Source organism: Colias croceus, chromosome 30 (assembly GCF_905220415.1).
Source record: "Colias croceus chromosome 30, ilColCroc2.1".
Taxonomy (NCBI): Eukaryota; Metazoa; Arthropoda; class Insecta; order Lepidoptera; family Pieridae; genus Colias; species Colias croceus.
The window spans coordinates 250,301-387,896 of NC_059566.1; the positions used below are offsets into that span (position 1 = coordinate 250,301).

Here is a 137,596-nt window from a genome sequence, read left to right on the forward strand (position 1 = left end):
TAAATTAATAAACTTATTAAATTCTACCATACAATTTAAATAATAGGTACTAATAATATATAGAATGCTCTTTTTATTACTTACTACCCTCAAGGTATATAACATGAAAATACGATACAACATACAGGCAACCTAATGAAAACAGTAAATAGCGTAAGTTACGACTAACTATAAATAAAACGAAATATTTTATTAAAAAAACGTGTCTCATTAAAATTTACGAACAATCGTGATCCATTTCATATCATTTACAAACCAAGTACCGACGTAAAATGCGAGTACAGATAAATTATTAAAAAATGGTTTCTAGAAATCGTTTGACGTTTCTGCTACAGATTATATTAGTACCAGCGATAGTGTATATTTGTAAAAATGCATATGACGAATATTCTCGACCTATGGTGTTGACGAAAAACGGCTGGGTCAGGGGACTGACGTCAGAGGATGGGGATCATGATATGTTTTTGGGGATACCATATGCGAAAGTGAGAGAGGATAATCCGTTTGGAGTGAGTTATTAACAAGCTTTTAATATTAGTTTGCGAGAGAATTAAAAATGAGTAGTTATTGTGTAGCTGTACATTCCTATTGGAATGTACTCTATGGTGTACAATATAATGTTGATATTGAATGCAGGGGGTTACGGACCATGCCATACTTTATGTTCCTTGAGTCAGTATCTCGATTGGATAGTCTCGGTACTACCATATACGGATAACTACCTAATTTTAATAATTTATGGAGAGTTATTTGAATTTCGACTAGTATGTGCAGTACAAGTTTGAAACTTGTATGTAACTGTAATTTCATGAGTTGAAGCTGGTTTCTTCGACTATATTTATTATTTTGTAATGCTCACAATCATGTTCTGTTACTTCTCTGTCTTTAAGATACGTGACGTCATAAATTCTTTGTTTTTTTTAAATAGTTAGGTACTAGCTTTCTGATTGCAATAAGTTGCTTGTATTTACCGTCAAAACTTACAAATTTTGTGTATTTACCATATTCACAATATAATATTGTACAAATTAACAAATTGAAACAATTTATTCTTAGTAATTTGAGCTGAGCGTTGAAATAACGGTTAGTCATTAAATGAGTTATATTTTGAATACAATGTTTAGTTTTGATGAACCCTTTCCGTTCCTCCACTTTTTTTATATGTATCGTGCCTAAAAGCTATAAGATGTTCAATCACATTCGCAAGTCGTAAAATCTTGTAAATCGTTGTTCCATCATAATGTTTTGCATACACTCTAAGTGATATTTTTATTTTACTGTTTATTTTCCCGCAGGCTGCGGATCCTTACCCAAAATACGACGATGTCTTCGAAGCTGTTGACGACACCAAAAACTGTCCTCAACGAGATGAGATATCAGAAATAGTTGGAGGTTCTCTAGATTGCCTCAGAGTTAACATATACGTACCTAAACCGCGTCAAGAGAAAATGCCCGTTATGGCTTACATATTAGGGGGAAAATTTCTATTTGGCTTTTCGGGAACTTTCCGCGATGGACGTATGTATGGTCCAGAGTATTTAGTAAGATATGGTGTGATATACGTCGTTTTTAATCATAGAGCTGGCGCGTACGGGTACATGTGTCTCGGCACTCCCGAGGTACCCGGTAATGCTGGCTTGAAGGATCAAGTTTTAGCTCTACGTTGGATAAAAGAGAATATCGAAGCGTTTGGAGGTGATCCTGACAAAATAACCGCTTTCGGTCACAGCAGTGGCGCAATAAGCTTGGATTTCCATGTAAATTACTTACAAGAGGACTTATTCCATCAAGTTATTATACAAAGTGGCAGTATTTTGGTGCCAACTAGCTTAGAACCAGTCGATAGGAGTGTACCCATAAGGATAGCTGATAAATTGGGCTTTAAAACAGATGACTTTCAAGAAGCAATTGAATTTCTCACCAAGCAAAGTACATCAGCGATTGTGGCAGCTGATTTCAAATTGGGGATACAACACAGACCGTGTGTTGAGGAAGAATTTGGCCCTGATAATTATATAACTAAATATCCGAAGGATATAATACCGAATGTAAAAAATAGAAAAATATTAATGGGCCACACTAGAGACGAAGCTGGTATGATGCTATCACCTCTACCAGCCAAATATTTTGAGAGTCTTGCAGTATTTAAAGACAGTATAGCACCTATTTTTGATTTTGATACGAGTGAAGAATTAGAAGAAGTTTGTGAATATGTTAAACAATATTACATTGGTGATGACGTTATGAGCGGGAAGTTTAAGGAACACGCAATAAATGCCAGCTCGGATATTGTGTTTAGCTATCCTATGCATCGGCAGATGGCAAGGTACATGGAGTATGGAGCGGAGAAGGTATTTCAATTGCTTTTTTAGCTGGTATTCAAAAATCACTGTGGTAGGTTAATAATAATGAATAACAAAACATAGGAAGAAAAGTTGAATTCTATTCTTAAACCTAAAACAAATTAGGACTTCGTGGTAGTTTAGGAATAATTTAACTTTAAAAAAAGCATGAAACTTCTTTGGCAAGATTCATAGAATTGGTCGAATCGTCGTCTTACTCCATGACGTGATGCTATTACCATAACTGGACCTTGAAATTTTGACTCTCAACGCGCCCAAAGAAGTTTCACTTCAAAAATCACAATAAATAATAAAATAATAATAAAATAATAACAATACTTAAGGAGGTTGGATTTACCGGTAAAGCCCATGACAGTGGGGATACAGCGGGCAGTCCTGCTGGACAACGCTCGGATAGTCCGCAGGTTTCTCACTCAATCGCCCTAGGCTCCGGCCGTCTGGCCACTCAGCCGGAGTTGTTTAAAACACCGCCGCGAGGCGAGATACTTGCCCCCCCAAATAATAAACAATAGCTTTACTAGATTTAACATTTATCCATTAAAATTAAAACTAATTGCGACTTTGTCTCATTCTTGTTAATATAAGTAGACATAGATTGAATCAAAGGCTTTCGCCAGATCTTCTTCTACGTATTCTCCTACGTTGGGGCTCGGAATCTCTATAAATCCTTCATGAAAGCGAGTGTAGGAGGAGCCATGCATGCAGACGAGATCGGATATCTGTACGAGCCATACTTCTTCAAGAAGCACAAAGCTCCGGAAGATATGCTGATGGTTGATAGAATGACTATGCTCTGGACGAATTTTGCCAAATACGGGTATGTATTTAAACTAGGATTGCATGGTTGTATTTTGATTTTAATTCTTAGGACCAATATTAAAGGCAAAAAGGTGTAGGTAGGATAATAGCGCTCCGCGTGTGCCATGTTTAACTATGACTACATATTTAAAAACATTTAACTTCAGTTGTCTCTTAGTCACTCATGATAATTTAATCATGCTATCTCACTTTGACGTCTAATCGTGATCCTGAATTGAAAGCAATCGAGCAATGAAACACATTCGACAAAAATACGTTGTGATACGGGCACAATACATGACGTATCAATTTACAAACATTCGTCCAAAGAACGAATGTCTGTGCTAATTATTCTGGTAAATATACAGTTGAAAATTGCTAATATAGGGAAATTCAAATATACAGTTGGAAATGTCGTCCTGTTTTCGTGCGAATATGAGTAACCGGCGTTAGCTGCATTCATGAAAGTAGATGAAACTATCAAAACAATATAAATATAACTGATGAATACAGTCGTGTTTAATTACGTATTGATTAAAAAAGCGACTATTACCTATATCCTAAAATATATAACGATCTATAAATTGTCATTCTTTTTTCAGAGACCCAACGTTCACAACATCTGAAATATTACCAACAAAATGGCTGCCCATATCCAACGACAACAGGGCATACTTCCTCATAGACAAACACATGCGCATGGACACAGAGATGCTAGAACGAATGGAGTTTTGGCGGGAACTGTATGACACATATTGGGAAAATATTAAAGAGTATCTTCTAACATGATGAACTCTCAAGCAGTATTTTATTTTTAATTTAGATTAGAAGAAATATTATGTAATCTATTCATATAATAAATCTGTAGAAGGGTCAATTCTGTACATTGAAAATATTGAAAAAATAAATACCAGGGGGTGTTATTGGATCGACACCAAGCCCAAATATATGATTAAATAAATTTTTGTCTGTCTGTCTGTATTTCTGTCTGTCTGTCTGTATGTGAAGGCATCACGTAAAAACTAACGGTTCGATTTCGATGAAAGTTGGTATAATTATACCTTATTATCCTGGGCATAAAATAGGATACTTTTTATCCCGGAAAAATACGAAGAAAAAAAATCTTAATTTTTCTTAATTTTTCCGCGCGGACGGAGTCGCGGGCGGAAGCTAGTTCAAAATAAGAAACTGATAATACAGATAGATACCTAGCTTCAGCTTTAGCTTTATACCAACTTTTTATAGCAACCTAAGACTAAAAGATTTAAATAACTTTGTGTTGGAAATTGTTGAAAATGTTTTGTAGATATTTCTTTTGATAATTTAAGTAATGATTTAAAGTTATTTGCGTTTATCGATTCACAGCATGTAAAGCTAAGACACAGAATACATAATAGTAGCTAAACGCTACAGAACGGACACTCTCCGCCTCCCGCCAAAATTAAACACTTACCTCACCCCGCACGAGACATGTTATGGTACCGTAGACAGATTAGTTTCTCTGTCTACGTATGGTACCCATTTCCCCGCAAGGACGATACCAACGACGTCTTTAGACGAAACGCAACGAAGATTGACAACATTAATCAAATTGACTTAAAGCAATTTTATTATTTTGGATTTGTGATTATCGTTTTTCGTAGAAAATGGTTAGATATTGTGCTGTTTACGGATGTATTTCATCAGAAAAACGCGAATTTTTTTTTACGCTAGTCACAAATGTGCCAACCATAAAGAGTTTACACACACATTTGCAGTCTCTACAGTGTGACTGTCAAAACTATAATTTTGTATGGAGTGTCCGGGGTGTGGCTAAGATGAAAAGCTTTAAAAAAATGAAATGTGAATTGTTATATTTTTAATAAATATACATTCAATTGTTTTTATGTTCATACAATTTGATTATTTACGAGCTGTGTTTACGAGGGTGCAAAAGAATGACAGTTGTGATTTCAACATACTTAAATGGCTTTGATAAAAATTTGGCAGGTTTAATTATGAAGAATAGGAAGAACATAAGAAAGAAAAACTTAACTATTAGTAACTTAAATAGTGTGATTTTTTATAATATATGTATTTCACTATTTTTACAGCCAAGGATATTTTAGGGTGAAATAAAATCCCAAAATATATCATATTTTTTATTAAATTACTTACAATAAAATACAGATAACTAATTGTATAACGTGTCTGTAAAGCTGTCTATTTGAAACGCTGACATTTGACGATAAAAATATATTATCTGTGACATTTTTTGTACTATCTCTATTTAAAATTTTGGCGCGTTATGTCAAATAGACAGCAACATTTCGTTCAATTTAGATTAATTCGTCCAAAAATACTGTAGCTACTTAAAAAATAGGATTAAATAATAAATAATGGTTAATTAACGCTAATAATTTCTAAACGTTTGCAATAATGAAATCTTGATAAAGATCTCATCTTGAATACGTTTAAAATCGATAATGATGGCGCTGATTACAACATTAAATAAGTTCTTATTCTAAATTTAAATAAGTGAAGATATAAACAGTGATATAGATGGCGCCAGTGAGCTATTTGAAAAATATCATATTTATTATTAGACGGATAGAGGTAGATTAAAGCGTGAAATTTGTCTTTGGGTAGTTTTCGAGCAATTATTTTTCAATAAAACTATAAAAACATAAGTTGTTTGCACCCAAAGCTCACTGGTTATTAAAGGACTAGAAAGTATTTGATTTCTTTTTCTCATGACTTGGTTTTGTCGCCGAATTCTTTACTTTCATACTTGTCAGATTCCTCACTTATGCTTGTCGCTACAGATATTTCTGTGACTGTCTCCTGCGATTTTTCGTCGCCAAAATAAATGGCTACATCATTATCAACGTCATCTAATTTTTGTACTTTCTCCACACCAGGTGGAGGGACTATAATTTCATGTCGGATAGAGTTGTCACCTCGTAAATCACATTCTTTCGTATGCTTATGTTTTTGGTCTGAAACTTGTTCGTCTTTATTCGAGCTTTGTACTTCTAGATCATTGCTTTTCGTTCTGTCGATTGGTTCGTATCCTGCTGGGAGGTCTAGCCCGTCTAGACTTGAAAAGTTAGGTTGGTAGTTCGTGTTCTGGGTTATGATTTGATAGTTCTGTGAGTTTTCTTTTTGTCCAAGATGTGGCTGTTCGATCGCTTGTAAAATGCTCTGTAAAAGACCTTCTGATAGAAGCTGTTCGTGCGGTATTGTTGGTGATGATTTGCCCTTTCCATCGTCAGACGATTGGATCTGTACTGAATAAGTAGCTTGATTGTTTTGTCCATTTTCAATCTGGTTTCCTTGATTTATGTTCTGGCTTGTAGAAACAATTTTCTGCTGTAACAACTTCGTTTCTTCACTCAAATTCCTTATCTGTTCTGATGTTTGGTATATCTGGTCAGCTAGCTGTATAGAATTCTGTTTGTAAGCGTTTTTCGATTCGTCTTTAAGCGATTTTCCTTTTTGTACACTGGATCTGACTGTTTTCTCGCTTTCTATTTGATTGCTCGGTAAGATCGTTTGTACTAAAGTGTGAGAGGCTGATGATAAGTCTTTTGAGTTGTATGATACCGATTCGCTGCCTGGGACGGGTGTATTGAAACTATTTTGGGACGATATTAATTGTTGGTTGTTATGGAAAGCAGTACCTAAAGAACTTAAGCTGGCGACGTAACTAGCTGCTAAATCAGATGGTATTTTCTCGCCTGACCTCGCTGCTTTTAGAATAGCTTCATGATACGGACAATGCTTGAGAATCGCTGCAGCTTCTAAATTGCTTAGATTAGCTAAAATAGTTCCATCGAGACTAGCTGTTACTGCGGTATTACTGGATCCAGAGGCTGTATGATCCGCGACAGTTAAGAGAGGTACTGAGTACGAATCTATCGGTGACCCGTATAAGTTGCTAGGTTGTTGTTGTTGGAAGTTTATCGGATTCCCAGAATGTGGCAAGCTGTATAAATTCGACGGCTCGATGGATAACGCCAGGTTAGCAACACCGTGGTTTCCTGTCTGTTGGTTTATGTCTTTTACTTCTCGTACAGGTGGAGGTAAGTACGCAGGGCCAGTTTTCACGTGATCTACACCGTGATGGTCTTTGTGTTGAGATATCTGTCCGATTTGCTGGATAAGGCCTTCCGGTACGGATTCGCGGAATTTGATGGGATGCCTAGGACCGTTGTTAACTGAATGCAATGAGTGTCCGCCGCCGGATACAGATCCGTATGGAATTGGTAGATTGGCTGGGAGTTGGCGTGGTGGTCCGTATTGGTTGCTAGGGACGCCGTAAACACTAGACGGTGGAAGGAGACCTTTAGCACCTTGCTGTCTTATCGATACAGGGAAACTTATAGGTTCTGGAGGTGGTCCGTATGCGTTGATTGGTTTCTCGTTCTGAATAGCTGATTGTATGAATGATAGATCAGCGTGTGGATTACTATTTTCTGTATAATGCGCTTCGAACACTGTTTTCGATTGGTCAATGTGGTTCGAGTCTCCACCAACGATAGCGTTTAAGTCGATGTTCGCTAAAGCATCTTGATGTACAGTGGAGTAGCCTGATGATATTTGCGCTCCGAATTGCGATTGTTGGTTGAAGTTATCGTGGGAATGAGCGTCAATATTTAATAACTCTGGGCTTGGAGGCGGAGGCGGTGGTGGTCCGTACTGATCTAAACTCTCTATATGACCACCTTGCACGTTATGAATGGTATGAATGTCTACATTTTCTATCAACGGTTTAGATACACCGGGAATTGGTTTCCAGCCATCGTAAAGAACGTGGGGAGGTGTTGGTGGGGCTGGAATGCCAGGGTGCGGGGGTCTCGGGTTAGGATCTGGTTGAGGAGGTCCATAGTGACCGATACTACCGAAATCTTGCACTACAATTTGATCGTTTGGTCCAATAGGTCCTAGAGGTAAGCCAGGTGGTCCATACGAATCAGAAGGAATAGGGAAATTAGGTTTTAAGTTAACTGGCAGGTTAGGGAACGGTGTGCCGTAGATAGGTGCGGGTAAATTAGAATTGAAATCTAAGTTTGAACCAAAGTTTGTGCCGATTGATGTTTCTACAGTACTGAAAGTAGATCCTACGTTAGCGCCAATTCCTATTGTGCCGTAATTCGAAGGTAAATCGGGTACTTGTATATTCTGGAAGTTCAATGGTGCTCCGTAGTTTAATTTAGGCGGTCCATACACTTGTTTAGGCGGGCCGTAGACGGGTTTCGGAACTCCGTACACAGGTTTGGGATGATTAAACTTAGGTGGTTTGAAAGGTGCTCCGTAGTTCGGTTTTGGAAGCACTTGCTTTGGGGGTCCGTAATTTTTCTTAGGCGGTCCGTAGACGGGTTTTGGTGGGCCGTACGTATTCTTTGGTGGGTGGAATTTTGGTGGGCCGTATATGGGTTTTGGTTTGCCAAGTGGGGGAGGAGGTCCTTCATAGTTCTGGCTCGGGAATACCACAGGAGCTGGGGGTCCATACGCGCCTGGTGGCGTGTCGATGAATAAGGTTTCTGGCACTCCATAAACTGGGGCTGGTAGAGAGGAATCTGGAACTGTAAAATGAAGGTAAATAACTAAATGCTAATTTTCAAAATAATAATGAGTAGAATGGATTGAAAGAAGTGAAATGAAAACTTTATTGCGCTACAAAATGCGTATAACAAAACTTAAAAAATAATAACTCAACTGGCGAAATGACGTTAGTAAATATATATATTCAGCACAGTTTATTTTAGTAATTAAAATTGATATTTTTATTTAAAAGTTTAAAACTAATGCATGCTACATAGTACCTATTATTGTTATGTAAATTAAACTAAGTGCGAAGAAAAGTTTATTCCATATGCATAGAGTCACATTTTAAATACTAGATAAAGATAAAAAAAGTAAAAATATACCGACCAGTATTTATAATGTCCCGTGGAGGGCCATACGCGTCGGGGGGAAGCGGCTCGCCATATGAATTTGAGAGGCCTGAATCTCTTTTCTGTGCTTGTTGACCTGTAATATGTTAATCTTTATTTATTTTACACTGTATAACTAAAGAGATACCGAGAAAATGAATAATAATTATAAGCGCACATTATTTAAGAAATAACACACTAAAAGTAGTAAACAGTAATTGATAAGTGTAAGTATTATCGACAAAACAGGTGATATTTTTATTCCCAAGCGCGTCTAAAAACACGCACGCCATTAAAAAGCTTATTTTTTCAATTTACCTGGTTGAGAAGCCTCCGCTACTAGATCCTGTGCATCATCCTTGGAGACCAGACCAGGTGGAGTATCCTCTGCCAGCGCCACGGCTAGCCATAGCACGACCAACTGGAATATTATCTAATATTAACTACATAATAAATGCAGTTACCTATACAATTTCATATTAGGTACATAATATAATGTGTATCAACATGGTAAGTAGCAAACTATAAATTTTTTTTTAGCAAAAAACAAAGAATTGCCACGAAAAACGTTCGCTTATTTTAAAAAAATAGTTCAACAACTAAATGTATTTTGCTCATTACATATTAAAATTTGTATACTCATTTTATAAGAGTACTCTACGTAGCGTAGAAGAATTGCGTTCTACGGCTATTCAAAAAAGAAACTACAAAATCGATTTTCAAAAACAAGCTACGAGTACTTATATATATTTAAAAAGTGTAATTATTCCTGAACGACAGTTTTTTTTTTTAAGAAAAAGTTACATTTTTTTAAATCTTGGACACGTTTCCGCGCAAGGTTTCATTTAGAATCACAATGTAAACAATATTCTTGTAAAAGAAAGGTGAAAAAAGTTAATTGTTAGAACTAGTGACGTTCTAGTTTATCGATGTCACTCTCATCCGTCAGTGCTTCCGAGTGTGTAGTGATGTGTGGTTTATCGATAAAAATATACCTCGATTTTAAATCAGTCTAAATTATGAATTTAATCTTAACGTAACAAGTGATAACTGCGTTAAAAACAACCGACTTCAAACTTGCACTTGCAAAATTTACAAATACCTACAGACAAAAATGCTCATAAAATAAAAACTACTGGGCCTATCCGAATAAAATTTTTATGGGACCAATTCGACACCATCCCGCATCGAACAAAAAAAGAATCACGTAAATCGGTTCAGAAACCTCGGAGTAATCGGTGTACATACATAAAAAAAAAATATACCGGCCAAATTGATAACCTCCTCCTTTTTTTTGAAGTCGGTTAACAAGTTTGTGTTTAATAAATTACATGTTTGATGAGTTAGGAAAATAAGATGCACAAATTATTCAAAAATAGGAAACAATTTTTACTTATTTGACTGACATTTTATCCTACTTAAATAATTATAAATTTGACTTTTTGACGATGGATATTTATATCTCTTTCAGACACATAAAGCTGATCGGATTCGTATGAAATTTGCTAATGATTATAGATTATAGATTGTATTATTAATTATACTATTAACTATACTGTCATTATAGTCTGTTTTAGCACATAGGCAAAAATTTTATCTATACTAATTTGTTTGTTTGTTTGAACGCGCTAATCTCGGGAACTACTGGTCCGGTTTGAAAAATTATTTCTGTGTTAGATAGCCCATTTATCTAGGCAGGCTAACGGCTGTATATTATCACGCTAAGACTAACAGGAGCGGAGCCACGCGGGTGAAACCGCGCGGTACAGCTAGTTAGTAGATATGGACACAAGTAAATTATTACTACGTACATAGGTTTTGAAGCGAGTGAAGCCGTACTATAAACATCGATAAAAAGTACAAGTATCGACAAATCCCAGCACTACATTCCCAGCTTATTAGCTCGCATTGTTTCATTATTCACGGGCCAGCAGTTTTCAATAATTACCATATGTTCTCACAGTTTTTATTCTTATGGGAAGTGAGGAAGTGTGTTGGATTGTTTTTGTGTGCATTCTAAGGTTGAGGTCAAGATGAACTAGTGGAGCATCCGGCGTTGCTTGTATAGAAAGGAAATAATGTATAGCTAGAGCTTTTATGGGTGTCGTTTTAAACTGTAATAATAATAATTAAATGTGTCATCTATAACTACTATTATAAAGAGGAAAGGTTTGTATGTATGGTTTTCACGTATAAACTACTGGACCGATTTTGATGAAATATGGCACAGAAAATCTTTAGACCCTGAGAAAGAACATAGGCTACTTTTTATTGCGAAATAGGTATGTACCACAAGCGAAGCCGGGGCGGACCGCTAGTCTATACTAATATTATAAAGCTGAATAGTTTGTTTGTTTGAACGCGATAATCTCGAGCAATGCGGGTAGAGACGCGGAGCACAGCTAGCCGTTATTAAAATTTTTATTTATTTATTTATTTATTTATCATTTATACATCAAATTACCATTACAGGCTTAATCTAATGCGGTATTATATTAACACGTTCACTGCGGCATGTCCAGTATCGGGCCATCAGCGACTACACCACAGTGCGGCGCCCAAAATCGCAGGTTTCACCGTGGTGCGGCGAGGTTTTTTATATGTTAATCAATGACTAGAAAAGAGACAAATATATTTTTGTGATCACAGTTTGAAGTAGGACTCAATTTCGTTTAAAAATCGTATGGCAAAATATTGGACACACGCATAGAAAAGAAACCGTTTCTTTTGTGTGCGGCATGTTTAATATTTTGCCATGGACAAGCACCTCATGCCGCACTGTACTGCGAGCGCGCCCCGTGTGAGTCTCGCATAGTGATGTACCAGGACGCACGCGTCGTTATCAAATTTTTAAATGACAATGATACCTTGGAGGCTTTAGTTTTTTTACTTTCTTTTATTTCGTAGCATAAATGCAAAAATGTGATGACAGTTGTGAAAATAATATAAAACATTAAAACAAAAGTTACTTAACAAATTAAAACAAAAGTTACTGAACAATTTCCTGATAGTACTCTATCAAGTACCTTGTTTTATAGGTGTTTTTTTTGTATCGACGATCTCGTTATCTGTTAACAAACAGGCTGAAATATACAAAATTGATTTATATCGATATCGATGTTTTATTTTACAGTGTTTCCCATCGCTATTACTGTAAACATGCCGTATCAACGCAGTGCGGGATGGCAAATAATTTTTCACAAAATCAGGGGTTTACATTTTCTCTCATATCTTTTAAACTATTGGGTCAAACTAAAAGCTATTTATGCGGTATATACAAGACTATATATACTATTATCCGAAAAAAATTTTTTTGAAATATCTTGAAATTTCATGAAATTATTAACCTTCAAAGTCAGTAGGTGCGATGTGATAAAAATGGCTCATGACGCACAGTGGTGAACTTGCCGATGTGAAGTATGGAAGACATGCCGCAACAACGGTAAGTTTGGCATTTTAGGTGCCGCAGTGAACGTGTTAATAATAAATTATTAAAAAATTAATTAATAATTTATTAATTTTACTCATTTAATGTAGGTATAAGTATAAATGCGAAAATTTGTAAGGATAGATGTATGTGTATGTGTGATTGTTACTCTTTCACGCAAATACTACTGAACCGATTACAATGAAATTTAGCACTCATATAGAGGGTAACTTGGATTAGCACATAGGATAGTTTTTATCCCGGAAATCCCACGGGAACGGGAACTATGCGGGTTTTCCTTTGCAAACGCGGGCGAAGCCGCGGGCGGAAAGCTAGTAAAAAATAAAGAATTATATACCTAGCTTTCACATGTTACATAAAAATTAAATTGATAATCGCGGTCGTAAAATTTAATTTGTGTTCACGAACGCATGATCTTCAGCTGATAATGCATGATCTTAAAAGTGAAATGTGTTGATCTTAATATTATGTACTAGATTTCCGCGGCTTCGCCCGCGTTTGCAAAGGAAAACCCGCATAGTTCCCGTTCCCGTGGGATTTCCGGGATAAAAACTATTCTATGTGCTAGGATTAGCACATATAAAATTTAGCACACATATATATGAAATTTAGCACACATATAGAGGGTAACTTGGATAAGTTACCCTCTATATGTGTGCTAAATTTCATTGTAATCGGTTCAGTAGTTTTTACGTGAAAGAGTAACAAACATCCATACATCCACACAAACTTTCGCATTTATAATATTAGTAGGATTCATAAAGATTTGAAAGAGGTAGTGTGTCTCCAATTCTCTGTTTTTATTGTTGGTCTTTGGGACAAAACTGGGGTAAAATAATTTTTGTTCTATTACTGGAAAAATATAGCCGATGATCCCAAATAACTTGATTTTCTATTGGGAAAATAATTTTCTAACTCAGTTAAGTTATTAAACTTAGTTTTAATATGCATAATATGTTTTATCTACACTAATATTATAAAGAGGAAAACTTTGTTTGTTTGTTTGATTGTAATGAATAGGCTTATAAACTACTGGACCGATTTTAAAAATTCTTTCACCATTCAGAAGATACATTATCCACGAGTAATAAAGGATAGGTTTTATCCCGGAAATTCCACGGGAACGGGAACTATGTGAGTTTTTCTTTGAAACCGCGGGCGGAGCCGCAGGCGGAAATCTATAGTCAGTAGTAAAAAGGTAAAAATTGTAGTAATGTAGTTCACAACTGATATCTACTTACAACTTATTGTTAAAACTTTACTACGTTGTTGTTGGCGATCTTTTCATATAAACTTAAAACTAGGAAAATAAATAAAACACTTACCGCCCGCCATTTTAAAAACTGAAACAAAAAATTACAATTAATATTAAATAATATGCTAGTGTAATATATGCCAGTATGGTCAGAGGAGTATGGTTAATATTTTATATGTAACTAGCAGTTCCCAGCGGTTTCACCCGCATTGTTCCGCTCCTGTTAGTCTTAGCGTGATGATATGTAGCCTTCCTCGATAAATGGGCTATCTAACACCGAAAGAATTTTTCAAATCGGACCAGTGTGCCTAGTGCGAGTTTTCATCGAGTACAAAACGTTACTATCGCGTCTGCGTCACAGCGAAATTTGTATGGGGAATCAAAGCTTCCCCATACGTCCGCTAGGGGTGCTGTTCGATTTCCCATACTAATTCGGCTGTGACGCAAACGCGATAGTAACGTTTCGTACTCGATGAAAACTCGCACTAGGCACACAGTAGTTTCTGAGATCAGCGCGTTCAAACAAACAAACTCTTCAGCTTTATAATATTAGTGTAGATTATAGAGATAATAAAGATTTAAAATTAATGCAGTTAAGTTAGCTGCTTATAGTGAAAATTTACGCCACAGTCAGCCGATTCACTAATAGTCTATACTCTATGCTTTTTCTAGTTATATAGGTAACAACAAAATTCAGGCGTAGCATTCCAATAGTAACAATAATACATGTGTAATTTTTAGAACAGAAATAAACGATATATGTACTTTTTATTTATACACAATTGCTCTTTTGAAAAGTTCATAGTTATATGTAGGTGAGTATTACAGGCTTGATTACAGGTAAGTTTCAGGTAAACATTAGTAATTTTGCCTGCCAGTTCGTACCGATATTGTTTTTTTCCACACGCCATAATAATACCTCTATAACCTATGAGCTTTGACGTAAGCGTGACCGGTCATGTAACATTCTTGCAGAGAAAGTGACAGTCAACAGGTGACGGGAAATGAAAGACTAGCTTGTGCACGCGGGTTTGTGTGTGTTTTTAATTGTATTTAGATAAGTATGGGAGACTGACCTTTTGTAATGACTGTATACAATTTCATGACACCATATTACATTGTTTTTTTATACATCAAAACTTAGCGTTGTCAAATATCAATTCACACCAATTTTACATTTCAGCAAATTTTACACAAATATATACCTACTTATATATTATCCAAAGCTTACCTACTCTTGAGTAAATTGATAAATCCGATTTGTGCGTTTTTAATAGGTACAGAGAATTCACAGTTTTTTCAGTTCGAGTTACGTAGCTTAGTCAACTTGTACTCATGAATATATTGTATGGTCACCGATCCTTGATGAGTGCACAAAGTTTGAATTAAATATATTATGTCCGTTTAAAATGGTTCAAATCGAGACTTAAAGGTTACAAAGATACAGGTGCAGGTTATGTAAGCGTGTTAAAAACGGACAGACAGTAGTCAACTATATAATAACACTATCTGCGCTCCGCGGTTTCACCCGCATGGCTCTGTTCCTGTTGGTCTTAGCGTGATGATATACTTATAGCCTATAGCCTTCGATAAATCAGCTATCTAACACCGAAACAAGTTTTCAAATCGGACCAGTAGTTTCTGAGATTAGCGCGTTCAAACAAACAAACTATTCAGCTTTATAATATTAGTATAGATGAAGATATTGGCCAAAACCCAGAGCTTCTAAGTTCGATCAATAGAAAACTAAGAAACCGGTTGGCTTTCTCTCTAAGAGGGTCATGTAGTTGAAGTGACATATGGATTTCCGGAAGCGCTTTCCGCCATTTTGTGTAGATTGCTCATATCCTATTATATCCTGACTTTTACGTCATTTTGTAGTTGGGAGAGTCTTTTGCTCTTGTTTTGTATGACTAGCCGTGGCCCGCAGCTTCGCATGTGTGGAAAAGATACATTTTCATGGTACAAATTTTCACCCCCTATTTTTATAGCCTTGGGGATAATATTGATCAAAATATTCTATAATAAAAAACTTAAATTGTGTTATTTCTCGTATAAAAAGTAAAAACTACTTTGCATAATTGGCTGAATTATCTATACATATTATATAATAAATCTGTAGAAGGGTCAATTCTGTACATTGAAAATATTGAAAAAATAAATAGCAGGGGGTTACTGGATCGATACCAAACCCAAATATGTGTTTAAAAAATTTTTTGTCTGTCTGTCTGTCTGTATGTTCAGGCATCACGTGAAAACTAACGGTTCGATTTCGATGAAACTTGGTATAATTATACCTTATTATCCTGGGCGTAAAATAGAATACTTTTTATCCTGAAAAAATATATAGAAAAAAATTAATCTTAATTTTTCAGTTTTATCCATAGACTTTGTTCTGTAGAACCGCGAACACACGTTGCGTATTATTATAGGCCTAGCCGTATTTGGGTCCAATAGATATTTATAAGATATCATTGTCAGAGTTACTGAAAATTGAGAAATAAACCATTGACGCGTCTGCATCCGCGCGGACGGAGTCGCGGGCGGAAGCTAGTAAGTAATAAGTAATATATCTAGATAAATGGTAAAATAGCATAAAGGCAAAAAATAATATGAAAAATCATATTATTTATACTAATATTACTTAATATTTTATTTTATAAAGAGGAAAGGTTTGTAATTATGTATGTATGTAATGGTTTTCACGCATAAACTACTGGACCGATTTCAATGAAATTTAGCACATATATAGAGGGTAACTTGGATTAACACATAGGCTAGGTTTTATCCCGGAAATCCCACGGGAACGGGAGATACCCAGGTTTTTCTTTAAAAATGCGGGCCGTGGGCGGAAAGCTACTAATAAATATTATGTACACGCAAATCTGCAATAAGTATTAAAACGGTATTTTTTACGCTTGTTACTTTAAAATAAGGATAAGTAGTGAACTTTGAAACAGATAATACAAATATGTTGCCTATAATATATATAATTTCTAGACACTTTTCGACAAACCATAATCTCTTTAATAATAGTTGTTCTCTTCTTTTCGAAGATAACAATCATTTTGTATGACGTTTTAAGCTACTATTATATAATATCACCTTTGACTCAGTAGTTACATACAAGTGTGTGTAATGACTTCGATTTCCGACTCTTTCTCGCTACCGGATGTATTTAAGATGTCTGTCTGTGTGTCATCTATAGGTATACTTTATCTATATAGTAGCTGAATGACCGATTTAACACGCTTATGTTATAGTTTTATCTTCACCTATATGTACTAGATCTCCGCCCGCGGCTTCCGCATTTTCAAAGAAAAACCCGCATAGTTCCCGTTCCTGTGGAATTTCCGGGATAAAACCCAGTCTATGTGTTAATCCAAGTTTCCCTCTATATGTGTGCCAAATTTCAATGTAATCGGTTTAGTAGTATTTGTGTGAAAGAGTAACAAACATACATACATACACGTATACATACGTCCATCATCACAAACTTTCGCATTTATAGATGTATGCTTGTTACTCTTTCACGCAAATACTACTGAACAAATTACAATGAAATTTGGTATGTAGTAGACCCAGAATAAGACAAAAGCTACTTTTTAGTGTTTTTACCCCGGAAATCCCACAGGAACGGGAACTATGCGGGTTTTTCTTTGAAAACGCAGGTGAAGCCGCGGGCGGAAGTCTAGTTCATCTATATAAGAGAAAGGCGTGTTATTTACTTCACATATAACTAAATAAATTGGCAGAACGAATTTTTCAACACTTGAATTTCGTAAATAGATAACTTTACAATTTGAAAAACTTACAAAAACAAGTGAGAAGCAAGTTGATAATAAGTAGGATTGTATGATATATAGATAAGTTATATATTTGTCTTAGTTGTCACTTAAGTAATTAAGTACGTTAAGTTTAACTTTCTTTAAGGCCGTGTACGCGGTCCGTGCGCTGTTTGGCTCAAATATGTGATTTTTCAAACCAGATTGTCCATCAACCACTTATCTTACAAACATATGAATTACTAATAATTTTAGGAAATTTTATTGTCTATATAGTTAGTTAAGAGTTTTTTTCAATTAATACAGTATTTGTGAATACCATCAAGATAACTGAGCCGATGATTACTTGATTTCGCTTTTAGTGTCAATTTCGAAGCTAAAAATATCTGAAATCGCTGACAGATCTAACACACATTTTTTTTTAACTAACTGCAAAAATCCTTATTAAAATAGTTAGTTAAAAGATTTTTTTATTTTGGACTCCTAACTTACGAAATTAAAATCCGAACAATGTGAATTTTTTTAGAAATTATAGTCGACAAAATGATTATTTTCACCAAGATATTTGACTTAGTTTAATATAATTTTTACATATTGCAATAAAAGAACGTCTTACTTATAAGATAAAATTTAAAAAATCAACTAAGGTACCTCTATTATTTTTCTACAATTTTTTTTAAAGTACTATAAAACACTGCGCGCGACCCGATTAAAATCAGTCGGCAGCGAGCCTTTCCAGAGAGAGGACATGTTGCTCGGCGCTCTCCTGTGGACTTATGCTGTTCATAGTAAAAGGATAGCGCAAGCCGCGATCTATCGTAATAGATCGCGGAGATTTTGACTTGCGTTAAATTGAATAAGCCCTCTTAAACCGGTATATTTGCTCTACGGTCGACGACAGTTAATACTTTTTACAATTTACGTTTTCGTTAAATAGTTTAAAAATAAAGCTGTTTTTTTTTAAGTAGGGCTTATAATCTTATATCAGTATTAGGTATGTTTTTCCATTTTTCTACACACAACAATAACATTATGTACAAATTCATAATGTCATTGTTGTGTGTTAAAATAAATGCTTTCTTTCTTTTCTTTCTAATTTAAGTTCTAACAGACGAGCAGGTGGGTTGCCTGATTTTAAGAGTACTGCACAAAGTAATATTTAGCACAAAGTAATATTTAGCTGTGCCCCGCGGTTTTACCCGCATTGCTCTTCTAAGCTAATGGTCTTAGTGTATAAAAACGTATATAGCCTTCCTCGATCAATTGACTATCTATTATCTAACAGAGCAATTATTTTTCAAATCGAACCCATGGTTCATAAGATTACCGCGTTTAAACGAACAAACGCAGCTTTATAATCTATCCCAATATTATTTTGTTTGTTTGTTTGAACGCGCTAATCCCAACTGCTAGTCCGATTTGAAAAAATTTTTCGGTGTTAGATAGCTCATATATCGGGGAATAGGGAATATACTTTACTTATTCTTTATTTAACGTAGTATATTGCTAGTCATTAGTTCATTATTGAATTAATAAAATAACCTAATGATCTTCTTATTCACAGGTTTTATACCTATACTTTTTATGACAAATTCATGAGCCCAGGTATAATTCAAAAACTTATTTTTTTTCCTTTCAGTAGCACATACTGTTTTTATAATTAACTATTTATCTATTACTTTTCTCTCCATAAGAACCATCCTCGTACTTCATTTTTACACGCTTTATATTAGCTTCACCTGTATGTTTGTATGTTTGTAACCGACTTCTTTGGGCGCGATTTTGACCCACTTTAAACGGCCAGATTTCGTTCAAACTTTGTAGATTTATTGAGGACCGATGACAATACACTAATTTGATAAAATTTTCTATTTTTTAGTTCGGTTTTCTATAAAAAGCTTGTTTTTTAGTTTTTTTAAACTATTATTATTATATTATAGCAGATTACTTTTAAAATACTTACATTTCTTAATTTTAAATTACCGATAATATAACACGTCTTGTTACTTGATAGCAAATCGCGAATGCTGCATCTCACAGTGAAAGTTAAGAAGATCTCTATCTTACGTAATGTGTCAAATGTGTCGAATCGGTCAAGTGAAGAATGTGTCATGTGTGTGCTATCGTTTTTCGATAAATAGCGTGATAAAAACGGTTCAAACCATTGTGATGTGTTTTATAATCGTTTGAAATAAATATATTACTACATTAAAACATAATTAATGTGTATTAAGGATGTTTTCCATCAATAATGTGCGATGTGTAGCGAGGAATGTGTTTGTAAACAACCAATCATATCGCTTCATTTAGTTTGACGTTTGAAGCGATACTATCTATTGGTTATTTACAAACACATTCCTCCATCATTCCTCGCTACTCCTCGCACATTACTGCTGGAAAGGACCCTAAAATTGTGGTGGTTCTGATGTCTCTCTATTTTTATTAAATATAAATATTCATTTCAAATGATTAATAAATACATCACAATGGATTGTGCCGTTTTTACGTATGAATGTGTTAGTATACATTAAAATGTATTTAATTTTTATTGACGGTAGGTTTGTCCAATATATAAATATGATAATGATAATCATTTTATTTTTAATAGTATCGTATTTTTATTATTTTATTATTGTATCTATGAAATATTTCCTATTCCACTATATTGAATGTATAACGTCTTATTTATCCGTGTTTTATAGTAAGTTATTATATGTATGTTTATTCTATTTATTTATTCTATTTTATTTTTTATTTATTTTTTTTTTATTTTTTTTTTTACTTCATATCTTAAAGTAACATAATATAATGATGCATAATAAAAATAAATTACGTGTTGGTTTTTTAAATCCCGGATCACTTAGTACAAAACACGATGAGTTCCTTGTAGCAATGGATCGACATAACGTAGATATTATGGCCATAAACGAAACCTGGCTACGAGAGGGTGAAGATGGGCGTGCGCCTACCGTACCTGGGTACAGACTGCGTCACATACCGCGACCGACCAGTATTCGTACGCGAGGCGGCGGCGTTGGATTTTATATTAAGAATGGTATGTCCGCGCGTATTATACCTCATCCCGTCGCTGAGAGTATAGAACAGATGTGGCTGAAATTATGCCTAAATGGTCAGGTAACTATTGTTGGTACAGCATATCGTCCTCCCTGGTTAGACATTAATAAGTTTCTAGATGCCATAATAGATTCCATAAGTTCTTTTTCGTGGTATGATAGTATTGTGATATTGGGGGATTTTAACGTAAACCTACTGAATAACTCTCATGTAAATAGCAAAAAAGTAACGAGTTTCCTACACACATTTAATTTAACTCAACACATTTCTCAACCCACGCATTTTACAGATTCTAGTGAAACTTTGATTGATATAATTTGTACTAATGCGTCTGTTCAAAATGTTGTTATTGATTATATCAAGGAACTTAGTCAACATGCCTTTCTGACCTGTGAGCTTAACGTATCGAAAGAAAAAGCTTTGGTTAAATATATCTCATATAGACCGATAAAAGATATTGACAAAGATGAGTTCAACAAATCTCTGGGAATAATAAATTGGTCTTCATTGCTTGCAATCTATAATGTAGATGAGTTAGTTATTACCTTAACCTCGTATATTACATCACTGTTTGATTTCCATGCTCCCTGTAAGCGAATACGTGTGAGGGATAAACAGCCGCCATGGATAACTTACAATATCAAGAAAATGTTTAAACTGCGTGATGAAGCGCGAAATAAAGCACGATTAACCAAAATTGATTCTCATAAAGAATACTATATTGAATTAAAAAAATATGTTAGTTTGGCATTAGAACGCGAAAAACAATCATACTTTGATTTATATATAAATAAAAACCTAAATAAGCCTCAAGATATGTGGAAGCATTTGAAGGAACACATTACAATTAACCGTAAGAAACAGCCTATGTTGCCCGGACATCTTAGCGATCCTGATTCCTTAAATAATCATTTCCTTGATGTTCCAGCGAATAGTTTACCATTGTCTGCATTGACCTTTTATGAGTTTCATCGACACGGAGATGCCACATTTTCTTTTACATCTGTAAATGAGTCCAATGTACTACATGCTATCCAGGAACTTAAGTCGCAAGCAGTTGGAATTGATGATATTTCGTTGGAAATGTTCAAGCTTACAATCCCATCGACGCTATCAACTCTAACGTATATCATTAATCAATCATTTGCAACTGATACATTTCCCAGTTTGTGGCGAAACGCGCTTGTACGTCCCATACCCAAAGTTAATAATCCACAAAATTTCAAAGATCTTAGACCGATTAGCATACTACCGTGTCTTTCAAAGGTAATAGAGAAGCTGGCGCACAAGCAGTTGATGAATTTTATTGAAAATCAAAACATCCTACCGGATCGTCAGTCTGGTTTCAGAAAACGCAAAAGTACAACAACAGCTGTGGCCGATGTGCTGTGCTGACATTCTTTGTGCGCAAGATGAAGGAAAGGGGACAATCCTTGTGCTTTTGGATTTTTCGAGAGCTTTTGATACTTTAAATACATCACTACTATTATCTAAACTCGCATACTATGGTCTTAGTCATTCTACTATAAAATGGTTCAACAGTTATTTGAGTAATCGAACACAAAGGGTGTCAGTAGCAATGGAAGACGGTAGTAATAAGATGTCAGAGCGTAAACCTGTTACACAAGGAGTTCCTCAAGGCTCTATTTTAGGCCCTCTTTTATTTATTTTATATACTGCTGATATTGTAAAACAAATAAAATCGTGCCGATATCATATATATGCTGACGATGTTCAGTTATTTATATCATTTCACCCGAATGAAGCACATTCTGCGATAAATAAGTTAAACTCCGATTTAGCTTCCATACTCGAATGGTCAAACCGTAACTCACTAGTTCTTAATCCAACTAAGTCCAAGTATATGGTTCTAGGCACACCGAAAGCAGTAAACTCAATTCAATGTCATCTTATTCCTGTTTGTATAGGTAGTAAAGTTCTGGACCGTGTTAGTGAAGCACGAAATTTGGGAATTATCTTTGATGAACACCTCAGATTTGAAAAATATATCGGTGCTACTGCAGCTAACTGCTTCTATCGCTTAAAAATCCTGTACCGTATAAGAAAGTACCTAAATCCGGAACTACGTGTTAGGCTGTGTGACAGTCTCGTATTATCAAAATTTAATTACATGGACGTGGTATATGGGAGGCGGATACTTGCTCGTACGAAGCAGCTAATACAACGGGTACAAAATGCATGTGCCCGTTTCTGTTGGAACATTCCTCCACGGGAGCATATAACACCATATATAAATAAAGCCTGTTGTTTAAATATGGAGAACCGTAGACGGCTCCACTTTGCCTCGTTCCTTTTTCAAATTATTAAGTCCGAAACTCCTCAGTACCTCTTTGAAAAGCTTGTCTGGATGGGTGACCAAAATCCAGTATATAATACTAGACAAGCTGCAACTAAACTCACCATTCCCAAGCACCACTCTGCTAGTTTTCGAGGAAGTTTCAAATACAGTGCCACTAAGTGTTGGAACAACTTACCACCACCACTTCCCAGCCTTAGAACAGTTGAGAATTTTAAGAAAATATACAAAATTGTATTACTAATGCAACAAATCCAACCTTAGTGGCAATATGAACACTTAAATATAGTAGGTATGTATGTATATCAAATATATTTATTTATTATTATTTATTTATTATTATTATTTTAATTTCTTTTTTTTTTTATATAACTATTTTATTAAAATATTTTTGTCTGCCCATCTCTTCTATATGTTATTCTATATGTATCGTGATTATATTTTGTATTTAATCTATTTTTATTTCGCATTTTAATATTCTTCCATAATTATTGTTTCTCTAATCGTAACAATGTCTAGGGGCCACTGAAAACCAGCTCTGTGTGTGCATAATTGCAGCATAGATTATGCTGAGTTGGCTTCCCTTTTTCAAGGACACTGTTTTATAATTGATTTTCTTTATTTTTATTTTTTTTTTCTCATGTTCTTTTTTTTACTTTTTTTCTTGTGTGTAAATTTTATTGATTTTATGTGATTTTCTTTTTTTTGTACCTATTGATGTTATTTATTGATGTCCTTGAATTAAATGTTTTTTCTTTCTTTCTTTCTTTCTTTCAAATAAATAAAGCTTGTGTTTCATTTGAAAAAATGTAGAGTTTAATACGCGTCGGTGAATTTTTATATTAGGTGGATAACATTTTTTTAATTTTTTATTGCCTCGCTTTTGTAATAATCGCGAAGGCGCTAATCTCAGAAACTACTGGTCTGATTTGAAAAATTCTTTCGGTGTTAGATAGCCTATGTATCGAGGAAGGCTATAGATCAACAGGAGCGGAGAAATGCGGGTAAAACCGCGGAGCACAGCTAGTAATTAATAAGTCTATAACACTAGTTGTTACAAGGGGGTCATGACTTCGCTTTCTAAAGATAGAATTGTGAGAAACTAGTTATTCTTTCAGGTCAGGGGTTGGCTTGTTTATGTACAGTATACTAGTGTTTACCCGTGAAATTGTTCGTATTAAAATTATAATATATTAAGATTTACGTGAATAGTTTTTGTAAGGAAAAGAAAAGAGTATTCATTATCACCACGCACGTGAGTTTAAAATAAATTTATACGTTTACTTATACGTTTTATTTCATTTATTGTTATTGATAAGAACTCTATATGTTTTATGATTAGTATTTATATAAATGTAGGACCTCGGAAAAATACAAGGGCAGACTGAAAATCAGCGCTGTTCGGGTTTTAGCACACAGCATGGCTGCGTCTGTTCCGATTGCCTGATATCTGTGTACTTTTTAAGTTAATGTAGTCAAAGGCGGACCGCTAGACGTTAGCTAGGCATAACAATTAACAACTTCTGAGTCTCTACCACTGTATCAAGGACAATCAGTTTTTGTAGTCAATAAAAAATACGTTATATTTTATACAATTTGAAGAAATAACTTTCCTTTGCATGTTCTGAGGCAATAACAATAAATTTAATCACGCAAACTCAATTCAATACTTTATAAAACAATGTGAACGGATTGAATCGGTAAATTCAAGATTATAATGTTACTAGTTGTGCCCCGTGGTTTTACCCGCATTGTTCCGCTCCTTTTGGTCTTAGCGTGATGATATGATGACTATAGCCTTCCTCGATAAATGGGCTATCTAACAAATTTTTCAAATCGGACCAGTAGTAACCGAGATAAGCGCGTTCAAACTAAAAAACAAACTCTTCAGTGTAAAATGTAATAGGTAGTTTGTAGTGTAATTTCAACCTTTCGTTTTTATATAATAATAAAAGTCTTGTGTAATAATTAATCGGACGGGTAAAACCAAGTATTGAAAAATAAGCCCTAGACTACCTACTACCTAGGTATTATTTTTAATTTCATAAACTTTTTCTTACACAATAAATTCTCATTCACTCTTCAAAAACACTCTTTAAACCGGTTTAAATTCCATTAAAAAGCCGGCACCATCTCATATTTCGAAACCGACCTTTCATATATAATTTACAAGAAATTGAAAGTGTGTTGCGTAAGATTTGATCTCCGAGCGTTGGCCTTAACCGTGGCGAGTGTGACGGTCGGTTAAACCACGAAAAATAAAATGTAGTTTAAACTTTAGTTATAAATACGCAAAGGTTAACTTTTTTCTTTGTATTGCACTTGCTGCTATCCTTATTGATTTCTAGATTTCGCTATAGCTTTTAGAAAAGTAGAATAGGTTTTATCCCGGAAATCTCTCGGGAAAAAGAAATATGTGGGTTTTCCCGGGCGGAAAGATAGTTGACTATAATTGCAAGTGATTTTATGGTATGAATTTTGTGTCTGAAAATTGTAACAAGTGCCGTTTTTTATCACTATGATATATCTCATTCCAATGAGAATTTTATTGACAACACGGGCGGAAAGCTAGTAGATAATAATAATAAAGAAAAATAATGTAGAGTGCTCTGGAGTAAGTATTTATTGCAGATGACGAGGAAAATCTACAAATGTAATGTAGTCATAGCTCTATATTTTGTGTTAGCCAATTTTTTGAGGATAGCTAGAGTTTACCATACTCAAATCGATGCATCTGTTTGAGAATGAATCATTGTAATATTGCCTTTCGATATCCTAAATCTTAATAATTATAAAGGCGAAAGTTTGTAAGTATGGATGTATGGATGTTTGTTACTCTTTCACGTAAAAACTACTTAACCGATTATAATGAAATTTAGCACACATATAGAGGGTAACTTGGATTGACACATTATCCCGTTTTTATCCCGGAAATCTCACGGGAACTTGAACTATGCGGGTTTTCCTTTGCAAACGCGGGCGAAGCCGCGAGCGGATAGTGTATAATACTCGCGTAAAATCAAACAAGAAAACATTAAATATCCATTGCTTAAACGAAGTTTATGTTAACCACAGTTTAAAAAAATAGTAATAACTATGATTATGTAGTAATCGGATATTAGTGAAAGCATCTTGTGGTTTTAATCTATAAAGATACAGATAAAAAATTAAGCATCTATTTATATGTCGAAATAACAGACTTTTAGGGTCCGTTCACACAGACCGGCTCTGAGAGGAGAGCAGATTCTTATCACGATGAAAACAGAGTTTTTAGTATTTGTAACTTAAGGTTTATTTTTGCGTGTGCACTGCTTTTGACATTAAGAATGCTTGAACGCGCTTGGTGTGAAATAATAAGAGGAGCTGACCGGCTCCGATCGCGTACTTTTTCTCGTTCGCGCAGCCGTTCAGCTCCGATTACATTCGCATCCGCTTTCAGATAGCTTCCAGCTGGTCTATGTGAAATAGTTGACGGCTCCGCTCCGACCAACTCCAAGCGTATACGATCCGGTCTGTGTGAAAAGAAAAATGCGCGCCGATGCTCTCCGAGCCTGTCTGTGTGAACGGACCCTTATTATCCATACTAATATTATAAATGCGAAAGTAACTCTGTCTGTCTGTCTGTCTGTTACTCAATCACGCCTAAACTACTGAACCAATTTGCATGAAATTTGGTATAGAGATATTTTGATACCCGAGAAAGGACATAGGCTACTTTTTACCCCGGGACATAGGAAAGGTTTTATCCCGGAAATCCCACGGGAACGGGAACTATGCGGGTTTTTCTTTGACTGCGCGGGCGAAGCTGCGGGTGGACAGCTAGTAAGTTATATGTATATGAAAGTTTATGTATTTTTATAAGGTACTAGTGATCCGCCCCGGCTTCGCCCGTGGTACATAGTTACATTTTCTCTCCATAAGAACCATCGTCGTACTTCAAGGAATATTATAAAAAAAGAAATCGGTTCAGCCGTTTTCGAGTTATGCGCTTACCAACACTTTAATTATTTAATTAAATAAATGTTTGTCAGTGTGTTTAGTTTGTTTTATCCGATACTGCTGGAACGATTTCAATGAGATATCACTAGCATATAGCGTATTCCTCATAGAATTTTGTATTTCAATACTGGCTGTGTCGTGTGGCGTCACCTGAAGTCCATAGCTTATATGTTATTCTAGTACAAAAGCTACACTACTATCAAATATCATCAAAATCTGTTCAGTATTTGTTTGTGGATGTATGTTACTCTTTCACGCAAATAATACTGAACCGATAACAATGAAATTTACTATGTAGGTAGCTGAAGACCCAGAATAAGGCATTGGCTACTTTTTATCCCGGAAATAACACAGGAACGGGAACTATGCGGGATTTTTCTTTGAAAACGCGGGCGAAGCCGCGGGCGGAAATCTAGTATAGTAAAAAACACACTGGTACTCGAATAAATTCGATGAACACTAAATAATGACGATAAAGAAAACACGAAATCAATACACTTATAACTATTAATTAGGTGATTAAGTCTGTGAGTTAAGTGAAATTAACTTAAGTAGAAATCGTCAAGTGACCGATGTATGTCCGGTTAACTTAGCACTTAGTTTGAATAACTTAAGTGGGTTAATTTGTTTTCTATTGTACTTAAGTATTAATGAAAAAAACTACATGTTCGTAATTTTTTCCGTATATTATTTTTTAGGCATCCTGTCCAAGATTTTCAAATTCTCCAAAAATGTAGTTTTAAGAATTATCTGTTTATCTGTATGTATGTCCGGGCTAAAACTTCAATATTGGTACAGAGATAGCAGCTGGAGACCTGAGGAAGGACATAGGATAGGTTTTATCCCGGAAATCCCACGGGAACAGGAATAATGCGGGGTTTTCTTTGACTACGCGGACGGAGTCGCTGGCGGAAAGCCAGTTTGAAATATAACAAAACCAAAGCCCAAAGGCATAGTAAATGCACGTATTCTTCAGAAACAGGTGTGAAATTGTCAAATGTGTGTTTATGTTAATGAGATATAGTGAAAGTAAACTCGAATATATATTGAGAAATTATTTATTTTACTATAATATGTTTGGGCTTTTTCCGTTTTTTAGTTATTACCGGTTTTTTATAGAGTTTATTTGATGACGTCATTATTGCTTGTATCACTAATCTATAATCGATCTTGTATATATCTATCTATATTCTAATATTATAAATGCAAAAGTTTGTGAGTATGGCTGATATTGTATATGTAGGTGTGTGCGTATGTTTGTTACTCTTCCACACAAATACTACTGAACCGATTACAATGAAATTTAGCACACATATAGAGGGTAATATTATAAAGCTGAAGAGTTTGTTTGTTTGAACGCGCTTATCTCAGTAACCACGGGTCCGATTTGAAAAATTATTTCACTGTTAGATAGCCCATTTATCGAGGAAGGCTATAGGCTATATATTATCACGCTAAGACTAACAGGAGCAGAGCAATGCGGGTAAAACCGCGACACACGACAAGTATATAGAATGCTTCAAGTGCGCGAGGTCACTGACCGTTTAGAGTTTTCCTTACGACGAATGAAAGTAACAACAAAAGATGAGCTTTTTATTAAACTAGCTTTATCACGCAAGTTTGTTCACATTGTACTTCAATAAAACCTACTAATCCTATTTAATATTATAAATGCGAAAGTTTGTGAGGAGGAGATGTATGTGTATGTATGTATGTTTGTTACTCTTTCACACAAATACTACTGAACCGATTACAATGAAATTTAGCACACATATAGAGGGTAACTTGGATTAACACATAGGATAGGTTTTGTCCCGGAAATCCCACGGGAACGGGAACTATGCGGATTATTCTTAGAAAACGCGGGCGAAGCCGCGGGCGGAAAGCTATAATATTATAAAAGCGAAGTTTTTTAGTGTGGATGGTTGGATGTTTGTTACTTTTTCACATTTAAATACTACTGAAACGATTACAATGAAATTTGGTATGTATGTAGCTGAAGACCCAGATTATGACATAGACTACTTTTTATCCCGGAAATCCGTACGTTTATTAAGTGTCTTATTAATCATACATTTATTAGTTTTTGTATGAAAGTAAATAAAACATACCAAAACTTTCAAATGCAAGGATAATATTAAAATAATTTTAAAGTATACAAAGTTCATTAATTACTGTAATAATGTTTTTATAACACTTTAAAAACGCATGAATTAACATGAATTTAAATTATTATTTCATAAACATTGTATAAATTAATTTATAAAACAAATGAACTTGACGTAATGCAACATCAGATGAAAAATTACTACATAGTATAAAACAAAGTCGCTTTCTCTGTCCCTGTGTCCCTTTGTATGCATCTTTAAAACTATTCAACGGATTTCGATGCGTTTTAAATAGATAGTGATTCAAGAAGAAGGTTTGAGTAATAGGTATATACATATACCACAGGACAGTTCTTTGGCATATTATGATATATTATGTAGTTAGATATAAGTTACATATTATGTAAAATTGTATTGTAATATTGACAATTTTAAAAGAGCAAATACTTATGGAGTTACTTGCCGGTTCTTCTCCATAGATACTGCTTTGCGAATCGGTGGTATATGTTAAACATATTGTAATGACAATTCGAAAGAGCTTCTAAAAGAAGTCTAATTGAATAAATAAATGTTTGAGTTTGAGTATATACCTAATTTATTAGGTTTTAGACAATGTAGGCGAAGCCGCGGGCGGTAAGCTAAATTTATAAATCAAATGAACTTGACGTAATGTAATATTCATGTTTTAATTATAATAATTATGAACAAAATTATACAATTAAGGTAATATTAATTCTTTTTATTTTCGAAAGTATAGTTGTTGCACAATATTATTATGAATAGATTAAAATAAATGCAAAAGAGAAAGATAATTTTAAATAACTGTTCATATTAATATTATTTATTAAAACATTATTACAATTTTGAAACTGTAGAGTTTGTTCGTTTGACCGCGCAAATATAATGAACTACTACACTGATTTAAAAAAATATTGATAATTACGTAATCCCTGAGTGATATAGGCTTTGTATGTACCACGAGCGAAGCCGGGGCGGATCGCTAGTACATAATATTATAATTAAAAAAAGAGCGTGTGTGCCGAGCACACGTGGAAGAAGTGAAATTTCTTTGGCAAGATTCAAAGATTCCAAAATCGTCGTTTACTACATGACGTGACGGTATTGCCATGACGCGACCTTGAAATTTTACTCTCAACGCGCCTAAAGTTCAATGATTTGTAAGAATGTATCTAGGATGTATGTTTGTCACTCTTTCACGCAAGAACAACTAAACGGAAGTTGATGCAACTTGCCTTTGTTGTAGGTTACAAAATAAAAAATAAGCTTTAGGAATACTAGCTATTGTCCGTGGTTTTGTTCGCAGGTGAAACCACAGGGCTAATAGCACAAGTGCTCACGCATAAACTACTGAACCGATTACAATGAAATTTAGCACACATATAGAGGATTACTTGAATTAGCACATAGGATAATTTTATCCCGGAAATTACACGGGAACGGGAACTATGCGGATTTTTCTTCTAAAGGCGGGCGAAGCCACGGGTGGAAGGCTAGTTCAATCATTATTAAACATATACAATTTTCACATAGTAAGTAAACGTAATAATAATTTTCACCATCAGCCCATATACTTTCCCACTGCTGGGACACGGGCCTCCTATACCCTCACAGACCATCCACCACGCTGGCCAAGTGCGGGCAGATGTCACATGTCAAAATTTTCGCTTGTTACTTCATAGGCATGTCGGTTTTCTATGTTTTCTTTCACGAATTTGAGCAGAGACAAATGTCGATAAATTGAAAATTTCAATAAAAATTCACGCTCATATTTTAAAACTCGTAAAAGTTGTGTCCTTACTCCTTACTAAGTTTTCCTTCATCGATTACTGCAGAAAAATGTAGAGATACATTGAAAACTTCAATAAAAATTTACGCACGCACTTTTGTCTTAAAAGCTCAGCTCTGATTAATTATTAACCAGTAATTTACAAAGTAAATAATAAATACATTTAATAAAAACCCTACAATAATCAACTTTAACAATTTTCAACACCTCAAACTTCTCTACAACCTACGACAACGCTTTTCCAAAGCACACAATTCCAAAATAATAAAAAGAAACATACCATTTTATTCACTAAATCCAAATGGCACTACACAATACACAACACTTAATAATACTTAAATAAACGTGTGTTCAGATCAGAAGCTCGCCACACACTGAGATGAAAGAAGAAAGCCCACCAAAAACTAGTAAGACCTCTTTCGTATACCATAGTAGTATACTCTGTGATAAGTGGCGCGAAATGCGTGGGAGAATGTCCGGAAATATAGGAAATACAGATTAATTACCTATGTATTTTATTAAAAGCTCAACGATATAGAAATATTATTATACTTATATATTAGCTCATGTTCGTACTATGTAACCGACTCGTTTAGACTAGATGATGACCCACTTTAAACGGACAGATTTAATTCATACTTTGATTTAGATTTTTTCATTTTTAACAATAGGTATATTTTATAGTCTTCATTCGCGTGGTATCTGGATAAAAAGTAGTATATAATAAATATGTATGTACTAAATCAGACTATAATGTATCTCTAAACAAAATTATAAACACATCCGATAAGCTGTTTTTGTATGATAGAGTTTTTGTGAGAATGTAGAGTCATATATTAAACCTTAACAATTATCAAAAACAAATAAACAAAAATTTTTATTACGCCGCAAGAATGTATTATTGTTTTGAGCAAATCATAATTGTTTAAAGTGAAACTTCTTTAGATGAGTTGAGAGAAAAATTTGAAGGTCGCGTCATAGCAATACCGTCACGTCATGGAATAAGGCGACGATTTTGGTATCTTTGTTTCACTTCTGACACGCGTGCTCAGCACACACGATCTTTTTTTTCATAAAAACATGCAGGTATATACTATATTATTTTTATTTAAATAAACCAACATACAGATAAAAACTGTAAACCAAACAGCGAATATAATTACCTAATACAAAGAATTTCACGCACCAACCATATTTGTTTCAAACTACTTTTTCAGAACATCCGAAGAGACAGCACTTGTAAACGAGCGTAAATATGCGTAAAATTATGTAACACAAGATGGCGACTTTCTTTCTTTATGTAATATTATATCCTGGTGGCATACTTGACCTAGGTAATAAATTTAGTCTAAATATCTAGAAGTAGTTTTGATTTCATCTATACTAATATTATAAAGCTGAAGAGTTTGTTTGTTTGAACGCGCTAATCTCAGGAAGTATTGGTGTGATTTGAAAAATTCTTTCGGTGTTAGACAGCCCAATTATCGAGGAAGGCTTATAGGCCATATATCATCACGCTAAGACCAACAGGAGCGGGGCACTGCGGGTAAAACTGCGAGGCATCGCTAGTTTTTCTATATTGTTATTTAAACATATTGTATATTATATATAACTATAATGCAATAACTTTTGTTTCTTTATAATTTATTTCATGAAAAGCCTCGATAAATGGGCTATCTAACACCGAAAGAATGTTTCAAATCGGACCAGTAGTTCCTGAGATTAGCGCCATCAAACAAAAAAAAACTCTTCAGCTTTAAAATATTAGTATAGATAATCATTCATCCAAATTATAAACTATCTCTTAACACAAATCCATCGAAATCCGTTCAGCAATTTCATAACAGACAATTTGCAATTTTAATATGATTGCAAATAATTCGGTTAAACACCAGAGGGCAGAGCTTAAAGCTAACTTGAAAGTTGTATTCACTTTCGCCAGTATGACGTAATCTATACTAATATTATAAACTGAGTTTGTTTGTTTGCATGCGCTAATGTCAAGAACCACATGTCCGATTTGAATAATTCTTTCGGTGTTTGATAGCTCGTTTATCGAGGAAGGCTATAGGCTATATATCATCACGCTAACACCAACAGAAGCGGAGCCAAGCGGGTAAAACTGCGGAGCACAGCTAGTATTCGAGCTTAGATCATGATATGTAAATGAATATGTTTGATATTATTTCTGTTCATATAAATATGTATTAAGAAAATAAAAATTATTAGTTATTTGTTTCGCTAAAACGTAAAAAAGTCTGTACCGATTTTGTTATTTTTGAACTAAAAATACTTATTTGCGTACGTAAAAGAATGGTTAGGGTATATTATAAAGCTGAAGGTATATTATAAAGCTGAAGAGATTGTTTGTATGTATGAACGCGCTAATCTCAGAAACTACTGGTCCTATTTGAAAAATTCTTTTCGTGTTAGATAGCCCATTTATCGAGGAAGGCTAGTATGTTAAAATTATACGTAGGTCATCGGGTCCCGGTCGTCATCATGAAGTTTCACACTCCTTTTCTCAAAAATGAAGAAGCCGGGATGTAGCAGGACAACGAGGAGCTAGAATTGATGGAACTACTATAAGCTATTAATTTTTGTTATATGTAATAAAGAATGGTGTTTTGACTACTCTTTCATTTAATTTCATCTAGATTTGATCCCCTGTTTTTGCGTAAAAAAGAAACAAACATACATAGTACTTTATATTCATAAATGAACTATTATTACTAGAATTTATAAGATATCGTCATCTATCTTTCATAATAACGTAATGATGACACTGTTCAAAACAATGTGTTTCCGTGGTTTCCACCAACAAACAGAATAAAGAATTAGCATGTCAATGAAGTTATGGGACTTTAAGGATGGGTCCGAGATCCGTTCTGCGGTCATTATCTTGGAATGTTGTTATGCAATCGGGGTCCCCATACGTTGAGTGAAGATGGGACTGTCCCAGAAATATAAGTTAATAAAATTATCGTCACACACACGTGATAATAATACGCTTAAAAGTTAAATACATAAAAACATGTTTAAATCTGTTCGAATATTTATCGAATATCACTACATAGTATAAAACAATGTAGCTTTCTCTGACCCTATGTCCCTATGTATGCTTAAATCTACGCAACCAATTTTGATCCGGTTTTTTTTAATAGATTTTTTTTTTTTTATTAGTAATAGGGAAGCGCTTGACCACAATCTCGCCTGATGTTAAGCTGAGATGCGGTCTAAGATGGAACGCGCTTCCCTAGTAGGTTCACTCTACGCTTGAAGACCCCCATATTGTACTCGTCGGGGAACACAGATAGAGTGATTCAAGAGGAAGGTTTTAGTATATAATTTATTAGGTTTTAGACAAAGCTGACAAAGCAGAAAGAAAGTTAAAAAGAATAGACTTATTCCTAAAATTTTATCAGAATTCGTTCTATATTACTAATATTATTACTTGGAACAGTAACAAACATCTATACATATAATAAATCTGTAGAAGGGTCAATTCTGTAAATTAAAAATATTGAAAAAATAAATAGCAGGGGGTGTTACTGGATCGATACCAAACCCAAACATGTGACTAAAAATTTTTTTGTCTGTCTGTCTGTCTGTCCGTCTGTCTGTCTGTCTGTCTGTATGTAAAGGCATCACGTGAAAACTAACGGTTCGATTTCGATGAAACTTGGTATAATTATACCTTATTATCCTGGGCATAAAATAGGATACTTTTTATCCCGGAAAAATACGTAGAAAAAAAATAAATCTTAATTTTTCTTAATTTTTTCGCGCGGACGGAGTCGCGGGCGGACGCTAGTACATTAATAAAACATCAGTTCGCATCAAATCATTCTACAATCTACCTGTATACCAAATTCCATCCAACACCGACATTTATCTATGCAATCATCCACAGACTATAGACACTGCTTTCCAAACCTACATACTTAACTATATTACCTTACGTGTTAATATTAAACAACGATTTATTAAATTCAACAATTATAATTAATTAAATGTTCCAATTTGAAAGTGTCCCAGCATCCCGCTTACTCTCACTCATGGTGACCATCTAGAGAAAGCGCCCCCTGGCCTTACTGGCTGTGAAAGTCATATAATGACCTTGTTGACATTTCCCTGACATTTCTATATTATTTACAAGATTTTGGAATGCTATATGTAACAATAAATAGTAGGGACAGGCTTGGGAAAAGTCTTATCTAAATACAAAACTATAATAATATTATACAGCTGAAAAAATCGTTTGTTTGCTTGAACACGCTAATCTCAGGAACCACGGGTCCCATTGAAAAAATATTTCAATTTGAGGTAGTATATGTATATCTATAGACCATCAGGAGCAGAGCAATGCGCGTAAAACCAGGGCACAGTACTTATGTTATAATAGGCAATTTTTTACTCAATAACGAAACAGAAACCATTTACATGCTTATAATTAAAACCTTTAAAAAAACAGCAATTGATGTAGAGTCCGGACGAAAGACTTATTTAAATAAAAAAACAAACATAAAAAATAAACAATTAATATGTAACTAGAAGCAGTTTTAATGTTGTCATCAATTCTGAAATACCTATTCTACACTGTGTAACTACATAATATGAAATTAAAATATATTAATTGTAAGAATCACAAAAAGCTCCAATCTAATATCTAACATATATATTATAAAGGCGAAAGTTTGTATGGATGTATGGATGTTTGTTACTCTTTCACGTAAAAACTACTGAACCGATTACAATGAAATTTAGCACACATGTAGAGGGTAACTTGGATTAACACATAGAATAGTTTTTATCCTGGAAATCCCACGGGAACGGGAACTATGCAGGTTTTCCTTTGCAAACGCGGGCGAAGCCGTGGGCGGAAATCTAGTATATTATAAAGGAGAAAGTTTGTATGGATGTATGGATGTTTGTTACTCTTTCACGTAAAAACTACTGAACCGATTACAATGAAATTTAGCACACATATAGAGGGTAACTTAAGGATTAACACATAGGATAGTTTTTATCCCGGAAATCCCACGGGAACGGGAACTATGCGGGTTTTCCTTTGCAAACGCGGGCGAAGCCGCGGGCGGAAATCTAGTTACCTATATTTTAATTTAAAATTCAAACTCAATGTATTAAAAAAATACATTAACAATTACAATAAATGTAAATCTTTGAATAAGATATCAATTTACAAATATCAAAAGTCTAAAAACTACTTACAAAATTTTAAAGGAGTTTTAACTTATTGAATACATACATGGTAATACTGCTAAAAATGTGATTTCTCTTTCGTTTTGTAACAAGCCCTTTATGTAATGATAAATAAATATTTACTGTGTATTACGTAATACTTATTTACTTTCAGTACACAGTTATGTTAACATTTATTGAATGCTAGCTCTCCACCCGCGGCTTTGCCCCCTTTTAAAAATTGGGTACATAGGGACAGGGAAAGGGACTTTGTTTTATACTATGTAGTGATGCTAACTATATCTATTATTTACTTTTTTTTAAACCTTATAAGAGGCGGCTCAGATATAAGATAATAGGTAATAACATTGAAAGAAAACAATAAATAAAACAAATGCGTGCATGAAAAATCTTTATTTTTAACTGTTCTACACAGTTCTACATTACTTTAAGGGCTGATTTTTCAATCCTTGGTTAAACTTATTCGTCGAATAACGTATTAAACCATTTCAAAAATGTATTGTCCGTATTGACGTATTTTTAATATGATCGTGTAATACTTTATTAGACGGATACATTTTAACCAAGGATAGAAAAATCGGCCCTAAATACAATACTAGATTACAAATTGCCAGTCCACTTTGATTCGATGTTCTCCTTCACCGACTTGATCAATGGTCATGTGCAGTTAAATTTAAATTTTTCATTTATCCACATTTCCATTCCTCCAAAATTTTCAGGCTTATTTTTACAATAAAAGCTATTTTATTCAAGTCGAAATCAGTAAGAGGGCTTAGGCTCTACATTGCCGCTTTATTGATTGCAGTAATGAATCGAATCGAATTGAATTAAAAAAAAACAGTTTATAAAAGTATACTCAGATTAAAGATGAACTCATAAAATTACTTTTAATTTGTAACTGATCTGACTAACTGGTCACAATCGTGCAAAGGAGTCGGTTACAAATACAGGTGAAGCTAATAAAGGCGTGTTAAAAATTATATTCAGTGAAAGTTTTGAGCAAATAATATTGTGTTCCGCGTTTATTGAAACCTGTTCTGATGTCACCCGCCCATAACACATGTGCCATGGTGCCAAATATTACGTCTTTGTTATAGGTAAAACCAAAATGAAAGTATTTTTCCTGAAATATAGAATTATCTAATGTATTTGTATGTTTGATCCACCAAATTTCAGGTTTTATGAAAAAAATTGGCTACGTGATGAAAAAGAAATTTTTAATTTTGATTAGAGGATAAAAAGCAATAGCCTAGCAATCTCTTTTAAAAGACCATCCATAAACACTTTTGAAGCTTACATTTCTTTGGTCATTTCTTGTATGATGAATTGATTGATGATTGATGAATATTAACATATATTTTTTTTTGATGGGCTAGAATAAATATCTTTTCTTAGAAAACTGCTCAAATAACTTATAACTTCAATTTGGTGTTGTCAGCCCCTTAACTTTTGAGATTTCAATTTTCACTGCCTGTAGTAAACACTGTAGTTGTGTACAACGGATTTTAATGCAGTTTTTTTGATAGATAGATCTTTTAGTACTTATAGATTAGGTTTTAGATAAACAGGACGTCACTGTGGGCGGGAAGCTAGTTAGTTATACCTTATTTACCGAAATAATACATACAGGCTACTTCACATATTGCTCACGCAATTGACAGTTTATGTAACATAGTAATGGACTTGCCTTTATTAACCGACTTCAAAAAAAAGGAGGAGGTTATCAATTCGGCCGGTATATTTTTTTTTTTTTTTTTTTTTTATGTATGTACACCGATTACTCCGAGGTTTCTGAACCGATTTACGTGATTCTTTTTTTGTTCGATGCGGGATGGTGTCGAATTGGTCCCATAAAAATTTTATTCGGCTAGGCCTAGTAGTTTTTATTTTATGAGCATTTTTGTCTGTACTCGATGACTTAATTTCAATGTAGCAAGTAACTTTGATTCACTTCCCGGTAACCGATTGAGCTGAAATTTTGTATACGAATGTAAATTGGATAGCGATGAAACATTATCATGACATGGAGCTGATCTGATGATGGAATCGGAAGGTGGCCATAGGAACTCAGTAATATATTGACTCAACTTTATCGAGTTTGGGCTCGTTTGATTCGTGTTGAAAAATACACTAAAAAGTATTAAATAAAAATAACTGCGTTAAAAACAACCGACTTCAAAAACGGAAAAGTAAGAAATAAAAAAGATTTGATATTATTAATTACTACATATTATTTTTATGTGCTATTTATTAAATAGGTTTGAAGTCGGTGCCAAACACTAAGCACTTAGTATTAAGCCCATGCACCGACATCAAACCTTTTTAGTAAATAGCACATAAAAATAATATGTAGTAATTAATAATATCAAATCTTTTTTATTTCTTACTTTTCCGTTTTTGAAGTCGGTTGTTTTTAACGCAGTTATTTTTATTTGAAAAGATTATGCTTTACAAACATGGTACATATTTAGAAATTGTTTAATTAAGAATTAAGAGTTATTTCCTTTATTATGTAACTAGCTTACCGCCCGCGGCGTCGCCAGTTTTGTCTCAAACCTAAAAAACCTTCCTCTTGAATCACTCTACTCTATCTATTAAAAATAAAAAACCGCATCAAAATCCGTTGCGTAGTTTTAAAGATTTAAGCATACAAAGGGACATAGGGACAGAGAAAGCGACTTTGTTTTATACTATGTAGTGATGATATAATAGTGATTTTATATCCATGACTCATTATTTGACCCGACTGCATCTGTGCTATTTGGAAGAATGACCCATTTCCACTGCTGCTGACCACTGCTTTCCGAATCGGTGGTAAATGATAAAAATATGTATTGACGTTTCAAAAGTGCTTCTCGAAGAAGTCTAATTGAATAAATAAATGTTTGAGTTTGAGTTTGAGTTTGACCCATTTTAAAACGCTTAGTTTCACCTGTTTTTATGTAATCGACTCGGACTCGATTGTGACCCACTTGAAACGGACTGATTTAATTCAAAATGTGTACACTTTTCAAGGATCGGTGATGATACAATAATATTATTTATGTCACTGAGTTTATGTATTTAAGCCACTATATATTATTTTAATCTATACTTATATTATAAAGCTGAAGAGTTTGTTTGTTTGAACGCGCTAACCTCGGGAACTACTGGTCCGATTTGAAAAATTCGTTCGGTGTTAGTTAGCACATTTATCGAGGAAGGCTATAGGCTATATATCATCACGCTAAGACCAAACAAACAAACTCTTCAGCTCTATTATATTATGAAAGTGGCGTTCAAAAATCAGACCCATTCGCCTTTCTAAAGTAAAAGCGAATCAATCGATAAATATGAATTAATTTCTCATCAAATTTTAATAAAATTGTATTTTATTTATACATAATAATTACCATTTATCTTGATTAAATTAAAACTGATGTTATTGCTCTTATGTAAGAGAGATAAGTGTTTCTTGAGGAAATAATAAAAATTAATTAATTTATATTCTAATACTTTAATACTAATGATTTTAATAGAGGAAAGATTCGACTTTTTAAGTAGGTTGGTAATGTGTTACGTGTAAAATAAAAAATGTCACCAATTTTGAAGATAATTTATGATAGACTATAGCTTTTTGCCCGCGACTTTAATCGCTTTATAATAATTTATCTTTTAAAAAAATTGCATCATAATCCGCAGACTTTGTTTTCTATCTATACTATAAAGCAGATAACTGAAGAGTTTGTTTGTTTGGTTGCACGCGTGTCTTAGGAATTACGAGACCGATTTGGATACCTCTCATAATTATGTAGTCTACAAGTGCTCAGAAATCACATAGGTACGTACATGATTTTTGTACCTACCACGAACGGAAGCCTTTGAATCAACCATTGACATAATAATTTTTCAAAAATTCTTTATTTGGAACATAAAAACTAATTTAACATAATATAATAATTAATAATAAAATATTTAGTCTGAAACTCAGTTTCTAAAGAAAAGAGGTTTGAGAAAACTCTGTTCTTTTAATTATAACCATACAACTCTACATATTGCGTATACAGACAGACAAACAAAACAAATAACCTAGCAAGCAGGTCGTAGGTCTAAAATGTCAGCCTGGTGGAGCGGAAAGGCATGCCTCAGTTCACACCCATTGATAAGGTTGTGCTTATGCATAAGCGAAGCGATAGCGTTGAAATTTATACTAGATCACTACATAGTATAAAACAAAGTCGCTTTCTCTGTCCCTATGTCCCTTTGTATGCTTAAATCTTTAAAACTACGCAACGGATTTTGACGCGGTTTTTTTAAATAGATAGATTGATTCAAGAGGAAGGTTTTAGTATATAATTTATTACGTTTTAGACAAAGCGGGCGAAGCCGCGGGTGGAAAGCTAGTAATATTATAAAGCTGAACAGTATGTTTTTGAAGTGAAACTTCTTTGTGCGTTGAGAGTAAAATTTCAAGGTCGCGTCATGGCAATACAATAACGTCATATTATAGTAAGGAAATTTTATTATCTTTGCATTTTGCCAAAGAAGTTTCACTTCTGACACGTGTGTGCACACGCTCTATTTTGTTTGTTTGAACACTTTTATCTCACAAACTACGGGTTCGATTTGAATTTTTTTTCAGTGTTAGATATCTCATATCAGCTATATGTACCTATATTGTATATTATCATCAATTTAAGACCTATAGGAGCGGAGCAATACAGGTAAAACCATACAGCTAATTATTTTAATATTTTCACGAAAAATAGAGTAAAAGTCGTTGAAAATTTGTATGAATTCTACGCTGGCTAAATTGCTTACAAAAAGAATAGAAAATATTAGGTATATAAATTAAAAGTCAATTTTCTATTACACTATTCCGAATCCATGTACCAGGTATGCAATTTGCAATTTGTTATTTGTATCAAGAAATCATGTAGATATTTTTGATGATAAATACATGTAATACAATTACACACATACAAGAAAAATATTACATTCTAATTTCTAATGAAAGAAATGCTAACAAAAATTTAATGGTGCATTTACATCAAACGAGCGAATGATCATTCTAACCCCACTATGTCAAATTATTTTAGTGTAAACAGGCGTAGAGCATTCTTTCGTTGTTCTTAGTGCATTCGAAAAGATTCTATGCAATGTTCTAATACTGAACAACACTGAATACGAGTTTTCGTTTACACTAAAAGATCACGAAATAATGCTCTTGCTCTAGCTGTATGTTCGTTTGATGTAAATGCAGCGTAAGACACACATACAAGATATTTAAAAATTACCTACATTCTAATGAAATAAAACCAACAGAAGATCATTTTTCTTACAAATACTATTTTTATAACTTTCCGCTCTCGCTCCGCTCATCACCAAAGCCACACCAATTCAGTCAAGCGTGATATGGGTTACCGATCCACGCAGTATCTCCCGCGCCGCCCTCAGAACGGCTGTTACGTAACTGATAGAGTTACATCGGAAACTGTTCAGCCATATTGTAGCAATGGAATATATTATGGATTAGGGATTGGAGTTTATCAGTTTTTGTTTAGCCGTTTTGAAGTGAGCTAGTAGAGCTTTTTTGACGGTTAACACAATACTAAAGTTAAGCTTTTTGTTTCTTATAAAAACACTACATACCTGACATTTTTGCATATAACTATTCTATATTAAAATTATAGCCTGAAGGTTCGTCCTTCGTTCCTAATAACTTTATTAAATCACATACTAAATAATTTTAAGTAGGAGTCTATACTACACACAGATTCAATAAACAAACATCATCATGACTATTTAATTCCTAAATAACTTACAAACTACAAAAATGCACAAAAACGAAGAAGACAGTCGTCCAGGATCCCGTCGAAATTCAGCCAGCCTGTCCCGACGTAACAGTGTGACAGACAAAAAGACTAACCCACCAACATCCAGCCATAGCACGCCAAAGAAAACACAGAAAACTTTCGACTTTGTCGTTACTGGCAAGCAGATATTGAAAAAGTAAGTAATATACCGTATTACTCATCACTATTTTATTTTTCTACTACTTTCTACTACTACTCTATTTTAATACTATACAGCTTTTTTACCATCTAAATCATTATCAATTATCATAATCACATGGTTATGCAACCAATGTGTTATCCAATTATAATTTACTAGCTTTCCGCCCGCGTTTTTAAAGAAAAACCCGCATAGTTCCCGTTCCTGTGTGATTTCCGGGATGAAACATATCCTATGTGTTAATCCAAGTTACCCTCTATATGTGTGCAAAATTTCATTGTAATCGGTTCAGTAGCATTTGCGTGAAAGAGTAACAACACACACACACACACACACATCCTCACAAACTTTCGCATTTATAATATTAGTAGGACTAGCTTTTCGCCCGCGGCTTCACCCGCTTTGTCTAAAACCCAATTTTACAATAGTAAACGTAAGTAGTACGATTCTAGCAAACTACCTGACACACTACCTAACAATTCTATTTACGGCCTACGATTCTAACTAATATTACATTAAGTGACTAACATATAGGTACGACATTGTATATGTATCATACTATCGATTGTATACGTAGTATATTATTATTAGTCTGTGCTATCGATTATCATCTCATTGTACTACCGTGCTATTAATTTGAAAAGTGCATTAAAGTTTAAATACAAAATATCATTCACATTATTTATAGGATACCAATAGAAAATGTAATCAGAATAGATACTAGTAAAGTTTTCGTACACATTTTGTATATATTCTATTAAGATATTCTTATATCATATTAGAGATTATTGCAATCATTTTTGTCCAGTATTTTAAATTAAGGTAAAATTTAAAATAGCGCCATCTATCGGTTATAGTGTAACTATTACAAGTAAACTTAAATGAATAAGAAAACAACACTAGATGGCGCGCTGTTCAAATAATTAAATTAATTTGGTCTTTAGGTATTTTTATTTAATCTTAATATAATATATTTTAATCTTAATATATATAAATCTCGTGTCACAATGACAACTTAACCGATTATAATAAAATTCGCACACCATGTGCAGTTCGATCCAACTTGAGAGATAGGATAGTTTAAACATGTAGGTACCACGGGCGAAGCCGGGGCGAACCACTAGTACGAATATAAATATATGCAATGTTTAATTAATTGTTACAATATATACGTAAACGTTACAGAAGTGACCGAGCAAGCTCACTACCAGGGACGTACCACCGACGTCAATCAGTCGATTCTTTAATAAAATCGAAAAGATTATTAGATTCGCCAAAACGACTGGCTTCTCAAGCTTCGAGGAGCAGAGATGCGTCTATTGATGATGAATTGTCTTTGGAACTATCGCAAGTAAGATTTGTCAAATAGCATTAAAAATAAAAATATAGACGTTATATTTTATTACTAGATGTTTATATTCTCCTATGTTTTAACCGTAGTTTTAACATAGCTGTGTTTAATTAAATAGACTGAGCGCATTGCCTTATTATTTATTTCAACATATTTGTTTAAATAATGTTCATATTTGTTTAAATAATAATAATGCCTGAATTTGCAAAAATCTTGTTGAATATGTAAATTAATTTAAGCGCCATCTTTGGGAAATATGCAGTACTAAATACTAATTCAAATTTTAGTTCTTAGCGCATCGTATTATATAGTAGTTCAATACAATCACTACTAGATGGCGCTGTTATAAATTTTTCAATTAAGTTTAAAAAGTTATACAATTTAAAAATTGTTTCGATAAATTAATCATAAAATAGTAGATTTACAATTCATAGTACCTTTTATTTAAAAGCTTTACTATCGTAGCGATTTACCACAGTACTAACAAGGAATAAGGAATAAATATAACAACAATATAATTCATAACACATTTATTAAAAATAATAATTAACAAGCGAATAAGTAACCAATATTTACGATATAAAATTTTGTTCTTAATTATTTTAGGTATCAGACTTCGAAGATACGAACTCAAAATACGGAATCAATAAACAATTCACAACTTCAACTCCGAAGAAGGTCCATCGTCGACTTATTCATCATGTGTTGGCTGAAAAAACTAAATCCGTTGATTCCCGCTGCAGTAAAGACAGTTCCTCCTTGAGTAGAGATAGTTTTAAATCATCAAGTCCTAGTCCATATAGGTATGTATTTAAATAATAAAAAAGAGCTTGTGTACATGTGTCAGAAGTGAAACTTCTTTGGCAAGATTCAAAGAAACCAAAATCGTCGCCTTACTTCATGATGTGACGGTTCCACTGACGCGATCTTCAAATTTAACTCTCAACACGCCTTAAGAAGTTTCACTTTAAAAACTGTAAATATAACATTAGAATAGGAATTATAATATATTATAAAATATATTCTACTAAAATAGGCACGCAATGAGCACAGAGTTAGAATGCTCTTCGGGCTCGCCGACCTCAGCCCCCTCGTCTGGTGACAGCGCGCAGGGCTTCGCCCCCGACACTCTGATGTCTTCGAGAAGCCAGGACTTACAGGACAGGTATGCCCAAAATTTTATATGACTAAGTAGGCTGTTTTGAATCGTAAAAATACATATTAATTTAATATTTACCCGCTTTTGGTCTATTGGCATAAAAATTAAAATCTATACTAATATTATAAAGCTGAAGAGTTTGTTTGTTTGTTTGTTTGAACGCGCTTATCTCGGGAACTACTGGTCCGATTTGAAAAATTATTTCGCTGTTAGATAGCCCATTTATCGAGGAAGGGTGAAACTGCGTGGAGCAGCTATAGTCATATCATAAATGCGAAAATTTGTATGTTAATTATAGATAACTGCCACTTATATAAATGTTAGTATAATATTATGTTACCTTGTAAGTTGTACCATGGACGAATTTAATTATTGGGTCCATGGTTGTACCTAAGTTTAAAAGTAATTTTACTGATGTAAATAAATAAATTAAATGTTACATGCTAAGAAAAATATAAGTATTTATTAGAATTATAATACATATATAATAATTATGTATGTTTATCAGCCGTCTGGTTTCCATAACACAAGCGAAAGCTTAGTATGGGATCAGATCTTGCCGTGTGTTTGTCCTGAAATATTTATTTAATTATTAAAGAAAAATATATTGCAATCTATAACAGTTGCTGTGTGAGCACATGGCAAGATTCAGAGAGACAGAAGCCAGAAGGCGAGTGGGGCCAGTTCTGGGCGAATTACAACAATTCGCTAGCACGTGTTCCTGTTAGCAGATACTATGACCAGTGTCCTACTCCGTACCGTACTGAGGATATCGATGTAGGGGATTTTGGTAGGTTTTTTCGTTCAAAATATAAATGCTTACAAAGCTGTTTATGTAGTGTCCCACAGTTTAGTATTAAACTCAACAAAACTGACTGTTATGCATTTACTGTTTACGTAAAAAAATGTCATGAAAATCCTGATGAATTTTTTTTCTATCAGATGATTTCTTAAAACTATTTTTGTACACCCTTTACTGGCAAGTGGCAGCCCACCTCCCGCACGCGCGCTAATTTAAATAATCCATACTAATATTATATCTGTATTATATCTCTCTGTCTGTCTGTCTGTTACTCAATCTACTGAACATATAGGTAATTGCATGAAATTTGGTATGGAGATATTTTGATACCCGAGAAAGGACATAAGCTACCTTTTATTGCGAAATATGTACCACGGGCGAAGCCGGGGCGGACCACTAGTGATTGATAATTTTGTTTTTCCAGAATTACTAAGCGAAAGCGTGCAACGATCTCCTGAAAACATCAATAACATAAACAACGTTATAAGAAACGAGGGACTCCATCTAACACCGCGTGAAACTCAAAATATCATAAAATGCGCACACATTCTGGGCAATGTCCTTACAAAAGCTATTGAAAGACAGTCTAAAGAAATGGTCGTTGAGAAAAAAGTAGAGGAAGTCAATATAGAAACAGATCCAGAAAAGGAAATTAAAAAAAAATCAATGTCTCTGAACCTGAAAGAGACAGTGCTACCTCTAGAGGTGAAAGAAGAAAAGAGATGGGAATCTGTGCCAACTCAAACTGACATTTCGTTGCCGAACACGAAAAGCGCGCCAAAAATATTCGAGAAGATTTTACGTCAGCTGTCAAAGTCATCGCTAGATGATGAAAAGAAAATATTGGAAAATCCAGATGAAAATCAGGAGAAGGATCTCGCTCAGAATGAAAATTAAATTATTATTATTCAATTGATTATAAAAAAGTGTAAACCTTGGATTGGGTTTAAAATTAATGTAATAAATAAAAAATCATTCACATCTCTGTCCATCTCTCTCTCGATTAAGCACAAGTCCTGTGGTTTTTTGTGTAAAAAAATTTTTTCCCAATCTTAAAATACACAAGTGGCTCTTATTTTCTTTTACATACTTAGAAAGTTTATTAATTATTGATAAGGATAAAAAAATGTCGTCCCAAAATATCTACACGTCCTCTAGTCGTAAACTAAGCATATTTATGGAAGTTAGACACCTATCTTAAAATATGTATTATTAATTTTAATTATTAAGTACATACGTACTTGTTATATGCATGAATGTTTAACTAAGTACATCCTGATTGCCAAATGTTACCTGTTAAATATTTCAAAACTTTTATTTATTTTTGTAATATTGTCAGTAGACTAGAAAAGAATTTAGCAAATAATCTACTTAGTTTATGCCATCAGATTAAAATTTGTTGTGAAATTGACATTTTACTCATTAGGGATAAAAATAATATAATTTAATTATAAGGAAAACCTATCTAACAGTCTGTAGCTAGTCAAATTTATACAGGGTTACTTTTAAAACACCAGCAACCTCGCAGGACAAGATAGCTAACATCATAAGTAACAACAATTGTTCTACGACTTTTGGCTTTTGGTATCATTTAAAAACATTTTAAAAATAATTAACGCAATAAATTATTTTTAAAATGTTTTTAAATGATTTTTGAAGCTTTTATAATTTATTGTACTCTTCTAACATTTGTAAGTCTATGTTCTATTCACTATCTATCGATAGGACACCCCCTTCCCCCTCTCGTTCGCTTCTTGTTTACGTATATTTGGGATGCGCGTAGAGTTATAATTTTCAAACGGAAAATTAAATGGATATTTATTTTTGTATGAAAATAAAATCTAAAAAATTATCAAAAGTCGTAGAACAAATGTTGTTACTTATGATGTTAGCTATCTTATCCTGCGAGGTTGCTGGTGTTTTACAAGTAACCCTGTATATTGTGTTATTTAATAAAATTACTTTATGAGAATAGTGAAAGAATTACTTTTAATTTATTAATGAGTTTAAAAAAATATCATTGCATGAGATCACAATATCATCTATGTAGTATTCTGTAGTATAATTATTGTATATCACTTGTTGGGTTGAAAATAAAAGATTCAAAAATAATTTTTACATAATTTATTTCAAATTAATCTATACACAATTAAAATCTATCAAATATAATAACTACAGATAATATATTACTTAATTTTCAATTCCGAAACATTGCTTTGGAGAAAAATGGCCTTCATTCCGAATCAAATAAAAATGACATTCAACAGATTACAGAACAATCCATGGCTATTTTCGCGGTTAAATTTCAATATGACAGCTGTCATTTTTGACATTAAAAAAAACTGGCTGTCAATTTTGATTTCCGCCGCCAAAATAGTTCTATAATTAGAAAAAAAAAAAACTTTTACCATAATATAAATTCTATTACCTACAGTACATAACTGATAACGCAGTGTTGCTTATATGTCAGTTTTGACGTTATTTCATAATTGTATCTATTTAAAACTTAAACTATTTTATCATTGGACACACGTCTTGTGTCGAGTTATATGTACAATTAACACTAGTAAGCGTAATTATCGAGGGTTACACCTAATTTTATTGGACGTATGATTAAAAAACGAAAAATAAAATTTTAATTCTTATTTGCAGTGTTTCGAAAAAATAAGTTTTTAAATCCATAGTAAGAAATTAAATGTTTTTCGAATAAATTTAGATTTAATCATACATCCAAATATTAATATAACATCTAATAAAATATATTTTTTATGGTACAAGCGTAAAAATATTGCTTTGTCACCGTGTGGCAACACACAATTTTTATTTTAAGTTTAAATGTCTTTTTAGAGCATTACAACTGAATATCTGCATTTTGGGATTTCGTATAGATGAATAAAATAGGGGATTGGAATAATGTTTTTATGTTATTTCTTTTACAGTGGTTTTTAAACGTTTAAATTTAAATAAGTCTTATGGCACATAAGTTTTGGACGTGCATTTATAACTTTTTCGATGTCAAAGTGTAAAATAATTAAAATGTAGTTTTATATACTCCTAATTATTTAAATACTCGTTTCTTTCATGATAGCTTCTTCAAAATGAATGTGTAACATTATTATTTAAAATTGAAGGAATTTAGGAATACTTTAGTTAGATTTAAATAATTTTAGAACAGCTTTAGGAATAGGAATACATGTAGGAACTAGGAGTCATGATGTTAGTTTATCCTAGATGTAACAATATATTTTTGGCGTTTTTCATGGCAGCCAATTGGTTATATTCTTTTAAATAAACGCGTCTTAAATTCCTAATTAGTAATGTTGAAATAAAAATATGTTAACTTTAGAACTTATAATAAATTTTTGTCATGATAGTGTTTTTTTTTCTATTTTTCTTGATTTTAATATCTGTGAGGCTTTGGCAAGTGAAAATTATGGAGTTTTTTAAAAGTTTTTATGAATATTTGAATTCGTTTTCATGATTATGTACCAAATATACCTATTAACAATTTTCTTTTTTAAATATATTGCAAATTTCTTAACCTAAAGGTGGGTATTTTTCTATAATAATATGGCATTTTATTTACAATATGCGTTTTCGTCTTTTAAAAAGACCGTGCCAGTCTTTTTAGTAGACTATGCAATTATTCAGACACGTACAGTACTCCAAAAGTGATAATGCGCATAGAAATCTTCGTCACAGTTCGGCAACTGTCATATTCCCGGAGCGTCCGAAGACGATATGTATATAGAGTGGTTAAATGCATTTTCTTCATGCATAATTTAGTAAAATTTGTTTCGTCAAATGAAATACATTTTGGAAATACGACAAATAGCGAAGTTTTGCATGCGCATTATTAATTTTGGAGTACTGTATGTCTGTATATATAACTAAGTTTTTATATACACTTTTTATATATTTTTAATTATTGACCTAACAATGGACTCGTAAAATATTTTTTTAATGTGACATTTTTTTTGTTTGTTTATCATTATCAAATAGGTACATGTAAAAAAATAGTTTTTTTTAATGGTGCAATATTTTAATTATTTTTATTGAGAATTAAAAATATTTTAATTTGGTCCACTTGTTAAGTCAATAATTAATATAGTCTCATATTATATCTTTACACGATTTCTTTAAAATCTATCTTCACATACTCAGTTTTATCAAAATTTGCTGAACAGAAAAAGATACGATTTTTATATATGTAGAAACCGTCGCTAAATGTCATAGTCTTTTACCGAGTAGAAACGGTTTACGCGTAGCACCTGTTCGACGGTCTACTCATTGAGAAGACCGTCTCATGTGGTCTCAGAAGACAGAGTCTTTTCGAATTTAGCACCTTAACCAAATTGGAATTCATGGAGTTAAAATTTTGACTTAAAAAAAAGTTTGCTTATAAATTGTCGGAAATAAATCGTGTTTTATTCAAATTATTAGATTTTTCTTAAAAGTTGTTAAAAATATAGATTTAATACTAAATAAAACACGTTTTAAAACCTGTTTTTGTACAGTCATACTCGCGTAATATTTTTCTTTACTCTTTTACTCTTTTCTTTTGGTCTTTTCAAGTAACGTTATACAACAGTCTATAAATCGGTCTTTTAGAATTGTTTATCAAAAGACCGTTATCACAAGATCTTTCAGTACTAGTATTTAATGGTGGTCTATTCAATGCAAATAGTTAATAGACCATTAGTCTATTCTTCTCTAGCACAAAATATATTTTACAATACAATGGTCTATCAACAAAAAGACCACCATTTTACATAATCAACTTAACAATCATTCTTACGGTCTACTCAAAAGACCAATACAATTCTCACATACCACTTTCCATTCAAAACTCTTCCACAGTGGTCTTCTCAACATACCATTATACTATACAGTCTACTCAAAAGACAACATCCCACAACGGTCTACTGAAAAGACCACCACACACCCTAAACCACTCAAATTTCTCTCCACCTCGGTCTTTTCGGTCTACTGGAAAGACCGGAAGGCCTTTCGCTTCGGCGCTCTATGTAACCTCAATTCTTGACGATGCTTCGGATCCAACATGGCGGTATATCCGGTTGGCGTGCACAGTTCCGGGTGGCGGGAAAAGAACGCTCTATATCCGGAATGTAATAAATATACTTCCGGGTAATGTAAGTATGGGTATTTGTCCTTGTTACGTGCGCGATCCGTTGAACGGAGGAAACGGGATCTGTGAATGAATAAATGAATTGTTTGAATAATGTGAATAAATGAATAATTTAGAATGTGGGTAGAAAAAATAAATGTGGGTAGTTTTGTAGATGTTTGGAATGTTAACAAAAACTGTAATAAACGAATGCAAAGCCATTTTGAAAAGAAGACAAAAAATGTTGTGTGGTTTTATGAAACCACGGTAAAAGTGAAACTTTTTTTCGAACCATAGACATTTAACTAAAAATTATCGTATTTGTACGATAATTATCGTACGTATCGTGCGTCACGCGACATGCGCTACACAGACCAAAAAGTTTGAGACGATGTAATAAAAGTTTCACTTTAAAAATGTTAAAAAGGTATGAAAAAAAAAACTTCAAAATATTTTAGTAAAGAACAGGAACGTGCCGAGCACACGTGACAGAAGTGAAACTTCTTTGGCAAGATTCAATGCCAAAATCGTCGCTTACTCCATGACGTGACGGTATTTGCCATGAAGCATTGAAATTTTACCCTCAACGCGCCTAAAGTAGTTTCCTAATATTAGCACATTCAAACAAACAAAAATTTTAAAGTGAAACTTCTTTAGACGCATTGAGAGTAAAACTTCAAGGTCGCGTCATGCCAATACCGTCACGTCTTGGACTAAGGCGACGATTAATATTTTGAATCTAACCAAAGAAGTTTCACTTTTGATGGGTGTGCTGGGCACACGCTCTTTTTTTAATTAATAAATAGTACTTACAATTTAGGCCCCCGCTCGAGTGAGAATTCACAGTGGAACACCAGGATACTCCGTTTGCTGCCATCCCTCATCGGAACAGCCTCCATCAGCTCCAGGATCTGATCATTCGTGTACAGGTTCTTGGCACCGAGGATGTGGCCACCTTCATATTCATAGGGGTAGCGGCAGTCTATTACCTGGAAGAAGAAATATTATTTTAAATTTTTAAAGAATAGAATGTTATTTTAAATTTTTAAACAGAATAATTCAATCACGAGGCAGGAATCGAACCTGTTATAATAAAATCGTAGGACAAAACTGTATGTTGAATTTAAGGAATACTTGAGGCGTGATCTACATATTGATATTGAAGCCAAAAATGTAGTTTTTGAAATTTTTGTCTGTATGTATGTCCGGGCTAATCTCAAAAAGTACTGCATGGATTTACTTCTTTGGTACAAAGATAGCTTGAAACCTGAGGAAGGACATAGGATAGGTTTTATCCGGGAATGCCCACAGGAACCGGAACTATGCGGGTTTTCCTTTGACTACGCGGGCAAAAAGATAGTTGTACATCCTACTAATATTATAAAATATAAATGCGATAGTTTGTGAGGATGGATGTTTGTTTGTTATTCTTTCACTCAAATACTATGGAACCGATTACAATGAAATTTAGCACACATAAAGAGGGTAACTTGGATTAACACATAGGATAGGTTTTATCCCAGAAATTCCACGGGAACGGGAACTATGCGGGTTTTTCTTCAAAAACGTGGGCGAAGCCGCGGGCGGAAAGCTATTAGGTATATAAATGCGAAAGTTTGTAAGGATGGATGTATGTGTATGTATGTTTGTTACTCTTTCACGCAAATACTACTGAACTTTGACTACATGGATAAAAAGATTGTATTATAATTATATAATTTAAAAAATAAAAAACGCACCTGATAATCATGCACAGTCTCATGATACTCTCCTCTGATCAGAGCAGCGAGGGTATCACAGGATATCGACTTCAGGTCTACATGGTCTCCGGTGGTGAGTGGTAATGCGAAGGGTAGGGAGAAGTCACCGATGAGATCTGGTTCGCAGGCAGCTGAAAGAAATTAACGATTATAAGAAAATGGTTGTGAAATAACGCGTGTATTGCACACAAAAATACAGGATTACAAAATAAGAGCGATACAAGTTAAAATATGTTGGTCTTATCGCTGTAAGCGATTTCTGCCAGACAACAAAACCATAAGTATTACATAATATTTTATGGTGATGGTACATTTAGGTACATTTTGCTTTAAAACAGATATTTTATGATAAAAAGATTGTAAAAAATGTAAAAAAATACACAAAAAATATGATTTTGTTTTCTTTTATTAATGCTGTACTTAAGTTTTTTTTTTTTTAGAAATTGTTTAATATAAGCGAAATTTACATAATTCTTATTTGTTGAATAATAAATACAATAGATAGTATTGCATCACTACATAGTATAAAACAAAGTCGCTTTCTCTGTCCCTATGTCCCTTTGTATGCTTAAATCTTTAAAACTACACAACGGATTTTGATGCGGTTTTTTTAATAGATAGAGTGATTCAAGAGGAAGGTTTTAGTATATAATTTATTAGGTTTTAGACAAAGCGGGCGAAGCCGCGGGCGGTAAGCTAGTTTATTATAATATTAAACATATAAACTTGTAAAATATACTTACACCTTGCCAAAGCAGACATAATCGACGCATTATTTTCCGAAAAAGCACGTTGCAAGACGGGCCTCTTAACATGTTCAGATTTCAATCTCTTACTACTAGAACTTTCTTCTTCACTCACTCTCTTATTATTCTCTCTCGGATCGAAACTCAAACTCCTGTGCACTTTCAATTTCTCCGTAAAACTATCTTTAATTTGACCGGAGAGTAATTCACTAAAGTTCGAAATTTTGGGCGAGCTTGATATTTCTTCTATGTCCAAAAATGGCTCTTCAAATTCCGAAATGAATCCACTTTCCACCGATTCTGAGGTTAAGCGCTTCGATATTGAACTAATTGATGTAATACTGTTCGATTTCTCCAATTTTGGACTCTCCGAGAACTTTAAGCTCTTTTTCACAGACAGCGTCTTCTTCGGAGAAGTAAATTCGAAGTCTTCATCGAAATTTAACACTCTAGTAGATTTAGTTCGTTCATTTTTAAAGTCCAGAGCTCTAGAAGTGGTTGGTTTGTTAAAAGATGTGGATGTTTCACTGTCAGACAATGGAGCACCAAAAATGAAGCTGCCAGCGTTGATTTTCCTTGTATTCGACCTTCCACTAGATATTATATTGGGACTATCTGTAGATATGATTTCGTATTTGCACTCGTCAAAGTTTTGGGCATCGAATTCTTCTTCCAAATCGTGGAGGGTTTCGAAGTCTGTGTCTACGGGGAGAGTCTTTTCGGGTACATATATGTCGGATTTGTCTGCTTTAGTTTGGAGGTTCGTGAAGTCCAACTGGAATGGTGAATTGTTCATAAGTATATTATATAAGTTACAAAACGGATATTCAATTGGACAATGCATGATTTTAAAGTAACAGGATGTATGTAACAGTTTGAATTGGTTGAAAAAAACAGTGAAACATTAAACTCATATTTTGCTCAGTTTTCTGAAGTCTACAGAAAAAAGAACACAAATATTGTGATTATAAATTAATAATTTTTGACAGTTTGGTGAATTTTCATTATTATAAGCGGTAGTGGTAGTAGTTAGTTTAATGGTTGAGAGAATAACTTTATTTCAATCATAGTAATTAGTAAATTATATATTGAATTTTCTTTTACTCAAAAAAAAAAAAATTTGATGTGTTTGATGAGTATTATCAGGCTTGATTAATAATACTTAATAAATTACCTTGGTTTCGGACCAATTGCTCTTTGTTTCGAACTGTCCAAACATACAATCCTGCGTCTCTTCCTCAATATTGAATCTTTCATTCTCTTTATTTGCACGAAACTTATTTCGATCCTCGAATATTCTGGAAATTCTATTCCGTTTCCGTTCCCTTGCATCTATTAGCGGAGACCTCAAGCGTTCCATGGTAGGCGAATTTTTGTATAACGGTGACTCTTTTAAATATAGTGGTGTTAGTTTTGGTGAATATACTGTGTGTGAATATGGTGATTTTTCTAATCTATTGGGAGTACCGTTAAATGGTGAATTCTGTATGTCACCTAGCACACGGCGAGATGGTGAACTGATATCGCTAAATTTTCGTTGTGTGATCGGCGAATTCGATTGTAGTTGAGAATTCCTTTGTATATTGGGTGAGTTATGTATATCGCTAAACACTTTTCGTTGTGTGATAGGCGAGTTCTGTATATTGTTGAAGACGTTTTGTTGTGTAGGTGACTGTATCTCTCCGAGGACTCTCCGCTGTGGTGTTATCGGGGAGCTTTGTTTATTGAAGTCTATGGAATGTGGTCGAACTTTTATCTTGTAGTTGTGAGATAGGGCCTCCTCTTGTTTGCGTTTTGTTGCATTGTTACCGGAATTTATTCTGAAGTTTTCTGTGATGAGCCTGTAACAAGAAAGATTAATTTAATATTGATTTAAAGTGGGTAGTATGGAAGAGGTTTATGATAAATATGGTTGAATTATTAACTATGTTATTTCATTGTTTTAAATATTGATTGTGATCATTTTTAATTTGGTATTGTACATTAAATTGTTAGAAATAAATAAAATATGTAGTTATATGTATAGTATAAGTAATGAACAAGATCTAGATTCAGATGTAGCTGTCGATCATTATCATTACATAGTATAAAACAAAGCCGCCTTTTCTGGCCCTATGTCCCTTTGTATGCTTAAATCTTTAAAACTACGCAACGGATTTTGATGCAGTTTTTTTAATAGATAGAGCGATTCAAGAGCAAGGTTTTAGTATATAATTTATTATGTTTTAGACAAAGCGGGCGAAGCCGTGGGCGTTAAGCTAGTGTTAAATAAATGATATCTATTAACATTGTACTGTAATCAGCTGTGTATATATGTAGGCAAGTATTATTTTTTATTGACTTTATTGAAACCATTGTAATTAAAAACATTTCATCTCAAAAAAATTATTATCCAATAAAATAGGAGTAGGTAAGAATCCACATTGTAAATTTTGAAACCTTAAGTTCAAAAGACGTATTGAATTACGTACACAATATAAATCTATAAATCGTGCCTTCAATACGTCCAAGTATTTTCTCACCCAATTTTTTGTAACATACCTAACTTTGTCTTAAAGGGTAAGCCAATCACACCCCTAACTAATAACCGATCCCACGGGCTGTCTCTTGACAATATCAGACCCCAAATAAGTTAACAATAAACTTTTTAGACATCGAACATCACGGCTAATATCGTCAATACATAAACTGGTTCCACACCCTTAGCCGTCACACACTTTTCTTCACGGAAAGGTTATGTGAACTCACAGCGCAAACTTTAAAACGAAATTATAACACTTTTAACACAAAACTGCATTAGAAATAACATTATGAAAAAAGGTAGATGAAAATCTTGAATGAATCAGGTGGTAGATTCGCGCGCTTTGATACCGGCATCTGACTTTGACATTTTATGCGTTCGGATACGCGCTAGTGAATTTTATGCAGATTCACAAAATTTGTTAAACTTTATCGCGGATGATAAACGGTTTGTATAGATCTGTTTAATATTCAAATATTCAATGTTTGAATGGGAAGATGCATCCCTCGAAGAAATCAGTTGGCCAATCAATATTCAACATATTTAAAAGACGGGGTCCCGCCACCGAAGATCATGAATAAACCATTATAACCGATTTGTAACGGATGTAAAATGTATCACCGTTAAATTTTTATTGTCATTTTACTAGCCTATTCCTCCTTCCAACATTTATACTTTTTCCACTTAAAAAGGTAAAATAAGCGCCAGTTTGACATGTAAAGTTCAATTCAACATTTAGTTAACAAAAAAGTGGGTTTGTTTTTTAATAATGTTTAACGTACTTTACTTGCATTTTAGAACTTGTCTGGTCCCTTTGAAGTGTACCCTTGCTCACAATGACTGCACTTTCTTATCACAGTCAAGGGTCCGGGCTGTAACGGTTAAGCGGCAATACGTCTCTTATAAACAAGTTCACAAAAGGGACAAATTAAAAGGAAGGATAATGTTGTTCTTTACAAAAAAACCCGCCAAAGCAGTACGGAATTGCATTAAATGGAATTTTTTTTTTTTTGCTTTTACATTTTATGATATGATAAGAGTTTTGCAGTTCAGTTTACAATACACAGGACTTGTAAAAGTCATAAAAGTTATCAGTACTATGTTTATTATGGCCGTAATTCAGCTAAAAGCTTGCTAATCCATATATTTGTTATCATTGAATAGAAAAAAAAGACCATTTCACTTGATAAACGGACAAGTTATCATAATTTGGGCAAGTTTAAGATAATATAAAGCAAAAAAGGGTCCCTTTATATTATCTATTGTGTGAATTCGAGTAATGCGCTTTTTATGCAGTGTTTCCGAACGGTTTTTGGCGCCAATCATTTGAATTACAAATTTCAACAAATAATCTTATTAACGTTATACAATATACAATACATTATACATACATAAATTTTGGTTTGATTTCATTTTAATTTTTAAACGATTTAAGAAATTTCATACGATACGAAGTAGTAAGGTATTAAAAAAAATGTTTATTTTAAAAATGACATCAATTTGACAGATGTAATTAGTATTTTTTAAACGTCATTTGCGCTACCAGATTTAGAAATCCTTATGAATATAAATAGATAGCCGTTATTCCTTCCTGACGGAAATCGAACCGAATTCTTCGCATGTGTCAACCGATGCGATATGACTTGGGTTGGATATGACAAAAACCACAAGCTTACCACAAGGTTATGCCAAGGATAGGTGTTTCCTGTCTTTGCCTGCTGATATTTATAGCCGTGGTAAAATTGATGAGATTTGGTGTGGTAATTGTAAAAACAAAAGTTATGTAAAATAATGAATAAATTTTTTTTTAATTTGAAAAATTAGTCTTTTGTGTTACGTAATTTGAGGAAAGTTAATTTACCACGCTTTTTAATGACTATAAAACTATAAAATAGTATAAACTATAAAACAAAGTCGCTTTCTTGAACATTTTGATGCGGTTTTTTTAATAGATAGAGTGATTCAAGAGGAAGGTTTTAGTATATAATTTATTAGGTTTTAGACAAAGCGGGCGAAGCCGCGGGCGGTAAGCTAGTATCACTATAAAGTTAAGACCTTGTAAAGTTGTAAGTTTTTGCGCGTAGATATTTATTTTTAAATTAGCTAATCTGTACTCATATACAGTTTAATGAAGACTAAAATTAGGCAGACATGGATTCCATACGCATTTTTATCGCAAAACTTAAATTCCGACCGTTTACAGTTGCTCCGAGGTTTACAGTGTCTCCCTAGCCATTAAAAAAAAAGAAGTTCGTATAATCTATGCTAGTGACGTCATCCCTAATTTTGTTCCGTGATAGAAAAAACGGTTAGTACAATATACGTAATGAAATGGGGAAAGCCGTTGCACCCTTGCAACCGTTGAATCGATATTTATATTATGGGGTGGATTTACCGTTATCTGTGCAATATGATTTGGCGGGTTATCGATTATTTTTTTGTTTTGATATTCTGTGGCAGACTTGATAATGAAATTTTCGGTAGTTTGGTCGTGTTTTGAATTTCAAAATCTTGTTGGATTGTAGCCGTTTTAATTACCTACCTTAGTTATCTGTGATTTTTATGTATAGTTTTATTTGATGGATGTTTCTTTCGTAGTTAATAAGCTATTTTAAAGATAAAAGTACATATCATACAGTGATTATCGTAAAATCCGATTTAACCATAGCTAAATCTAAATAACAAGGAACTGTTATTAAGATTTCTGTGGATTTGCCCATATGAAGTAATTAATGAACCTGTATATTAGTTGTTTTGCCTTGATAGACAAAAATATCATAAATATCTAATATAAGGGCTATCGACCTTAAAAAATATATTTTTATGACTTATAATCAAAATTTGAATAATAATTAATTGGAAGATTAGAACTTTAAATTTATGGTATTACGTCAATAAGTTAACTCGTTTATAAATTATTTAAATATCTTCTATGTGAAAGTCCGTTAAATATAAGTATTTATTACGAATGTAATCTGTCGACATTTTTCTTATCTAATACAGGATCATTTTACATACTAAGAAGCTGATAGTGTTGTTTTATCTATACTTATACATATTATAAAACTGAAGAGTTTGTTTGAAAGCGCTAATCTCAGAAACTAATGGTCCGATTTGAAAAATTCTTTCGGTGTTAGCACAGGGTGTTAGATATTATTTATCGAGGAAAGCTATACCTAGGCTATATATGTATAATCACGCTAAGACCGACAGGAGCAGAGCAATGCGTGTAAAACCGCGTGGCATAGCTAGTTATACATATACATATAATTCTTTTGAATACAATTAAGTTTACAGAAAATAATAAATATAACATACAAAAAATATAATATAGGTAGTAGGTACATTCATAAAAATTGTGAGCGTAGTTTTGTATATATGTATATTATGTATTTACATTTAAAAAAGTGATTGAGGGTAAACGTAAATATAACATGCATATAGTAATATTATATAGAGGCAAATAAATTTAATTGATTTTATAAAAATCCTAAATACTTATAATATTATGTAACATGAACATTGTACATAGATAATTATTATAGGGTTAAATAACAATTGCAAGATTTAACAAATTAGGTACAACTAAATTTATAAAAAAAAATAGTTTAGGTAGTAATTAAAAACAAAAAATATAGCTAAATATATGTATAATATATATCCCGTAAGACATCTCATCCCATCCATCCAAACACTTTATTGAGAAAAAAGCATCAATTGAATAGTGTACTCTATTTATTTCACTATTGTTGGCACGTGGCGTCCCCCGCCACCTGATGGTGAAAAAAATCCGATCAAATACAGCACGTGCTATGTGGGTGTACACACACACCCACACACACGAAATGCAGTTGTGTGTGTGTGTGTGTGTGTATTGTGCGAATTATCATTGGGGTTAGATATTTGGATTTAAGGAAACTACATGTGCCGCGCGGTTTTTCTCGACGACGACGAAATAAAAAAATAAACTAGGTACGTAGTTTATTTAGTAATCTGGGTAAGAAACTAAGTACCTACTATACTTATGTTCTTCAGTTGTGTAATAAATCAATCTAATTTTAAAGTACTTTTATTGACAAGGTAGAAGAAAATTTGTCTTCGGTGAATTCTATGGTTAATTATTTTGATAAGTGATAACTGATAAGAAAGAATGATTGAATTGAATCAGAATTATATTTGACTTTGTTAAAAATAAAAAATAAATAAATCATAAAAATTCACTAACCGCTAACAAAAGAAAAACAAACCTTGCATGCACTCCTTGGAAACAACAATCGAACAAACTAAACATTTTGACACAACACTAAAAAACTAAAATAAATATTTTAAAACGGAACACCGGAACACGTCCGCATCCCGCGAACTCCGATACAAGACTGACCTCTCGGTACATGTCTAAGAAAATTTCCTTTTGACGGTAACAATAGAAAGGTAGGTCAAAGGTTTAAAATGGCGCGTGCCACGGCAGCTGATTGCAACTGGCATCTGCTACAGCTGAGATGGAGACGAGGGTGGTAAGATTGTAACGGTCTTGCGAATGTACAATAGCCTTAGATTGCGCGAGGTCAATAAGCTTTATTATCTCTGATTTTATTTATCTGTGCATGGACCGGTGGGTGAAAAAAAAATTGACAGTTCGCAAAAAAAAAAATTGATTCAATTGTTTCTGCAATAAGTTTTATTTATCTGTGCGTAGACCGGTGGGGAAAAAAATATGACAGTTCGAATTAATTTTTTTTTTTATACAGTTCGAAAATCGTATATATTTTTGCATTTATCAGTTCAAACGTAGGTTTGCATGTCTTTTTTCTTATAATATAGCTACTGTACATAAATGCGATGGTAATTATATTAATTATTATTATGGCAATACATAGAGACGATTCAGTTTTATTTCTTTAGTAAAATCAGTAACATTACTTTTTGAGGACCCAATATGAAAATATGATGTACATACAAAAAACTTACATCCTTAGCTTACATCAATATGTCGTTTTAAACATTCAATTTATTCTAATCAGACCGACATTATACATATATACAAATAATGTTAAGTTCCGTCTGTCCCCTTGCATATCAGTTATTGCTTATACCGGATGGATGTACATACATCTTGTATATATATTGATATATCTGTCCCTTCGTTGTATTATATGAGTACCTATTAAATATGGACCTTTTATATTAAACATCGAAGTATTCGGATTCGGTATTAAAAATATCCAATCGTTTGAGTTAAAAAATTTTCATCAAGATTATCATAAAAATAATCAAAAACTAATAAATATGAGAGTTATCTATAATTAGGAATTAAGACTTTAATTACAACAAATTAAAACAGCATAAAACATTATTATCATTCTATTAATCAAACAAAAAAAGCAAACACGAAAACACATTCGTATCTAATAACACTAAATAAATCGATCGATCTAAAAACAAAAAAAACTACGCAGCGCGTATCCGAACGTCTATAAAATTTAACCCCAAACTAAAATATATAGGTACTCAATTTCCACCCACGCCTTCGCCCGCGTTGTCTAAAACTTAACAAATTATGTACTAAACCCTTCGAAAACCACTCTATCTAATAAAAAAAGATCAAAATCCGTTACGTAGTTGCAATCTTACACAGGGACAGACAGCAACTTTGGTTTAACTTCACTACATAGTGGTAACGCCAATATAATTAAAATAGTAAATGTAGATATTAAATGTTTATTATTCTGTGGTGTATTCCTTCATCCTTCCCTACATACGAGCACAACCAATCATCGCGCGCTATTTAGCGCTCGTCACGTGACCTACCTATGTCACGAACGACAGACAGTAGTTCTCTCCGATCTTTCGCGAGGATCGGGACTCACCGCCGGAGAGCTTCCACGAGGCTCTCTAGATCATCAGGCATTGTGCTTCTGTAACACCACCGGGGTGCCGTGCCCCGGCCCTTGGTCGCGCTCACCGCCGCGTGTGTGTTTGTGTGGAGTGTGAGACTGGACCCGTTCTTGCCCGCCGCGAGCTGGAGGACCCTGACCGCGTGGCGGCAGCGTGTGTTCTGGACGCTACTCCCTCCGACGAGGTATGTGCCGTGTGTTCCCGTCTTTCCCCTCTTTGCTAACACCACGTTGATCTAAATACAGTCCACTTTTATATCGAGAATATATTTACTTATATTTTTTATATTGGCGCGACCATTGATTGGTACCTTCGACCCGGATAGTAACCACAGATTGGTCCATTACGAACCGGATAAGAACCATTGAGTGGTACCTTCGATCCGGATAGTAACCATTGAGTGGTCCATTGCGAACCGGATAAAACCTGATGATTCCACCGCCCTTATTAGGATACTCATTGTGTAGGCCCTAATAAGCGTATTAGTAGTATCTTCAATGCGAAATACTATTTAAAATACCGCGTAGAACGACAGTGCGTCTTCTACTATTCATATAAAATATATTTTAAACCCGCCCTTATTAGGATACTCATCGTAGGCCCTAATAAGTGATTTAATAGTACATTCATTGTGAAATAACTATAACCGCATAGATCGACATTGCGTCATCTATTATTTTCCGCTTAAAATATATTTTATTCCGCCCGTGACATTAAGTTACGCGTATATTATTATTAAAATAGTTAATTAAAACTATATTCATATCGTTTATCCGCAGTTATAACGCTTAAATCATTATAAATCGAACATATTACATCATATTTATCTACGGTCTACCCGCACTCGAAATTTATCGAGTACCTACATTCCGCGATCCGCTGTTATAATCCGACCATATTGTAATTGCATAGTGCATACTCGGTTCTTAACGCTTGCGTCACTGACCTACTTTATTTGGTCGTATTACCTTGTTTTGACATTCTCTGTTTGAATATTTACTTTTGTTATTAAAAATGCCGCCTAAGAAAATGACTAAGTTAGCTGATAGTGACGCTTCGGATGTTAATGATTCGGAAGATATAAATGATTCGCAGTTATCCATGTTGTTAGCTAAACGCGAAGTTATATTCGAAATGGTGCAAAGAATTTATGATTTGTCTTTGAACGTTCATAACAACGCTGCGCTTATGGAAAGTTTCCTTGACGAGTCCGCGCAGATAGAATCATTACGCGATGATTATAAGCAATGTTTAGATGAATATAATATTCGCTTGTTATCATTAATTCCCGCCGCGAAACCTGATTATAAAAGCCTCGTTGCATTCGAGTCTTTATATAGCAGGATTAAAAGAATTAAATCGCAATATTCGCAACCATGTCCGTCACACGGAGATATTAATAATTTGCATAAAAATAGGCCTAAATTACCGCCTATTGAATTAGTACCATTTTCGGGTGATATTCGCTCATTTCCGCTGTTTCTTTCGAATTTTGAATCAATTGTTCATAACAATCCCGGCCTTACAGATGCCGAGCGTTTATATTATTTACTAGGTAAATTAACGGGGAAGGCCACAACTGTTATAGCTGGTATAACCCCCTCCGCTGAAAATTATAATTTAATTTTACAAACTTTAAAAGATAAATATGATGATAAACGTATGTTAGTTTCCGCGTATTTAAATCAAATGTTTGATTTTAAACCTTTGCATTGTGCGTCCGCAACAAACTTTGATTTATTTACAGATAACTTTATTAGCGCAGTGCGCGCCTTACAGAATATAAAGTTAGATAATATTACAGATTTAATGATTGTTCATATCGCGTTGAAGAAGTTAGACTCAGATACTGTTCGCGCTTTCGAGACTGAGTTTGGTAGTGAAATGCCTACTTTTGATAACTTAGTTCAATTTATTCAAACTCGTGCGAAGGTATTAGAACGCATTCATCCTTCCACAAATTCGGGAATAAATAAACCGCCTCGAAAGAATAATTATAACCGCAGTTCAAATAATAATTCGTCCGCTCCGTCTAAGTATCAGTCTTACGTAACAACAGCTGATTCGGTTTATAGTTGTCTTTGTAAAAATATTACGCATCAACATTTATATAAATGTTCGAATTTTCATAAAATGAGTCCGCAGGAACGTTTGAAATACGTAAAGGATAGAAACGCGTGTATAAATTGCCTCAGTATAAAACATCGAGTTTCTAGTTGCTCATCTTATTCTAATTGTCGCGTTTGTAAATTAAAACATCATACAATGTTACATTTGAAACGCGAATCTTCCATACCCGCGCCTGCGTCTCACCCCCCGCCGCGCAGCACACCGTCGTTGCCTGCGCCGTCGCCGCCGTCGGGCGAGTGCGTCCGCTCTGACATAGCGCTATTTACCGCTAGCTATACAGCTGATACTGATAACGCATTTCAATGCAACCCGCCCGCGAATAAACAATGTACTATTTTATTAGCAACCGCTGAAGTCGTAGCTTATAATTGTAAAGGTGAACGGCTTATTATTCGCGCGCTTTTAGATACCGCTTCGCAAAGTCACTTCATTACAAATGAATGTTGTGAACGTTTAGGTATTAAACCGCAGAAAACCGAACGTACTATTATTAAGGGGTTCGGTGGTTCAGAAAAAATTATAGATAGTAATTCCGTAAATATAAAATTTTATTCGCGTCTTGACAACAACATATCTTTTAATATTTCACCGCTAGTTGTTGATCATGTTACGGATTTATTACCTACCGCTGTTATAGACACTTCTGTCTTATCGCATATTTCGCATTTACCGCTCGCAGATGAGAGTTTTGGTACGCCAAATAAAATCGATTTATTAATCGGTGCTTCTCTGTTCCCTCATCTGCTTCTCCCCGACGTAGTTCATGCATCTCGTGACTCGTCGGCGCCCGCTGCATTGCGCACGGTGTTAGGCTATGTAATAATGGGTTCAGTACCCACCATACCTAACATACATAAACCGCCCTTGACGTGTTGTCACGTTCAAGAGACCGCCGCTATTGACTCATTAGTCAGGCGTTTCTGGGAGCTCGAGGAGCTTCCTACCGCACCTCCCGTTCAACATCGCGATGATGTTGAATGTGAAGAATATTATAAATCAACTACAACCCGCGACCCCGTGAGTGGCAGATATATCGTTTCGCTCCCATTTAAGGATGATTTCTACACTCTCGGTGACTCATTTAATATTGCCCGCAAACGTTTCATGTGCCTCGAAAGAAAGCTACAGGCTTCACCTAAATTAAGGTTGGCATATGATGACGTCATAAAAGATTATCTAACGAAAAATTATATTTCACCCGCGCCTCCGTATGATCCGCGTGATCCTACACCTATTTATATTATACCGCATCACGCTGTTCTGCGCGAGGATAAATCGTCGACTAAGCTGCGCATGGTTTTAGATGCTAGCATGCCAACTTCTGGAAGCCAGCGTTCATTGAATGACCTTCTGCATGTTGGGCCGAATTTACAAGGCAATTTGTTTACAATAATTTTAGGTTTTCGTCTCCACGCGATTGCCATGACCGCCGATTGCCGCCAACAATTTCTGCAGATATTCGTGCGTGAGTTTGATCGTCGTTTTCAATGTTTTTTATATCGTTTCAGCCCGCAGGATCCGCTGCTTCTTTATCAATTTAATCGAGTTTGCTTTGGCATCAAGTCTAGTCCTTATCATGCACTGCGCACGGTAAGACAGCTCGTAGAAGATGACGGCGCGAAATATCCGCTCGCGAGTAGCATTGCATCTTCCTCGTTGTATATGGATGATATCGCCTTCTCTATTCCCACGGAATGTGAAGCAGTTTCCGCGTCGCAGCAGCTCATCGATTTGTTTAAGGGAGCTCAGTGGGATCTAGTTAAATGGAATAGTAATAGTAAAAATGTGTTAGATAATCTTCCCGCTTCGCACAAACTTTTACCCTCCGCGGTAGAGTTTGATAAGACCGTGCAACATAAATTACTTGGTCTGCATTGGTCTACTGTTGATGATTGTTTTTATTTTAAAATTACCGCACCCGCCGATGTGATGTGCACTAAGCGCTCCATCTTGTCAACTATCGCCCGTCTGTGGGACATGATGGGCTTCGTTGCTCCCACAGTCGCGTATAACATCCCATCAGATAACTACTACCATGTTTCTGGTATTGAAAATCCCGCTGACGTACTTTCGCGTGGCATTACGCCACAAAATCTCGTCTCGCACCCTCTGTGGTTCCAAGGACTCCAGTGGGCTCGTTCGGACCCATCTGATTGGCCTCATAAGAGTCTCAATGGTGAGTCTATTGCAGACATTCCCGAACGAAAATTATGCACGCACACTGTGTGCCCGCCTATAAAGCATTGCGCTTTATACGATACCGCCCTTCGCGTCTCGTCGCGTCGTGTATTTTATATTTATAGGTTCCTTATATTGTTACCCCGCCGCGGTGTTATGATGACCGTAGAGGAACCTAATTTCGCTGTAAATAAAATTATTCCCGCCCTGCAAAATAAATATTTTGCAGAGGAGTATTCTAATATACTCTATTATAAATTTTATTCGCAGGCCTTCAAACGCTTGAAGCCTTTTAAAATTCGCAACAGACTTATCCTCATCGGACGTCTAAGCGATACCGCCCTGGAATATGCACATAAGCATCCAGTGATATTACCGCACAATGATCACATAATTATCATGATCATTGATTATTATCATATTAAATATATGTATAATATTATAACGAATTTGTTTCGTGTTATTTTAATTACCGCGCTCTTATTAGCATTACCCGCGCCGCAAGTCAAATCTGATCACGTCAGTTTGCTTGATAGGCATTCGCTACTGGACAAGTTAGTTCAGTCGTTTTGGAAACGTTGGAGATTGGAATACTTACACGGTCTGCAGGTTAGGCAGAAATGGAATACGCCTTCCACACCTATTACTCCTGGAACGGTCGTGGTTGTGATAAATGATAATGCACCGCCCCTAACCTGGCCTTTAGCCGTCGTAGAGAAAGTACATCCTTCAAAGGACGACGTCGCGCGCGTTTGTACAGTTAGAACCGCCAAGGGAACTTACCTTCGCCCGGTCGTTCGTTTATGTCCGCTTCCAAGACAATAGTTAAACCGCATTAGTATATTACCGCAGTTAGTTAAGTTTAATCTTAAGTTTTTCGCACCGCTTTAGTTATAATTTGTTAGTTATAAATACCGCCGTGACTTTAGGAATTTTTATACCCCGCTCGCATTACGCGATCCTAGAGTCATAGAATTTGTTAGTTATATTCCGCCGTGACTTTTAGGATTTTTTATTATCCCGCTCGCATTTTGCGCTCCTAGAGCCATAGAATTTTTTATTTATATTACCGCCGTGGCTCTTAGGACTTTATAAACCCGCGCGCATTATGTGATCCTAGAGTCATAGTTTTTCGCTGTATCTTATGATTGGTTTTAAATGGTGACCCATTTAGGGCGGGTGGATATGGTAACGCCAATATAATTAAAATAGTAAATGTAGAAATTAAATGTTTATTATTTGTGGTGTATTCCTTCATCCTTCCCTACATACGAGCACAACCAATCACCGCGCGCTATTTAGCGCTCGTCACGTGACCTACCTATGTCACGAACGACAGCCAGTAGTTCTCTCCGATCTTTCGCGAGGATCGGGACTCACCGCCGGAGAGCTTCCACGAGGCTCTCTAGATCATCAGGCATTGTGCTTTTGTAACACCACCGGGGTATCCCGTGCCCCGGCCCTTGGTCGCGCTCACCGCCGCGTGTGTGTTTGTGTGGAGTGTTGGACTGGACCCGTTCTTGCCCGCCGCGAGCTGGAGGACCCTGACCGCGTGGCGCGGCGTGTGTTCTGGACGCTACTCCCTCCGACGAGGTATGTGCCGTGTGTTCCCGTCTTTCCCCTCTTTGCTAACACCACGTTGATCAAAATACAGTCCACTTTATATCGAGAATATATTTACTTATATTTTTTATATTGGCGCGACCACATAGTATAAAATGTGCTCAAATTTTTAACCGACTTCAAAAAAAAGGAGGAGGTTATCAATTCGGCCGGTATTTTTTTTTTTTTTTATGTATGTACACCGACTACTCCGAGGTTTCTGAACCGATTTACGTGATTCTTTTTTTGTTCGATGCGGGATGGTGTCGAATTGGTCCCATAAAAATTTTATTCGGATAGGCCCAGTAGTTTTTATTTTATGAGCATTTTTGTCTGTAGGTATTTGTAAGTGCAAGTTTGAAGTCGGTTGTTTTTAACGCAGTTATCACTTGTTAATAAGTACTAAACAATGGATTTTGATGCGTTTTTTAATAGATAGAGTGACTCAAGAGGAAGGTTTTAGTATATAATTTATTAGGTTTTAGACAAAGCTGGCGAAGCCGCGGGCGGAAAGCTAGTTTATACTATATGTATTCAATGATATGTATAGAACATATTACTCAGGGGAGACACAGACCGTTACCGATCGATGTTGGCATATTGAGCCCGCGCCTCGTTGGAGCGTTAAAAAAAATATTTGCGCGGTCATTTTGACATTAGGGTTAGTTTAGAAATTGATGAAGGATTTTGATATATTTTATAATTAACAAGTATGAATACATAAAATAATAAAATCGGTGAAGTATATTTAAGTAGGTATTTATGATAATTTTATTTATAATAATTAGTATTAGTACTTATATTATGTAAAGTTGAACGTTAGTGTCAAGAACATAATACAACTAAATGTTAACAAAATTAATTCCAAATTTTACTTTTTAAGTACGTCTCTTCAAATATTGTATTCATTATAAATGTTATCTTTCATCAAAAAACTTTTTTTAAACAAATCGATATAAAAACAACATTGTTCAATGTCCAAATATTACTAAAATGGCGTGTCAACTAAAATTTATGTTTTAAATTAAGTTTTTAATCGTTATTTAATCTTTATCAGGCCAATAACAACTATTTCCTTCTTATCTTATCGATATAAACATCTGCTGTCCGTTGCGTTGCAAAAAACGCTAAAAAATAACATTTTCTAAGTATTTTTTAAACTTATAACAAATATTTGAGGAATCACGTGATAGGTGTAAGTAATGTAAGTGTAGAAACGGCTGAACTGATTTTGATGATGTTTTAGTCACAGTACTAAGAAGAGAAAGATTATATTTTGTTTATTTTTAAAAATGTGTATAAGATATTGACTAATTATTTAATTAATTACCTACCTAATTATTTCAGAAAGGCGGAGCACGTTCTTCAGAAAATTCCAAAAAACAAGCATTCCAAATTCAAATTTCAAACATGGAACGCCGGCCATAAACTACAAACTAAAAACACATGTTTGTGTTCCATTCATAATTCGTTGAACGAAAGTGAATGGGACGCACGTGCTTCCGGCGATCGATTGTCTATGGTCTTGTCTTTTGTTTCAATTTTCTATAATCTAAGGTTGGTCTTTTGTTCTTGGTTGTCTATGGTCTTCGTGCGGGTAGGTAGTAATTAATTATATTACACTTGTAAAAAGTAACAGTAGTTACCTATTTGAAGATGTTTATTTCAAGAAGAAATATTATGTTCGATATATAATTATTGTGGCTATTGTTTCACAGATGGTTTTAAATGTGTATTTGATTTAAGAGATTTATTGATTTACTCTAGGAGTTCTACAAAATTTAATTTTCTGTAGGTACCTTTCTAGGCCTAAGACATACTAAAAAATAAACAAGTATTAAAAATGTGTACATATTTTCGACGTGCGTGAAAGTATGACTTGAAATAAAGGTGCGGTGATACAGAGCTAAGGAAAAATAAATGAAAAGTGGATTTAAATGTAATTAATAATGCATTGGAAATCGGAACGCAGACTTAGGCTATCTATAAGACCTTGACGAGTCTAGACTAGCAAGAGAATCCTGAAAACTTGTATTATTACTGTATTATTATATTTTAAAATTGTAATGTATTAAAAAATATTTTAAGATCTTTTATGATGATGAATGGAATGACGTTTAAACTTAAAGTATAAAAATAGCCCAAGTTAGGTTAGTACTCAGTATGAGAAGCCATCGTCGCCTTACTCCATGACGTAACGGTATTGCCATGGCCCATGACGCAACCTTGAAATTTTACTCTCAACGCGCCTAAATAATTTTCACTTCCATACATAAATATTTAGTAACCTGTGGTACTGTGTAGACGTACCATTACTCGAATTCTTAGTACTGTGTGGACGCACCATTTCTCGAATTATTAGCCCTGTGTGGACGCACCACTCGAATTCTTAGCACTGTGTAGACGAACCATTACTCGCAAGGACAAGTGTATACTGTATACCGCACCCTATTTTGACTCCCTCGGAGACATCAAGCCGAGTTCCGTTCCTGACCACATCCTTTGTTAAAACTGTTTTCTTTATTTTGTGATTTAATGCGATAGCGTAAATCAAAGTTTGTAATACATGTTACTTTGTCAACTTTAAAATTATTAAAAGATGTTAAATTGTAACAATTTACTAAAATAGTTCTCGATTTTCTTCTTAATTGTAAAACTACATTTACATACAGTAACATAGGTAGGTACTAGGTAGGTAGGTAGGTTTCTCTCGTGACTTGTACACAAAAAAAAAAAAAAAAAAAAAAAAACAAAAAATATGTATTATTCTTAGATATTTCACACAATTTCAACACATTCACAAAAATATCATAATAATATGTTAGAGGCAAAACCTGTGGGCAAAACTCACAAATAATATTAAAACAACATTTTGGTGCGTATGCGATTCTTATTTCTTATACACCCAAAATTTCCAGACCAATTTAAAACTTGTAACTCTAGTAAATTAACATTGAATTAGTGCATCTAGGTCATTAGTTAGCTTAATTGAGCAGAAGCATCACCTGTTATGTTATTTAATATGCATATATCGCATATGCTGCTGTGCATATGGGCATATGCTACCATGCGGGAGGTCCGTTTGGTGTTGTGTAGGGGACATCGATTGGAAATCTTATAAAGTTATTTATTTGTCGGTATTAAGAGTTATTTATTTAACACTTTATTGTGCAATAAACCAAGCACATAAAATAACAATTTACAATAAACGCACAAAGGGTGGCCTTATCACTATGCAGTGATTACTGCCAGGCAACCACGCCAGTTATGTTATTGTAAAAGAGAGAAAGAAAACATTTAACACTATCTATACTAATATTATAAAGCTGAAGAGTTTGTTTGTTTGAACGCGCTAATCTCGGGAACTAATGGCCCGATTTGAAAAATTCTTTCGGTGTTAGATAGCTCATTTATCGAGGAAGGCTATATACCATCACGCTACGACCAACAGGAGAGGAGCCACGGGGGTGAAACCGCGCGGAGCGGCTAGTAAATATAATAATTATTAATTGATTGACTAATACACGCAAAAATTCGCTTCTTTATGTCTCTTTTTCGATGTTGGAAAAAAATTACATGACTGAAAATTTATAATTAATTAAAAAGAAGACCTAACATGGTCTATCAAATTATTAGTTCCAATTTCCAACAAATTTTGAGCATATGTATAGCAAAAAATCCATATAAAACTATCATGTCTGTTTGTCTGTTACCACAGACTAATAATTATATCTGTTACTCAATCAAGCCTAAACTACTGAACCAATTTTCATGAAATTTGGTATGGAGATATTTTGATACCCGAGAAAGGACTTAGGCTACTTTCTATCCCGAGAAAATAACGCAACCCCGGAAATCCCACGGGAACTATGCGGGTTTTCCTTTGACTGCGCGGGCGGGTCACGTGACATACATGATATTATTATATCGTACATTATGTGTGTATTTCCAACACGACACGTTCCGTTGCTTAAGACAATCAAGCTCCCTACAATTACGTAAGATTCAACACTTGTGACGTCACATCCAGGTTGTAATGAACACATCCGCTGTTTAACCGCCATTCATAAAATGACCACAGTATATAATAATATGACCCAGCTCCTTTTAACGTCTCTTACATATTACTTACGGTGGCCTGGAAGAGATCGCTACCTAGCGATAAGGCCACCGTTTGTACACATTATTTCCTCTCATCTGTACTTTATGTGTCTCTATTTCTTTCGTGTGTGCAATAAATAAATAAATATGACCAGTAACGAAACTCCATACAAAACGTTTGACGACTCACTTACAGTGCACTTACATCAAACCGGCCGCGGCGATGCTCATTCTAACCCTAGTATGTCAAATTATTTTAGTGTAAACAGGCGTAGAGCATTCTTTCGTTGTTCTTAGTGCGTTAGAAAAGGTTCCATGCAATGTTCTAATACTGAACAACACTGGATACGAGTTTTCATTTACACTAAAAGATCACGAAAGAATGCTCTTGCTCTAGCTCGTCCGTTTGAATATAATTTACTAGTTATATCAGGAAGTATTTAAACACCTACGCTGTTAAAAAACTTACGTCTAATTCATTCAAGTATTAAGTCATATCTAAGTTACACTTCAAGGACACTTGAACTTCGCAAAGTTAGGCCACTTCATTGATAACTTACAGCTTATCGTTACTTATCTGTGCCGGTTTGCCGCCTTTAATCTATGCACGTGTTCTGAATAAAATTTAATGCTGCATTTACACATTCGACGTAACATTCGTTAGTTTAATTAAAAAAAATTGCTTTATGTAATAGGTATGTTTGATAGAATATAGCTTTTCTTTTAGATTCTTCTCAGTAAAAACGATCTTTAAAATCGGTGGTAGTTTAGAAAATGCTTAAGTATAATTATACTTGTTAATCTATACCAATATTATAAAGCTGAAGAGTTTGTTTGTTTGAACGCGCTAATCTCGGGAACTACTGGTCCGATTTGAAAAATTCTTTCATTTTTAGATAGCCCATTTATCGAGGAAGGTTATAACTTATAGGCTATATATCATCACGCTACGACCAACAGGAGTGGAGTCACGGGGGTGAAACCGCGTAGAGCAGCAAGAGTTTAGATAAATAAAAACATTTAAGTTCAATTTTAAAAATACGATTTACTTAGAAATCATGTTTGCATTTTAATAAAGATTTATTTTCCTCTACAAGACGCTTGAAACATTATTTCTTAACTTGGATTATTAATGACGTCACAATATCACGCATAATCGTCTCTTTGACATCGCTATACGCACGAACGTGTAAATGCACCGTTAATTTCGAACCCAAATTTGAATTTCGAACGTGAAGTTCGAAAATGGAGACCACACTTGGGATAATTGCCATGGAGCGAAAAAAATGAATGCGGCGTTAAAAGTAATTTCCTTTTTTTTCATCGATTCTTGGAAACTTAAGTATAGTTATAAATCAATACAGTTAGAATACACGATTCAATCTCGATGTATGAAATTGAAATGTATAATGTAAACTAAATAGTAATTATTATACAGAGGAAATATTATATTTTGTTTGTTTGAATGTATGCAATGTTCAAAATGTAATAAAAAATAAAACGACTTGTATGAAGCAATAATCTTCAGAATTATTAACAGATTAATTATATTAAATATTATCAAAATTAGAACATAAAGAATTACGTCAACCTCAGATAAAAACAATCGCTAGTCTATGCTCAGTCCTTGGCCGCAATCGGATTGAGGGACCGTTGCTGACGTCATCATAACGGTCGTGCTGAAAAATGCAGTTTAATATAGTGTTGTTTACGATTGTTTGAAATATAGACCAATAATGTATGTTGGTAGATATTGTATTTTATAATGATATTTTTTGATTAAAAATGCTAATATTTACTCATAACAGTTTAATGAAATAGTTTTCAGCTTCAGAAACGTTAAAGAAATGCTTTTTAACATTGTTTTTAAATGTTTACATTATAAGCGGTTGCTACTGTTTGTTTATCTGTTCTTCAGTTCTGGTAAATCTCCAAAACACGTGGGACTCAAATTGAAAGAGCTTTCACGTACCTACATACTTGTCCACCAGAAAAAATAAAACAAAACATAATCAAGCCGCGGGATCTTTATTCGCGTAAATACAAAGCTTTGTGCTAATCATCCATACATTTACAAACTGTAATATAAGATGGTTATAAAATTATAATGCGCACGAAGTCGCGGGCGTCAACTAGTATTATGAAAACTTTGAACTGGGTCAATTGGCCACGTGTCACAATGAGGGCAGATCTGTTACATGCGTAATAAATAGAACAATTTTGATTACATCTAATGTATTACTGTTTAGTACTAAATATAAAAATATTTGTATAGTGAACAAAATTGTGTTACATGTATTTATAAGGCAATGGATGATGGATGGATGACGCTTTTCGTGGTTTTTAATTTGTTCGAGATATGTTCTGAATAAGCATAGACAAATAAACGAGATGAAACTAATTTAAATACGAAAAATATAATAAATTATTTCAAAAAAATTTATATTGGTTTGAGCTTTTGACATTTCGGCTACTTTTAAATCGAATACTTACCTACTATGCGATTTCGCAGCTTCATGTATGTTAGTGTTTTTACTTTTTTTATCATTTTACGATATTATTACAAATTTTCATAATCTACAGTTATCAAAAATCTTTTTTTTTATTGATATAAGTACAAAAATGTTATCATAAATACTTTTCATAATTTATTTTGTAAACTTACAGTTAACGTTTCACGTTAAAACGTTAAGAAACACAATGAGAAAATGAAAAGGATTTAAATTTCTTGTGCTGTGTGCACTATCTGACGGGCGCCATAAGGTAACAGTACCATTTATGGTCAGCGTTCCAATGTTGGTCGATTTTGAAAAAAAGCGGCGAAATAAGAAATCTTAATGCTGTTGGAAAAATTTAAACACTTAATTATAAACTATAGACAATCTGCTTGTCAAAAAATGACGTTTCTCAATATAAAACTTCACATTCGCATTAAGGCGAGCCGTTAAACAGGATGCAGTGGTGAAATTGTAAATTACGTGTTATTTTTGTTAAGGTTGGTGAGTATTTCTGCTCGTTTTATTATAATAAAATAAGGGTTTTTGAGATATACCTTTGCTGTGATACTTAAGGTAACATACCTGTCAGACAAATGATACCAAAAAATGCACATATTTCTATCCTGAAAACTGCGTAAACTACGCTGAACATTACTGGAACGTCCAATAATCATATTTCCAATGATGGTCAAATTGACCACGATTGGTGTAATAAGGTTTTTTGCTTTTTTGATCAAATTTAGAATATTTGTCCGCAGAAATAAGGTTTAATTTCATCGTTATTTCGTTTGTAAATAACGGTCCAGTAATGGTCAATAGTTACCATTATTGGGGTGACCATGACTGGATGTTGAATTACAAACCGTTATGTTTATATTTTATAGGAGTAGGAGCGTGCTTTTTTATTGAACTATTTATCCTTATTTTTGCCAAATTAATCAATAAGGAATAAGAATTGATTTGGTTTCTTTGTTTCATAAGACAACAATGGCACCAAAGAATGACTACACGCCCCATCAAATGGGCGATGGAAGCTGTCAGAAAAGGATATAGTTATTCAGCAGCAGCTCAGAAATATGGTGTACCGAGAATGATTTTCAGGAACAAAGTCACGGGAAAGAGTCCTGCTGTCTGTCATATGGGTCCTCCTACAATTCTTTCTACGAATGTGGAAGTTATATTGAAAGAGTGGTTGTTTGCAATGGTAGAGCGACATTGCCCGCTAGGAAAGGAACAACTATTAGATTCAGTTCAACTTATTATAAAATCTGCTAATAAGAAAAATCCATTTACAAATGACAGACCCGGAAGGAAATGGTTCGATTTATTTTTAAGCAGACATCCATAAAACAAATCTCTTGTTTAAAAACAAATCTCTTGTTTCTTTTATCATGAATAACACACATTATTGATAAGCCTAGTGACCATAATTGATGCTGGCCATAATAGGAGCAGACCATAAATGGTGGGTCAACATTGGGTTTTTGGCTGTCCATCATTGGTACTGTCTACATCAACTTTTCAAATTCATTTTTTGACTTTGCTATTAAAGACAAGACCTATTTATAAGCTTTCGTGTTTATAAGAATCCTGCCATATATCAATATCAACAGCTTTGAAACATATATGGTTTTAATCAGATAATTATATTTCGGAAAATAAAATTTAACAACATTAAAGTGACCATGACTGGTGCGTTTACCGTAGACAAAAGAATTTGGCGCGAACGTTGTTAAGGCGCAGATATACTTTTATTTAATTGAAAATTATGGGTAAGATTTTAGTCTTGATTCATTGAAAATAATGTTAGACGAGAAATGTTTCTACACGTCATTTGATTTGCGAAAATGTTAAATTTATTTTTACACTTCATATAGAGTAATGAATTTGTACGTCACTATTTCACACTTCTTATTATCTTCAATCAACAAAAAATATAAACAATAGGGTATATTTAATTTTTTTTCCCACATATACATTATTAGCTGTGCTCCGCACCAGTAGTTCCTGAGATTAGCGCGGTCAAACAAACAAATTCTTCAGCTTCATAATTATATTAGTATAGATGCAGGCGCTTACGCTCGGCATATAACGTCGCCTTAACACGAACAATGCCCGTGACGTCACCAACGGTTCTTGCAAGACTATGGTCCCTTAGTAACGTATTATTATGCAATTTTGAATCTTTTGTTATTGCAATTTAAGTCTATTATTGTATGTGCATTGTTTGAGAATAATTAGGTTGAAATAATTGCTTATATGGGCTTTTTAAATATGATTGTTATATCCATTACAATTTACAATACGTTAAATGGTTATGAATTTAATTTTTTTCGTAATAGCGTACGAATTTTATATATAGGTAAGTAATTTTCATAATTTCCTTCAATTTTCTTAAAGATATTTTTCTGTATTTCAAAACTCATGGATATCTGATTCATAAAACTTTTTATTTGCTTCATATGCGTCGAAATTACTTTACTGATTATGAAAATATTTTCACCAAAGATACAAACTTACTTATATATTTTTGGTGACATAGTTTAATATTTTATTTATTTTTATCCCGGTTTATCCGAGCGAAGCCGGGAGTTATGGTACTTTTAAATTTGTGTTAAATTGTTATTATAATATAAATTCTGCTATCAACGGATGTAACTGCATTTTAATTAATATTGTTTTACATTGAGATAACAAAATATTTGATAAAAGTAATACATAAGTAAGCCCGCGGAATTGCATGCAATAATATATCAGGATAATACCTACTTATAATCCAATACTAATTATACATGTATTGTTTATAGCTTTGTATCTCGAAAACGGATGAACGGATTTTGATGAATTTTAGTAGATTGATAGAACTTTCCTCTTTATAATACAAGTAGGATATTTAATATTTATAATGATAATTAATTTAATTTCCTAAATATATACAAATAAAATAAACTGAAACAAACATTAGTTATTGAAGTGAAACTTCTTTAGTAAAACAAGGTTACGTCATGGCAATACCGTCACGTCATGGAGTAACGCGACGATTTTGGTAATTTTGAATCTTGCCAAAGAAGTTTCACTTCTGACACGTGTGCGTGTGCTCGCTCTTTTTTATCAAGTCTATTTAGTATTTATATATAGAGAACGCTACTACTAACGATAAATGTAACGGTTATTTGAAATAGCAAAACAGGATAAATACATAAAATAAATAATTATAATATAGTTTTGCGGTTCTATTATATTATGTCTAGATATAAATTAATTAACATTTATTATCACTACATAGTATAAAACAATGTCGCTGTGGCTGTCTATGTATGCTTCGATCTTTAAAACTACGCACAAGATTTTGATGTTTTTTTTAATAGAGAGTGATTCAAGAGGAAGGTTTTAGTATATAATTTTTTGAGTTTTAGACAAAGCGGGCGAATCCGCAGGAAAGTTGATAGTGAAAGATTTTTTGAGTATATTCGCTTACATACATATAATACTAGCTGTGCCCCGCGGTTTTACTCGCATTGCTCCGCTCCTGTTGGTCATAGCGTGATGATATATAACCTTATAGCCTTCCTCGATAAATGGGCTATCTAACACCCAAATAATTTTTGAAAACGGACCAGTAGTTCCTGAAATAAGCGCGTTCAAACAAACAAACTCATCAGCTTTATAATATTAGTATAGATTCAAAACTATCTTTAAAAAGGTGAAAGTAGTTTAACTAACACTTTCTTTTATAGGTATCGAAAAATTTCATCCAAAAAAATTCATCCGTAAGGATAGGCACATCGCCATAAAAAATATCAAGTTTTTAATTTATTGCAAAAAATAAAGATTTTTTTTTACAAAAACCAGTTTGCAAAAAACACCGTGGGATATTTTTGTGTTATAAAAAATTATATATGTTAATACATTTTTTGCATAATCTATTTTAATGACAAAGGATATGCTGTCTCTTTCTAATCGGTTGGTAGTGAAAGAGATAGTATTCCTTGTTTTAAAAATATAACAAAGGGAGAAAGGGATAGTTAGAAAATGCATTCAAAGGGTAGTTTGCTAAAAAATATATTTATTAACACTTGTATAAGATTACATGAATAAAAAATTAGAGTATTGAAACTAGAATAAGTATCTTTATTTATTATAACTAGCTGTGCCCCGCGGTTTCACTCGCATTGCTCCACTCCTGATGCACTTAGCGTGATGATATATAGCCAATAGCCTGCCTCGATTAACGGGCTGTCTAAAACCGAAAGAATTTTTCAAATCGGACCAGTAGTTCCTGAGATAAGCGCGTTCAAACGAACAAACTCTTCAGCTTTATAATATTAGTAAAGATTTATAATATTATCACGCTAAGAGTTAAGACCAATAGGAGCGAAGTAGCAGAGCTATTAAAAATATATGTACGAAATAAAAACTAAAAATGACTCATACAATATAATGTCGCATATAATATATTATGTTGATATATAATATTATAATATTTTGTCTTCACCAAATATTTATTCGAAACTTTTCCTCTAAGAAATATTTGCGAAAATCCAATTAATGCTCTAATAAACTAACAATAGACTATATAAATGTACAACACGCATATCAAAATGGCGCCATAAATATCACAGAACCATAGCGCACACAATAAAAAAATATCAGAGCATAGACAAACTTCCGCATCCCTCGGGGTCATGACCTGTCAAACTGTCAAACAATACGCGAATTCCCGTGCGAATCTGTATCATCTTGTCTATTGTTGTATTTTTTTTTCTTAATTTCTTTGGGGGCACTGAGAATGTATAAGGAGATGGTTCCCATGGCAACAGATGGACATGCTGGACCAAGGGCGAAATTTGCTCTAGTTATTGTCTAATCACAATATGTGCGAAAATGAAGGTGGGAAATAATATATTAAGGGCTGATTTTTCGATCCTTGGTTAAAAATTTAAAATTTATTCGTCGAAAAACGTATTAAACTACCATTTCAAAAATGTATTCTAAATGCCCGTATTTGACGGTTTACAGTTGACATTTTACTATTATCGTGTAATACTGGAAAGGTAAACAAGGATTGGCCCACATTGGCCCATAAATGAATAAAAATTTAAATAGGAGTGAAATGAATTGTGTAATAACACCGAGCTGTCAGCGGCTTTCGTGTTAGGCGGACAAGATAAATCCTTAAATTTATCTTGCCCTAGACGGTGCTATGTGTATAATAATTAAAAAGACAACATCGCGTCACACAGTCAAAAGTTCTGAGTCTGAAAAAAAAACAGTCGAATTCACATACTCTTTCTGAGTCGGTTCAAAAGAGCTAACAAGAATAACTGCGTTAAAAACAGACAAAAATGCTCATAAAATAAAAACTACTGGGCCTATCCGAATAAAATTTTTATGGGACCAATTTGACACCATCCCGCATCGAACAAAAAGAATCACGTAAATCGGTTCAGAAACCTCGGAGTAATCGGTACATACATAAAAAAAACATACCGGCCGAATTGATAACCTCCTCCTTTTTTTGAAGTCGGTTATAAACCTTAAGGTACACCTTGACTTTAACACAGGTGGTCCTTCGAAGACCTACGACCAGACATACTTATCCCACGTGCTTCGCTTGTACAAATATTGTAGTTCAACAACCTACCCTTTATCAAGCCAGGATGTTAGCAATAAGTGTACAGTCGAGTGATTAAGTTGTGAAGCACAAATGAAAAAATGCAGTAAAACCAAAAATGAACAGAAAACTGGATGAAACTCTAAAAATTAAAATATTCATTACAAAATAACGGGGAGACGTGACCACGCTCGCTGTAAAGTGTTCGAAACGGCGGGAAAATAATATCAAGAATAAATCGCGTTTAAAATCCGTTGAAAAGTCTTTAATTTCTAAATGATTTATTACTATCGAAATAAAGTCAAGTATTGATTGGATTTCAAAGAGAGTGAAGAAAATATTTAATAATTAAATAAACCACTTCTGTTGACGACTGTATTCAGCTCTATTATATATATATATTTTATTACTATCGAAATAAAGTCAAGTATTGATTGGATTTCAAAGAGAGTGAAGAAAATATTTAATAATTAAATAAACCACTTCTGTTGACGACTGTATTCAGCTCAACACTAAGCTTTGACAATACATGAATAAGCCTTTAACAACACTATTTTTTCTAGCATTCTTGTGTCATCTCATTTATAAGGCTTTACACTTTAAATTTTACATATTACTAGCGGTCCGCCCCGGCTTCGCCCGTTGTATATATGAAAAATAGATGTTGGCCGATTCTCAGACTTACCCGATAAGCACAGAAAATTTCATGAGAATCGATCCAGCCTTTTGGAGGAGTATGGTGACATTGTGACACGGGAATTTTGTATATAAGATTATATTTATATCCACGAAAGTTTGTAAAGAAAGATAAATGTTTGTCACTCTTTCACGCAGAAACGGCTCATCGGTACTAAATGGAATTTGGTAAATACAAAGCTAGATTATAGTAATAATGTATTCTACTTTTTCTTTAGCTTCGAAATGTTTTTCATCAAAATATTTAAAGTCCTATTAATAAAGGGACTCTTTATTAAATAGAAATTCTTAAATAGAACTAGAAAATTACTACACCTAAAGAAGAAAGATCAAGGCATTATAAATAATATACCATTAAACATAATAATCACATTTTCTATCCGTAAACAAGAAAAATCAGTGCACGAAAAAAAAGGAGCTCTGGAACGCAGCCGCCATCATGGATTTAGAATGGCGCGAATTGTGGTAAAAAAATATCATCACGACATATAGGGTCTATAGTCTATGCTCATGTTTGGTCTGTGGTCGCTGTGGCTTCTTTTTTTTTAATCTATGACAGGTTATGGGATGTAATTATGGATTGGACTTTTTATGATTCGATTTATTGTGTATACGTTATGTAACAAGATGGGTAGGTTATTTCTTTTCTAATGAACTTTTATTTAGGGCTGATTTTTCAATCCTTGGTTAAATCTTATCCGTCCAATAAAGTATTACACAATAATATACAGATGTCATCTATGAACTGTCAAAAAGTGGGCAAGTAACACATTTTTAAAATGATATTCGATGAATAAGTTTTCACTAAGGATTGAAAAATCGGCCCTTAGTCGAATAGGTTTAAAAAAGTCATTAACCACGTATAGATATAGAATCAATAGCCAAGAAAATACTTGTACTAACAATCTGCCCGTAGCTGGAATAATTCTCATCGTATATTATTTCTTCAAGCGTTATATTACTACAATATTTAGCGGCTCTTATTTTCAACTAATTTTCAAACCTTATCATAGCGATAAAAACGTTTCCAAAATAAGTTTAATTGAATACATACATTCAAATAATAACTATTTACTTACTATTATGTACGACAATTCGTAATGTTTGTCTGCAAACATATAACTGTAAATTAAACATATCCAAAATACACACAGCGATTTCGTAATATTGACGCAACGTTCATTACCGCGCTGTCAATGTCAAAGTCAAACACAGCCAAGTTCAAATGAAAAAAAAACTTTCTATTTACCGTTCCGAATTTGAATCTCAACGTCGTATCATAGACGTGTACCGGTTTTTTTCTTTTTTGATGCGTGAGTTTTTTGTGGCCAAGAGCTTGATGCTCTATGGTTTTTGTTTTTATTTTTAAATGTAAGTCTATGCGTTGTTTAAGATGTTGGAAGGCAATTTAAAAAGCTGAAAAGTCGATTTAATATGCTAAACTCATGAAATTTTTGTCTTGTTACCGTTTCTTGGTAGTTCCTAGATGTTCAAATTTTGAGTCCGTTACATACAAACATTGAAACATATAGTTTTATGTATAATGAAGCTCGTCTTGTGTGGAATGTAGGCGTATTCTATTAGACCCTGCAGTGTTAGTTCAATAAATATAAATTATAATATTAGAGGAATAAAAATAAAAAGAGCTTTAATTTTTTATTAAAGTTCATTATAGGTTTATTATCATTTTTAGGAAGAATCTATCTATAATAATATTATAAAGAGGACAGGTTTGTATGTATGCATGTATGGTTGTCACGCATAAACTACTGGACCGATTTTGATGAAATTTGGCACAGACAATCTTTAGACCCTGAGAAAGAACATAGGCTACCTTTTATTGCGAAATATGTATCACGGGCGAAGCCGGGCCGGACCGCTAGGGTAATATAAGTCGACTAGATATTATGAGTAATAAAACTGTAATATGTACATTCAAAAATAATATGCCATCTTTCATATTTTACAAAAACCATCCAAATCTGTCCATCAAATCCTTACAGACATACATACATTTCTATAATTATTATTATCCCATACGCCCACAAGGATCATTACGACATTCTTTTAAACCGGTTTCATTACATAAACCTCTGTTAGAGTCCCAGTGTTGTACTGGTCTTCAACGTCTTCAACGGCTGAATTGAATCGGATGGAATTTTGAAAATTGATAGATTATTCAAGTAAATATAGGTAAAGGGAGAATAATATAGAGAGTATTTCTAGAATATTTATTTGTAACGGCTAAAATTCACAATTTTAACTTTGAAATAATATTCACGGTTTTTATTTTTACGCATTTATCCTAAACGGCTAAACATATTTTGATTACGTTTTTTCACACCTATAGACCATATTTTACCAGTTTATACATATTTATATACAGGGTGGAAGGTTAAGATGGGGCATGAAGGGCAGGTACCTTAACCGTTGTAGCTACATGAAAAACGTTCTTAGGAGACTATCCTTAAATTCTTGAGAAATTTTAATCTGCATTCACAGATTTTTGAAAAAATGTACGGTCAGCAAGGAAATCGGCAGTTTTTAAAAAAAAAAATTTTTATGCCAATCGATCCAGTTTCTCATGGGGATCAAAACACTCTAAAAGACTAACTGAGGTATGAGTACTAGAAAAGTCAGAAATCGCGAAAAACTATTTCCACACTTTCACTAAGAAAATAAGTGATTCAACAAAGATGCGCTAATAGAAAACTCCAAAGAGATTTTCAGGCTTCAATATTTTTTGTTTCTGATTATTAAAACACATACTGATAATAAGAAGAAACATTAATTTAATTAAACGGTTGTCAAAGAAAATAAGAAATAACAAAATAATAACAAAAAACAACATTTAAAGTGGTGATAATTCCAGAATTTCTGAAATAATTTACATAAAATTTATGATATGAGATGCTCAAAGTGGTCACCGTTTTGACGTAAACATAGGTTTGTTCGTTTTACTACTGAGCACGTAGCAGCCGACAACTTATTTGGGTGAATTCCGTAAAGTATTGCAGAAAGTGAATCTTTTAGTTCTTGAGCTTTGTTGTATGATCTTTTATAAATTTCATTCTTTACATAACCCCAGATGAAAAAATCTAGAGGTGTCAAGTTGGGGCTACGGGGCGGCCAGAGTGGCCGGATGGGACCATGTGTGCCAATCCATTGTGCCCCAAATTGTTCATTTAGGTATGAGCGCGTTTGACGACTGTTGTGAGGTGGAGCACCATCTTGTTGAAAATAAATTTTTCGCAATTCTGACAGTGGTAAATCGTCTAATACATCCTCAAGATTTTTCAAAATGGTGTTGTTGTAGATTTCAGAGTTCAGGGTGCCTTCGTAAATCTGTACCAATACCACTTGATTGGACCTTACCTTACCTTTGCGTCGCTGCCATGTTATGCTGCTGTGCCTTTGTCTTTTTACTTGTTCATGAATGAAAATAGTATTTCGCGATTTCTGACTTTTCTAGTACTCATACCTCAGTTGGTCTTTTAGAGTGTTTTGATCCCCATGAGAAACTGGATCGATTGGCATCAAAAAAAATTTTTTTGAAAACTACCGATTTCCTTGCTGACCGTACATTTTTTCAAAAATCTGTGAATGCAGATTAAAATTTCTCAAGAATTTAAGGATAGTCTCCTAAGAACGTTTTCATGTAGCTACAACGGTTAAGGTACCTGCCCTTCATGCCCCATCTTAACCTTCCACCCTGTATATTGTAAAGTGAACGAATCCACGGGCAAGTAATAGTATGTAACTATATAACATGTAAAAATTAGCTTAATTGAGTAATTACGGTAACAGCTGTCGCTGTAATAGTCACTTCCGTCTGTATGTCATTTATTACATACAAGCTAGTTGATCTGGCTTCGCTCGTGGTAACGTATTCAGAATAAGGAAATGGTTAGTTTCTTAGTAAAAAAATTCTACGCATTTTAACTTTTTTTTGATGTGAAACTTATTTAAAGCGCGTTGAAATCAAAACTTCAAGGTCGCGTCATGGCAATACTGTCGCGTCATGAAGTAAGGCAACGATTTTGGTACCATTGAATCTTGCCAAAGAAGTTTCACTTCTGACACGTGTGTTCACACGCTTTTTAATATTAAATGAATACTTATTTAATTGCAAATATTGTTCAAACTTAACTAATAATAGAAAATAAACGCAATTGTAAGTTCTTATTAGGTTCATATAGGAAACTAGCTTTCCACCCGCGGCTGCGCCCACGCAGTCAAAGAAAAACCCGCATAGTTCCCGTTCCCGTGGGATTTCCGGGATAAAACCTATCCTATGTCCTTTCTCGGGTATCAAAATATCTCTATACCAAATTTCATGCAAATTGGTTCAGTAGGTAAGGCGTGATTGAGTAACAGACAGACAGACAGTTATTTTCGCATTTATAATATTAGTATAGATTGTTAAAATTTCTATACTTCGCCCAAACTAAAATTGAAATTATAAACATCATTTTTAAATGCCTTACGTATCACGAAAATAAAAAAAAAACTGTATTTTTAGACATCTTACATTTCTTCAACATCTTCAAACTTTTCTATCATCCAGCATTTGACTCCCATTACGAACGTGGTATATAAAAATTCTAGCCAACAAAAAAAAAACATACCAGTTTTGACCACTAGCCATCTCTCTCTAACACATAGCACTATCTCCCTCTACAATGAGATATGATCATCATTGTAAAGGGTTGAATCTAATTTTACTTCCTTGTGAAGTTCCTTTAATTTTTTTATGTAGGAATGAAGATAATTGAAGTTTTTGTTAGTAGAAATAAAATAAACCAAATAAATTATACTATTATCAATACTTACAAAATGATATTCAAAGTTCAAACTAAATAACTAATATTATATAGAAAATGCTTGCTGTCTGTTCGTGATAAAATAAAAAATAACTGACTTTCATTCTGTTATCACAGATTTTAGAGAACGCGGGCAAAGCCGCGGGTGGATCTAGTGATTTGAAAAATTCTTTCGGTGTTAGATAGCCCATATCGAGGAAGGTTATAGGCTAAATATCATCACGCTAAGACCAACAGGAGCGGAGCACTGCGGCTAAAGATAATATAATTCAAAAACATTTTAGGGCACCAGCCAAGTGCGTAGCAGATGTCACATTACATACGTTTAGTTTATAAATATGCCGGTTTCTTCATGATGTAGAACAATAATATTAAGATACATCGAAAAATGTATTATAAAAAAAATGTGTGTGTGTACTAGTGTACCTACACACGTAAGAATTATTAACTTTACAGCAATACGTCGAATCACGCGTGGTGGGTGTGGCGCGTAACAGAAAAATGTCACGCGTAACGAAAAAATGTTACACTAAATTATTTTCCAACCCCGATAAAGAAGTTTCACTTCAACAATGGTAGAAGGAATTGTAAACAATGTTATGATTCATTTAAAAAACATTTTATACAGAATGCCGTCGGGTAAAAATATCACGACTTTCACAAGGGTGAGTTCCAACCATCGTACATTTTTTATGTATTTTTTTTCCATTTCTATATAAGTATAACATATACCATATACATAAACACAAATAAACCATAAAACTATTAAAAAAATCTACAGTTACAAAAAAAAAATAGCCATTTCATATTTTTTCTTACAACTTTTACCAGCTAAAAATCACCTTTTTTTTCAAAAATATCTAATTTTTTCGCATTTTTAGGTGATTATCTACCATCAAAATATACCCTCACAATTAAATAACTTTTAATCCAAGTGTAACAGTATGGATTGCGCACGCGCCCCCTCACATCTGTCGGGGTGAACGCACGGGGGTGAAATTATCGATCCGTGAATGTACATCATACTATAGTTGTATAAAACAAAGTCGCTCGAATCTATACTAATATTAAAGCTGAAGAGTTTGTTTGAACGCGCTAATCTCAGGAACTACTGGTCCGATTTGGAAAATTCTTTCGGTGTTAGGTAGCCCATTTTTCGAGGAAGGCTATAGGCTATAATAATCACGCTAAGACCAACAGGAGCTGAGCAATGCGGGGGAAACCGCGGGGAGCAGCTAGTTTATAATATCAGTAGGACAGTAGGACTAGTAAGTTGATTATTTAAGACTAAAAATCTTAAAAAAATATTTACACACGTTTTAATAAGATAAATAAAATTAGTTATTGTCACCGATCCTTGATAAGTATAATCCGTTACTGTCTTTAATTACCAAAATTTAAAGGTATATTTTCAAAGTCCATAATTTGTCCAATTAAGGTGAACCATATTTTCTTTTGTTAATAATTTTAAGAAATCGCTTTGTGAAAATTCCAAATTACATGTCTCTTTGTTGTAAAGAATCGACTGTTTTCGTATGTATGTAGTATGTACCTATATGGTATTCTCCGAAAATTACTGGAGTAATTTTAAAATTGATTTATGGTTATGATTTTGGTATGGGTATTTTTTCTATATTTTGACTTTTGAGGAAGTCTTTACTTGTGCAAACGGGCAATTATTTAAATGGGAAATCCCGATTCAAATTTTGTCATTATATTCAGTTGATTTTCCTATAGGTAGGTATTAGCTAACTAAAAGCTTATAGCCTTCCTATAAATGGGCTATCCAACACTGGAATAATTTTTCAAATCGGACCAGTAGTTCCTGAGATTAGCGCGTTCAAACAAAACTCTTCAGCTTTATAATATTAGTATAGATTATTTTTTAACACCCAAATCTCGTTTACCACACGACCATACGACCACACGATACGACATATCGTTTAACGTCCACGACGACGTGCCGTTAAGACGATCGTCACGGTCAGAGCTTGTGTACTGAGCTAGAACGGGCGTTAACGGAAAATGGACCTGCTAGTTGAGGCACATGGCTTCGCTTGCATATCGTGTTTAATCTATAATATAGTATAATAGATATACATTGGATCTTCGAAGAAATGTCATAAACATCAAAAAGTATATAAATCTGTGTTATCTGCTTGTTACTAAAAAGAAAAAAAGAGCGTGTGTGCCACAGAACATATAAAAGAGGTGTTCTGTGGTGTGTGCCGAGCACACGTCTCAGAAGTGAAACTTTTTTAGGCAAGATCCAAGATACAGAAATCGTCGCCATCACAGAACTATATCTCGATATAGTTCTGTGGTCGCCATACTCCACGACGTGACGGTATTGCCATGACCCGACCTTGAAATTTTACTCTCAACGCGCCTAAAGATGGTTCACTTCAATAATATTATTTAAATAGTGTACTATTTGCTTTCCCCGTCTTTACTCAATTTAAATCAAGCAAAAAATCTTTAACACGCTCTTTTTGAGCGTGATATTAGAATATTACACAAAATCGCAACGAACGAACATACTTTCATATATTTCTATTTTCTATTTATAAATTAAAGGATTCTCACGATTAAATTACCATAAAGTACGTAGGTATAAAGTAAAAAAATGCATACATATTAAAACTGAGTATTATTGCAAGTATTCTACGTCCGTTAAGAATATTACAAGCTTCGTTTAACAGGAACGGATTCTGTACAAAATGTTGATTTAATTTATTAACGGTTTTAAAACACGGTTTTTATAACGATTTATGTTAGAAAAATGTTTTTTATAGGAATATATTTTAACTTTTAAGTAATTTTACGCATCGTTGTCGTTACATTTAGAACATATTTATTTTCATTCTTGCTTATTTTCTTAAATATTTGTTAAATTCAGAGCGAAACATTGAGGTAATATGTAGTACGTACTACGTAGTTAATATGTAGTACGTACTACGTAGTACATATTAACTGAATGGAGCGGAAGCGGTTTATTAATTCAAAAATTATCATCATACAAATAGACTCGGCCATCCCTGAGGTTCGTTAATTTTTACCTACTAATTAAAGTATGATACATCAGAAATAAATAATTCGTAAACTAAATTTTTCCTACAGAACCCTAAAATTTAACGATCCAATATGGCCGTCGGCATACGGGCACACCACAGACTACAGAGTAATAAAATATTTTGCGACAAAATTTAGTTATTTTTAGTATTAATAGCGCTTTTATATTCTATACCGTTAGTGCAAGTATGTTGCACATGGTAACCCATCCATCGGCTGACTGCTGTGTGCGTTGCTTAACTTTTGAAAAATATTATGAAATCTTGAGAAATTTACTTATCAATATTAAATAGAAACTTTTACAGGTAAGTTTTTATTTATTTAAGCGTAAATTTACGACATAATGATTTTTTTGTGAATTGAGTGACCAATTAATTTCTGTACTAGGTACCTAAGTGCTAAGCATTTTGAGCAATAATTCTAGAAAGTTATTAACTTATTATTAGAGACAAGTTGGTTTAAGTTAGATTTATCATTTAAATGTAAGTCATAGGTAATAGACTAAAGTTAACTTAAGATCAAGAATCAGGGTACCCGCAAATTTGTAACCACTTATTTTTATACGTAATAAAATTATTATAACGGCCATTGAAAGATAATTTAATAATTAATAAATTAGCACCAAAATTAGGTCAGTTGAGAGTTTATCATATTTTGCGATTATAATAAAGCGCATGTCGAAACCGGTGTAGATACTAGCTCGGTTTTGGTTGTTTTCAAGTGAGAATGAATTTATCTATGTGCAAAATTTTATCAAATTTGATTCAGCCGTTTTCGCGTGATAACCAAACATACTTTTGAATTAATAATATACCCACTGCTCACTCACAGAAAAATATTCAAATATGGAAACACGCTGCTCCTACTTTTTTAGTTTCACTAAATGCCAAATAAATAATATTTTTATCTAAATTCCAAGCACAACCAAGTTGGTAAACTAGTCAATAATTCCAAAAATCGACCACACATGATACAATATTACACGTAGCACTATAAAAAGGCAATAAATTATAAATTTATAGTGAATAGATATCATCTGGCCACCTAGAACTAAGATATTATATGATAGTATTTTATAGCTATAAGCACGTATAGACGAAGTCGCGGGTGGAATACTAGTCTATTTATATTTTATATCTATATATATTTACACAGGACAGTTCTTCCAAAGAACTGTCCTGTGGTTCCAAAGAACTTCTTTGGCATATTATGATAATATACATATAAGATGTTACATAATATGTATTTTGTAAAATTAAATTGTAAAACTGACATGATTAAAAAGAGCAACTAGGTAGGATTGAGTTTCTTGCCGGTTCTTCTCCGTAGATAGTTCCTAGATAGGTACTGCTTTCCGAATCGGTGGTAAATGTTAAAAATATGTAATGACGTTTCAAAAGTGCTTCTAGAAGAAGTCTAATTGAATAAATACATACATATTTGAGTTAGAGTTCAACAAAAAACAAAAACGCAATAAAAACCACTTTCCAGGTTCCAAGCTTCTAAAATAAAGGATACAGAAGTACAATAAACTAAATACCTAGTTACATCAAAAAAAAAACAAAAGGCTCTATTATCGCACCCGAAAACGTGCAAAAATTCGTCTTATGACATCATTTCGCGCCGCATCATCCATTTCACTCTAACACGTCGAGATGTCGTATGCGGGAAAGAGACAACAACACAAACAAGGCGGCAAACCGATAACGTCCGGAAATTATAGAAAACTAAGTATCATTCACAACAGTTACAGATAATAAACGATAGTGTTTATTTTTTTTTAAGTAGGCTAAGGTTTTGTAATCTCTTGTTATTAAAGCTTTAGCAAATGTCAATTTTACTGAATGCTTATCATTCAAATTCCATGGCCAATGCAGCGGTTACAAATTAAATCATTTAAAACTGTGATGCTTTTGACGTCTCGTCTATGCTTTTTTCATAAAAAGTTCGTACTAATAGGTAGGTGGGTACAGCTTTTTATATATTTATAATTATCTACATTCATGGATATTTTTTGCTTCTTACACGTTCTGTAATTTTGAAAAGTTGCAGTGTATTTTACAATACAATTTTTACGATCACCTCCACCTAAGGACCTAGGTAAGTTTAGTATAGGTATTTAAACATGTCTAAAACCTTAGTCTAAAACAATCAGTGTTTTAGATATATATTATAACCGTTACAATACGAACATTTTTGTCATCACAATCGAATGACATTTTTAACAATTAAATACCCACAATTCTTCTCCTTAACATTCGCTTTCATTTATGAAATTGAAACTTTCGCGCAAGTCGTACTTGTTCCAAATCAATTTCAACGGCTAATCCTCAAGGAGGTTGTTCAACTCTCCTACTCCCAAGGTTAGTATGCTGACGTAATCTGTATAAAATATATTACAAATTGAAGCCTTTACGTGGCAACGCCCAATTCTTGGACGGAAACCGGGAGATTTTTTTTTTTTAATTTCAAATCGCACGTTTCAGTTGGACGTTTTAACTTTTTAATTTTCAAACTTAAGGCTATGGTTTATCCGCCTATGTCACACGAATTATGTTGCATCTACACTCCACATTGTAAACGGAAACATAATAATTACGGTTTAATTAACCTATAAAACACAATTGAAGCCTCCAATTCATACTAAGGCGGTTTATTTGAAGTTCCTAATCGTCGTTAAAGATAAATATAGGCCTATGATTACGTAGGACGATTCATTCATATTCTGACATACCTACCTATAGCTTAGACTTCCGTTGAGAATCTGAATGAAGTCTACAATTTTGCATACAGACGGATTACCTCATTTTATGTAGATTTGTAGTACAGGAGTAACATTATATATTTTAAAAGTTATTGATTAGGTTAGGTATATAGATTAAAAATAGTTTTTAATACTTAAAACAAGTAAGGCTACAGTAAGGCTAATTGTTAAAGCTTATAAATGCGTAATTAAACTTCTAAAATAAATAAACATTGATAATGTCTGTAATCACAATACGAAATAATTAGGTTACTTGTTTTGTCCTCAATTAATTACAGTAGGTAGGTACCTATGTTTAGATTAGACGTTACTTCATTTTTGTGCGTTTGAATTTAGAACACATATTTAACTATTTTTTTTTATTCTGAGGCAAAGGACTTTTTACAAACAGCCTGATTACAAAAAACAACTTACTATTTATATATTTATAATTTCGATAAATTTACTTATAACATATTTTATTATATTGATTTGTATTACTTACCCAGAGCACTGACAGTTCATCTCACAATGTTTGCTACTTTCGCCCCACATTTTCACAATAGTTCACTTACTGTTTATTAATAATAAAAGTCCATTATATATTTAATCACAAGACGCGATACGCTCCGTACGACGGCCGATCGTCGACTGAATGGGTTTCCTTCACCCCCCTAACGATCCTACTTCAGACTTCACCGCTCCCGCTATGGATACGGGAATGCTACCATTGTAGAAAATTCTACTAATTTGGTAGATGGAATGGTAGGATTTTAATTGAATATATGTATTTTAAAGATATAAATGTAATGATTACAGCAGTGATATTTATTATATATTTAGATAGGTTGTGAAAGATTTAATAATAATTGTTGTTTTTTGAAGTGAAATAAATTTAGAAAGAAATCTGTGATATATGGCTGTCATCCATAGTTGGAAAGATTTTGAGGCAAGTTGACCAAATAACAATATATTTTGTCATGTGTTTTCTGAGTGTGGTAAAGACAATTTTTTTCTTTGTTTCTTTCTAAATGATGTTTTTAGCAGTGTACATTTTAAGGTGTTTTAGTAAGTACGTTCATAACATTTTTTGTTGATTTTCATTAAATTTAAACACTGTTTTCTTGTAAGCTTTCTTCAAAAGCATAAAACACTTTCTACTTTTCAATTTTAAAGATTTAAATACAGTTTTCGACAGGTACCTAAAAACCGTTGGGTCTGTCTGATAAAAAAAATAGTAGGATTTCGTATTTCTAAATCTGGCGACATTTTACCCGTCTGACCGTACCCAAACCAGCATCGATTACACAAATATACTCTTTATTCCGATATCATACAGTCCAATTTCTTATTGAATTTCAAAAAAGGAATGTCATTTAAAATTATATGGGAATGTGATCCTGTTTACACACACAACAAACTCAAGCACAAATAAAAATACACCTTATTTTTATTTAGATAAAGTTTATTTTTAACTGCATCAATAATTACAGATACACGCACACATGAACATCCACTTCTTAGAAATCATATGGTTGTTATATATTTTGATAAATTGAAATAGACTTTATACATGAAGTCTGAAGATTGAAAATCGTTTGATAAATAAATTTCAACCTGACCATATGATGCTGCCTTGTACGTCGGTCCTTATCAAAAAACTGAAATATTTTAGAAACTTGAAGCTTAGATAGTTTATTACGTTGTTATTTGTATAAGTTTCTACCAACCTGTAGTACAGGAAGTTTAGTTTCATAGAAAAAAATACATTTTTTACAGTTTCATTCGAAAATTCCAGATTCAGTTAAGTATTATTATTTACTAGTTGCGCTCCGTGGTTTTACCCGCAGTGCTCCGCTCCTGTTGGTCTTAGCGTGATGATATTTAGCTTATAGCCTTCCTCGATAAATGGGCTATCTAACACCGAAAGAATTTTTCAAATCGGACCAGTAGTTCCTGAAATTAGTGCATTCAAACAAACTCTTCAGCTTTATATTATTAGTAGGTACTTATAGATTTCCATGTTTTTTAATATTAGTACATTTTGATATCGTTAACTCTATAAATATTAAAAAAAAAATAATCATCAAACCACACGAAAAAATTTCTGAATTTATTTTGAAAAAAAAACACATTCCAATTGACAGTCTTCGTTTTTTAATCATTCAATTTGTTTCATTTTAATACAATGTTCATCTATACGTATATAATAAATCTGTAGAAGGGTCAATTCTGTACATTGAAAATATTGAAAAAATAAATAGCAGGGGGTGTTACTGGATCGATACCAAGTCCAAATATGTGATTAAAAAAATTTTTGTCTGTCTGTCTGTCTGTATGTTCAGGCATCACGTGAAAACTAACGGTTCGATTTCGATGAAACTTGGTATACCTTATTATCCTGGGCATAAAATAGGATACTTTTTATCCCGGAAAAATACGTAGAAAAAAATAAATCTTAAGGGGGGTTAGGCGGTGAGCAAAAATTCAGCTTTTCGGGTCTGAGGTAAGCGGTGAGGGGGTCCGCGTTTAGTATGGAATCAACGTGCTCGAAACTAAAAAACGTAAGCGCCATTCACATTTTTATCAAAAAGTGAATGAAAATATTTAGTATTCTCTAAATCTAAAACAGTCACGAAATCGAGAAGGTAAATGCCTATGTACTTGTGATTTTATACGAATTATTATCGTAAAATACGGTTGTAATGAGCATTTATATGATATTTTAGAGGTAACTTCAGGATTTTTTTTTATCGAGCAAAATTTTTCCTATCGTGTTTTGGAAACAGTCATCCCATCACACATCCCATTTTGCCGTGTTCACCTACTAAGGGCCCTTAATTTTTTTTAATTTTTCCGCGCGGACGGAGTCGCGGGCGGAAGCTAGTTTAAAAATAAAACCATTTGTTAGAGAAGCAATAAGCCTTACTTATTTATCACTTAAGTGCCTAGCTCATTTTGTTAAGTTACAACTAAGTTAAGTATTGTAGTGTTAATTGTATGGATTTACGGATAATAAGTTAACAAAAACTTAAATTAAGAAGAAAATGCTGTATTAAGTTAGTCAATAATTATTTATTTTCAACTAGCGGTCCGCCCGGCTTGTACATATTTCGCAATAAAAAGTAGCCTATGTCCTTTCTCGGGTATCAAAATATCTCCATACCAAATTTCATGCAAATTGGTTCAGTAGTTTAGGCGTGATTGAGTAACAGACAGACAGACAGAGTTACTTTCGCATTTATAATATTAGTATGGATTGTATAGTAATTAAGTTCTTATGTAATTTAACTTATTGACGTAACATAAACATTAAATTGAAATTGAATTAACTGTAATATAATTATCAAAATCGTACTCGAATCGGTTAAGCAGTTTTTGAGATATGCACGAACGAACTTACAAAATCTTCAGCCACACTTTTGCAGTAACTATTTGGTAATCTATACTTATTGTAAAGATCGATAAAAATATTTATTTTACTTACATTACCTATTCATTCAATGTTTTGGTAAATTTAATGTATTTTTAAGTGAAACTTCTTTAAGCGACTTGAGTGTAAAATTTCAAAGTCGCGTCATGGCAATACCGTCACGTCGTGGAGTAAGGCGACGATGGTATCTTTGAATCTTGCCAAAGAAGCTTCACCTCTGACACGTATGCTCGCTACACACGCTCTTTCTTTCTTCATTCCAAATACGTCATCAATATAATGTTAAAAAAAAAAACAAATAAAAAAACAAATTTATTTAGAAACAATAAACAAATACGTGTACGTATTTATACGTACACGCCTGTCATTTCCGGTGACATCAAGGAATAATTTATTTGTTCTTTGAAGTAACCTAAAGGTTGTTTAACCTTTTTTTTGACATTCCAAATACTAATAAAAATACATCAATGGTAAAGTTCTCAACACGTTCTCTATTATCCACTAGCTGTGCCCCGCGGATTTACCCGCAGTACTCCGCTGAAGAGTATGTTTGTTTGTTTGAACGCGCTAATCTCAGGTACTAGGTCCGATTAGAAAAATTCTTTCGGTGTTATATAGCCCATTTATCGAGCTAAGGCTATAGGCAATATAATATCTTCACGCTAGACCAATAGGAGCTGAGCAATGTGAGCACACACATAAATATCAACAACTAGCTGCGCTCCGCGGTTTCACCCTCATGGCTCCGCTCCGTTGGTCTTATCTAACACCGAAAGAATTTTTCAAATCGGACCAGTAGTTCCTGAGATTAGCGCGTTCAAACAAACTCTTCAGCTTTATAATATTAGTATAGATTTCATTAATGACTTTCTATCTAATGAAAAATTATTAGAATCGGTACAGAAGTTCCTGAGATTACCACATTCAAAATTTTTAGCCTTAAATAAGTATATTTATGGCATATTTATAGATTTTATTTAGATTAAGGCCAAAGCCGTGGATTCTAAGGTTATCTGTGATAGATAAGCGTCAAAAATGACGTAACATTTAACGGTCAGTCTGATAGGAAAAAGCGCGCGAAATGATGTACCCAGTAAGTACATTTTTGTTGTTTTTTTGCAGACATTTTTAAAAACAATTTAATTTCAGATATTCTTAAGCTAAAGCTAGAGGAAATTAAATTCGTTGTAGAGAAGACGGTGGTTGATGATTTTCGACTAAAAAAAAATGGTGTTTTTGTTATAAACAAACACATTTGTGTTGTATTTTTCTTTAAATAAAAAATGTTATCTAACTCTCACGGCTTGACTTGAAAAAACAATAATTAAATTAAATTTAACATAACCCTTGTCAAAGTACTAGAAGAGTACTATCGATATCGGTTCAGCATTTTCAGGGTTTTATTTGTAAAAAAAATGTTTTAAACATAGTATTTGTATATTAGAATACTGTCTCCTTATTCATACAATATGAATCAATCTTTAAATACCATTCGCGTTTATGCCATCGCATTTGAAACCCAGAACATCAGTACAAAAACTATTTTGCATACAGTATCAAATACATTGACATTAGCGATACATTATTTTGTATGTGTGTATTATGACCACAATAAATTATGACAGTTATTTCTAGGAAAGCGCAATTCCTTATCTATGGTTGAAATGTAGATAATTTACTTACTTCCTTTTGCCGCGTTTCTGTTAGACGCATAGGTTTATGAATGAATACTTTTTATTACGTTATCTACCTACAACTTTTCAGTAATAAGTAATACATCCTATCCTACAGCTATCCTACTAATATTATAAATGCGAAAGTTTGTGAGGATGTGTATGTGTGTATTTGTGACTCTTTCACGCAAATACTACAGAACCGATTACAATGAAAATTTGCACACATACAGAGGGTAACTTGGATTAACACATAGGATATCCTGATAGGTTTTATCACGGAAATCCCACGGAAACGGGAACTATGCCGGTTTTTCTTTGAAAACACGAGCGAAGCCGCGGGCGGAAAGCTAGTATTATTCGATATAAATGGATAAGTATAATTAAGTTCTCTTACATTTGACAAACGTAATCATAAAATTATTAATATTACAAGTGAGATAAAAATACGTTATTGAAAATAATTAACGGTTTCTGTATTTGTTTACATTGTTTTGTAATCTGTGCTATTATTTTAAAATAAATTATGTAAATTCCTGTGTAAATTCCTTATCATGTTGTTGTTCCCACAGGTTGTTCCTCATAATGTTTTGACTTTGACAATAAAACCCCAAATAAATGTTTAAGTTGTAAACGTATTGCTTATCTTTCTTTTCTGTTCCCTTTTTTTATCTTTTCGTGACTTTTCAATCAAAATAGAAAATACATATTATTAATATATTTTCTATATAAATTCCAACCTCTAATATATTATTATGTCATAAATAAACAAAACTGTAAAAGAAATTTCCTTTGCCTATCTCCAAGAATAAAAAAAAATTACCATAACATTCTAACGTCTTTCTGAATCTGTGGCAAAAAGCGCGCGAAACCAACGCGTCGGTTACTGTACCGTTTCTGGTCGTTCACTTTAAACGTTAAATCTGGCATGTTATTCCCGTCGACTCCCGCCAAGATCACATATTGATGCTACAGAGTACCTAAATAATAATAATGTAGTTTTAGAGATATTAAATATAACATTGTTGTTAATAATCATTAGGAATTCTTATTAGAAATTATTAGGAATCCATTGGTACAAGCTAGTTGAATTTATATTGCTCCGTATAAACTAAATAAGGTTAATTATTTTTAGGTCTAAGTAGGCACTAAACGATATTACATATATATGTTACAGTCAAAACCCTGAACCAGTCAATAACGTTATTGACCGGTAAAATCAGTTAATAAGGATATTGACTAAGGGCGTCGGTTAATATCCTTATTAACTGATTTTATCTGATTAAACCAGTTAATAACGTTATTGACTAAGGGCATCGGTCAATATCCTTATTAACTGATTTTATGTCGAGACATCTAGTCAATATAGGTTTTAACCGACGTGCCCAGTCAAAACTCATAAAAAGTTAAGGACGTTAGTGAAATTATTATACTAGAAAATCATTTAAAAAGGTTCATAAAACTTTTTAAAGTGCAATATTTAAGAGTTTTATGTTTTATTAATTAATTCGGGGTATTGTTTGTAAACTGCAACCGCGCGAGAATAAGTGCCCCAAAATATTTTTGAAGATGGCAATTGTGTTTTAATAACAACTAGGTTTCCGCCCGCAGTTTCGCCCGCGCACTCAAAGAAAAACCGCATAGTTCCCGTTCCCGTGGGATTTCCGGGATTGCGTTAGTTTCTGATTTGATGGAGTGACCTGCAGGTGTACTTCGAAGACTGCTACTGGATCTAATAGACGAGTAGAGCTAGGAATGCCGAGTTTGGGCTCGTTTTGTTAGTTATGTCGAGACCTTACCTCCGGAATTGATGGAGTGACCTGCAGGTGTACTTCGAAGACTGCTACTGGAACTATTATACGAGTAAAGCTAGGTGTGCCGAGTTTGGGCTCGTTTTGTTAGTTATGTTGAGATCTTACCTCCGGACTTGATGGAGTGACCTGCAGGTGTACTTCGAAGACTGCTACTGGAACTAATAGACGAGTAGAGCTAGGTGTGCCGAGTTTGGGCTCGTTTTGTTAGTACCTGCTGGTCACTCCATCAAGTCCGGAGGTAAGGTCTCAACATTACTAACAAAACGAGCCCAATCTCGGCACACCTAGCTCTACTCGTCTATTAGTTCCAGTAGCAGTCTTCGAAGTACACCTGCAGGTCACTCCATCAAGTCCGGAGGTAAGGTCTCAACATAACTAACAAAACATGCCCAAACTCGGCACACCTAGCTCTACTCGTCTATTAGTTCCAGTAGCAGTCTTCGAAGTACACCTGCAGGTCACTCCATCAAGTCCGGAGGTAAGATCTCAACATAACTAACAAAACGAGCCCAAACTCGGCACACCTAGCTTTACTCGTATAATAGTTCCAGTAGCAGTCTTCGAAGTACACCTGCAGGTCACTCCATCAATTCCGGAGGTAAGGTCTCGACATAACTAACAAAACGAGCCCAAACTCGGCATTCCTAGCTCTACTCGTGTATTAGATCCAGTAGCAGTCTTCGAAGTACACCTGCAGGTCACTCCTCAAATTAGAAACTAACGCAATCCCGGAAATCCCACGGGAACGGGAACAATGCGGTTTTTCTTTGACTGCGCGGGCGAAGCTGCGGGCGGAAACCTAGTTGTTATTAAAACACAATTGCCATCTTCAAAAATATTTTGGGGCATGTATTCTCGCGCGGTTGCAGTTTACAAACAATACCCCGAATTAATTAATAAAACTTAAAACTCTTAAATATTGCACTTTAAAAAGTTTTATGAACCTTTTAAAATGATTTTCTAGTATAATTTCACTAACGTCCTTAACTTTTTATGAGTTTTGACTGGGCACGTCGGTTAAAACCTATATTGACTAGATGTCTCGACTTAAAATCAGTTAATAAGGATATTGACCGATGCCCTTAGTCAATAACGTTATTAACTGGTTTAATCAGATAAAATCAGTTTATAAGGATATTAACCGACGCCCTTAGTCAATATCCTTATTAACTGATTTTACCGGTCAATAACGTTATTGACTGGTTCAGGGTTTTGACTATAACATATATATTAAGAAAACGAATACATTACAATATTAAAAGTTAATGAATGTTTACAAAGTTATATTTTAATTTTTTATTTCAAAACACGTGATTATAAAATCGTCGAAAAGATGAATTAACCAAGGTTTTAACCAAGAAATCAACCAACCAAGAACCACAGGACAGTTCTTTGGCATATGTAGTTGGCTATAAGTTTAATATTATGTAAAATTGAATTGTAATATTGACATGATTTTAAAAGAGCAACTATGGAGTTTCTTGCCGGCTCTTCTCCATAGATACTGCTTTCCGAATCGGTGGTAAATCTAAAAAAATATTTATTGACGATTCGAAAGTGCTTCTAAAAGAAGTCTAATTGAATTGTTTGAGTTTCAAATTAATTTATTCGCCAAGATTTTATTCCAGGAATCTGATATAAAATTTCATCAGTTTTGAATCGATGGAAGAAATGTGTACCTATTGCCATGCGAACTTTTGCGGGTAAATTATTATACTAATAATAGTTATTATTAATCCAGTTTTTTTAACGCGCTTACCTATCTCAGGAACTACCGGAACGATATCAAAAATTGTTTCACGGTTGGATACGTTATGATATGTAATGTACCTAATAGTTACCTTACTGCAATAGGTTATGTGATAATTTTTATCTAATCTGTGCTAATAATAGGCTAAATATTATGTACCACGTGGGAAACCGGGGCGGACAGCTAGTGATGTGTAAGTAGGCTAGAATAAAAATATTTTCTTTAAGCAATGTCAGGCAGGAAGTAAGCAAATTGATGTAAGGGTGCATTTAGATCAAACGAGCGACTGCTCATTCTAACCCCGCCTACGCCAATTTCGTTTAGTGTAAACAGGCGTAGAGCATTCTTTCATTGTTCTTAGTGCGTTCGAAAAGATTATATGTAATGTTCTAATACTGAACAACACTGAATACGAGTTTTCGTTTACACTAAAAGATCACGAATGCTCTTGCTCTTGCTCTAGCTCTATGTTCGTTTGATGTAAATGCACCGTAAGAGAATTTTAGAAAGAGACAGCACTAGACTCGCAATGACATTAGGCTCCAATGTCAAATTCGCGCGGCCTTGAACCTTTTTAGTGTCAAATGTTTTTTTTTTATTTCGGCAAAGGAATTTCAGGGCTCGGTACATCAGGATTAATGACATAAGTGAACGATTTATTTTCGGTTGAGTTTATTAATTAGCAGTCGCCCTGGATCTCGGGTTGACTTGTGTATAAATAAAAATGCAGAAATGATGTAGCTTTCTAATAAATAATAATATTATTCAAGAACTTTCGGAGGCTGTTTATTTGTCTCACAGATTTAAACAGCCAAGAAATCAAATTGGTCAGTAAACTAACAAAGTTTACTTGAAATATCATTTAAATTTTAAAAATACACACTTGTATCGATTAACTATTTTTTCTGTGGCCAACAAGTTTTAATTAGATTTATACGATAAACAAAATCAATTCGAATCGAAAGATTCTATAATAATCCAGCAGAAAATCCATCGAAATCAGTTCAGTCGTTCCAGAGTAGGTAAAAATGATCACAACATATTGTAAAGACCAATAATATGCTAAAGGTGCAATAATGCAAACAGACAACTCAATTTAATTTATATGTACCCACAGACAGATTATTCTCTCTATTACTTAACCCTTTAGCATAATATTATTTATGTTCGCCATTTTTATATAATATATATATATCATGTAATGATAAAAAATAATAGGTACGTAAAAAGACCATTATAATTTATTCATTTATATTTCGTTTTTATTAGCATTATAATTTAGTTTATCTCATTTACAAGGCAATAAAAACATTTCTACAAAAATTAACCACTTTTTAGCAGTCGCGTAAAATTATCGTTAAAATTTAGCCAACCCACAAATTATTTCCACCCAAAACTCAATCAAAATGTTGCAAAAGTCAACGCCCGTATGTGCAGTTACATTTAGTTATAAGCTCATTAAAATCAAGTTTACAAAACCTTTTTATTTAAGAACCTGCGGCAGCCTCATAGACCACGTGGCCTTCTGTCAATGAAAGCGCGCGAAAATTTCGACAAACGAAATTTCACTTTATCTGTGCAAGGCTTAAGTCGAATTTGACAGTTCAATTTTTTAATCGCGCCCGCCGTGTCACAATGTGGATCGTGAGAATTTTGCGCGCGATATCGAATAGCGACTCTATTACAAGGCAATAAAACATAATTTGATATGCAATAAATCAGAATACCTGTTTATTGACCGACAATGACCTTTTGAAAATGGAGGGAAATCCGTGCTTCGTTCGAAATTTGTGTTGCCGAATTTTGGACTTTATATTAATGAAATATACCATCTTTTTGTTTGATATAGTTAGATAAGTGATGTATGGTTATGTATTTTTTTTTCTTTTATCTATCGATGTTCACGTGTTTAAAGAAAACAAAGGATAAATAAAAAGTAAAAAGTGCTCTATGATCATGTGATCAGAGCCTTGCTATGCGTGTGGGCTGTGTGAAGAAATTTTTATTAATTTATCAATCAAAGAGATATCTATTTATAGAACTATTGTAGATAAAATTAAAGTGTCTATGTGTGTACAGTGTAAGCTAGTAAATAAAAGATAAGAATCTATTTAAATATATATTTTTAATACATTATGTAGGTACCTAGGTAAGGTACATACTTATCATTTAGAGGGTCTATGGATTATAAATTTTTATGTTATTAGTTGAATCCAATACTTATGAGTTTTTAATATAGTAAGGAAATTAAACTTACATTGTTAGGTATATAGTTTATATTATTAGTAACATGGAACTAAATTACGTTATTCTTATAGGTAGGTAAAGTAATTGTACATTGGACAAAAATCGTCGTTATTTGGTCAGAGTTTAGATATATACTTATTCAGGAATATCCGCCCCGGCTTCGCTCATGGTACATATAAATTAAAAAGCCTATAGCAGCAGGGATCACGTACATAGGTATAAAACGGTGAAAGAATTTTGAAATCTGTGCGTTGGTTCTGAGATAAGCGCGTTCAAACAAACGAGAAAGATACTATCATTAGATATTGGCAGAAATAGAAAATAGTAAATTAGAAGTAACTACCATTGTTAGGAATAAAATGTACAGAACCATAACAAAACCAGTTCAATTCTAAGATCTAATCTATACTTTAATATTATAAAGCTGAAGAGTTTGTTTGTTTGAACGCGCTAATCTCAGGAACTGAAAAAAATTCTATCGGTGTTAGATAGCCCATTTATTGAAGGCTATAGCACAGTATTACAATATTATTTCCTAAATATGGTAATACTGTGGCTATAGGTTATATTATATCATCACGCTAAGACCAACAGGAGCGAAGCCACGCCAGTGAAACCGCGGGGCGCAGCTAGTTATATATGTATAACTAGCAAAATTTGAAAATATGCTAGGTATTTCGCCAGAATCGACTATTTTCCAAAATTCCCATCCATCTCAGACCTCAGTACATACAGTTATTTAAACGGTAAAAGTAAAACGAAAATAAACAATACGAGCAATTATTTCATTGTATTGTCTTACGTTGGCTAGGCCGTCGCCATTTTTGAAGTTTTTTTTTTGCTTCTTTAAATTTTATTGAAGGTAATCGAGCTGTCTCTTCCATTGAATAACAAGTATTTATCACCTGTTAATTGAGTATAATATTATACATAAGCTTTCCGCCCGCAGCTTTGCCCGCTTTGTCTGAAACCTAACAAATTATATAGATACTAAAACCTTCCTCTTGAATCACTCTATCTATTAAAAAAACCGCATCAAAATCCGTTGTGTAGTTTGAAAGATATAAGCATACAAAGGGACATAGGGACAGAGAAAGCGACTTTGTTTCATAAATAATAACCTAAATGCATGGAATGATTGCAACCCATATAACCGAGAATTACTCTATCACTCAATTTCATGTGTATACGTTTTTACTCCTGAACAGCTGATCGGATTTGGATGCATTTTGACAAGTAGATAGATAGAATCTAAGAGCAATAAATGTAAGTATATTTTCTTAGCCAACATGCTTATTGCTTATAAACCATGAAATATTCTTTGCATTTTTTGAAGTGAAACTTCTTTAGCGCGGTTGGAAAAAAATTTAGTGTAACATTTTTTCGTTACGCGCCATCTTCTTATGCCTACCACTACCACGCGTGATTCGAATTCGTATTTCTGAAGTTGCATATAGTAAATTATTTTTTGAAAAATAAGGTCATAAAGAAGTTTCACTTCTTACGTGTGTACACTAGTACCTACACGCACACATTTTTTTAACAGTAAAAACAAACCAGTATAGTAAATACAAAATAGTAATTTATCCAATGAATTTAAATTCTGTTCAATTTTAATAAATAAAATTACTTTTAAAAACTATCGAGATTCGAGTTTCTTGTCAACTCATCTCCGACATTCCGAATCGATGTTAAAAAATCGAATCGTAAACACGTCAGGTATTCGTAAACTGGCCTATAATTAATTAAATTATTAATAATAAATCTATTTGTAATTAATTTGCCCAAAATTATCTATTTCAGGTTCTATAAGTTTCTTACTTCTTAGTAAAGAAAAAAAAATGTAGTTAGGTAACTTGGTAGGTAGGTATGTAATGTTCAAACACAAAAATCGACTCTGGATATTCTCTCCCTAGTAAAATTGAACATTAATCCCGGGACAGACTTTCTTAAATCCAGGACAAGTGAAACTGTAATAAAATTCTAATGGAACGAAATAATCTAACCATTAGTATTTTGAACCTAAATCAAGAAAACATCCATATTCTCCTAGTTATTTCCTCCATTCAATTACACACAAAGCCAATTCTCACACGTCCGCCAAATTATTCATACGATTAGCGTGTCTATGGTCATATAAGCCGACACTTTATTACATGTCATAGACAATGATATTAAACCAGCACAAAAGCGCCAACTACCTGCCCACAGACTAAAAAAACAGACCGGAGCGTTCCACGTTCTCAGAAACAGGCCAAAATAAAGGTATGCATTATAACGCTGAACCTGTTCTATGGTGATGACAAAAAAAGAAAAAAAAAACACACCCAGCTGATTTTCTGGTCGACCACTTGAGGCACCCCTGTAATATGTGACGCAGATTTTGCTGTCGCGAATTTGTCGCTATACTATCGCCATTTCTTCGCAATTAATCGCTGAGAATTTTTGAATTCGTAAACTTTTATTGATATACACATAAAATAAGAATGATTTGTTTGCTTTCGAAGCTTACAAATTTTATGTAATAATTCACATGTTATCATCTTTTTTGTATCGTAAGTACCTACCACGTATTACTTAGTTACCTACTACGTAAATTAACCTAAGGATATATTAAAAATATCGCTAATACTGAAACAATTACATTTAACAATCTACCTATTCAAATACAGACGAAACTAGGCGACGGTAAGTAGGTAATTTAAGTAAAAGGATGGTTAGCAGTCTTTATTTAGATATTGTGAGAACTCAACAAAGGCTCATAATACCGGTGCCTCGTCTGACGTCGAGCCTGTCAGCTGATTCGCGCCAAAACCAGGCGTCACATGCCGGCCATTTGTAAACAACAAAAATACTCCTTTATTACACGGCTATTGTCACAAAAATCGTATTTTCGAGTTTACAATACGTATTTGTTCTTTTAAAACATGCTAAAAACATAGAAAGTTGGCTAAATATTATTTCTCACGTCGCAAACAGCTGATTTTGCCGCGAAACCTCAGCCATATTGGTATCCGACGCGTTCCGTTTCAAAACCAGTTGTTGCTATGCTTGAAATTTTATGTTTATTTATATTTTGATACGCGATTATCAAATCGACCGATAAATTTTCGAATGATTTGAATGAATTTGATTGTTGTAAGCGACGTGTTGATTCTGTCGTGTGAAAGTTAGCTTGCTTATACAAATAAAAGATTGAGGTCTTCATGAACAAAATCTATAACTATGATGAAAACTTTATGTATGTTAAAATAATAATGCAGAATAGGCCTAATTGGAAATTCCTTTCAAAAGTAACATTAATATTTGATATTTTTTTAAAGAAAACAGGATTTATAACAAGGAATTTCAAAAAATAATTTTTTAAAGTAAGTACTTGTTCAAATAATAAACCTAACCGGATTCGAGCATATTTTAGGGTTCCCAAGGGACAAGGTTCTCCTTAGTGACCCATTGTGTATAGCAAAATATTTGTATTCTATAAAATTAAATAAGTAGATAATAAAATTTACTATAGTTGAAATATTTTTCATACGTGTTCACGAGAGCACATAATATTATAGAAATTTCAATAAAATTCGGAAACGTTTATCTATAAATATATGAAACAAAGTCGGGTTTGTTACAACACTTAAAACTCGGGATCTGCTGGGCCAATTTTCATGATTTTTAACTTGTTTGGTTTGGCCCTGAATAGCAGAATACACATTAAAAACTCGACGAATAAATATTTATTTGTCAAGTTTTCAATATGTATCACACTTATGAATTCGAAATGCCACTTTTATTATAAGCTACCATTTTAGATTTGTTTCTTTAATGGCGCGGCTTATACTGTATTATTGTAAGAATTGTCTGTAAAGGATTAACCAAGAAAACGAAACTACTTTTGAATGAAAGAAAACCAAAACAGCATTTCTATTACATCAACATTATTACATCTTAAATAACAAGTGCGCATTTGTTTCGCCAATTTCCAATATGAATTAAGTTACATTTCAATAATCTTTTCATCCCTTCAAACCTCTTACGCCCTTGGGCCAACAATTGAGGTTTTGCAATAAAATTATACAAAGTTTCCCATCCATAGACCATAATATCAATATATGGATACCTGATTTTTTTGTACTTTACGGCGCGGCCACATGATATTTCATGCCTTTGTGTTGCCTATAATTAAAATTCTTTATGGGTGTGCTGAATTCTTTCGGATTATTAATGTGCCCCTATGACGTCACAGACCGCTGTCAAATTTTTGAACTGTCAAATTAATCAATGAAGGCTTGCGGGATGTGACATGGTTAGGTTGGAAAGTGTGGGTACTGGGTATGGCAGTGTATTAGTATCCTATTTTATATGATGGAAATTAATTGTATGAGTGTTGATACACAATTATTAACATATATACATAAATAATATCACTAGCTTTCCGCCGGCGGCTCCACCCGCGTTTTCCAAAAAAAACTCGCATAGTTCCCGATCCCGTGGAATTTCCGGGATAAAAACTATCCTATATTACTCGTGGATAATGTAGCTTTCGAATGGTGAAAGAATTTTTAAAATCGGTCCAGTAGTTTCTGAGCCTATTCATTACAATCAAACAAACAAAGTTTTCCTCTTTATAATATTAGTGTAGATAAGCAGGAATGATTACATTTTTGTTTCTAGTCAAGTTTGTGAAGTAGTGATGTTAGGATATTCTAACTTATTTATTTATTTAAGGTTTACCAGAAATTGTTACACAGATTGACAAATATACATAAAATTAAACTTAAAGCTAAGTGTACAATTTTAGATAGGTAAACACCACATTCACTAATATATTTAGACTTTGAAAGTTAAAACAAATTTATACGGAAAAAAAAAACTACTAATACATTTGGATACAATACAAAAAATATCTATAATATGTTTTACAAAAAAAATGTAATATGTTTTACAAAAAAAAAAATCTAATATGTTTTTTGATGAACTAGAAAAGTATTGAACCGATTTAAATAAATCAATTATTACTAAAAACCCTACAATCCTAAATTATATAAGTTGTAGTTTTTAATTCTTGCCAATAACTGATGAAACTGTGACCATCAGTGTTTTTAGAGCTTTATAAGTTTTATATTCTAAATTACTAGCTGTGCCCCGCGGTTTTACCCGCATTGCTTCGCTCCTGTTGGTCTTAGTGCGATGATATTTTATAGCCTTCCTAGATAAATGGGCTATCTAACGCGCTTATCTGAGAAACTACTGGTCTGATTTAAAAAAAATTATTTCGGTGTTAGATAGCCCATTTGTCGAGGAAGGTCTATATATTATCTAGCTAAGACCAACATAAGTGGAGTAATGCAGGTAAACAGTCAAAGAAAAAACCGCCCGCTCTTAGTAACGTACTTACATGCTCTTTATAGAATAGAATATAATAGAAAACACTTTATTGCACACAAAAACAAAATTTACAGAAACGATATTACTTATATAATAAATGTACATTTTGGCGGCCTTATCGCTTAAAAGCGATTCTTATTTGAACATCACAAAGAGACACTTCAAATTCATTTTTATAGAAAAGTAACTTACATTTCTTCAACATCACCCGTATTATAAAAAAGCATCTTACAAGCCTAAATCCTTCGGGGACCAAAATTTTGCGAAATACGGTAGAAGCAAAAACAAAGTCTTTGAAGTTAACTAATAAATTAAATGATGGGGATTATGTTAAAACTAAAAAGTCGAAAATCTTTTATAAAGGATTACATTTGAAAGACCTTCTGGAAGTCGGTAAAAGTGAAATAAAAAATACTGCCATTGTTTAAACATAGATGTTTCATGGTCTTTTCATGGTGGTTCAAGAGATCTATTTAAGTTGTAATTATTGAAACAAAAAAAGAAAGATTGCATTATTAAAAAAAAATATTAGTATTTTTTTTTATCTTTTTTTTAATTAAAAAATTTACAAGGCTGATATAGACAGGTGTAATAGAACCTACCAAAATATATGTCATTTATTTGTAGTTTTGATAAAAATACCTAGTAATACCATTAATACCTAACTTTATACTGGTGAATGTATGTTCAATCACTACATAGTATAAAATAAAGTCACTTTCTCCGTCCCTATGTCCCTTTGTATGCTATCTTTCGAACTACGCAACGGATTTAGATGCGGTTTTTTTTATTAGATATAGTGATTCAAGAGGAAGGTTTTAGTATATAATTTATTAGGTTTAAGTCAAAGCGGGCGAAGCCGCGGACGGTAAGCTAGTTTCGTATTTCGTATTAATATTACAGCCTTTGTTCTATACATACTTTTACTATAACGTCATAAAGAAGAAATATGTGCTCGTTTATTTCAATTATTTTCAAAAAAAAAATGTACTTAGATACTTTTTAGATATTTATATAATTATAATATTTAAAAGAGCATTATATTATTAACTTTGCCTTGTAAAGCAGCCTATCTTTTAAGTCAGTTTATGCCGGGTAAACTGGAATAATATAAATAATGTTTACAAATTACAATATAAATGTAGACTAAAAAATAATAGTAATGTATCGAATGATATAAGAATAAACCCCACGCACTGATTTTTATGCAAACTACATCGCAACGAAATTATGTTGCGTAATGCGTGTGACAGGACTATATCGCCATCTCTCTCTAGCAATATAACCTTCAAAAAATCACATGGCGCTTGCGAAAATTTCTTTTCAAATTTTAATTTGTTTTTATTGTTCATGTGTCTTATTATTTAATCTATGCCAATATTACAAATGGAATGTCCGTTTGTCTCTTGATTTCACAATCATTAGATGAGACTCTGCATGGAGATAGCTGAAGATCGGAGGTCAATGAACTATATATATATAAATATGTTTTTTATTAATACAAATTTAAATAACAAAATGAAAACAATCGAAAAAAATCTTGTTCAATTCTATAAAAAAAAATTAAACAATAAACAGCTGATTTTATACAGACCACAGTCAGACCACAGTCAGACCACAGATTACTATTAATACAGACATAAAATACATACTAGCGGTCCACCCCGGCTTCTCTCGTGGTACATGTTAACGTTTTCTCTCCATAAGAACCATCCTCGTTCTTCAAAGAATATTATAAAAGAAGAATTAACGAAATCGGTTCAGCCGTTCTCGAGTTATGCGCTTACCAAAACATTTTACGATTCATTCCCGTGCGTGGCTCCACTAATGTTGGTCTTAGCGTGATGATATTATATAGCCTATAGCCTTCCTCGATAAATGGGCTATCTAACACCGAAAGAATTTTTCAAATCGGACCATTAGTTCCCGAGATTAGCGCGTTCAAACAAACAAACAAACAAACTCTTCAGCTTTATGATATGTATAGATACTATGCTATTCCCATTCAGATTACACTTACAGTTCATATTATATTTATTTAATGCATACAAACCCTTTTAAATAAGCATACTTCATGATATACATTTAAAATTTCACATACAGCCATGGAACTATAGTCATTACAGCCAAAAAAAGTTTCAAATTCCAAAGTTTTTGAACGAAAAGCGAAACGAAATGAAACATTAAGTACAATAATTATCGTTCGCAAACCGACAAACAAACGCTATTCTGGAACGGATGTTTTGCTAGTTTCTGTGGTGTTGACAAACCCGAAGGCAGAGTACTAACGAGTGGGCGAAACGCCGCGTTTTTGTGGTAACAATACTGTAATTGATGAGGTTTTAAGGTTCTAAGAAATAAGGAATGAATGAAGGAGGCTGGTTTAAGAATAAGAATAAAATTAATTTATTAGGATCCCTTAATTACCACCACAAAATAAAAAAACAAAAACTTAATGCATTCTTAAAGACAATAATATAAAATACATTGTTTGTGTAGCGCCTGGCGACCTTTGACTTCTCATATTATATGCTAGAGAGATTTCATCCTTGTAATTGGCCCTAAGGATTAACACAATAAAACTACAGAATGTAATTGTAACATTTTTAATCACTTCGATTCCCGGCGGATGTGGCAAGCGAATTTCAGAATTATGTTATTGCAGTTTTCACTCTTGCTTCCTTCATAATATGGGCATAGAAATAATAAGTTAGACGACATACGACATCTGCCAACCCGCACTTTTCACACAATTAGTTGGTACCCATTGAGCCCCGAGCGGCCCGATCGGGCCACGACACAATAGATTTTCTATTGTGTCTGTGATTCCGGGGGCTGAGTTATTAAATCTATAAAAATGTAAAAGTATTATTAAATAATAGAGATTATATTTATTTACTCCTAGCTTTCCGACCGCGGCTTCGCCCAAGTTGTCAAAGAAAATAGTTCCCGTTTCTATTGGATTGACGGGATAAAAACTATCCTATATATTGTATCAACACAAATAATTATTCTTTGTGTGTGTGTGCTAAATTTAATTAAAATCGGTTCAGCAGTTTTTGCGTCAAGGCGTAATAAACAAACATACAAACTTTCAGCTAATTATAATATTAGTAAGATAGTATTTAAAAATCTATATCTACACGCTCGTGTATAAAAAGCCTTCCATTTCTCTGAGGCTAGGTATTGATACTGTTACTTAGGTAATAAGCAAACTTACTTAGTGTTTAAGTTAACGCCTGTTTCATGGTACCGCATGTCATTGACCTTAGAGTTCACACTAATATATAATGCTAATATGGTAAGCTTCCAACTGAGATGTTTTTTTGTTTTTTCTCATTAATAGTTTTTTTTCTGTATAAAGTTGTTTTATCTTTCAAAGTCTAAATTTTATTCGTGAATGTGGTGTTTACCTATCTAAAATTGTACACAGCTTTAAGTTTAATTTTATGTAACAATTTCTGGTAATTTATGTTATAATGATAAGACAAAAACAAGCATTGTTCTACTACAAGGTTCCCTAAATGTAGGGGAGAGCAGGTAGGATTCGTACACTTTTTACTGTAAGCTGTATAACAGAAAAGCTTTTAATTATTGCAAAATAACTTTAATGCTATTGTATGCCCTATGTATTTGGCTATAGTTAAAGTAAAGTCTTGAGCTGATAACAAATACTGTTATGAAGCAACAGCAACATTTCTAAAAAATGGAAAACGTACGAACCTACCCCATACGCGGGGTAGTTTCGTACATAGAGAAGGGTGCATTCGTACGTAGTGGGGAGCTTTCATACACAGTATATAAATAATCTTTTTATATGAAATTACCTATTTATTGAGATCAAAATTAACATAAAATGTACTCTAAATGTAATAATAATAACCAAAATAGTATTTTACAATCAACTTCTTCAAATCTAACAACATTTCACTCAACCATTAGAGTAATATACTAAAAAACATAATAAATCTGCTATTGCACGTTATACATAGTGATATCTTTATCAAATCTAATTATATCAGCTGTCCTTGCTGTGGAAGCAAATTTAGGCGGCGGCAATACACAGACCACGTCTGATAAATAAACAGTTCCTTCATCTTTGATATTAGGAAAAACAAATTTCCAGGTAGCCGGTTTCTTTCTCATAAATGAAACTTTATATTCTGTAGGACTATATTTTGTTATTACCTGTTCAATATAATGTAAAACAGTCTTCTTTTTTTCGAACTTTACACACACAAAGCTTTCTTCTTCAATGTTTTCGGTCATAACTGGAATTTCGTTTTCAACATCAGATCCTTCTGATCTCTCATCAAATGAAGAACAAGAACTTTCTCTTAAACTTATATTAGTCTCATCGTCACTATCAGTCTCAACCTCTATCGTTTTCTTTTTTTTTTGGTTTGGTTTCTTTATTTATATCTGATAGCAAATTTAAAGCGCGTTTCATCTCTCTAGCCCTCTGTTTTCTCTCTTGTTCCTTTGTCTTCGTCTCTTTGGCTTCTTCTATTTCTATCAGTCTATTCTTTTCAGGAGTATCAGTATATATTCGTGATTTTCCAGGCAGTTTTCCTTTCTTCTTCTTTTTGGTTGTATTCCTATCTACTTTAGGGTAAGGTCGATGGAGTACAGTTACCGTCTTTTTCAGCTGCAGCTTTTTTATGAAAGTTTGCTAAGCGACTTTGAAGTGTTGTTGGTTTGATGCCGTATTTTTGGGCTGACTTCCTAATAGATAAAGTCTTATCTAAAACTTCATTCATCGCAGATCTTACAGCCTCTTCTTTTACATCTCCTGTTCGAGTTCCTTTTTTCACGTATATTCGCGGCATAATCCTGAAATAATAGTATTTTTAATGAAGAATAATTTCTAACACAGACGGGGTGACATTCGTACAGTACGAATCTACCCCACTCAGTACCGCACGAAAGCACCCCAACCAAAACATTTAAAAAATAAATTCAAATAAAAAAAATATGGTTGAAATTATACCAAAATCAAAGAAGCATAATAATCTAAGGCACTAATTTAACATCTTTTATTAAAAACTAAAAAGATATAAGCAAAACTTTTTAAGAATGAATGATTTTAAAGACGAATTGAAAAATTACTTACGTGGAGTGAGAACACGTATCGACTCGTCCCGGCGAAACTCGCTGCGCGATTGCCGCCGCGTTTTGCTGTGAGCGTAGAGACGTGCACCGGCCTCTAACACACACAAACACAATTGCCTCACCGTGTCGCGTAGTGTAGTAATGACAACTGTACGAATGCTCCCACTGTACGAATCCTACCTGCTCTCCCCTACTAAAATTCATTCGATAAATTCAAATCTTGAAAGTAGAAACGTTAAAAATAGACAGACAGACATTATCGAATTATTATTAGTAGCATATAAAAGATATAAATGTAGATATAGAATTAATCTAGAATTAAGTAACTGTTTTTTATTTTAAAATTGATTGCTAACGGTCCGTATGATTTTGAGAGATTTAAAGAATTTTATTAGCTTTTATTTGAATTTTATTATCAAAATATGCGTAAATAGCCTTTATGTTAAAGTATCTTAATAATGTTACTTAAGTATATTATGTCGGACTAGCTTTCGGCCCTCGGCTTCGCCCGCGTTTTCAAAGAAAAACTCTTATAGTTCCCGTTTCCGTGGGATTTCCGGGTAAAACCTATCCTTTGTGTTAATTCAAGTTACCCTCTATATGTGTGCTTAATTTCATTGTAATCGGTTCTGTAGTATTTGCGTGAAAGTGTAACTAACACACACGGACACATCCTCAAAAACTTTCACATTTATAATATTTTAAAAGTGTAAATATTTTTTTTCATTTCCCTTTTTGCTACCTCAAAATTAAACTTCAAATGCTGTCTACAACTACTTATCACTTAAGTACCTATGCATTATTCAGTATCTCACACACAAAAAAAACAGATTCCGAAAACTTAATTCAATACCGTTATGTGCATACCAAACGCCATTGTAGTCAAGTGTCAAAAAATTGGCGCCAAACAAAATCGGATACTTGTACCAGCACAAATACCATAGACTATAAAAGGTACATAGACTATAGATGGAGTATGTTTGCGTCTTCAATTCGCATTATTGTGAGAAAAATGTACTCTTTGTTGTTTATTTTCGTGTTTTGTAAGAAACGGAAGCGGCGCGCGTGATTGCTCCATTAAGGCTTGCAAAAGGCTTTCGCATGAAATATATGAATGAGTTTTAGTTTGAATAAAATCGTTTGACAAAACACTTGTGTGGTGAACTAAGAGCAATTAACCTATAGAGTACTTGTATCGAGCGTATACAATTTACATATATTTGTTTCTCTCTATCTAAAGAAAACGTCGTATGAAAGAATGAGACAGCTATAGACAACAAGCTACGTTTCAACATAGTCATGGCACCATTTTTACTATAGGTACGTATTTAGATAGATAGAAGGTGATAGTGATGGGATGTGCTTCAATCGATAAAATCGTGAATGTATTTTGCATTTACGGTTTCGTGAAAAAATAAATAATAAAAAAACAAAACTTATAATTAATTTCAGTTGAATACATTATTTGTTTAATCCTACGTATATAATAAATGCGAAATTATGTGAGAAGGGATGTTACTCTTTCACTGCGGAACCGATTACAATGAAATTTTGTACATACACACATAGGTTAGGTTTTATCCCGGAAATCCCACGTGAACGGGAACTGTGCAGGATTTTCTTTAAAAACGCGGGCGGAAAGTTAGTACATTATAAAAGAAATTTTAAAACTTGAAATGTAATTTAAAATAAAGAAGGAAATGATGATAAAGTTAAAGGAGTGAGGAGAAAGGCACAGTCAGCATGAAGGAATCATGCAGCATTTTAACAAGTTAATAAAAGGACAGTCTTAATGAAAACATTTTCCTAACATCCTACTAATAAATCGAAAGTTTGTGAGGATGGATGTTTGTTACTCTTTCACGCGAATACTACTAAACCGATTACAATGAAATTTGGAAAAATTACTTTTGATCCCGTAAATCCAACAGGAATGGGAACTATGCGGGTTTTTCTTTGAAAACGCATGTATATTAAGTATGTATTTCAATAGTAGTTTCTCATCTATGAGAACTGTCATTTAATCAACCGTTTAATTTTCACATAGTTACACATTTAAAGTAGGTAACTTATGTGTAAAAAATTTCAAAATAAAAATTCACTCTCTTTAATCAAATGTATTTATTATCTACAGGAACAAAAAAAAAACGTAAGCGTAAGATTGCACAATTCTTCTAGAGTATCCATCTTGATAACACGTAGGCTCGAAATGCAGTGAACACAATATTGCAAATTGTGGCGGCGTCCAATCAACTCATGTCTCACGTTTTATACCCATTTTTTATTTAGCTCTGGAAATCTAAAACAAAATGAATTTATTAATAATCTGAAAGAGAAATTAATAAACAACAAACGAAAACTAAAACACATAGGGCAAATAAAACAACCACGTGGTATGTTTTATTTTCCTGCGGTAAAAAATTTACATCTATTATTTGCAACAACAACTACATATAAATCTGATTTATGAAACAAAAAAAATAAATCAACGTTAATATGAAATAGATTTTTTGTCATAAATCGATAATATACGCTAGATGTGTTACAACACTACGGTGGTAAACAAAATGCCAAACGTGATATTATTGTGACGTTTTTTAAAAATTATTTCATTATTTTATATTCCACAACCCCATAAAGTGGGTAAATGTTACAGTTACAACATAAAATTACAAAAAAGCGCTTGATAAAACCTTCAAATAGGTTTAAAACATAAATATTTATCAATTTGCTGAAAATCACTTACCGATGGAAAGATATTTTTACATTGTTTTTATCCAAAACTCCCATTCGACTAGTGATAGCCGGTTGCTAAACATACAATAGTTATTTTAGCACACTGACAAATAAAAAGAAACACTGTACACTTTATATTTTCTAAATATTTCGTTAAAAACACTTGACGCACTGAGCCCACCAGCTGGTTGGAAAACAAACTGACTGCCGGCGCGCTACGTTTGAAGACAGTGCAGATACTCTATCGCTATCTCAATCTGGCTTATGCTGTTATTGACTAAGAGTAAGTAGATTAGAAAATATGTATTTTGTTCTGTCTTAATATAAGAACTCTATAGGTTAATTGCTCTTAGGTGGTGAATGAAGGTTTGCTTTTGATTAGGGTGGGATTGACCGGTATTACTATGAATTACAAGTTTTGAGATCAGTGAAATTAATTATATATTTTGGACTTAGATCAATTCACTATACTTATTTATTTTACTAATGTTTTTGTATTGTGATTATTTCGTCAGATAATTAATAAAAAAATTAAATGAAGCTTGATAATTATTATTTTTTGTTCCATAAACCACTTCCTGTTGTATTTTTCGAAACTGTTACAGCCCTTTTTGGTAGATACTGTCATAATATCGGTGCTTATTCTTAACAAAGTCTATTTAATAAAAAAAACTAACAATTTTCAGTAAATGCTGAAAATTATGGTGTGTGTAATGTGTATGTAGCTAAATTGTACCTATGTATTATTTTCTGTTACAGCTGCGGCATTGGTTCAATTTTATTACGAACTAGCTTTCCGCCCGCGGTTTCGCCCGCTTTGTCTAAAACCTAATAAATTCTATAGGTACTAAAACATTCATCTTGAATCACTCTATCTAAGTATTTAAACGCATCAAAATCCGTTGCGTAGTTTGAAAGATTTAAGCATGCAAAGGGACATAGGGATAGAGAAAGCGATTTTGTTTTTACCCGACTGCCAAAGAAGGAGGGTAATGTTTTTCGAGTGTATGTATGTATGTATGTCTTTTCCTTTGTGACCACCTGTAGCCTAAACGGCTTGATGGATTTTGATGTATGAGGTATCGTTAGATTTGTCTTGATTACGGGAGTGTCATAGGATACATTTTATCCTAAAAGTCCCACGGGATAAAGACATAATAATATTTTTTCTAAATTTCCCTTTAAAAAAATATGTATGCGGTATCATTAGATTCATTTCAATCACGGGAGTCATTATTAATATAGGATTTTTACTCTTTTTTTAGTGTGCAGTCGGGTATTTTGTTTTTTTAATAATTATCAACACTTGTATACTATGTAGTCAAACCAAGTAATAATATGTATCAAACATAATAATATGTTTGTTATTTTTTTACAGGTGTTAATTCATCATCATTAAATCAAGAGACATGTTTTTACATTCCAACGTATTTATAAGTACCGCAGAATGATGAGCAATTTTAACACACATTTAGAACCAAAAAGAAATTGCAATAAGTAAATTGTGATTTGTGGGTTTCTTTCCTTCGTGAGGACGTTAAGTTTTTTCTAAAAAGGACAGGAAGAGGAGGGTCTATAGGCCTTTGGGAATACTCATCTTTATTCATAATAATCTACAATATTATGTTACAGTCAACTGGTTGAATCTGCTATTGTTAAAGTATTATGTTTCTTGTAAATACTCAAATTTTGTATGGAATGCGCGCAAAATTTGATACGAAATACAAGCCGAAATTACATCGATTGTTTTATTTTTTTTTCAATTCGGATCAGTAGTCTTGTGATTAGCGCGTTCAAACAAACAAACTCTTCACTTTTATAATATATAGTATAGATTAAGTTTTAGATAAAGCGGGCCAAGCCACGGATGGAAAGCTAGATAACAATAAAACTAACAACTTCATGAAATTGTTCAATTTTTTATTCAACTAAAATCCTTTTTTTTATTTTATCAGCGAAATTATTAGTGTAACCGAATGATTTATACATTTTTGCTTTTAAAATGGCTTCTTCATTGCTATAACTCGAATAAGTGTCCGCTTTTCTAACTATATGTCTTCGTTTATCTTTATATACTTCTAATCCGTTTTCTGTCCCATGTATCAGAGCATCTAAAACATAAGCTTTTAAATATTTTTCATCACTACTGTAATCAGAATTATCATGTATTTTTCTCTTTGATTGTTTTTTATTGACTTTGTTAGTGGTTTTTATCAAATCACGATACACCATCATTGGTTTTTGAACTGTTGTTTCGTATTCGATATTTTTGTCAATACCTTGATACTTTTTATTTAAACTTTTACGGTATTCATTTCTTATACTTTCATTGAAACTTTCTCTGAAATCTTTTTTCATATGACTCGATGATTTTATTCCTTCAATCGTATCTCTATTAATAGATGCACCATCATCATCTTTGTCTTTGAAAACATCTTTTATTTTACCATATCTAGATGATTTTATTTCAATAGTATCTTCATTCGTATTTATACTGCTAGTTACATCACTTATTTCATCACTATTAGATGAACAAGTTTCATCACCTTTATCAACATAAGATCGTCTCATCCATGGATATAATTTAGTTTTTGTTGTACTGGGTGTTGTTGTTTTCATTTTGTACAAGTTTTTAAACACATGTTTTCTCCAATAGTATTTACTTCGATGCATTGTTGGTTTTATTGTGGTTGTGGTGGTTGTTGTTGTGGTTGTTTTGCCGCGTTTTGTGCCGATTATTCTTTCGCTTTCTCGAATTTTCTGGAACAAAGTTAAGTGAATTAGTGGTATGTAGTATGAAAGTTTAACTACTAAATTCATTTCAGAAAGGTAAAATTATAATTTAAACTAGCTTCCGCCCGCGACTCCGTCCGCGCGGATGTCGGTCTTCGCGTGGATGGTTATTTCTCCATTTTGAGTACCTCTGTCAATAACATCTTATAAATATCTATTGGACCCAATTCCCAAATACGGCTAGGCCTATAATAATACGCAACGTGTGTTCGCGGTTCTACGGAACAACGTCTATGGATAAAACTGAAAAATTAAGATTAATTTTTTTCTACGTATTTTTCCAGGATAAAAAGTATCCTATTTTACGCCCAGGATAATAAGGTATAATTATACCAAGTTTCATCGAAATCGAACCGCTAGTTTTCACGTGATGCCTTCACATACAGACAGACAGACAGACAGACAGACAGACAGACAGACAGACAGACAAAAATTTTTTTAATCACATATTTGGGTTTGGTATCGATCCAGTAACACCCCCTGCTATTTATTTTTTCAATATTTTCAATGTACAGAATTGACCCTTCTACAGATTTATTATATGTATAGATTATGATATGATAGGACGTGTCTACTGGGATCAACCTTCTCACATCACAGATAATGAATGAATGCTAATCTATACTAATATTATAAAACTGAAGAGTTTGTTTGTTTGTTTGTTTGAACACGCTTATCTCGGGAACTACTCGTCCGATTTGAAAAATTCTTTCGGTGTTAGATAGCCCATTAAATCGAGGAAGGCTATAGGCTATTATCACGCTACGACCAACAGTTGTGGAACCACGGGGGTGTAGTCGTAGATAAGTGGAGACGATCCACTGTATATTGATTATCAATGCATAAATATTGTCGAGTTTATTTAGAGTTGCTTGATTGTCAGATTTTAAGCCTCCGCAAATGCTCAAAGGCGGTGATACTGCTTATCATCAAGGGACCTAGCAGTTCCTTTGCTAACATACATAAAAAAACATATTTAGGAAATGACTGTCTCCTTTTCCATAATATTACCTTCCATTTCTTCTTATATCGTTTTTGCTTCTTCTTCAGCATTCTATTTGTCGATTCGTTTCTGAAATAACTCAAGTCGGTCACAACAAACTCAGTTGTTGCCGCGAAACGAAAGTTCTTGTAATTCCTAAAACTTCTGGTGGCTTGTCCACGTCTGAGTGGGTTTCTGAGCTTTTGAGGTTTCCTTTGTAGTCCTGTAAAGTTTAATTATTATTTAAAGATATAAGACATTGTTAGTTGCCAATTTAAACGTCTCAAAACATGTATGTACTGAGATATCTATCCATATAGCGATATTTAAGATCCTACTAATATTATAAATGCGAAAGTTAGTGAGGATGTGCGTTTGTGTGTTTGTTACTCTTTCACGCAAATACTACTGAACCGATAACAATGAAATTTAGCACACATATAGAATGTAACTTGAATTAACACATAGGATAGGTTTTATCCCGCTAAACTACCCGCTACTAAATCCCACTGGAACGGGAACCATGCGGGTCTTGCGGGCTCTCCTTTGATAACGCGGGCGAAGCCGCGGGCGGAAATCTAGTAAGATATAAAAGAGTATAAAATAATCTTCTTCAATCCAAAATCAACATAATATAAAATACAACTGTCGTCGAAGGTTAGTTTTGCTTACAAATAAAAAAATTAATCGATTTTTTTAACAAGTCGCTGGCCCTGACTTCACTCGAAAATATCCACTAGAACTTTAAAGTATCAAATTTCCTTTACCACTCTAAATATTAGCATAGATGCAATAAATAAATCCCCAATCTACATGTCAAGGAACCAAAATCTAACTCACGTCTAAAATAATTCCTCATTGGTTTGAACGTAATGCCGCTCCTGCGTTGCATAGCTCCTGGGTTAATATTAACGTTTTTAGATATTACGTTTTCTATTTCTAGCATTAACAATTGTTCCTTATGAGTTCCTTTTATTTTTGAATACGGTATGAAAAGTACAGCTTCAATCAATTCTTGCACAATTTCATGTTCGTTTTTCGTTGTGTTCGGGAAATCATCTATATTGGCGATACATGTTATGACGTTTAAGGCATCTTCGTCTGTATATATGTTGTCTATAAGGTCCATGATTGCGTTCACTTCTGGGTTTAGCGTTGATTTTCGTGTTGTTAGAGCGAAGTTTAGGAGGGATGCTTGTGCTATGAGAAATTTTATGATTATTATTTTCTTGTTTGATTTGACGCGAGTTATAGATAACATTTAAAAATTAAAGAGGTTAACGGATTTTAAACGCGATTTATTTATTTTTAACCACGCTCGCTGCAAAGTGTACGAAACGTCGGGATAAAAATATATTATAATGAATAATTCGCGTTTAAAATTGATTAAAATCTTTAATTTCTGAATTTTATGATTGTTAGTAATATTCTCTTCTATCTTTTCCAAAATCTTCTAATTCTTAGTATTTTATGTTAAAAAAATTAAGGTAAGTACGAACAAAATGCGTAATTCTTAATAGCTCTGAAATTAGACTTTTTTTCGTTATCACAATATTATGCACAAATATCACTTTATATTCAAACGCAATCTTTACAATTTACAGACACAACATAATTATGACAAAAGAAATTATAAAATACTAGAACACTTAACTAACCGAATATTTATTGTATTATACTTTTAGGCTAATCTCAGGAACTACTGGTCCAATTTGAAAAAATTTTTCGGTGTTAGATAGCCCATTTATCGAGGAAGGCTATATAATATCATCACGCTAAGACCAACAGGAGCTGAGCAATGCGGGTAAAATCGGCACAGCAAGTGAATATTATTGAGCAATGCGGATAAAACCACGGGGCACAGCTGTTGAATTATATTACTTGACAAATAAATAAATTTTGAATTTGATTTGAATTCTTACATTGTACTAGATCGGCGGGAGACAGAGCCATCATTTGGGCCAAAGCTTCTACTGTGTAGATTCCAACAGGACCAAACATCCCGAAGCGGTTTGCTCTGTTCAATCTGAAATATAAAAGTTAATTTAATTTATCTTATCTTTAAATTTAAGTAACTTTAATTACAATCAATGAAAGTTACTTGTAATGCTAATCACTACATACCTAGTATAAAACAAAGTCGCTTTTTCTGTCCCTATGTCCCTATGTATACGGATTTTGATGCGGTTTTTTTAATAGATATAGTGATTCAAGAGGAAGGTTTTAGTATATAGTTTATTAGGTTTTAGACAAAGCGGGCGAAGCCGCAGGCAGAAAGCTAGTAATATTATAAATGCAAAAGTTTGTAAGTTTCTTTTCGTTTGTTACTCGTTCACGCAAAAATTGCTGAACCGATTTTTATGAAAGCACACGAGGGAGGAGGGTATCTTGAATTAATATATTATATGATAGTTTTCAGCCCGGAAATCTGCTTCAAATCCGCAAAGCTGCGGGCGAAAAGCTAGTTTTAGTTTTGAGAAAAGTAAACAAGGGAAATTTCCTAAAAATCCTTTATGAGTAATCTACACTAATATTATAAAGCTGAAGTTTGTTTGTTTGAACGCGCTAATCTCGGGAACTACTAGTCCGATTTGAAAAATTCTTTCGGTGTTAGATAGCCCATTTATCGAGGAAGGTTAATAGGATATATTATCACGCTACGACCAACAGGGGCGGGGGTGAAACCGCGCGAAGCAGCTAGTGTGTAATATATGTACTATTTTGTTTTTATTTCTGTGATCTCCATTTATTAAATAACTACGCGCTAAACTTGTCTTGTAGAAAGGAATAAAAACTAGTCTAATCTCGATCCAGATTATAAACTAACATACAATAACAACATAAACATTATTTTATGTGCCATAAATAGTTTTCACTGCGCGGGATTTTTTGTCAATTTCTTTCACTTGTTTTCTTAAACTAAACAAACTACAGTATGTCTCAGGTTATCCTTTATTAGAATAGAATAGAATTCATTTAAGGTAAACGCAGGTATTAACGACCCCTCTAAGGCAATTTCAAAATCAACCATATTTTTTAAGTATACTGGTTCTTCTAAAGATTTATAATTTCATTTTATATGCTAGTGTTATGTATAAAAAATGTATTTATTGAAGCAAATACATTCTAATAAAGGATTATCTTGTAAAAAATAATTTACAATGTGACTTAGTCGATTGTTGCTATTACCGACCCATAAAAACGGCTGTGAAGCTATTAACGATTTTTATGCAGCTATTACCGATCGTATGTGAGAGGAAGCCTTTTTCCAGCAATGGAATGTATAGAAGCTAGTGATGATGATGATTACCGATCTTAATAAAATGAAATAAAAATGCAAATATATTCGTATTTTTTACCCGACTACGGCAAAGCAAAAGGAGGGTTATGATTTTGACAGGCTATGTATGTATGTATGTATGTATGTATGTATGTATGTATGTATGTATGTTCATCTGTTCCCTCGTAACGTCTAAACTACTTATCAGAATTTGACAAATGACATATCATTAGAAGCGTCTTAATTGTCCGCTGGTTATAGGCTATATGGGGTTTCACAAAATCTAATGTGGCGTCCTCTATTGGACAAAACATACAGAGTAAAAAAATAAAGTTAAGATAAATATCCCGTGTTTGGTATCATTTGAAAGCGCTTTCCTTGTACATTTTGAATATATATATATTACTAGCATTTGCTCGTGACTTTACCTGTATTCATGGGCTGATTGCATATAATTCACATCTTTTCGTCCATAGCTTCTTTATTAGTTCATCAGTTTAACTTTTGTTAATATTATGCCCCACAAATACACTTTAACACCAAAATAGTACAAATAATATAAAGTGAAAAAACTAAAACCCAACTACGACAATAACCGGCGCTGAAAAAGTATAAAACAAGATTTCAGAATACTGAACTGAACAAAGTTGCTAATGTAGTTGCAAGTAAATGGACACAGTAGACTCTACCAAGATGCCTTCGTTGTAAATTGACAATAATGTCATACAATACTATTCTGAAGTATGCAATATTCCACTATGTAAAGATAAATTTTCATGTTTGGAAAGGCGTAGTCACACGTTGTTGAAGTGCTACGGTAGATAGGTACATATTATGTAACGTGTGACTACGCCTTTCCAAACATGAAAATTTATCTTTACATAGTGGAATATTGCATACTTCAGAATAGTATTGTATGACATTATTGTCAATTTACAACGAAGGCATCTTGGTAGAGTCTACTGTGTCCATTTACTTGCAACTACATTAGCAACTTTGTTCAGTTCAGTATTCTGAAATCTTGTTTTATACTTTTTCAGCGCCGGTTATTGTCGTAGTTGAGTTTTAGTTTTTTCACTTTATATTATTAATTGTAGTTATTTTTAATAAAACAAATGAGTACTTTTTAGTAATGAACTAAATAATTATAAACTTTTAAATTAATCAACATAATACTATTAATATATGTACATATATTAAATTAAGGATTTCAAACTCTAGGATATTTCGTTATGCTATTTGATTGATTGCTTCGGCGAGTTGTGTTTTACTGAATACTTTTCGCCGCTTTCGTGGCTCCATATTTCTGGAAAAAATATACCTAATTACATGTTTTATGTTAATTTAACCTAAAAACCTAAAAATATATATTTTTTTAATTTTTTAAATTTAACCTAAAAATATAATTTTTAATAGGCACCTATTATGTCATAAAAGTAATAAAAATATATTTGCACGCTCAATTACGAGCAGAATGTTTAAGGATCAATATTATCTGTATATACAAACATCTTTATTCTACATTCTGCAAATAAAGCAATTTGAATTTGAATTTGTAGATGAGAAACTAAACAATCTATATTCGATCGGTAATAGCTTCCTATAGTTGCTATTGCCGACCCACATGGGTCGGTATTAAAGTATGTAAGTATAAACCTAAATTGTATTACCGACCCATAAAAAAATGGTTATTTTAATTCATTTGATCATCAGACTATAAAATAGATTATAATTGATTAATGTCATACAAAATATGAACAAATGCATATTGTTTAAACAAAAAAAAAAACAATGATTTACTTCTGTAACTATTCGATAGGGATCCTCGAAAATATCATAACTTTTTATAAATTGACAACGCTAAAAGACACAACACTAGACAAAAAAGTTTAGTCGCTAATAGATTTTTATGAAGACTCATAGCTTAGATTTAAACTGGTCCATAAAACCACTTGTGTTAGTGTGATATAATAACATAAAAGAAAATAAAACAAAAAGTTACGTTGCTGCCATTGCCGACTTACGGGTCGTTGATACCTGCCGCGGCTTAAACTGGTGAAGCTAACACCGTCCCATTTTAATTTTAAGTTTTATCGTTTCAAATTACTTTTTATTAATAAAATGTTGTAAGAAATGAAAAGTTGACACTTAAATGCATTGACATTTAGTAATATAAATTAAAGTATAGATGTCATTTGTTTGTAAATGTCTTAAAAAGATACTCACAGTACTTACCCGAAGGAACAACGGAACAGTACGACACGTCCTGCTTCCACGCTACCCCGCAGCAACTTACGCATTTTAACTCTTTTTTGCTCAGTTACTCACTCTAACGTTAAAGTATACGATGCTCAAGTAATACATTCGTGTATAACTTTGCCTACCTATAGCTAGAATAGTTCTGGAAACGTTTAAATTTCGAATTACTTTTATAGGTCGGTAATACCTTCAGATTTTCGATGGGTCGTTGATAGCTGCGTTTACCCTATTCGTGGTAAAACATAACATAACATACATACAAAACAATATAATTAATATTACATTTATATGTAGAGCCTAAAATTATATTTTCTGTGGTAGAGCTATCTCTAGCTATAATTTTGATCCAGTTTCGCCTACTTTACCCGGGTTAAAAATAGAAGTAGCTTTCTTATATGGTAAAACATCCCTACTATAATATTATAAAAGCGAAAGTAACTCTGTCTGTCTGTCTGTTACTCAATCACGCCTTAACTACTGAACCAATTTGCATAAAATTCGGTATAGAGATATTTTGATACGCTTTCCCGCTTATCTCTCAACCAATTTTGATGAAATTTGGCACAGACAATCTTTAGACCCTGAGCTTTCTCAGGGTCTAAAGATTGTCTATGCCAAATCTGTGCCACGTATATTCTTTAACATACCTTTTATCAAAACACCACGCGGGCGAAGCCGCGGGTGGAAGCTAGTTGTTTTATAAATCAGACATAATTACAAATAATAAATTGATTCCTTTTTTAATATAAATTTAAATTAATAACAAAACATCAGTACGAATATTATAAATGCGAAAATAACTTTGTCTGCCTGTCTCTTCTTCACGCCAAAACCACTGAACTGATTTGAATGAAAGGTATACAGATAGTTTCTGACATAATAATGATCTAAGAAGAATAGTTTAGCTAGTTTTTACCCGAAAATGGAACGGGCTTCCGAATTGTGCGGGTTTTTCTTATGCGCGGGCGAACCGTGGGCGGAAATCTAGTATAGCTAATAAAATCAGTTGTAAATTATATTAGAATGTTTCATACCGCATAATCTCCGTGTTCAAAGCTGTCAACAACAGATGCAGGTCATCTTCATCTTTAGACGCTACCACTCGTGTTAAAGATATCATCGTGGTGGTGAAGAAGCCAAACTTCAAGCTCTCTGTGAGGTCTTTCACTTCCCAGACGATTGGATGGATTGTAGATGATGGTGGAATGATCTGTGATGCGTCTGGAATTGAAAAAGAACATTTAATATGATAGGTTTGATATTTTAGTTTCTATTAAACAAATTCTAGTCTATAATTTTTTGTTTGTTTGAACGCGCTAATCTCAGGAACTACTAGTTCGATTAGAAAAATTATTTCGGTGTTAGATAGCCCATTTATCGAGGCAGGCTATAGGCGATATCTCACTAAGACCAATAGGAGCGGGGCACTGCGGGTGCAAACGTGGGGAACAGCTAGTACTTTATATGTATATAGAGATCGTAGATGATTAATATTAAACACGAGAAAGTCTGTCTGTATGTTAAGCTACCAAAGCGAAACCAAAGTGCCTATTTTGTATAATATTTGGAATGAAAATATATTCTAATAGCTTTCCGCCTGCGGCTTCGCCCGCGTTTTCAAAGAAAAACCCACATAGTTCCCGTTCCCGTGGAATTTCCTGGATAAAACCTAGCCTATATTATATTCGTGGATAATGTAGCTTTCGAATGGTGAAAGAATTTTTTAAATCGGTCCAGTAGTTTATGAGCCTATTCATTACAATCAAACAAACAAACAAAGTTTTGCTCTTTATAATATTAGTGTAGATTACATTCTATTTTAAACTTACTTTCAACAGTTACATCCGGAGTAATCAACAATTCAGCCTGATGTGTTGTTGTCAAATAATTATACAATAGTTCATCTAAATCAGTATCATTTAGAGGCGTTATACTACTAGTTGTTACTGTAGTAGTTTCTATCACTTTAGTAGTATCTGTTGCACTTTCAGTAGCATTTGTTGTTGAATTATCTGTATCACTAGATAAAATATTATCTATAGTTGTTGTATCATTAGCGATAGTATCTTTTATATTGGAATCTAAAGTCACATTAGTATGTTCTGTAGTAACACTTGAAGTGATAGTCGCTAGAGGTGTAGTAGATGTTACTACTATAGGTGATGTAGTTGTACTGGATACTGTAGTACTAGATTCTGTATTTATAATGTCATAAACTGATAGTGTAGATGTCTCCCAATCGTCGTAGCTGTAGTCGAATACATTGCTTTTTCGTAATGTGCCCGGTGTTTTCATGGATTGAACTGAAACGGAGGAATGAAAATATGATAAACATAAAGGGGTTTGGGTAAAGTTGGCGTCGTGATGAACTTTTGCGGCCAGACTTTTGGATATTTTAAAAGAGCAATGTATTGTGAGCAAAAGTTATTATGGACATAAATCTCGAAACGTAAGGAACAGAGATATTTGGTTTTGAGTTTTCTTTGATAACAGAGATATTCATTTACCTAGAATCTAGATAATCCATACAAATATTATAAATGCGAAAGTAACTCTGTCTGTCTGTCTGTAACTCAATCACGCCTTAACTACTGAACCAATCTGCATGAAATTTGGTATAGAGATATTTTGATACCCGAGAAAGGACATATACTACGGCTACTAAGGCAAATGGTAAAATGACTGGCAATTTTATCCGGCAAAATGACGCAATCCCGGAAATCCCACGGGAACGGGCACTTTCAGGTCACGGATAAGTTGAAATCGTCTGTAGAAATATTATGTAACATTAAAATTAAATAAAAATAATACCGTATGTAAAATCAATAGAACCAAACACAAAAATATAGTACAACCACGTGAATTCAAAAGACATTTGATTTAAACATAAAATTTAAATATTTTTATGACTTGATAATATTTATTGTTGCATTTATTATTTGATTCAACAAGTATGTACGTTGGATAAAGTTTGTTTGTATGTATGTTTTTTTAACTACTTTTCTAAAAATTTCACTGTAAGAGCAACTTTTGTCTCTGCAACTATTTTGTCTCTCCCATCAACTGTATGGGGAGTTGCGTCGCTACGTGCGCGCACTTTCTTACTAGCCCATAGAGTTGATGGGAGAGAAAATAGTTGCGGAGACAAAAGTTGCTCTTGCGCGCTAGCTTTAAGTAGATTTTTACCTTATTTTCATAAAACCTTAACAGACATCCATCCATATAATTTACAAACATTCACCCTCAACTTTCATCCATACAATTTTTAAACATCTTTGACCTTCATAATATAAGTAACTAGCTGCGCTCCGCGGTTTCACCCGCGTGGCTCCGCTCCTGTGGATCTTAGCGTAATGATATATAGCCTATAGCCTTCCTCGATGAATGGGCTATCTAACACCGAAATAATTTTTCAAATCGGACCAGTAGTTCCTGAGGTTAGCGCGTTCAAACAAACAGACAAACTCTTCAGCTTTATAATATTAGTATAGACAAGATGGCATACTAAGGATAAAATTTCAGTTCTTGGACTATACTTGATTGTCCTGCAGATAGGAGTAGCATAAATTATTTAAAGTCTAAATTCTTATGATTTTTAATCTCCTTACAACCTTAAATTTTCTTTCTAGAGAAACGACTGTAACTGTAAGAAACACAGATGCACAGAGACCGGAGTAAAATGTTAGTTTCACATTATGTTTTAACCAGTATAAAACATGATTTTATTGTTGATATTGGCATTACTGCAATTCGGTATATTTTTTATTTTATTTTAATAATTTATCCGACCAGAGTTGCGTAGTACGAATCGAAGCAAATAAATAATTTCATGTGGTTTTCCTTACTATAATCAGAAGGAAAGGAAAACATGTTTTTCAGCACTTTTATACGTACATTGTACAAGTTTTTAAATTACGTTCTAATAATATTATAAAGAGGAAAAGTTTGTAGTTATGTATGTATGATTTTCACGCATAAACACTGGACCGATTTTGATGAAATTTGGCGCAGACAATCTTTAGACCCTGAGAAAGAACATAGGCTCCCTTTTTTTTGCGAAATATGTACCATGGGCGAAACCGGGTTGGACAAATAGTTACGTTAATTCTAAAATGTGAAAATTTCTTTTAGGTGATAATATAATTAACTAAACTTTGTTTATTTTATTTGCAGATCCTCTGGAATGTTCAAAACCAAGAAGTGTTAACCTAGCACTCGAAACTGTACTAGAATTCGACAAAGATGCCGACATAGCCTTACTAGATACAGTACAAGGCTTCCTAACTAAAGTAAAATCAACTATAGAAGAAACTAGATTGAATGCAGATACCAGAAGAACGAATTCAGTCTCATTTACTGATATTTTAGAGCAACTGTTATTCATATTACAATCCTACAATGAAATAGACTTCACTACTCTATTAGAAAGTATATTGGAAGAAATAAACAAGATTGATTTGAGTAATTGTGATAATGATGATGAAGAAACAAACTTTCTAAGCTTTTTACACGACCAATTGGCTGATATCATGAAAACTCCATTACGTGATGTTAGAAGGAATTTAGATGATGTTTTACGAAAGATGAGAGATGATGAATACAAAAAGGAAAGCGCTTTGTTCAGTTTTCTTGATACGTTCTTAAAGAAGAGGTCGCAAGATAAATTTCAAAATATTTTAAACCATTTGCAATTGTTTAGAAGGCATCAGAACGGAGCTAATATTAATTTACGATCTATCGTAAGAAAAAGCATTAATTTGGTGATAACAGATTACTATTGTCAGTTAGATAGAGGACAAAGACGGGAAATAAAACAATTAGTGAAACCCTTCTTGAGTAGCAAATCAAAAATTAAATCAAAGAGGTTAAAGAAGAAATCGAAATTACGAATTGAGATAAGAGATAGAACGAAGAAAACACCACGTTTTAAAAATAAATATAAATATTCTAAATTACAACACATAAGAGATAAAAGTGAACATACTACAGAGGAAGATAATTCCCAAACAATACAACAATATAAACCTTTTAGGGGTGTCCAAAAAACAAAAGATGATAACAGTAAATTCATACAATCTTTTTTTAATAAACATGATAGAGAAAGTATTAATTCTCAGAAGATAAAAAATGTTAAAACAGAATATGACAATGAAAGTGAAATACCTATTGAAGGAAGCAAAGAATTGCTCAAAACAAGAAAAAGGAAAACAAAAACTACCAAACAGTCTAAAAGGGAGTATTACGATAAACCAAACGAATATCAAAGCAAACAATCCAACGAATATAAGAAGAAGCGTAAACGGTTTAAAATTAAAAATGGAAGAACATCAAAATCCAAACAGGAAAATCGAATACTGAAGAGTACACAAAATTTACAACTAGTATCAAGACATGCAAATTCAGAAGAAAATAAAAAGAAAGAACTGTTACAAAACCTTCTATCAAAGAATGATGATACTGAGTATGGAAGCAAGTCAAATGATGAACTACCAGTGTGGAAGAAATATACAAAGAAACGTACAACAAATAAATTTAAAACATTCATAACTCTTTATCCTGAACGAATTGATACTTATAGAGCTAATACGATAACAGAGAGAGGAGAAAAAGAATTAGATGCTGAAAGAAAAAGATTCACGATTAAATCGGATCGAGAAAGTAAAGATACTTATAAAATTATTACCACGCATGCTGAAATAGACATTGATATAGACAAGTCTTTAATAAAACCGGATTCGTTTTTTAAAAGTATTTATTCAGAAAACAAGAGGTAATTAGTAATAACTAAGTCAAACACTTTACACTATATTCATAATGATAATAATGCTGATTAGAGATTTTTGACTATTTTATTGTTTTTTTTTTTGTTTTTGACTATTTTATTTTTTTTTTATATTTCAGGTACAAGGAATCATCTCAAAGAAAACAGCGTAGAAAGAAAACGAAACAACGCACTAAATCGAAGATGGATAATGTTTTTAGAGGCAGTGAAAATAACGCTCATACATTTATAGTATCTTCAAGCATAAGGACAACTGATGCAAATGATGACAGTGACTCAGCAGAATATTTTGGCAGTCTATACAATCATAACAATAAAAACAAAGATATTAAAGGATACAGAAAAAGTAATGACAAGGACGAGCTTAAAATTACAACTACAATTGCTCCAGACAATATTACAACTGTTTCTACTGATAAAGCAGAAAATGTAACTAATCCAACAAAATATGAAACTAAATATAATTCTCAAAGTGAAGAAGTAACAGAAACGTTCGGAACGTTAGCATTTTGGGATGGCACGAACGAACCATCCACCATAAAACTAGACGCTGTAACTGATAATTTAGAGATTCTCAATGCAACCAATATAACAATAGATTTTGAAGTATCTAAAGAGGAGAAACCGCAACAGAGTGTATCTACAACAGAAGTAGTTTTTCGAAGTCAAGATTTAAACAATACGAGAGATAGCAGGAAAAGTGCATTTCTAAACGACACTTTTAACTTTAATGTAACAGAAGCAAAGAGTTCTAATTTAAGCAATATAAATGTTACTAGTGAACTGAATAATATTATAAGTACAACTACTGTTGAAGAAATTAATGCTACCAATAAGATAAATGACACAATAGCAACAAAGGCTACAAAACCATTTTTGAGACGGTACTTAGAAAATGTAGCCATTAACGAAATAGACGATGACAAAAAGACGAGAATAAAAAGCAGAATTCAAGAGGATTTACAAAAACTATTTATGGCACCAACTTCGAAAACTACACTAAAGGATCCCATCGATGAACTGGAGGAAGCGTTTAATTTGTAACGATTTTTGAAAATAAATAATTTTAATAAAGAAAGTCTTTTCATTCCAATCCCTACCTTTATATTTTCAGTAGTCATTATCACAGTTATTATCATGAAATCAGTTATTAAATGATCAATTTAAATTCAAAGTAATTAAAAAAAATTGGACTGAAAAATAAGGTTAGGTTTTATCATAATCAATGTCCTTGTTTCAGCGATTTTCTTCATAAATATAATTAACAAGTGTAAAAAAATAAGTAGGTATTTTGTTTATTTTGAATGGGATTTGCTTTGTTTTTTTAAGTTATCTTGGTGTTTGCTCAGACGTTTTTGCTTTATTTTCAGTAAATTGATTTTTATAATATTTTTAACCTAACCTAGGTTTTGCTACAGGTTAGGTTTTGCAATAGGTTAGGTTTTGCAGTAAGCTTTTGAATCAGGTTAGGTTTTGATATAGGTTAGGTTTTGCCATACGTAAGGTTTTGCTATAGGTTAGGTTTTGCAGTAAGCTTTTGAATCAGGTTAGGTTTTGATATAGGTTAGGTTTTGCAGTAAGCTTTTGAATCAGGTTAGGTTTTGATATAGGTTAGGTTTTGCCATACGTTAGGTTTTGCATAAGGTTAGGTTTTGCAATAGGTTTTGCATAAGGTTAGGTTTTGGTATAGGTTAGGTTTTGCAGTAAGCTTTTGAATCAGGTTAGGTTTTGATATAGGTTAGGTTTTGCAGTAAGCTTTTGAATCAGGTTAGGTTTTGATATAGGTTAGGTTTTGCAGTAAGCTTTTGAATCAGGTTAGGTTTTGATATAGGTTAGGTTTTGCCATACGTTAGGTTTTGCTATAGGTTAGGTTTTGCAGTAAGCTTTTGAATCAGGTTAGGTTTTGATATAGGTTAGGTTTTGCAATAGGTTTTGCATAAGGTTAGGTTTTGCAATAGGTTAGGTTTTGCAGTAAGCTTTTGAATCAGGTTAGGTTTTGATATAGGTTAGGTTTTGCCATACGTTAGGTTTTGCATTAGGTTAGGTTTTGCAATAGGTTTTGCAATAGGTTAGGTTTTGTAGTAAGCTTTTGAATCAGGTTAGGTTTTGATATAGGTTAGGTTTTGCAGTAAGCTTTTGAATCAGGTTAGGTTTTGATATAGGTTAGGTTTTGCAGTAAGCTTTTGAATCAGGTTAGGTTTTGATATAGGTTAGTTTTTGCAGTAAGCTTTTGAATCAGGTTAGGTTTTGATATAGGTTAGGTTTTGCCATACGTTAGGTTTTGCATAAGGTTAGGTTTTGCAATAGGTTTTGCATAAGGTTAGGTTTTGCAATAGGTTAGGTTTTGCAGTAAGCTTTTGAATCAGGTTAGGTTTTGATATAGGTTAGGTTTTGCCATACGTTAGGTTTTGCATAAGGTTAGGTTTTGCAATAGGTTTTGCAATAGGTTAGGTTTTGCAGTAAGCTTTTGAATCAGGTTAGGTTTTGATATAGGTTAGGTTTTGCAGTAAGCTTTTGAATCAGGTTAGGTTTTGATATAGGTTAGGTTTTGCAGTAAGCTTTTGAATCAGGTTAGGTTTTGATATAGGTTAGGTTTTGCCATACGTTAGGTTTTGCATAAGGTTAGGTTTTGCAATAGGTTTTGCATAAGGTTAGGTTTTGGTATAGGTTAGGTTTTGCAGTAAGCTTTTGAATCAGGTTAGGTTTTGATATAGGTTAGGTTTTGCAGTAAGCTTTTGAATCAGGTTAGGTTTTGATATAGGTTAGGTTTTGCCATACGTTAGGTTTTGCTATAGGTTAGGTTTTGCAGTAAGCTTTTGAATCAGGTTAGGTTTTGATATAGGTTAGGTTTTGCAATAGGTTTTGCATAAGGTTAGGTTTTGCAATAGGTTAGGTTTTGCAGTAAGCTTTTGAATCAGGTTAGGTTTTGATATAGGTTAGGTTTTGCCATACGTTAGGTTTTGCATAAGGTTAGGTTTTGCAATAGGTTTTGCAATAGGTTAGGTTTTGCAGTAAGCTTTTGAATCAGGTTAGGTTTTGATATAGGTTAGGTTTTGCAGTAAGCTTTTGAATCAGGTTAGGTTTTGATATAGGTTAGGTTTTGCAGTAAGCTTTTGAATCAGGTTAGGTTTTGATATAGGTTAGGTTTTGCAGTAAGCTTTTGAATCAGGTTAGGTTTTGATATAGGTTAGGTTTTGCCATACGTTAGGTTTTGCATAAGGTTAGGTTTTGCAATAGGTTAGGTTTTGCAGTAAGCTTTTGAATCAGGTTAGGTTTTGCTATAGGTTAGGTTTTGCAGTAAGCTTTTGAATCAGGGGCCTTAGCCAAACGGCAAAACGCCAAGGAATAGAATACGCTATCGATAGAAATTGACATAAGCGTATGATGATTTGCATAAGGATTCGGTCACCCTACCAACGACAACGACGACCACGAACAAAATTTTCATCCAGTCGCAATTAAATAAAATTGTGCAAAACACAATTAAAAATGAAATTTAAGAATTTCCTGTCGTATTGGTGTTTGGAAAAAAAAATTTTGAGATCAATGGATAAACAAACAGGTTTTTCATAGAAACGGTGGCTCCTAGAAAAAAATGTATTTAACCTTTTTTATAGATAATTAGATTATATACAATTTTGGTTCAGGTGATTGTATGATAAACTTACCGTCTCGGCGAAAATCGCAAAAAACCCTATTTCTTTTTATTAATTGACCTCGAATTTTTTTATTCCTGAGTACCAGAATGACGAGAGATTTTAATATTGATTTTGAACAAATTTCGGCAAGATTGGAACTTTGGTCGTGGTCGTCTGCGTCGTTGGTAGTGTGATCGAACCATTACCAAAATGTCATGAGCTTATGTCAATAATTAGCGTTAGCAGTTTCTATTCCATGGCGTTACGTACGTTTGTCTAAGGCCCCAGGTTAGGTTTTGATATAGGTTAGGTTTTGCAGTAAGCTTTTGAATCAGGTTAGGTTTTGATATAGGTTAGGTTTTGCCATACGTTAGGTTTTGCATTAGGTTAGGTTTTGCAATAGGTTTTGCATAAGGTTAGGTTTTGCAATAGGTTAGGTTTTGCAGTAAGCTTTTGAATCAGGTTAGGTTTTGATATAGGTTAGGTTTTGCAGTAAGCTTTTGAATCAGGTTAGGTTTTGCAATAGGTTAGGTTTTGCAGTAAGCTTTTGAATCAGGTTAGGTTTTGATATAGGTTAGGTTTTGCCATACGTTAGGTTTTGCTATAGGTTAGGTTTTGCAGTAAGCTTTTGAATCAGGTTAGGTTTTGATATAGGTTAGGTTTTGCAGTAAGCTTTTGAATCAGGTTAGGTTTTGATATAGGTTAGGTTTTGCCATACGTTAGGTTTTGCTATAGGTTAGGTTTTGCAGTAAGCTTTTGAATCAGGTTAGGTTTTGATATAGGTTAGGTTTTGCAATAGGTTTTGCATAAGGTTAGGTTTTGCAATAGGTTAGGTTTTGCAGTAAGCTTTTGAATCAGGTTAGGTTTTGATATAGGTTAGGTTTTGCAATAGGTTTTGCATAAGGTTAGGTTTTGCTATAGGTTAGGTTTTGCAGTAAGCTTTTGAATCAAGTTAGGTTTTGATATAGGTTAGGTTTTGCAGTAAGCTTTTGAATCAGGTTAGGTTTTGATATAGGTTAGGTTTTGATATAGGTTAGGTTTTGCAGTAAGCTTTTGAATCAGGTAGGGTTTTGATATAGGTTAGGTTTTGCAGTAAGCTTTTGAATCAGGTTAGGTTTTGATATAGGTTAGGTTTTGCAGTAAGCTTTTGAATCAGGTTAGGTTTTGATATAGGTTAGGTTTTGCCATACGTTAGGTTTTGCATAAGGTTAGGTTTTGCAATAGGTTTTGCATAAGGTTAGGTTTTGCAATAGGTTAGGTTTTGCAGTAAGCTTTTGTATCAGGTTAGGTTTTGATATAGGTTAGGTTTTGCCATACGTTAGGTTTTGCAATAGGTTTTGCATAAGGTTAGGTTTTGCAATAGGTTAGGTTTTGCAGTAAGCTTTTGAATCAGGTTAGGTTTTGATATAGGTTAGGTTTTGCCAGTAAGCTTTTGAATCAGGTTAGGTTTTGATATAGGTTAGGTTTTGCCATACGTTACTGGCGACACCGACCGTGCATGGAAGACCGTCGTCACTTTCTGTGCGACGGTTATGAAAAGAAAGGAGGACGCCGAAAGGGCCCGAGAGAACGACCCAGCGGCGGATCCTCTGCGTCGGCGCAGACCCGGCAGGCGTAGGCGTCTTTATGACCAGCGCCAGCCGTAAACTACCTTAGTGAAAAAGCGCGGGGGGAGGTTTCCGTAGATACGCGCATACTATAGTTATGCTCGCGGCAAGGAAACCAGAGCCCCCCGTGGCGTAAGGTGGCTAGGTCCGAAAATGAAACGACGATATTATTTAATATCGTCGCTCATTGCCACTTCCGGACCTCGAAGGGCCGCCAAGAAGCGGCAGTCGCCACAGACGGCGGGGGTACAAGGCCTGGCTGTTAACCCCCGCCGTTCAAGACGATAGACGGCAACCGTTGGGTTTTAGTGGGTATGGCTTCGTGCGAGTCCCACATACCCCCTTGGACAGTAAAACTGGCGAGGGGGATGCGTAAAGGCATTTCCCAACGTTAAAAAAAAAATAAAAAAAAAAAAAAAAAAAAGGTTTTGCCATACGTTAGGTTTTGCTATAGGTTAGGTTTTGCAGTAAGCTTTTGAATCAGGTTAGGTTTTGATATTGGTTAGGTTTTGCAGTAAGCTTTTGAATCAGGTTAGGTTTTGATATAGTTTAGGTTTTGCCATACGTTAGGTTTTGCATAAGGTTAGGTTTTGCAATAGGTTAGGTTTTGCAGTAAGCTTTTGAATCAGGTTAGGTTTTGCTATAGGTTAGATTTTGCATAAGGTTAGGTTTTGCAATAGGTTAGGTTTTGCAGTAAGCTTTTGAATCAGGTTAGGTTTTGCAATAGGTTAGGTTTTGCAGTAAGCTTTTGAATCAGGTTAGGTTTTGCTATAGGTTAGGTTTTGCATAAGGTTAGGTTTTGCAATAGGTTAGGTTTTGCAGTAAGCTTTTGAATCAGGTTAGGTTTTGCAGTAAGCTTTTGAATCAGGTTATGTTTTGCAGTAAGCTTTTGAATCAGGTTAGGTTTTGCAATAGGTTAGGTTTTGCAGTAAGCTTTTGAATCAGGTTAGGTTTTGCAATAGGTTAGGTTTTGCAGTAAGCTTTTGAATCAGGTTAGGTTTTGCTATAGGTTAGGTTTTGCATATGGTTAGGTTTTGCAATAGGTTAGGTTTTGCAGTAAGCTTTTGAATCAGGTTAGGTTTTGCAATAGGTTAGGTTTTGCAGTAAGCTTTTGAATCAGGTTAGGTTTTGCAGTAAGCTTTTGAATCAGGTTAGGTTTTGCTATAGGTTAGGTTTTGCAATAGGTTTTGCATAAGGTTAGGTTTTGCAATAGGTTAGTTTTTTCTATAGGTTAGGTTTTGCAGTAAGCTTTTGAATCAGGTTAGGTTTTGCAATAGGTTTTGCATAAGGTTAGGTTTTGCAATAGGTTAGGTTTTGCAGTAAGCTTTTGAATCAGGTTAGGTTTTGATATAGGTTAGGTTTTGCTTAAGGTTAGGTTTTGCAATAGGTTAGTTTTTTCTATAGGTTAGGTTTTACGTAAAGCTAGGTTAGGTGAGGTTTTGCGTTAGGTTAATTTTTGTTATACGTTAGGCATCGAGATATATGTAGGTACTACGTTAGGTTAGGTTTTGGTTACCTAGGAAATTCTTCCAGAAGTTGTTAATACTATTAAAGGAATGACATTTCAACGGACAGTATTTTTTTTAGAATTATCGTCGTTTTTCCTTAAAATTAAAGAATTCGATAAAAGTAAAGGCATTGCATTTGATTAATCTAGAGTGACACAAATTTTAACCTTATTACTATGTATTGAGGTTCAAAGTTATATCCATCGAAAATAAACCCCGTCTATTGTTAAAACATTTCATGTAACTAGGGATGTTATACAAAAATGCTTAATTTATTATTTAAGTTAGTTATCACTAAAATGCAGCTGGCCAAAAAAAGGCATATTTTACTAGTGTGAACTGTTTTATTCGGTATAGCGGTTTAAATGTGTGGGTTTTGGCGACAATGGTTTTCATACTAATTAGGTACCTATGACATTCTAGCACTTCTAGTGTCTTGTTCAAGAAGCTTATATGTATCTAAAACACTGGAGATTGCAATAAGAACATTAACTTGAAGCAAAAAAAAAAATTAGACCTTGAATGACGTTGGTTATCTTTTTTGTCTCTTTCTGTGGGGTAACCACGCTGGTTTGTAAATTCAGGATTTTTCGAAAAAGAAAAAACTAAAAATCATAGTCTATAATAATTACTTACATTTATTTTTAACAGTATTATTACCTTTATAGGTAGGTACATGGAATTTTAATAA

General features: G+C 33.4%; 5 protein-coding genes across 5 annotated transcripts; 2 read left to right on the top strand and 3 right to left on the bottom strand.

The window, feature by feature from the left end:
• The first annotated feature begins 254 nt into the window (after positions 1 to 254).
• Positions 255 to 3,961, top strand: LOC123704723 (acetylcholinesterase-like). The gene is made up of 4 exons (XM_045653165.1): positions 255 to 509; positions 1,296 to 2,351; positions 2,981 to 3,180; positions 3,764 to 3,961. The coding sequence occupies exons 1-4, from the start codon at positions 300 to 302 to the stop codon at positions 3,948 to 3,950; spliced, it is 1,653 nt and encodes a 550-aa protein (XP_045509121.1). The 5' UTR covers positions 255 to 299; the 3' UTR covers positions 3,951 to 3,961.
• Positions 3,962 to 5,289: 1,328 nt separating this feature from the next.
• On the bottom strand, positions 5,290 to 31,241 carry LOC123704717. The gene is made up of 5 exons (XM_045653159.1): positions 31,154 to 31,241; positions 13,853 to 13,870; positions 9,398 to 9,500; positions 9,078 to 9,176; positions 5,290 to 8,728 (listed from the first exon to the last, which is right to left on the bottom strand). The coding sequence occupies exons 1-5, from the start codon at positions 31,154 to 31,156 to the stop codon at positions 5,892 to 5,894; spliced, it is 3,060 nt and encodes a 1,019-aa protein (XP_045509115.1). The 5' UTR covers positions 31,157 to 31,241; the 3' UTR covers positions 5,290 to 5,891.
• A 10,670-nt stretch (positions 31,242 to 41,911) lies between these two features.
• LOC123704503 lies at positions 41,912 to 46,842 on the top strand. The gene is made up of 6 exons (XM_045652883.1): positions 41,912 to 42,087; positions 43,276 to 43,441; positions 44,048 to 44,244; positions 44,478 to 44,606; positions 45,224 to 45,390; positions 45,827 to 46,842. The coding sequence occupies exons 1-6, from the start codon at positions 41,912 to 41,914 to the stop codon at positions 46,297 to 46,299; spliced, it is 1,308 nt and encodes a 435-aa protein (XP_045508839.1). The 3' UTR covers positions 46,300 to 46,842.
• A 3,107-nt stretch (positions 46,843 to 49,949) lies between these two features.
• On the bottom strand, positions 49,950 to 91,547 carry LOC123704602 (M-phase inducer phosphatase 3-like). The gene is made up of 6 exons (XM_045652998.1): positions 91,415 to 91,547; positions 54,211 to 54,877; positions 53,034 to 53,811; positions 52,270 to 52,421; positions 51,344 to 51,519; positions 49,950 to 50,614 (listed from the first exon to the last, which is right to left on the bottom strand). The coding sequence occupies exons 1-6, from the start codon at positions 91,462 to 91,464 to the stop codon at positions 50,389 to 50,391; spliced, it is 2,049 nt and encodes a 682-aa protein (XP_045508954.1). The 5' UTR covers positions 91,465 to 91,547; the 3' UTR covers positions 49,950 to 50,388.
• A 28,062-nt stretch (positions 91,548 to 119,609) lies between these two features.
• Positions 119,610 to 126,665, bottom strand: LOC123704504. The gene is made up of 4 exons (XM_045652884.1): positions 126,200 to 126,665; positions 125,405 to 125,591; positions 120,754 to 120,857; positions 119,610 to 120,031 (listed from the first exon to the last, which is right to left on the bottom strand). The coding sequence occupies exons 1-4, from the start codon at positions 126,663 to 126,665 to the stop codon at positions 119,610 to 119,612; spliced, it is 1,179 nt and encodes a 392-aa protein (XP_045508840.1).
• Positions 126,666 to 137,596: the final 10,931 nt, after the last annotated feature.

Bases quoted from the DNA above. Each gene is read 5' to 3' on its own strand.
- LOC123704503 (XM_045652883.1), top strand. From the start codon at position 41,912: ATGCACAAAAACGAAGAAGACAGTCGTCCAGGATCCCGTCGAAATTCA. The intron at 43,442-44,047 runs GTAAGATTTGTC...TAATTATTTTAG, and splicing joins TGTCTTTGGAACTATCGCAA to GTATCAGACTTCGAAGATAC. The intron at 44,607-45,223 runs GTATGCCCAAAA...AATCTATAACAG, and splicing joins AGCCAGGACTTACAGGACAG to TTGCTGTGTGAGCACATGGC.
- LOC123704602 (XM_045652998.1), bottom strand. From the start codon at position 91,464: ATGTGGGGCGAAAGTAGCAAACATTGTGAGATGAACTGTCAGTGCTCT. The intron at 52,422-53,033 runs GTAAGTATATTT...AATTTCTTTCAG, and splicing joins TATGTCTGCTTTGGCAAGGT to CTGCCTGCGAACCAGATCTC. The intron at 51,520-52,269 runs GTGCGTTTTTTA...TTCTTCTTCCAG, and splicing joins AGACTGTGCATGATTATCAG to GTAATAGACTGCCGCTACCC.
- LOC123704504 (XM_045652884.1), bottom strand. From the start codon at position 126,665: ATGAAAACACCGGGCACATTACGAAAAAGCAATGTATTCGACTACAGC. The intron at 125,592-126,199 runs GTAAGTTTAAAA...TTTCAATTCCAG, and splicing joins TCCGGATGTAACTGTTGAAA to ACGCATCACAGATCATTCCA. The intron at 120,032-120,753 runs GTAAGAATTCAA...AATTTCTCATAG, and splicing joins TCCCGCCGATCTAGTACAAT to CACAAGCATCCCTCCTAAAC.
- LOC123704717 (XM_045653159.1), bottom strand. The intron at 9,177-9,397 runs GTAAATTGAAAA...AACATATTACAG, and splicing joins AGCGGAGGCTTCTCAACCAG to GTCAACAAGCACAGAAAAGA. The intron at 8,729-9,077 runs GTCGGTATATTT...TTCATTTTACAG, and splicing joins ACGGGACATTATAAATACTG to TTCCAGATTCCTCTCTACCA.
- LOC123704723 (XM_045653165.1), top strand. From the start codon at position 300: ATGGTTTCTAGAAATCGTTTGACGTTTCTGCTACAGATTATATTAGTA. The intron at 510-1,295 runs GTGAGTTATTAA...ATTTTCCCGCAG, and splicing joins GAGAGGATAATCCGTTTGGA to GCTGCGGATCCTTACCCAAA. The intron at 3,181-3,763 runs GTATGTATTTAA...TTCTTTTTTCAG, and splicing joins ACGAATTTTGCCAAATACGG to AGACCCAACGTTCACAACAT.